At 43.3% G+C, this 111247-nt stretch overlaps 1 protein-coding gene across 6 annotated transcripts; it reads left to right on the plus strand.

Moving 5' to 3' along the window:
* Positions 1-16470: 16470 nt before the first annotated feature.
* ENAH (ENAH actin regulator) lies at positions 16471-107656 on the plus strand. Of its 6 annotated transcripts, XM_035722278.1 has the most exons (16): positions 16471-16535; positions 29534-29699; positions 46626-46803; positions 72215-72226; positions 72641-72725; positions 86600-86982; positions 88792-88902; positions 90917-91212; positions 92100-92245; positions 92399-92456; positions 93079-93127; positions 94741-94807; positions 97583-97645; positions 101060-101138; positions 104083-104140; positions 104724-107656. In XM_035722278.1, exons 1-16 carry the CDS (start codon positions 16486-16488, stop codon positions 104759-104761), a joined length of 1839 nt encoding a protein of 612 aa, XP_035578171.1. In that variant the 5' UTR covers positions 16471-16485; the 3' UTR covers positions 104762-107656. The 6 variants fall into 6 exon arrangements, with proteins under 6 accessions (XP_035578171.1, XP_035578169.1, XP_035578172.1 ...); XM_035722276.1 differs by lacking the exon at positions 72215-72226 and having other exon boundaries at positions 88108-88902; XM_035722279.1 differs by lacking the exon at positions 72215-72226.
* The last annotated feature ends 3591 nt before the right edge of the window (positions 107657-111247 follow it).

Genomic DNA, 111247 nt, shown 5'->3' on the forward strand with positions numbered 1-111247 from the left:
AGGGACTCAGATTTGTCATGGGTGTGTGCGGTGACGGTGGGCCTGTGAGCGGTCGGGGTCTGAGACCACAGTTTGTGTGCGGGGCGGGGCTCTACCGCAGTGCGCACACCGTCAGTCTGGGAGGCAAAGGCATGTGTGGCTTTCTGAAAGATGGGAGCCTCCAACTTCATTTACACAACCGTGGTCCGGAAATTAACAGACACTGGTGACGCTCCTGGGACACCTTGCAGAAACGCGTGCAGTGCGGAGTCGTTCCACGGGTAGAGCACTTTCCCTGCTTAATGCAAACTGCCCAGCCTGTCCCCCTTCCTGCCTTTGCAGGGTCCCTTCTCCCTCTGTTGGCCACCCTGAACCCCACCCTGCCCTGTTCTTTCCCTCCTTGGTCTCCCCCTCCCGCTCTCCGCCCCATTGTGCAGCCCTTCTCTGGTCCCCAGTCTGTGTACCAGGACCCTTCGCTGCTGGTTGGGAATCCAGGTGCTGCAGAGGGCTCTCCCTCCGGCACTGTGTCCCCACATGAGTCAGGCCCGAGACAGATCAGACACTCCCAAAGATGCTATTACAGAGAAGAAAGTGAAGACTGCACAACTCAAACTTGCTAGAAATGTGCTCAACATTTTTAATACAACATGTCAAACCGATAAGATATTTTTGGTAAATTTGATGAATTGGTCATTTCATAGTACTGATGAACAACCCTAAAAGTTATCTAAATGTTGGCAGAAAAGAAAATGACTATTTAAAAATAGTTCGATTGAATCATTATGTTGTACACCTGGATATTATATAAATATAATGTTATGTATCAGTTATGCCTGAATGAATGAAAAAAATAATTAGAAATATGTCAGGAAATTTTCATATGAAACACTGAAATTTTTACTCATAAGTAAACTATGACTTCTAGGTTTTGACAAATGGAATGTTTCTTGGAATGTTGGGAAATTTTATTTTATTTTTTTTAATTATGTGTTTTTAATTATTTCTATAAATGCTAGCCAGTCTGATCCTTGCAGGGACCGTTATTTATATAGTTCTTGCCTTCTGCAGTCTTAGGCACAAAAGTGTGATACCACTGAAAGAGCATTAAGGAGATGTCCTGACCTGGTACTGGAGTCTCAAACAAGCTCCTGGGACTTGAACTCATGACTCTTGAGATCAAGAGTCACGTGCACCCCCAACTGAGCCAGCCAGGCACCCCTATGTGCTCTTTCTTTCTTTATTTAATTTTTTATTGTTATGTTAATCACCATATATTACATCATTAGTTTCTGATGTAGTGTTCCATGATTCATTCTTAGTGCATAACACCCAGTGCTCCATGCAGAATGTGCCCCCTTTAATACCCATCACCCGACTAACCCATCCCCCTACCCTCCCTCCCTCTAGAACCCTGTTTGTTTTTCAGAGTCCATCGTCTCTCATGGTTCGTCTCCCCCTCTGACTTACTCCCCTTCATTTTTCCCCTCCTGCTATCTTTTTCTTTTTTCTTAACATATGTTGCATTATTTGTTTTAGAAGTACAGATCTGTGATTCAACAGTCTTGCACAATTCACAGCGCTCACCATAGCACATACCCTCCCCAATGTCTGTCACCCAGCCACCCCATCCCTCCCACCCCCCACCACTCCAGCAACACTCAGTTTGTTTCCTGATATTAAGAATTCCTCATATCAGTGAGGTCATATGGTACATTGTCTTTCTCTGATTGACTTATTTCACTCAGCATAACACCCTCCAGTTCCATCCACGTTGTTGCAAATGGCAAGATCTCATTCTTTTTGATGGCTGCATAATATTCCATTGTGTATATATACCACTTCTTCTTTATCCATTCATCTGTCGATGGACATCATGGCTCTTTCCACAGTTTGGCTATTGTGGACATTGCTGCTATAAACATCAGGGTGCACGTACCCCTTCTGATCCCTGCATTTGTATCTTTGTGGTAAATACCCAGTAGTGCAATTGCTGGATCGTATGGTAGCTCTATTTTCAACTGTTTGAGGAACCTCCATACTGTTTTCCAGAGGGGTTGCACCAGCTCGCATTCCTACCAACAGTGTAGGAGAGTTCCCCTTTCTCCACATCCCCGCCAACATCTGTCGTTTCCTGACTTGTTAATTTTAGCCATTCTGACTGGTGTGAGGTGGTATCTCATTGAGGTTTTGATTTGTATTTCCCTGATGCCGAGCGATGTTGAGCATTTTTTCATGTGTCTCTTGGCCATTTGGATGTCTTCTTTGGAAAAATGTCTGTTCATGTCTTCTGCCCATTTCTTGATTGGATTATTTGTTCTTTGGGTATTGAGTTTGGTAAGTTCTTTATAGATTTTGGATACTAGCCCTTTATCTGATATGTCATTTGCAAATATTGTCTCCCATCCTGTCGTTGTCTTTTGGTTTTGTGGACTGTTTCTTTTGCTGTGCAAAAGGTTTTTATCTTGATGAAATCCCAATAGTTCATTTTTGCCCTTGCTTCCCTTGCCTTTGGCGATGTTTCTAGGAAGAAGTTGCTGCGGCTGAGGTCGAAGAGGTTGCTACCTGTGTTCTCCTTTAGGATGTTGATGGACTCCTGTCTCACGTTTAGGTCTTTCAACCATTTGGAGTCTATTTTTGTGTGTGGTGTAAGGAAATGGTCCAGTTTCATTCTTCTGCCTGTGGCTGTCCAATTTTCCCAACACCATTTGTTGAAGAGACTGTCTTTTTTCCACTGGACATTCTTTCCTACTTTGTCAAAGATAAGTTGACCATAGAGTTGAGGGTCCATTTCTGGGCTCTCGATTCTGTTCCATTGATCTATGTGTCTGTTTTTGTGCCAGTTACCATACTGTCTTGATGATGACAGCTTTGTAATAGAGCTGGAAGTCCGGAATTGTGATGCCGCCAGCTTTGCTTTTCTTTTTCAATATTCCTCTGGCTATTCAGGGTCTCTTCTGGTTCCATACAAATTTTAGGATTATTTGTTCCATTTCTTTGAAAAAAGTGGATGGTATTTTGATGGGGATTGCATTGAATGTGTAGATTGCTCTAGGTAGCCTTGACACCTTCACAATGTTTGTTCTTCCAATCCATGAGCATGGAACGTTTTTCCATTTCTTTGTGTCTTCTTCAATTTCTTTCATGAGTATTTTATACTTTTCTGAGTACAGATCCTTTGCCTCTTTGGTTAGATTTATTCCTAGGTATCTTATGGTTTTGGGTGCAATTGTAAATGGGATCGACTCCTTGATTTGTCTCTCTTCCGTCTTGTTGGTGGTGTATAGGAATGCCACTGATTTCTGTGCATTGATTTTATATCCTGCTACTTTACTGAATTCCTGTATGAGTTCTAGCAGTTTTGGGGTGGAGACTTTTGGATTTTCCACATACAGTATCATATCATCTGCAAAGAGTGAGAGTTTGACTTCCTCTTTCCTGATTTGGATGCCTTTGATTTCTTTTTGTTGTCTGATCACTGTGGCTAGGACTTCTAATACTATGTTGAATAGCAGTGGTGATAGTGGACATCCCTGCCGCGTTCCTGACCTTAGGGGAAAAGCTCTCAGCTTTTCCCCATTGAGAATGGTATTCGCTGTAGGTTTTTCAGAGATGGCTTTTATGATATTGAGGTATGTACCCTCTATCCCTGTACTCTGAAGAGTTTTGATCAAGAAAGAATGCTGTACTTTGTCAAATGCTTTTTCTGCATCTATTGAGAGGATCACATGATTCTTGTTCTTTCTTTTGTTAATGTATTGTATCACGTTGATTGATTTGTGGATGTTGAACCAGCCTTGCAGCCAGGGATAAATCCCACTTGGTCGTGGTGAATAATCCTTTTAATGTACTGTTGGATCCTATTGGCTAGTATTTTGGTGAGAATTTTTGCATCCATGTTCATCAAGGATATTGGTCTGTAATTCTCCTTTTTGATGGGGTCTTTGTATGGTTTGGGGAACAAGGTAATGGTGGCCTCATAAAATGAGTTTGGAAGTTTTCCTTCCATTTCTATTTTTTGGAACAGTTTCAGGAGAATAGGTATTAATTCTTCTTTAAATGTGTGATAGAATTCCCCTGGGAAGCCATCTGGCCCCTGGGCTTTTGTTTCTTGGGAGATTTTTGATGACTGCTTCAATTTCCTTAGTGGCTATAGGTCTGTTCAGGTTTTCTATTTCTTCCTGGTTCAATTTTGGTAGTTGATACATCTCTAGGAATGCAGCCATTTCTTCCAGGTTATCTAATTTGTTGGCATAGAGTTGCTCATAATATGTTCTTATAATTGTTTGTATTTCTTTGGTGTTGGTTGTGATCTCTCCTCTTTCATTCATGATTTTGTTGATTTGGGTCATTTCTCTTTTCCTTTTGGTAAGTCTGGCCAGGAGTTTATCAATCTTGTTAATTCTTTCAAAGAACCAGCTCCTAGTTTCGTTGATCTGTTCTACTGTTCTTTTGGTTTCTAGTTCATTGATTTCTGCTCTGATCTTTATTATTTCTCTTCTGCTGGGTTAGGCTTTATTTGCTGTTCTTTCTCCAGCTCCTTTAGGTGTAGGGTTAGGTTGTGTGTTTGAGACCTTTCTTGTTTCTTGAGAAAGGCTTGTATTGCTATATACTTTCCTCTCAGGACTGCCTTTGCTGTATCCCAAAGATTTTGAACAGTTGTGTTTTCATTTTCATTGGTTTCCATGATTTTTTTAATTCTTCTTTAATTTCCTGGCTGACCCATTCATTCTTGAGTAGGATGCTCTTTAGCCTCCATGTATTTGAGTTCTTTTTGACTTTCCTCTTGTGATTGAGTTCTAGTTTCAAAGCATTGTGGTCTGAAAATATGCAGGGAATAATCCCAATCTTTTGATACCGGTTGAGACCTGATTTGTGACTTAGGATGTGATCAGTTTCTGGAGAATGTTCCATGGGCACTAGAGAAGAATGTGTATTCCATTGCTTTGGGATGGAATGTTCTGAATATGTCTGTGAAGTCCATTTGGTCCAGTGTGTCATTTAAAGTCTTTATTTCCTTCTTGATCTTTTGCTTAGATGATCTGTCCATTTCAGTCAGGGGGGTGTTAAAGTCCCCCACTATTATTGTATTGTTGTCAATGTGTTTCTTTGCTTTTGTTATTAATTGCCTTATATAATTGGCTGCTCCCATGTTCGGGGCATAGATATTTACAATTGTTAGATCTTCTTGTTGGATAGACCCTTTAAGTAGGATATAGTGTCCTTCCTCATCTCTTATTACAGTCTTTGTTTTAAAAATCTAATTTGTCTGATATAAGGATTGCCACCCCAGCTTTCTTTTGGTGTCCATTAGCATGGTAAATGGTTTTCCACCCCCTCACTTTCAATCTGGGGGTGCTTTGGGTCTAAAATGAGTCTCTTGCAGACAGCATATCGATGGGTCTTGTTTTTTAATCCAATCTGATAGCCTATGTCTTTTGATTGGGGCATTTAGCCCATTTACATTCAGGGTAACTATTGAAAGGTGAATTTAGTGCCATTGTATTGCCTGTAAGGTGACTGTTACTGTATATTGTCTGTGTTCCTTTCTGATCTATGCTGCTTTTAGGCTCTCTCTTTGCTTAGAGGACCCCTTTCAGTATTTCTTGTAGGGCTGGTTTCATGTTTGCAAATTCCTTTAGTTTTTGTTTGCCCTGGAAGCTTTTTATCTCTCCTTCTATTTTCAGTGACAGCTTAGCTGGATATAGTATTCTTGGCTGCATATTTTCTCGTTTAGTGCTCTGAAGATATCTTGCCAGTCCTTTCTGACCTGCCAGGTCTCTCTGTATAGGTCTGTTGCCAATCTAATATTTCCACTATTGTAGGTTACATATCTCTTCTCCCGAGCTGCTTTCAAGATTTTCTCTTTGTCTCTGAGACTTGTAAGTTTTTACTATTAGATGTCGGGGTGTTGACCTATTATTATTGCTTTTGAGAGGGGTTCTCTGTGCCTCCTGGATTTTGATGCCTGTTTCCTTCCCCACTTTAGGGAAGTTCTCTGCTCTAATTTGCTCCAATATACCTTCTGCCCCTCTCTCTCTTTCTTCTTCTTCTGGGATCCCAATTATTCTAATGTTGTTTCGTCTTATTGTATCGCTTATCTCTCGAATTCTGCCCTCGTGATCCTGTAGTTGTTTCTCTCTCTTTTTCTCAGCCTCTTTATTTTCCATCATTTGGTCTTCTGTATCGCTGATTCTCTCTTCTGCCTCATTTATCCTAGCAGTTAGTGCCCCCGTTTTTGATTGCACCTCATTAATAGCCTTTTTGATTTCGACTTGGTTAGATTTTAGTTCTTTTATTTCTCCAGAAAGGGTTTCTCTAATAACTTCCACGCTTTTTTTCAAGCCCAGCTAGTATCTTCAAAGTCATGATTCTGAACTCTAGGTCCGATATCGTACTAATGTCCGTATTGAGTAGGTCCCTGGCTGATGGTACTACCTCTTGTTCTTTTTGCTGAGGTGATTTTTTTCGTCTTGTCATTTTGTCCAGAGGAGAATAGATGAATGAGAGAACAAAATGCTAACAGTTTAACAACGTCCCCAGCAAATATACTCTATACAAATCAGAAAAGACCTGCAACCACGGGGGAAGAAAGGGAAAGAAAGAAAAAAGAAAGAGAAAAGAAAGAAAAAAACAAAAAAAAACCAAAACAGAACAATACAAAAAAAACAGAATATGATCAGATATGATCAGGCTAGTGCATAGATCAGTGCCACACACTAGATTTGGGGCGTATTTTGGTTTGTTAGAAAAAAGTGCCTCCTAAAATTTTAAAGGAAGAAAGACTTATATATGTACAAAATAAGGGTTGATACAATGAAGGGATGGAAGATGACTGTAAAGATGAAAATTATAAAAGATTTTATAAAAGGAATTGATAAGAAGTTGTTTGAAAAAAGAAAGAAGATTTAAAAAAAAAAAGGGAGAGAATGTGATCAGGCAGGAGACTAGAACAAAGCCATACACTAGTGATTTAGGGTATATTTTGATGTTAGAAGAAAGTGTATCTCAAAATTTTAAAGAGAGAACAACTTATATATATGTGCCAAAAATAAGGGTAACTACTATGAAGGGATAAAATATGACTCTAAAAATGAAAAATAAAAAATGTTTTTTTTAAAAAAGGGATTGATAAGATGGTTGAAAAAGGGAAAAAGAAAAATTAAAAAACAGTTAAAAAAATTAACTTTGATGAACTAATGAGTCATGGTTAAAAAAAAAAGCCATGAATTCTGTGTGCAGTATTCCCCTAGCGCCGGAGTTCTCCCGTTCTCCTTGATCGGTAAACTTGGTCTTGGCTTGCTGGCTGTTCGTGCTCATCTTCTGGGGGACGGGTCTGTTGCCGTGGTTTCCAAAAGTCTTTGCTGGAGGCTGAATTGCCCCGCCCTTGTTGGTCTGGGCTAAGCAAGCTGCTCGGGTTTGCTCTCAGGAGCTTTTGTTCCCTGCAAGCTCTCGGTACAGCTTTGGGAGGACCAGGGTGAAAATGGTGGCCTCCCAATCTCCACCCGGAGGAGCCGAGAACTCGAGGCTCCGCTCCTCAGTTCGCCCCCAGAGAAAAGCAGTCACTGCCGTCTCCCTGGTCTCCGGCCGCACTCCGTGCTCACCCGGCCGGTGACCGAGCGTTTCTCTCTGGCACCCGACCCCGTGTGGAGTCTCCAAACCCAGCAGATCCCTGCGGTGCGCTCCCCGCGCCGCTCTCCCCGGAGAGGAAGGGGAGTCTCCCCGGATCTGCCGCTTGTTGGGTCCCTGCTGGAGGAGTAGTGGTCCGACTGGGCCCTGGATCACAGTTTATGGCAACCCCGAGCTGAGAGCCCGCGCCTCAGCTCCGTCTCTGCAGCCGGCTTCCCCTCTCCGATACCTGGGAGCTCTAGCGCACTCAGGCACCCCCGGTGTTTCTTGTGACCCCAAGGGTCCTGAGACCACACTGTCCCGGGAGGATTCCACCCCCCGCTTAGGCACTGGAGCGACGTCACTCAGCGGATCCAACTTCTAACAGGTCCGATTTGTGCTCCGCGGCTCTATCACTTGCCAGAAGTGGCCGACAGAGGCCCCCTCCCCCGCCGTCTATCCTCCCGAATATCAACCTTCGGATTCACTTCTCCGCACGTCCTACCTTCCAGTAAGCGGTCGCTTCTCTGTTCAGATAGTTGTTGCTACTCTCCTCTTCTATCTCCTGTTGAGTTCGTAGGTGTTCAGAATGGTTTTGATCCCTATTCAGCTTTATTCCTGAGACCAGACGAAATCTAGGTCTCCTACTCCTCCGCCATTTTGCTCCGCCCCCTCCAGCTTTTTTATATAGATTTTTTAAATCATTTTTTATATCGTTTACTTTCCTTTTATTCTTTTCTGCCTCTCCTGCCTTCCCCTGGATAGATGGACTCTTCCCCCTTTGGTTTCAAAGTTATGGTTTGTGTGCATGCACGTGTGCTTGAGCGCCATTTGCTCTTAACTTAAAACGTGTATGTTTATTTACTTTTGTTGGTTTTAAAAATTTCCCAAAGACTGTACCTTCTCTCATGAGACAAGTGCCTTATTACATTTCATGTTCTTGTGAGGCCTCCCCTTGCCCACAGAAGCTGATGTTATGTGGGGTTTTTAGTTCCTTTTATTATGGATATACTTTCTGTCTTTCCTTTTTTTTCCTTTTTCCTTTTTCTTTCTTCCTTTCTTCCTCCTTCCTTCCTTCTCATTTTCCTGTTCCTGTGGGGTTAGCTTAGAAGACAGCAAGAGATGGTATAATTTATCGTTTCTTTTTAAATGATTAAAGTTAATTAAAGTAAAGTTTTGACACTTATGTATGAGTGTATAGGAATACTCTTGTAAGAGAAGAACCTTCATTCTCTGTGAACTTGGCCGCACGGAACGTGAGTGTAACAGACCATGTGTGAAGGGGCTTTGGGTCCCGCTGGGCGTTCTTCTTTGGTTCCTTCAGGCTTTTGCAGCTGCTGCCATGTCTTTAAAAAGGAATTAAGAATACTGACCTTGCAGAGGTTTGTGAAGATGGAGGTCTTTGGGAAGCATAAACTAGATAGTAATTGTAAAAAAAAAAAAAATAGAGGGGAACTCTTAATGCCACTGATTAAAAAGTAAAGATTTAAATGAAAAGTTCGACAGGTTGACTTTAGATTTGGATCACCATAGAATATGATCTTAGAATATACCTTGTGGACCTAATGCATTATTTATGAAAATTTGTTCAGATTTAGTGTAGCAAAAGAAAACCGTATTTCCTAGTCCAAGAGTCGATTAAGATGGCATGTGGGATTTCATTATCACGTGTCTTTTAATACGGAGCAGCTCCTTCAGTCTTACTTAACCTTGACCTTTTTGATGAAGAAAGATGATTTTGTATAGTGTCCTCCAGTTCGGGTTACAGGTTGGGTTTCAGTGTTAACCTTGCTCCAACGCACTACTGTTACAGAACACAGAGTCTCTCTGGGTAAAGATTTAAATTGTCCTATGTCACCACTGTAAGAATATTTGTTTGTTTCCGGAACAGAAACATAAAAACGTGGTTGCTTTGGATAGGAGTGGTGTCCAGGGCGTGACTGGAGAGCTTCTCTTGTGTTCTCCAGAGTGTGGGAGAAAGGTGGGGAGAGATGGGGGGCAGTTCCCATAAGTCGTCTGCCCCAGGGCGCTCATCGGAATGACAGAAACAGTGCCACCAACAGCTGTGGCCATTTGTTCAGCTTATTGACCTTTTTATCTTACTGGTCAGATGTTTATTTCATCTGAACATTAGCGAGATGGAAGTCTTAAGGTGGCAGCTGTGTGAAGAACAGCCTGTCCAACTGCGAGATAAACCGTGATAGGATCTTCAGCCCTTTGCCACCCAGCTTGTGTCTGTATCACCTGATTATGTTTTTTAAGATGTATTTATTTCAGGCTTAATAATTGGAGAAGAATATTTGTAGTCTTTGTTGTTCTTGTAGCATAATTTAATGCTGTTTGGTACATTTAAATAGTGAAACTTCTTGGAAAAGCCTTATATGAAGCCAGGCCTCCGCAACCCCCCATCTGAAGTTGTACAGCATTGCTAGGGCTGTATGTGGTTCTCTTATTTTGTGATATGACTTGGGTAATTTCAGGAACCCTTTTATTCTAGAGATCAGGAAATTGAAGACCCAGGAGGGCTGAGCTCAACGTGAGCGGTCCGGATTCTCTGCTTATCAAGCAGCAGGTCTGACTGGTAGAGGGACCGGTTCAGATGGTATAGGTCCCTGTTGAGATTGTCGCTTAAGGGAAAAAGTACCTGAAGATTGGGTTTTTCAATGAGGACTACTTTGTGTGAGACGTAGTTGTTGGTCTCACGAGCAGTGGGACTTGCAGAGTAACGGTATTAAAAGGTGGCATGACACAGTGAGGCAGCTTCAGAAAAGTCTTTCTCGGTTATGTTTGTGGGAGGGCCGAGAATTATGTCAAGATACTGAGAAAACTATAGTTTCTAAATTTTTAGCCAAATGGAATATCTTCTTTAGTAGGAGGGAGATAATAATAAAAAGAATACTCTGAGTGTGGTTAGTTGCAGGCATTATACATCTTGAGGAAAAAAGAGGGCACTTCTAAAATTAAAATGCAGCCCTAAAACGTTTTTATTTTTTATGAATTGGATTACTCATCATTTTGAATGTTGCCTTCTGCTGAATTAGTTCTTTAACATGAATTGAGTTGACTGTATTTTGTTCAGTCATATTCCTAAATGTTAGATGAGATTCATTTAGTGTTTGAACTTTACATTTTTAGGTATACTATAAAAATTACACAGCTGTTGCTTGGAGATGTTGTGCAAATTACTTTGAGAAATAGGGTCAGGATTTAGGTCCCATGCCAGCTGATAGTCAGCTGCTACGCATTTAAGAGAGTAAGCTAACCCATGAGAATACGGGTAGGAGCATCATACGTTAGAATGTTCTCTTTCTGCACGTGCGGTATTTTAGGTATTTAGGTTTGTCATGACAAAGCACATTTCATGATTTGGAGACTAGGCGGAAGTCGAGAGTACTTGCCCCTCATTTTGCTGGGTGCTACAGTAAGAGTGACCACCTTCTCATGTCAGGATTCATTTCATTAATGTTTCATACTTCATCTTGTTAAAATTAATTGATGAGTAGAAAGATTTAGTTTGAATCTTTGTGCCATGATTAACGTGGTTGTTTTAAGAGTGAGTTGCTCCCAGTCTTCAGTGAAATAGATCTGACACTGTATATGTTATTTTCCATATGCCTATTTTTCCTAAATTGTATCAGTTCTATATATTTGTTTAGTGCATAGTATCTAACCTTCATGGATTATACTTTTAGCAAAGATGTAAAGTAAGAGACATTTACCCCGGTTGACTTCAAATACAAAGTTGCATGTTATTTCTGGAAGGTGATCTCTAATTTTAAGAAGTTTGAAAAGATTAAATAGTGGTGGGCTGTGGTTCACGTGGATGTCCTACATTTATCTGCTTATTTGGTGTTCAGCAAATACTTGAATATGCTTCGAGTACAACACTGTGGGTAGAGGATGCTGCTCTACATGCCGGGACATCGGGTCTGGTAAACAGATTGTAGGAGATGGTGGGGATCGTTTGGGGTAGGGTGATCCGGAGTTTGGTGGTTCTCGCAGACCTATGTGAGGGCTGGTGTGGGAAGCGGCCCGTCCGAGAAGGCTGCTTGGGTGTGAACTGGGAGTAGGATGGAGCAGCAGCAGTGCTTAACAAGGTGGTCAGATGAAGAAGGCTTTCCGGACGGTTGGCAGCAAATAGCACGATTAACAGAACGGAGAGAAGACTGTTGCCTCAGTGGGAATGATGAGAGTTAGTAGATTGTCCTGATGTAATTTCCCTGAAGAAATTCCAGAAATAGATTTTGTGCTCTGCTTGAAAATGTCGTCACTGGGGCGCCTGGGTGGCTCAGTTGGTTAAGCGACTGCCTTCGGCTCAGGTCATGATCCTGGAGTCCCGGGATCGAGTCCTGCATCGGGCTCCCTGCTCGGCAGGGAGTCTGCTTCTCCCTCTGACCCTTCCCGCTTTCATGGGCTCTCTCTTTCAAATAAATAAATAAATCTTAAAAAAAAAGAAAATGTCATAAAAAAAAGAAAATGTCATCACTAAAGTTGAAAAAATAAAGATTGCGTGGCTTATCACTTTTTACAGCCATGTAAGACCAAATTGCCCCTAAACGTTGAATCTAGCAGGGTACCAGAGAAGCAGTGTGCTTGATTCTCAGGATAATAAACTCACCTCACCTACACTTTTATTGCATGCATGCCCATTTCAGCTTCCTCAGGCAGATGGAAGAGAAGTTTACAGCTGAGACCGTGTGAGAATCGCAGGTGTGCTTCCAGCAGGTTCCAACGGACCGTCTTGCCTGCAGGCAACCATTGATCGATAACTCTGCTTTGCACAGAAGATCAGAAAAGCACAGCATGGAGGCCTTCTCATCAAGCACTTTTTTTTTCTTAAACATGTAATAATTACCACTCCACCTTGTTTGAATGTTTTGTAGAGCATAGGACAGACCCTTCCGAAATCTGTGGAGTGTCATGCAGTTCGTATTTGGCAGGGTAAAAGTGGGCTGCTGGTTTTAAGATGACGGCCAGTAATTCTCTTCGATCACGCTGTGCTATAATTACATTCTGAACACCCTGCCAAAGTGTGTGAACAAAACATCATATGCTAGTGACGCCTAAGTCACTCTTGGCTTTTATCATGTTTGTTCTGTTGTCAGTGACACTCAATGACTGCTGACTTTCCATCTATACGTATCATGCCCCTCCCCGGCCCTGTGGGAGGCTTTGGTGTGAAGGCCTTGAAGTTCAGCCTTCCTCCTGGGGTACTACAGCACTCTTGGGTACTTCTGCCTTTTCGTACTGGGGTACTTGTACCCCCTTGGGGCCAGGCTGCGGTGTGCCAGCGCGTGGAGCAGACCACAGGTTGAAGGTGGCATACCTACCTGGAGCGTCCATTTTACTGGAAGATTTTGGGGGAGAGAACATATTAAAACTGGCTGTATGATGGAGTGAATTGCAAAATACGCATTAGATTTTAATATGAAACTTGCAAGATCTGTGTTGGTGGTAGGCTCTTCAGGGGTCCCAGACTCGTGTAGGGTATGTGTGTTGAAGGTCCACTGTGTGCCATCTCAGATAATGGTCCAGGAATCTTTTCTGGGGTTTGTGTTGTGTGGCAGTTGTATAGTCTGGTTCCCAGAACTGAGGTATGCTGACCTTGTTTGTTTTAGCTCATTGTGCCGAGTGATCTGGTCTGTCGTGTGTAAGGGCTGGAGTGCTGGTCTGTGTGGAGGATCCTTCTATGGAAAAGAGGTGAGAATGTGCTTTCCCAGCTGTGGTGGACAGGCCAGAATTCAGGATAGGATTTCACAATGTAAGAAGTCGTTTTGAGCAGGGGTTGGCAGCTAGTGAATGTTGAATATTTTTGCCAAACTGTATAAATATCTGGTCTGGACCCATGAATGTCTAAGAAGTACTCTTGGAAAATTAAGGGTTTCCTTAGGATGATAGGAAAACCAGGCTTGCCTCAGCTGGTTATTTTCCAGCACGAGCAGAATCCGTTTATAGTCGATTTAGTTTGACTAAGTGTTCAAAGTACTTGGATGTTAGATTCACATATATCTTGTTTTCAGTTGACTTTTAATTCAAATGCTAAAAACAGGAAAGCAACTTGGTAGGACTTGGAGAGGTCATAACCCTTGTTAGGTCACACATGGTAGCAGCTCATCTGAAACAAGAAGTGAGGGTTGTGTTCCAGCCCCGGAGAGATGCACTAGGCAGCAGCCTTTGAGGCAGTGCACTGGTGACATTTCAGGGCTGTGCTGAATTCCCAGAGTCACAGACATCCCCCGTAGCCTCAGTGGCCACACGTGAAGTGAGCCCCACTGAGCACAGATGATAGGGAGTCGGTGATGCTCACCCCACGCACGCACCGGGCTGGCTGAATGGGGAGCCCCGAGTTTGTCTGTCGGGATGAGTCCACCCACGGTGCGGACCTTCAGGCAGCTTGTCCACGCATCACAAGCTGAGGGAGCGCTCATTGTTCCGTGGTGGTGGCGTGCTCACTTGCGATTCTGGAGCCCTGTTTATTTGCGGCCCTCATTCGCCCCAGTGCTGTTGCTGCGGTAGGAAGAGCGGTGAGCGTCCTGGGCTGCTCACCGTGTGCGACCCCTGGAGCGCGTGACGCCCATGCTCACGCTCTTAGGACTGTTCTCCGACGCGGCCGCTGCTCCTACTTCGCTCTAGAGGGGAGTGAACTGGAGGCTTCGCGAGGCCCAGCGCTGGAAGGGAGGTCCTCTGTGGGCTCTGGTGCACCTAGACACCCGCTTTGTGGGCTCCAGCACTGCTGTGATTTCAGGGTGAGCCTAGAAGCCCGACTGCGGGCGCTGGGAGGGAGGAGCGCCCAGTTTGTGTATCGATGATTTGGGTGACGGATGTGGACTTCAAGGTAGTTCTGGAAGGAAGTCTAAGATCTCGGTGTTACCGGCCTTAACCATGAAACTGGTGAGGTGATGTGAATAATAAACTGTCTTTCACAGTTTCCCTGAAAATGACATTAGTTAAGCCAGCAGAAATGTAAATCTGTTTGTAAAAGTCCTAATTAAAATACCCTTAACTAGAGTCTTCTATGCAGAAATAGTGGGACGGTACATTTTCTGGGTACTATTTGGATGCTTCTACTTGTTCAAAGTGCCGGTGCTGGGGCTGCTGTCAGGCAGCCGGAGAGAGGGCGGTAATTAATCTAGGACGGACAGAATGCACCAGTGAGTGAGTGAGACAGAAGGAAGAGGGGGCTGGTGGAGATGGTTGGGGGCTGGGCTTTCTAGCTGGGCCCAGATAGCAGGGTCTTCGGTACCCTTCCGGGGGATGGGAAATAGAGGGAGGAGCACACAGGGTGAGGGAAGAAAAGAGGTGGTATTTTGAGGTATGTTTGTGACATTTAGGTAGAAATACATGCTAGGCAGTTGTCTGTTTGGGTTTGGAGCTTAGGAGAGAAGGATGGGCTGTCGATACCTTTATGGCACTGATGGCTACTGTTGGAACTGTGCTGTGGGACTCCGGAAGCCTTGGTGTGTGTGTGTGTGTGTGTGTGTGTGTGTGTGTGTACACACAACAGGGGAGGGGATTAGTCACTACACTCCTGCCAGACTTTGATTATTTTCATCTACACATTGTTTCAAAACTGACCCAATTTAAAACTTCTAGAATTCTTATTTGAATGAATATGGAGAAATAAAACATGCCAGTCTTTTGTCTTACCTTTTTATTAACAGAGATTTAAAAATGTACTGTTCTTGCATAATTTCCATTACAGGTGTGAAGTGTGTGCAAAATTAGCTCCTTTACAGAGAACGCCACAGAGGTGTGAATACTTAGTTCAGCTTAGTCCCCCTTCCCCACAAGTTTATTATGAGCAATTTCAAACATACATAACAGTTCAAAAAATTATTCAGTGAAAATATGTATACTCACAATCTAGATTCTACCATTAACATTTTTTTAACATTCTTCAGGATTTTGATTTTCAGCAGTGTGAAATTTATATATTGATTGGATTTTGGCACAAATGTGAAGAAAAAGTATGTGTGTGGGTATGTATGTTTTCTTTTTTTATCAAGATGTAATTGATACATTGGTTTCGTATGTACAACATACAGTGATTTGATGCTTATGTTGGGAACTGGTTATCACAGTAAGTCTAGTTAGCATATGTCACTGCACCCAGTTACAAATATTTTTGTATTATGAGAACTCTAAGATCTACTGTTGTACCAACTTTCAGATATACAAGACATTATTACTAACTAGATTTGCCATGCTGCACTTTAGACGCCCAGGACTGATTTTCTAACTGGCAGTTTGTGCCTTTCGACCCCCTCCATACCCCACCCCTGGCCCCCCACCTCTGGCAACCAGCTGTGTGATCATTAATACTTTCCTGGACTTGCCTCATCACGTGCCTGTCCATTTATCCATTTACAGGTATGTGTGTGTGTGTAAATTATTGAGATGAATGTCCAAGAAGTAAGGGACAGTCACCAGTGCACGGTGTTTTAGGTATTCCGTATGTATACCATTAACCAGGGCCCAGTAATAGTTTTCCTTCCTCTTGTGGCAAAATATACACAGTGAAATAAACAAACCGTGGGGTGAGTTGACAGATGCACACGCCCATGTAACCCAAACCCTTTTCAAGACACACAACATTGTGGGGGAGAGGGTGTCATCCTGGCTTTCATCCTTCTCCCCTGACAGATAACCGCTCTTCTCCTCACTTGTACTATCAAGTCACGTTTCCGGTTCTAGAACTTCATTTGTTAGGAGTCTCGGAATGCGGACTTGCGTTTAAGTCTTCTTCACAGTGGGTGTCGCAGGTCCCAGTTGTTTGTTTTCTTGCTCAGTGCTAGGGCATCGTGTGAACGGACCACAACTATCCATTGTCCTGTTGTGGTGGTCTGGGCACTCACCAGGGCTGTCAGCCACCCCGGCGCGGGGGCAGCCACTGATGCGGCCATGCTGTGTCCACGCAACCGTGTTGCGTCTCACTTCCAGTCCTGTGTTGTGTAAGTTACGGGAGAGAGTCCACACTTGACTGTGAAACAGGCTTTGTGTTAGAGGCTAATGTAAGTGTTCCGAACACGGGTAAGGTGGACAAGGCTCAGCTAGGAGTTCAGGAAGTTAGGTGTACGAAATGCATTTCTTCTTAGAGCATTTTCAACTTAAAATGGGTTTATCAGTACGTAACCCCATCCCATCATGAGTTGAGGAAGATCTGTATTTAGTGGTAGTTTTAAAAACAGATCCTGGATATGTGCCAGATTTGTTTTGTATTTTTTTCTCCTTCTCTGCGCCTTGCCGGTACATTCCCTCCACCCTCCCTTCTTCCTTTCTTCCTGTAACAGCTTTATTGAGCTATAATTAATATTCATACATACGCAGTTTCTTAAAGGTGTATTTTGATGAGAGTAAATTTTAATTTGCCGACTTTTTTCTTCTATGATTTTTGCTGAAACTTTGCCTGCCCCCAGTTCATGGGGACATTCTCCTATTTCCTTCTAAAACTTTCTGAGTTTAGCTTGTATGTTTAAGTTCATGATGTGTCTTCAACTAATTTGTTTTTGCGTGGTGTGAGGTATGGATTGACATTCGCGTTTTTCTGTCCTCTGGTCCCGATTGTTTCTGAAGAGAAGTCCATGCTGTCTGAATTGTTCCTGTATTCATTTTTTTCTGGTGTTTCAAGCCCTTCTCTTTATCTTGGACTATAATATGCCTGTGGGTGGTTACGTCTATGTTTTTTATACTTCACTTTTTTTGGAGGGGGGTGTTAGACCCGCTGCTGCTCCCCACAGGTCCCTGAACCACTGCTTGTTTTTCCCCCCAGTCTGTTCTCCTCTCTCATCTTCATATTGGGTTATCTCTACTGATACATTGTAAAGTGGACCAATTCTTTCCCCTGCCATCTCCATCCTGTTAAGCCATCCAGAGAATTATTATCTTAACAATAAAGAAAAAAATATTTTTTGGTAGTGGAAATTTCTCTGCTGTTGTTTCCTGTCTTTCCATTGTAAGCGCATGCACTTGATGTCGTTGAACACGGTCATAGGAGCTGCTTCAGTCCAGCACTGCTCCCCTTCATCTTGTGCTTGGGCTCTTGTGTCTGTCCCTTCTCTGGACTCGGCTGCGCATTTTCATGGACTGATGGACCCGGTCCGGGATATGCTGCAGAGCCTCTGATGGGTGTTGGTGATGCTGCTCCGGCAGGCCGGTAGCTTGGCTGAACTTAAACTGCACGTTCAGTCTCTCCGGCAGCCGGTGGTGGTTCAGTTCCAGCCCGTCAGCCTTAGCTGGGCGCTCTGCTCAGAAAGTGCTGGCACATGCATCGTCGTAGGGCTCACCAGGAGATGTAGTCAGAGTGTGTACACCGAGTCTAGCCTGCCTTCCTCCACCCGCTTTGTTCCCCTAGAATTGTCCTCCACCTTTCCAGCACCTTGGATTGCCCTCAACTCTAGCTTTTGCTTCTTTAAACTAGGCGTTCTCTGTTGGGGTACATCTGCCATGGAGCACTGACTCTGGGACCTGTCCTCAGGCTTTTACAAGCTGTAAAAATCAGGGGTCTCTTCCCGTATCTTTCCTTTTTTTTTTTTTTTTTTTTACCAGAGCTGACTCCCTTCCCATCATTCTTCACACTTTGAGATCGTTGTTCTGTGCATCTTACCCAGAGTTTATGGCCTTATCAACGGGAGGGCCATTTGGGAAGGAGCTCATGTGGCCATTACTTGGCCAGAAGCAGAGCCCTCCTGGCATAGATTTTTGTGGGGGAAAAAGTGGAGATCCTACAGTATTCTGCCTCAGTTCTTTCTTAATCTCATATGGTACCTGTTTTTTTCCCTGTTGTTCACACATGTTCACTGAATTATTACCTCAGGAAATTAATAACCTTCCAAAGTGAGACTATAAAGAGAAATAAGTGAAACCCCATCCGCCCCTGCCCCACACCTGTTTTTACTTCCAAGTCTGGCCTAGACTGGCCCTGTCTGGTGTCTTTATAGCTAAAATCAGCCGTACTTACTATTTTTAAAAATTTTTTTAAAAGATTTTATTTTTAAGTAATCTCTACGCCCAACGTGAGGCTTGAACTCACACCCCCGAGATCAGGAGTCAGGAGTCACATGCTCCTCTGACTGAACCAGCCAGGCCTCCCCTGGGTATTTTTAACTCAAGCAGTGCTTGGAAGTACTTTGGGCTGCTTTGCTATATAACCTGATGAAAGGAATGTGAGGCAAAAAGCCTCAGGAAAAAGGTGAAATATTTCAATCTCTAATCAGTTGTTCTGAGAATAATTTCTTGTTAATGGAAAGATTTGCTAGGACAGTGAAGGTATGTGTTGCCAAGTGAAGTGTCTCCACATATTTTTCCCTTCTGTGACTGTTTCTAAATGTCTATACTTTGTGTGAGCTCTCATGTTATTAATGAGGTTTTAGGTTTGCTGGTGCATTGAGAATTGATCTTTGACACTGCAAGTTCAATTTAAGGAGATGGGGGGCTAGATAAAGAATATGCGCCCTGTGTGTCTGTCATCTGCTAAGTGCCATGGGGCATATGTTTGAGATTATCTTGACTTTTAAGAAATACTTTAAGTACTGTATTGTACATTTGTGCTAAGAGAATAGATCTTAAGAGCTCTCATCACAAGAACAGATATATTTAACTATGTGTGGTGATGAATGTCAACTAGATTTATTGTGGTTACTTTCACCGTATATACAAATACTGAATTATATGTACACCTGAAACTAATATAATGGGGGAAAAGTTTAAGGTCTTAGGAACAAGCAAGAGGGTGTCTGGTCCGTGTGGTATAGTAGTTATTAATGGCTGTACAATAAAATTGCAGCAAAACTTCAGTGGCTTAAAACAATACATGTTTATTACCACATGGTGTCTGTGGATCAGGAATCTGGGTATGAGTTGTTCAGCAAGTGTCGTCAAGATGCCGGCCAGGGCTGCAGTCCTGACCCAAGTCACCCCTGGGAAGATCTGCTTCTAGGCTTGTTCACAGAGTTACTGGTTGGATTCAGTTGCTTGTGGGCTGTTGGACTGAGGGGGTCAGTTCCTTCCTGGGGGGTGGCCTTGTCATGTGGGCCTTCCCCACAAATGGAAGCCACTCTTTCTGTAAATTAACCTTGTAAGTGACATTCCATAACTTTTTCCAAATAATAGAAGCAGGTCTCTGGGTCCTGCCCAGAGACAGTGGGAGAAGATCACCCAAGGGCATGAGTAGCAGGAGGTGGGGGGCACTGGGAGCCCCCTGTCTGGTCGTTGTTGGAAGGAGGTAAGGAGATGTGAATTGTTTCTCATAGTGTGTAGTTATAGCAGAGGCGGGAAATGTACACGAGTGAGAGATTTTAAAGCCTGAGTTTACAACAAGGAAGCAGTGGGTCGTCAGTAACAACCCAAACAGAAGTCCTCTATATAGAAAGAAAGAAATCAGAGTAGCAGAGTATCTCAAAGGAGAGTACAGAACTTAAATTCTTATTATAACAAGTTAGATTCATTCTAGAAAATATCATCTTTGTTTTCATTATTAATACTAATTTCTTAAAACTTGTGTTAAGATACAACCTTTAACCAAATGCAAGTAAGATTAATAAATAGTTTTATTCTTTGATGGACAAAAAATACTTTCTTACATTTTTTTTTAAAGATTTTATTTATTTATTTGAGAGAGAGAGAATGAGAGACAGAGAGCATGAGAGGGAGGAGAGTCAGTGGGAGAAGCAGACTCCCTGCCGAGCAGGGAGCCCGATGCGGGACTCGATCCTGGGACTCCAGGATCATGACCTGAGCCGAAGGCAGTCGCCCAACCAACTGAGCCACCCAGGCGCCCCTTTCTTACATTTTCTTAGTAGCTGCAACTATTACATATTTCTTTTTCATTGTGACAAAATACACCTAACTAAATTTACCATTTTAATCCTTTTTCGGTGTACAGTTCAGTGGCCTTAAGTACATTCACATGATTATGTGACCATCACTGCCATCCATCTCCAGAACTTTGTCATCGTCCCAAACTGAAACTCGACGCATTGAATCACTCACCTGTCGCCCCCTCCAGCCTCTGGCAAACACCGATCTCCTTTCTGTCTCTGTGAGTTTGACCGCTCTGGGTGCCTCACGTAAATGGTATCACACAATATTTGTCCTTCTGTGTCTTGCTTATTTCACTTAGCATAATGTCCTCAAGGTTCATCCATGTTATAGCAGGTATCAGGATTTCCTTCCTTTTGAAGACTAATATTCCATTATATGAACAGTTGACCTTGAACAACATGGGGTTAGGGTGCTCTTCCCTCACGCAGTCAAAAATCCATGTATAACTTCTGACTCTAAAAAACTTCACTACGATAGCCTCCTGTGGACCGGAAGCCTTACCGATACCATGAACAGTTGATGAGCACATATTCTGTATGTTCTATGAATTATACACTGTGTTCTTACAAGTAAGCTGGAGAGAAGGAAATGTTGAGGAACTCATAAGGAAAACACTTGCAGGACTGCACTATGTCCATCAGAAATCCACATACAGTTGAAACCCATGTCGTTCAAGAGTCTGATGTATTCAGGTTCTCTTCCCTTAGCTTCACGTTAAGTCAAACATGAAGAATAATGTGGAAAGAGTAGAACACTTTCAGGAGGTAGTTTTATGGAACTAATGTAACTGATCGTTAGACTTTGTTATTCAAGTAGAGTGGTCGTGAGTTGTTGCTCTGAACCCCACTTCTGCCCCGTCTCAGTTCCCTACGTGTAAGCTGAGGAGGTTGACAAGTATCTACCCAGTAAGGATGGTGAATAGATAAACGAATTAATAAAGGCAAAGTGCATAGGACAGTGTGTGACACTTTGTGATGTATTCATATAGTCATATTTTTATTAGTGTCATTTTCTCCACAGCACTGGCTCAGTAATTAATGACCTGTGTCACCAAAATGTCTCTGGGCTTTAGTTCTTTGATAATGTAAAGTGATTTGGATTCTCTATGACCTTGACTTTAAGAGGGGATGTGTCAGTCTGTACTAGATACTACAGAGAGGTAGCACCGTTAGTACATTTTCCCTCCTTGGTTTTGTTAGGGTTTAAATATTTGTCTATGGATAGTTGTAGAGCACAGTCTCCTGAAGCAGTTGGTTTTAATTTTTAGAAAAATACCATTTGCTTTACTTTGGGTACCTAGTCGTCTTGTGCACCCCGGGGAAGGCAAGAGGGCTTGAATTTGCCTGCGCTCCTTCGCAGTGAGGCCGGGTCTCCTTCCGTGTGCCCAGCCTGAGTGGTGCGCTGAGGCAGGCTTCCATTCGGGCTCTTTCCCGTCCGGCTGCTCCCATGACATCGGCGCAGCTCAGCTTCATTTTCTTCTTTCCCCACGGACTCCGTCCTCTAACTCCCGTCCTTGCTTCCTCCTCCCGTGTGGTTCTGAGCACTCCAGAGCTGGGCTGTTTCATTCACTTTGCTGCTCCTCTCTCTCCACTACGCTGTGGACCTAGCCGGGTTCTTCTTGTCGCATTGATAGGATCGTGCACGTTCTAGACTTGGTCAAGTAAGAGCTAGTCGTAATTAAAGCCAGATAGTCCATAGGGATTTTGAGGGCTGCCCTCCTTACTTCTGAACACACCCAGCTGCGCGCAGTGAGTGCCTCCTCGAAGGTACTTTTTCTACATTTTATCCAACTCAATGGTTTCTCCCCATTTTAAGAGATTTTTCTTTCATCCTACAGGATAACCTAACAAATTTGCTGAAACGTTTTCTAAAACATGCTGTTTTGCTTAGATAGACTGATCATTTCCTATGGTGACTGTGGATCAGTTATTATACTAGAATGCATTTAGACTTCACACATGAACATAGATGTTGTGGGATGAAGGGTTTAGTGGTGACACGTTGATGTTTTCCCTTTTTAACCTTAGTATTTCTTGGAAGAGTGGTGTACGCCCATGTGGTCTTTACGGGAAGTTTTGCCTTTCTACATGTGCGGAGCTGCTGCCTCCCAGATGGTTTTCTTGCCAAAAACAGATTGTCCGCGGCCCTTCCTTGTGTCTGTGTTTGTCAGCATTCACCTCCTTCCTGGGTCCCTCAGCGGCACCTGTTACTAGCAGGCAACTTTCCTTCTGAGTCTTAGTAAGGTGGTTCTTTTTTTTTTCCTGGATGGAATATGAAGGAGAAAAGCTTCATCAGCATTTCATAAATGTGCCCCGTAGTGGAAGCCCTCAAATACGGTGTGACCTGTCCTGGTTGTGAAGGTTGGGTCACAGAACTCGTTCAAGTTTAGTGTCCTTAAAAATGATTAATGCCTTTAAACGCTTCAGTCTCCTTTATAGTATACATGTTAATTCTGTAGCCTTGTACTGGTAAGCTTTACTGTTGGTGTGGTGATGAGAATTCTACCTTATTTTTCTTTCCTAAGGCAGGCCCGGCCCCGTGCCTTATCTTGAGTTGCAGCTTTGGTTTCTTGGAAGTGGAGGGAGAACAGAGACGCACACAATGTCTTCTGACTGTAGACCTCACCAGACCTGGCCGAGCCCTCCACCCTTTATGTGTGGCTCACAGCTCTTTGGTGACTCTCACCTTGGGAGAAACTTTCCAAAACACCAAACCTAATTTCACAGAATTTCTGTACACTCACATGGTATCAGTTCAGTAAATTGCACAGAGTGAGCACATTCAGTCACAAATGCAGCTGACTCTTGGTAAGTGCACTGGCCTTCTGCTGGGGGCAGAGGAGCGTAGGGCCATGGCTTTTGAGTGCTAATGATGGTGTTAAGGATGGGTATTGATGGTTGTCCATTGGGACATTGGAAGTCAGAAAGGGGACTTTCCCTGGCGTATTTTAGGGTTCTTACTCAAAGCTGGCAGATAGTCTTTTTACTTCTTGCAGTTACTGTCTCTCACTGCTTTAACCAGTCTTCACGAGGGGAGAAGAAAAGATACAGTGGCAGCCCTGCAGGGGTTTAACATGGCGCTGGTGGAGAGGTGATGTGTGGAGTGTGTTGTGAGAACACAGAGAATGAGTTCTGTTGGGAGTGGGGGGCAGGAAAAGCTTTCAAGAAGATGTGACACTTGGGGCGCCTGGGTGGCTCAGTTGGTTGGGCGACTGCCTTTGGCTCAGGTCATGATCCTGGAGTCCCAGGATCGAGTCCCACATCGGGCTCCCTGCTCAGCAGGGAGTCTGCTTCTCCCTCTGACCCTCTTCCCTCTCGTGCTCTCTTTCTCTTATTCTCTCTCTCTCTCTCTCAAATACATAAATAAAATCTTTAAAAAAAAAAAGATGTGACACTTGGGTTTAAAATGTGGGGGATGGCTGAGTATTAGGCAGAAGGTATTTGGGAAAGAGGAAGCATACAGATGGGTGGAGGGAAAGGCCAGGGCAGGGTGTGGACATATGGACAAGTATGGCATAATTGTCACTGTGGTGTTGGGGTTTGGAAGGTTTGGAGCACTGACGTGCCCCCAGCACTAGGATGCTGGAGTGGTACCCAGCACGCGTCAATAATTATTTGAAAGAAAGATAGGATATTAAGGAAGACAGTAGACCTTGTCTGCCGTGGTTGGAAGCCAGAGTCTATCCTGAAATGAGTCTTTGGAATGTCTTCACCCGGAGAGTGACATGATCCAGTTTGACTTAGAAAAAGGGGGAGGGAGTAAGATTGCAGTTAGAAATACCAGTTAGGAGATTGGTGAAATAATCCAGTAAAAAACTAGGGAGGGCCCAGAGCTTCTGAGCATTGTGAAGCAAAGGGGAGGGAGGGAGGGACGGAGGGACGGAAGGAAGGAAGGAAGGGAAGGAAGGAAGGGAAGGAAGGAAGGGAAGGAAGGAAGGGAAGGAAGGAAGGGAAGGAAGGAAGGGAAGGAAGGAAGGGAAGGAAGGAAGGAAGGAAGGAAGGAAGGAAGGGGGAAGGAAGGGAAGGAAGGGAAGGAAGGGAAGGAAGGAGGGAAGGAAGGAAGGAAGGAAGGAAGGAAAGGAGGAAGGAAGGAAGGAAGGAAGGAAGGAAGGAAGGAAGGAAGGAAGGAAGGAAGGAAGGAAGGAAGGAAGGAAGGAAGTCATGAGAAATTAGGATTGTCAGGTTGTGGTGACTAGTTGAGGGCCTGGGCAGATGAGGGTGTGGGGGCGGCGGGAGGTTCTGGAATGACCCCTGGGTTTGCAGGGTGGCCGGATCCCGCAGTGGTGAACTGAGTGTGATTTGTGATTCTGTGAGCGCTTTACACCATATAGAACACGCTATTTATTGTTTACTTCCTATTTGGGAAAAATATGTGTTTATTCCAGTTGGGGTGCATAATCTTTTATAACTAGATGGTCTGGCTCCATTTACTCTGTGTCCCAGGAGCTGTGCACTACAGGTGTGAGCAGTGTCTGTGGGATTGAATTGAAATCTAACATGGTTTTACTCTAAGTGTCTTTAATGCTTGGAATGTTATACAATTTCAGACCTGAGCAAAAGTTGGTATCAGTGCATAAGACGGAAATTCTATCTTCAAAATTCCCAGCTTTCTTGTGTAATTTTATTTAATATTTTATCTTCTGAATTACATCCTAGTTTATGGAATGACTCAGTATCACAACAGACAAGATGCGAATTCTCCGGTGGTTGGTAGTATAGTAGAGGTGTGCAGACCTGGGAAGTTTACCACAGGTGAGGCTCCGTGGGGCAGTAAATAAAAGATCAAAATTAATATCAGGAAGATGAAGTATAGTCAACCATGTGTACCAATGGCATTTGGTCATAAAATGAAACTGATTTCGTTCCTGATCTTCACAAAACTATATAGTAATTTACTAACTTAATCTCGTGTGCAGTTCCTTTACTGACTCAGAATGTTGACTGACTAGCTCTTATTTTTCAGATTTATTATAATGCAGATAGAAGGCTGTTTAGAGGATCATAACATTTTTGTCTCTTTTGCTGTTTTTGTTAGATCTGCATTTTCTTAAACATTTTTTGTTTCTTTTTGACTCTTTAGTAGCTGTGGTACTTAAATCTTGCCTGCCTTCCATTTCACTTTTCCCTGAGAAACTGCGCATATGTATATAATTTCAGCAGTTGGCAAGCTCACCCGTTGACTTTCTCAGCTAAAAATCCTAAAGGAAGCTGGAAATTCTTATCAGAAGAACCTGTAAGCTGTCTGTCATCGCTCCATCACTCGTACACACCCCAGTATGCGGGTGGCTCTGTTGGGACCGAGGCCAGTCTTACTTTAAGGCCCTTGTTAAGTATTTCACCGGGACCAGGGAGAAATGGGGGGAAGTGGCCTACGTAGAGAATTTTAGAGAAAGCTAGTTGTTACATTTACATTACGTTACATTACAATTATTTTTATTCGGAGATTTTTAAATTCCAAAGTATCCTCATTTTAGTAAGTTGACGTGGTGTTTCCTCCCTCCCCAACCTCCTCCCTGGCAAGTAGACCAAAATATTTCCAACCAGTTCTATATTGATTCCTGCAGCCTATTTTTGAAGTCTGTGGGTTCATGAAATCCAAAACTAGGCGCCACTGGCCTGTTTTATGCACACCTGTAATCAGAGTTGGTATATGTGTGGTTTTCTTCTCACACCAACTGCCACTTCTTTTTTCCAGTACCAACTGACACTGACTCTCTGGAGTTAGCGTAGCTGCCACAGGTTAAGGGCTCAGTCCCCTGGGACTGGCCCCACTTCAGGGACCAGCTGCCGATGGGGTACTTAGGCTACCTGCACATTTAATGCCCAGATGACCACAAATTCTGATGTTCCTACCACCTCCCTTCAGGTTCAGCAATTTGCTAGAACAACTCCTAGAACTCAGAAAACTGCTTTGCTTACTGTTACTGTTTTTGTTTGTTTTCAATAAAGGATATAATTTAGGAACAACTGCATGGAAAAGACACGTAGCACAAAGTATGGGGCAAGCACAGAGCCTCCATGCCCTCAACTGGCTTGCCACCCGGCCAGCCCTGCGGTGTGAGCTCGTTGGGGTGTTTTGATGGAGGGTTCAATTATGTAGGCATAATGGAGGACACTATTGCCCATTGGTGAGTGAACCTGATCTCTGGCCCTTCTTCCCTCCCCAGAGGTGAGGGGTAGGATGGAACTGAAAACTTCCACCCTCTAAGCATGGTATTTCTGGTAGCCAGCCCCCATCTTGAAGCATAGAGCTGTTGATTAGCACACCCGAGACACTCTTACTGCCTGGGAGATCCCAGGGGTTTTAGGATCTCTGTGCCTGGAGCTGAGACCAAGAGCAGATAATTTCTATTACAACACAGATGTCTGTCTAGTGAGGAGAGGTCCTCAGGTGCTGTGGAATGGAATTGGAAGGACTTGGCTTGCATTTGTCACTGAGGACCCCAGCCGGCTGTCCCTTCTTGTCTGGGCATTGCTGTGGCCTCTAGGATGACAAGAGTTATTTGGGCATAACCTGTCCCTCACAGCTTGCCACACAGCCTTGTTACTTTTCCTTCTCTTTAATCTTTGGCTTTTCTTTGTGCTTCTTGGCTTCGCTTAGAGCTGGGTTTGTATTTTTAGCATCTCATTTTGAAGATTTCTTTTCATCTTCATTAGAAAACTAGTCAACTAATTTTGGCATTTGTGTCCTCTCTTGGCTGCTTGGATGTGTCCCTTTGTCTTTGTTTCTGTGGTGATAGCTTTCCCAGGGAAATGGAAGTGACCAGACATTTGATTGCTAAGTAGTTTGTATGTATCTTGATTAATCAAGGATTAGTTAAAGCTGTTGAGTTAACTGTGCTTCACTATTTGGAATGTCTCCAGCAGCCCACTCCAGAGCAATGGTGGAGAAAAATGGAGGAAAAAGTGGGGACAGTATGTCTAACTCTCTTGGTTTTAGATTTCCTATGTGTATTTAAAAGGTTTTTTTGTTTTGGTTTGGTTTGGTTTTTTTAGTCATGGAATGACTTAATTTACAGCAAAAGGGGGTTTATTGCTTTGGCTTCTATAATCCCACTGGGACTTCTGGAGGAGACATTGTATTATGAATCTTAGGAAACATGTGTCCAAAATACTAATTTTTTTTACAACTGGAAAATACTGTTTTGTTATTTACGATTAGTAGTAGATTTCTTTCTTGGATGATATGCCGTAAGGGGCACTTTGCCTTAGCTTTTTCACATAATCTTTGTGTGAGGTCCAGAAAATGCTGTCACTTCACAAGTATTTCTCTTGTGAGTGATGAAGAGATTTCAACTTCTGTGCTGACAAATGCTCTTTAATCTTAATTTAGAAATAATTCAAGTTTTTGTCATTAACTTGTTTTTATTCCCAGGACTAGTTTACCAAGAAATTTCAGTGCAACATAAAAATTTAGACAGTACCACTCTATTTCAGTGTGTGTGCTGCACAAATATTGTTACGAGTTAGTTTTTGTAAAGCTTCTCTGATGGAAAATTAGAAATAATGATGTTCTGAAGTGACCGTGTTGCTCAGTGTTGTGACCCTTGTGGGTCTCCCCTGTTCTTCTGTCATCAAGTCACATGACAAGAGTAAACCACAGGCTGTTGAGGGATGGGGCGAGTGTGAGGAAGAGGGGAGGGCCTGAAAGTGATTTTTTGTTTTTGAGGACATTGGCCAAGAACCCACATGAATAGTTGTTTAAAATCTCTTTTTTTTTAAAGATTTTATTTATTTGAGAGAGAGAGAGAGAACGAGAGATAGAAAGCACGAGAGGGAAGAGGGTCAGAGGGAGAAGCAGACTCCCTGCTGAGCAGGAAGCCCGATGTGGGACTCGATCCTGGGACTCCAGGATCATGACCTGAGCCGAAGGCAGTCGCTTAACCAACTGAGCCACCCAGGCGCCCTTTTTTTTTTTTTTTTAAAGATTTTATTTATTTGAGAGAGAGATTGTTTAAAATCTTTGAGGCTAAAATTGGTAGATGAGTGGTGCTTTTGTTAAGGATGAGGTTGGATGAGCTACTTGGGGGCATCTCCATTAACTTCTGCTTTAAGCATCAGATAAGTCTTCACTGTGGAGATTGTGTTATTTTAGTTGGGTCAGCACAACATATCTGTTTTCTTCTGTTGCTCACTCTTGGTATTTGATTCTTTAAAAATAAGATATGGTATGAAGTAATAAAATTCAAATCAGCCTTTTTTTTTTAAGATTTTATTATTTGACAGAGAGAGAGATTAAAGTGCTGAGCAGGGAGCCCGATGCAGGGCTCAATCCGAGGACCCTGGGATCATGACCTGAGCCGAAGGCAGACGCTTCACCCACTGAGCCACCCAGGCACCCTCAAATCAGTCTTTTTTCCCCTAGTAGTAGTGTAGAGTATTTAAAAGATGAACCTAGTACTTAATAGGAAATTAAGATCATCTCTACATTTTATTTCTGTATCTCAGTCTTACTTGGTAACAAATAGTTGAAGTAAAGCTGAGATTTAGATTCTAGCATAGAAATAGCCTTTCCTTTAATATTTGTCTATGAAGGTTAGAATTAAAACTCTAGAAGGATCCTTAGAAATTATCTCGTTTTTACATGAAGAAATTTAGGACATAGGATGTTGTCTTGCCCAAGTGGAAACAGGGACTTAGTCCCATTGCCACATCCATTGATTGTTAGTGGCCACTCCATGTTTCAAGGGGAAGATAGAGCTTATCAGAATTTGTTTTGTAGACCTAGAAGCAAGCCTGATGGTAAAACTACTCTTGGCCAGTAAAGAGTGGGTAATCACAGGTTACCAGTATTATAAACAGATGTCCAGTTGAACAAATAATGGTTAATTTATACTTGTAGTTGTATTCAGTTTCATGAGCGTATTAGATACTCAATGTATTCAGTTAGAAAACAGTTCTCGTGTTGCTTTCTCTTTGCTCTTCGCGGATCCGGACCTCCTCCGGTCCCTCATCACGCTTCAGTTTTTGGTCTCTTCTCCCCATCAGACTCTGCCCATAAAGGCAGGAAGCCGCTGTCTTTCTTGTTCCAGCACCCAGGAAAGCACTGATTGTTGGCTAACTCTGTATAGCTGTTTGGGAAACTTAGCGTATTTCAAATATCTTAAGTTTGCGTATTTTATTTTTTGCAGTGAACAGAGTATCTGTCAGGCAAGAGCTGCTGTGATGGTTTATGATGACGCCAACAAGAAGTGGGTACCAGCTGGCGGCTCAGCTGGGTTCAGCAGGGTTCACATATACCACCACACAGGCAACAACACGTTCCGAGTGGTGGGCAGGAAGATTCAGGACCATCAGGTAAGGGTCTGCTAAATCCTTATTGAAAGTAGTCTAGAGTTACAGAAGGACATGTAAAATAGTAAACCAAAGTCGTGCTTTGCGGTGCAGTCAGCGTATATTGTGTGGGAGAACTGGGTACCGGTTTGCCTTCCCACCCTTTCCCCCTTTTAGGAGGCCTGAATTTGGGTGAGGATTTAGAGCTAATTGCACAAAAATGTAAGTAAGACTTTCAACTATGAACATGCATGAGGTCTTCTGGCCTGCCAGCTAACTAGGTTTGGGAATCTAAAGTAAATTTAGGACAAACAAAAATGTGAAATACCACTTAAGGAGCAGATTGTATGTTTAAGGAATTGATTTCCTGCTGAAGGTGTGGGGCTAGAGAAAGGAGTTGAAAGTGTAAATAGTTTCAGAAAATACTGTTGAATTCGTGTATGATAGAAAAATTGTAGGTATTAAGGTTGTTGGAATAGTTAGGCTTTTGTGATACCTATCTGGGATGAAAACTAAGCTTTTATTAATTCCCTGACCTGAATTTCTCAGAAAGGTCACTGAATTTATCAGATGACTTGATTCCTTGGGCCTTAACAGACCAGGAGCAGTAGATAGAGGAAAATGTAGATGGGGTCTTACTAGTATTAAGTATGTGCTAATAGCAGCAAAAACTTCTCTAAAGGACAGCTTTATGAAATACTTTTGGTTCCAGTAAGATGGTGGAATGGTGATGGGTATTAAAGAGGGCACGTTCTGCGTGGAGCACTGGGTGTTATGCACAAACAATGAATCATGGAACACTACATCAAAAACTAATGATGTATGGTGATTAACATAACAATAAAAAATTAAAAAAAGATGGTGGAATCAACCAGTCTTAGCCACATGCAGGAAAAATGGAACAAATTTCCAGCTGAGCCCTTAACTGAGGAAAGACAGGTCTCCACTGGGACACCCTGAGGTGTCGTGTGCACCTGACGCTGCAGCAGCCCTGTGTTTTAGGGTGGCGGTTATGAACTGCGAACACCTAGGGACTCAGATTTGTCATGGGTGTGTGCGGTGACGGTGGGCCTGTGAGCGGTCGGGGTCTGAGACCACAGTTTGTGTGCGGGGCGGGGCTCTACCGCAGTGCGCACACCGTCAGTCTGGGAGGCAAAGGCATGTGTGGCTTTCTGAAAGATGGGAGCCTCCAACTTCATTTACACAACCGTGGTCCGGAAATTAACAGACACTGGTGACGCTCCTGGGACACCTTGCAGAAACGCGTGCAGTGCGGAGTCGTTCCACGGGTAGAGCACTTTCCCTGCTTAATGCAAACTGCCCAGCCTGTCCCCCTTCCTGCCTTTGCAGGGTCCCTTCTCCCTCTGTTGGCCACCCTGAACCCCACCCTGCCCTGTTCTTTCCCTCCTTGGTCTCCCCCTCCCGCTCTCCGCCCCATTGTGCAGCCCTTCTCTGGTCCCCAGTCTGTGTACCAGGACCCTTCGCTGCTGGTTGGGAATCCAGGTGCTGCAGAGGGCTCTCCCTCCGGCACTGTGTCCCCACATGAGTCAGGCCCGAGACAGATCAGACACTCCCAAAGATGCTATTACAGAGAAGAAAGTGAAGACTGCACAACTCAAACTTGCTAGAAATGTGCTCAACATTTTTAATACAACATGTCAAACCGATAAGATATTTTTGGTAAATTTGATGAATTGGTCATTTCATAGTACTGATGAACAACCCTAAAAGTTATCTAAATGTTGGCAGAAAAGAAAATGACTATTTAAAAATAGTTCGATTGAATCATTATGTTGTACACCTGGATATTATATAAATATAATGTTATGTATCAGTTATGCCTGAATGAATGAAAAAAATAATTAGAAATATGTCAGGAAATTTTCATATGAAACACTGAAATTTTTACTCATAAGTAAACTATGACTTCTAGGTTTTGACAAATGGAATGTTTCTTGGAATGTTGGGAAATTTTATTTTATTTTTTTTAATTATGTGTTTTTAATTATTTCTATAAATGCTAGCCAGTCTGATCCTTGCAGGGACCGTTATTTATATAGTTCTTGCCTTCTGCAGTCTTAGGCACAAAAGTGTGATACCACTGAAAGAGCATTAAGGAGATGTCCTGACCTGGTACTGGAGTCTCAAACAAGCTCCTGGGACTTGAACTCATGACTCTTGAGATCAAGAGTCACGTGCACCCCCAACTGAGCCAGCCAGGCACCCCTATGTGCTCTTTCTTTCTTTATTTAATTTTTTATTGTTATGTTAATCACCATATATTACATCATTAGTTTCTGATGTAGTGTTCCATGATTCATTCTTAGTGCATAACACCCAGTGCTCCATGCAGAATGTGCCCCCTTTAATACCCATCACCCGACTAACCCATCCCCCTACCCTCCCTCCCTCTAGAACCCTGTTTGTTTTTCAGAGTCCATCGTCTCTCATGGTTCGTCTCCCCCTCTGACTTACTCCCCTTCATTTTTCCCCTCCTGCTATCTTTTTTTTTTTCTTAACATATGTTGCATTATTTGTTTTAGAAGTACAGATCTGTGATTCAACAGTCTTGCACAATTCACAGCGCTCACCATAGCACATACCCTCCCCAATGTCTGTCACCCAGCCACCCCATCCCTCCCACCCCCCACCACTCCAGCAACACTCAGTTTGTTTCCTGATATTAAGAATTCCTCATATCAGTGAGGTCATATGGTACATTGTCTTTCTCTGATTGACTTATTTCACTCAGCATAACACCCTCCAGTTCCATCCACGTTGTTGCAAATGGCAAGATCTCATTCTTTTTGATGGCTGCATAATATTCCATTGTGTATATATACCACTTCTTCTTTATCCATTCATCTGTCGATGGACATCATGGCTCTTTCCACAGTTTGGCTATTGTGGACATTGCTGCTATAAACATCAGGGTGCACGTACCCCTTCTGATCCCTGCATTTGTATCTTTGTGGTAAATACCCAGTAGTGCAATTGCTGGATCGTATGGTAGCTCTATTTTCAACTGTTTGAGGAACCTCCATACTGTTTTCCAGAGGGGTTGCACCAGCTCGCATTCCTACCAACAGTGTAGGAGAGTTCCCCTTTCTCCACATCCCCGCCAACATCTGTCGTTTCCTGACTTGTTAATTTTAGCCATTCTGACTGGTGTGAGGTGGTATCTCATTGAGGTTTTGATTTGTATTTCCCTGATGCCGAGCGATGTTGAGCATTTTTTCATGTGTCTCTTGGCCATTTGGATGTCTTCTTTGGAAAAATGTCTGTTCATGTCTTCTGCCCATTTCTTGATTGGATTATTTGTTCTTTGGGTATTGAGTTTGGTAAGTTCTTTATAGATTTTGGATACTAGCCCTTTATCTGATATGTCATTTGCAAATATTGTCTCCCATCCTGTCGGTTGTCTTTTGGTTTTGTGGACTGTTTCTTTTGCTGTGCAAAAGGTTTTTATCTTGATGAAATCCCAATAGTTCATTTTTGCCCTTGCTTCCCTTGCCTTTGGCGATGTTTCTAGGAAGAAGTTGCTGCGGCTGAGGTCGAAGAGGTTGCTACCTGTGTTCTCCTTTAGGATGTTGATGGACTCCTGTCTCACGTTTAGGTCTTTCAACCATTTGGAGTCTATTTTTGTGTGTGGTGTAAGGAAATGGTCCAGTTTCATTCTTCTGCCTGTGGCTGTCCAATTTTCCCAACACCATTTGTTGAAGAGACTGTCTTTTTTCCACTGGACATTCTTTCCTACTTTGTCAAAGATAAGTTGACCATAGAGTTGAGGGTCCATTTCTGGGCTCTCGATTCTGTTCCATTGATCTATGTGTCTGTTTTTGTGCCAGTTACCATACTGTCTTGATGATGACAGCTTTGTAATAGAGCTGGAAGTCCGGAATTGTGATGCCGCCAGCTTTGCTTTTCTTTTTCAATATTCCTCTGGCTATTCAGGGTCTCTTCTGGTTCCATACAAATTTTAGGATTATTTGTTCCATTTCTTTGAAAAAAGTGGATGGTATTTTGATGGGGATTGCATTGAATGTGTAGATTGCTCTAGGTAGCCTTGACACCTTCACAATGTTTGTTCTTCCAATCCATGAGCATGGAACGTTTTTCCATTTCTTTGTGTCTTCTTCAATTTCTTTCATGAGTATTTTATACTTTTCTGAGTACAGATCCTTTGCCTCTTTGGTTAGATTTATTCCTAGGTATCTTATGGTTTTGGGTGCAATTGTAAATGGGATCGACTCCTTGATTTGTCTCTCTTCCGTCTTGTTGGTGGTGTATAGGAATGCCACTGATTTCTGTGCATTGATTTTATATCCTGCTACTTTACTGAATTCCTGTATGAGTTCTAGCAGTTTTGGGGTGGAGACTTTTGGATTTTCCACATACAGTATCATATCATCTGCAAAGAGTGAGAGTTTGACTTCCTCTTTCCTGATTTGGATGCCTTTGATTTCTTTTTGTTGTCTGATCACTGTGGCTAGGACTTCTAATACTATGTTGAATAGCAGTGGTGATAGTGGACATCCCTGCCGCGTTCCTGACCTTAGGGGAAAAGCTCTCAGCTTTTCCCCATTGAGAATGGTATTCGCTGTAGGTTTTTCAGAGATGGCTTTTATGATATTGAGGTATGTACCCTCTATCCCTGTACTCTGAAGAGTTTTGATCAAGAAAGAATGCTGTACTTTGTCAAATGCTTTTTCTGCATCTATTGAGAGGATCACATGATTCTTGTTCTTTCTTTTGTTAATGTATTGTATCACGTTGATTGATTTGTGGATGTTGAACCAGCCTTGCAGCCCAGGGATAAATCCCACTTGGTCGTGGTGAATAATCCTTTTAATGTACTGTTGGATCCTATTGGCTAGTATTTTGGTGAGAATTTTTGCATCCATGTTCATCAAGGATATTGGTCTGTAATTCTCCTTTTTGATGGGGTCTTTGTATGGTTTGGGGAACAAGGTAATGGTGGCCTCATAAAATGAGTTTGGAAGTTTTCCTTCCATTTCTATTTTTTGGAACAGTTTCAGGAGAATAGGTATTAATTCTTCTTTAAATGTGTGATAGAATTCCCCTGGGAAGCCATCTGGCCCTGGGCTTTTGTTTCTTGGGAGATTTTTGATGACTGCTTCAATTTCCTTAGTGGCTATAGGTCTGTTCAGGTTTTCTATTTCTTCCTGGTTCAATTTTGGTAGTTGATACATCTCTAGGAATGCAGCCATTTCTTCCAGGTTATCTAATTTGTTGGCATAGAGTTGCTCATAATATGTTCTTATAATTGTTTGTATTTCTTTGGTGTTGGTTGTGATCTCTCCTCTTTCATTCATGATTTTGTTGATTTGGGTCATTTCTCTTTTCCTTTTGGTAAGTCTGGCCAGGAGTTTATCAATCTTGTTAATTCTTTCAAAGAACCAGCTCCTAGTTTCGTTGATCTGTTCTACTGTTCTTTTGGTTTCTAGTTCATTGATTTCTGCTCTGATCTTTATTATTTCTCTTCTGCTGGGTTTAGGCTTTATTTGCTGTTCTTTCTCCAGCTCCTTTAGGTGTAGGGTTAGGTTGTGTGTTTGAGACCTTTCTTGTTTCTTGAGAAAGGCTTGTATTGCTATATACTTTCCTCTCAGGACTGCCTTTGCTGTATCCCAAAGATTTTGAACAGTTGTGTTTTCATTTTCATTGGTTTCCATGAATTTTTTTAATTCTTCTTTAATTTCCTGGCTGACCCATTCATTCTTGAGTAGGATGCTCTTTAGCCTCCATGTATTTGAGTTCTTTTTGACTTTCCTCTTGTGATTGAGTTCTAGTTTCAAAGCATTGTGGTCTGAAAATATGCAGGGAATAATCCCAATCTTTTGATACCGGTTGAGACCTGATTTGTGACTTAGGATGTGATCAGTTCTGGAGAATGTTCCATGGGCACTAGAGAAGAATGTGTATTCCATTGCTTTGGGATGGAATGTTCTGAATATGTCTGTGAAGTCCATTTGGTCCAGTGTGTCATTTAAAGTCTTTATTTCCTTCTTGATCTTTTGCTTAGATGATCTGTCCATTTCAGTCAGGGGGGTGTTAAAGTCCCCCACTATTATTGTATTGTTGTCAATGTGTTTCTTTGCTTTTGTTATTAATTGCCTTATATAATTGGCTGCTCCCATGTTCGGGGCATAGATATTTACAATTGTTAGATCTTCTTGTTGGATAGACCCTTTAAGTAGGATATAGTGTCCTTCCTCATCTCTTATTACAGTCTTTGTTTTAAAAATCTAATTTGTCTGATATAAGGATTGCCACCCCAGCTTTCTTTTGGTGTCCATTAGCATGGTAAATGGTTTTCCACCCCCTCACTTTCAATCTGGGGGTGCTTTGGGTCTAAAATGAGTCTCTTGCAGACAGCATATCGATGGGTCTTGTTTTTTAATCCAATCTGATAGCCTATGTCTTTTGATTGGGGCATTTAGCCCATTTACATTCAGGGTAACTATTGAAAGGTGAATTTAGTGCCATTGTATTGCCTGTAAGGTGACTGTTACTGTATATTGTCTGTGTTCCTTTCTGATCTATGCTGCTTTTAGGCTCTCTCTTTGCTTAGAGGACCCCTTTCAGTATTTCTTGTAGGGCTGGTTTCATGTTTGCAAATTCCTTTAGTTTTTGTTTGCCCTGGAAGCTTTTTATCTCTCCTTCTATTTTCAGTGACAGCTTAGCTGGATATAGTATTCTTGGCTGCATATTTTTCTCGTTTAGTGCTCTGAAGATATCTTGCCAGTCCTTTCTGACCTGCCAGGTCTCTCTGTATAGGTCTGTTGCCAATCTAATATTTCCACTATTGTAGGTTACATATCTCTTCTCCCGAGCTGCTTTCAAGATTTTCTCTTTGTCTCTGAGACTTGTAAGTTTTACTATTAGATGTCGGGGTGTTGACCTATTATTATTGCTTTTGAGAGGGGTTCTCTGTGCCTCCTGGATTTTGATGCCTGTTTCCTTCCCCACTTTAGGGAAGTTCTCTGCTCTAATTTGCTCCAATATACCTTCTGCCCCTCTCTCTCTTTCTTCTTCTTCTGGGATCCCAATTATTCTAATGTTGTTTCGTCTTATTGTATCGCTTATCTCTCGAATTCTGCCCTCGTGATCCTGTAGTTGTTTCTCTCTCTTTTTCTCAGCCTCTTTATTTTCCATCATTTGGTCTTCTGTATCGCTGATTCTCTCTTCTGCCTCATTTATCCTAGCAGTTAGTGCCCCCGTTTTTGATTGCACCTCATTAATAGCCTTTTTGATTTCGACTTGGTTAGATTTTAGTTCTTTTATTTCTCCAGAAAGGGTTTCTCTAATAACTTCCACGCTTTTTTCAAGCCCAGCTAGTATCTTCAAAGTCATGATTCTGAACTCTAGGTCCGATATCGTACTAATGTCCGTATTGAGTAGGTCCCTGGCTGATGGTACTACCTCTTGTTCTTTTTGCTGAGGTGATTTTTTTCGTCTTGTCATTTTGTCCAGAGGAGAATAGATGAATGAGAGAACAAAATGCTAACAGTTTAACAACGTCCCCAGCAAATATACTCTATACAAATCAGAAAAGACCTGCAACCACGGGGGAAGAAAGGGAAAGAAAGAAAAAAGAAAGAGAAAAGAAAGAAAAAAACAAAAAAAAACCAAAAACAGAACAATACAAAAAAAACAGAATATGATCAGATATGATCAGGCTAGTGCATAGATCAGTGCCACACACTAGATTTGGGGCGTATTTTGGTTTGTTAGAAAAAAGTGCCTCCTAAAATTTTAAAGGAAGAAAGACTTATATATGTACAAAATAAGGGTTGATACAATGAAGGGATGGAAGATGACTGTAAAGATGAAAATTATAAAAGATTTTATAAAAGGAATTGATAAGAAGTTGTTTGAAAAAAGAAAGAAGATTTAAAAAAAAAAAGGGAGAGAATGTGATCAGGCAGGAGACTAGAACAAAGCCATACACTAGTGATTTAGGGTATATTTTGATGTTAGAAGAAAGTGTATCTCAAAATTTTAAAGAGAGAACAACTTATATATATGTGCCAAAAATAAGGGTAACTACTATGAAGGGATAAAATATGACTCTAAAAATGAAAAATAAAAAATGTTTTTTTTAAAAAAGGGATTGATAAGATGGTTGAAAAAGGGAAAAAGAAAAATTAAAAAACAGTTAAAAAAATTAACTTTGATGAACTAATGAGTCATGGTTAAAAAAAAAAGCCATGAATTCTGTGTGCAGTATTCCCCTAGCGCCGGAGTTCTCCCGTTCTCCTTGATCGGTAAACTTGGTCTTGGCTTGCTGGCTGTTCGTGCTCATCTTCTGGGGGACGGGTCTGTTGCCGTGGTTTCCAAAAGTCTTTGCTGGAGGCTGAATTGCCCCGCCCTTGTTGGTCTGGGCTAAGCAAGCTGCTCGGGTTTGCTCTCAGGAGCTTTTGTTCCCTGCAAGCTCTCGGTACAGCTTTGGAGGACCAGGGTGAAAATGGTGGCCTCCCAATCTCCACCCGGAGGAGCCGAGAACTCGAGGCTCCGCTCCTCAGTTCGCCCCCAGAGAAAAGCAGTCACTGCCGTCTCCCTGGTCTCCGGCCGCACTCCGTGCTCACCCGGCCTGTGACCGAGCGTTTCTCTCTGGCACCCGACCCCGTGTGGAGTCTCCAAACCCAGCAGATCCCTGCGGTGCGCTCCCGCGCCGCTCCTCCCCGGAGAGGAAGGGGAGTCTCCCCGGATCTGCCGCTTGTTGGGTCCCTGCTGGAGGAGTAGTGGTCCGACTGGGCCCTGGATCACAGTTTATGGCAACCCCGAGCTGAGAGCCCGCGCCTCAGCTCCGTCTCTGCAGCCGGCTTCCCCTCTCCGATACCTGGGAGCTCTAGCGCACTCAGGCACCCCCGGTGTTTCTTGTGACCCCAAGGGTCCTGAGACCACACTGTCCCGGGAGGATTCCACCCCCCGCTTAGGCACTGGAGCGACGTCACTCAGCGGATCCAACTTCTAAAAGGTCCGATTTTGTGCTCCGCGGCTCTATCACTTGCCAGAAGTGGCCGACAGAGGCCCCCTCCCCCGCCGTCTATCCTCCCGAATATCACCTCGGATTCACTTCTCCGCACGTCCTACCTTCCAGTAAGCGGTCGCTTCTCTGTTCAGATAGTTGTTGCTACTCTCCTCTTCTATCTCCTGTTGAGTTCGTAGGTGTTCAGAATGGTTTGATCCCTATTCAGCTTTATTCCTGAGACCAGACGAAATCTAGGTCTCCTACTCCTCCGCCATCTTGCTCCGCCCCCTGGAATGTTTGGAAATTTTAAAAAACCTTCTGAATAATTTGTGACACTAAGAGGAAATCATTATGAAGATTAAAAAGTGTTTAGAAAATAAAAGACTTCAACTGTAGTGACACGATGTTACATGTAGAAACTGGTAAAACATCTAAGCTGCTCTTTGATGGACAAATCTTCATGGCATTTAATGAGCTTGACCCAAGGAAAGCAGGAGGAAAATAAAGGAAATAAAATAAATAATAAAATAACTAAAAATAAAAGGAGATATTAAATAACTAAAAAAATGGAAATTATTAACAAAAGCATTTCATTGAATGGAAAACTTGGCAGAATCACACAAAATATGAAAAGTTACAAATAGTATTAGGATTAAAAAGGATTGTTACAATTATAGTAAGGAAATCAATTATAATATTATGAACAGCTTTTCTGCTTCTCCCTCTCCCACTCCCCCTGCTTGTGTTCCCTTCTCTCGCTGTCTCTGTCAAATAATTAATAAATAAAAATCTTAAAAAAATATTATGACCAGCTTTAGCCAAGAAATGGGTCATACTGTAGAAAATATAATTTACCAAGGCTGGCAGAAAAATTGAAAAACAGACCGACAATCATGAAATATATCAATAATTAATAGTCTGCCCCCAAAATCTAAAAAACGAGGGAGGGTGTCCAGAGCTTTACAAACAAAATCTAAAAACCTTTAAGATATTACCTGTTTTATACAGAAGGTTATAAAGAATAGTATTTTATGAGGCTAGTATAATTTTGATACCTGCAACATAGAACAGTTTGAGAGAGGAAGATTATAGGCCAGCCTCAGTATGAGCATTGACATACAGATATAAAAGTCCTTAGTAAGATACTAGCAGACCTAATGCAGCAGTCTGTATGGAAAAAATTACCACTTCTTGACCAAATAAGGTTTGTCTCCATCTCAGTAATGTAAGGCTGGTTTAACATTAGATAATTAATTAATGTAATTTATCAGGAAAAGCCTATAAAAAAAGCGAGATTCAGAAAAAGCATTTGATAAAATCCATACATAATAATTTTCAGTACATTTGGTATAAGAATGAATTTTCTTATGCTAATAAGGATGCATAGTGGGCACCTGGGTGGCTCAGTTGGTTAAGCCTTCGGCTCAGGTCATGATCCTGGAGTCCCGGGATCGGGTCCCGCATCGGGCTCCCTGCTCAGCGGGGAGTCTGCTTCTCCCTCTGACCCTCTTTCCTCTCGTGCTCTCTATCTCTCATTCTCTCTCTCTCAAATAAATAAATAAAATCTTGAAAAAAAGAATGCATAGTATAAACATACATCCAACATCTTACCGAATAGTGTAATAGTGGAAGGGATTACCATGAGAGTTGGGAATTACTTGGGGATTTCAGCTTTAATCATTTGCATTTAGCAGTGCAGAGGGGGAGGTAACATAGTGATAGGAAGATGAAGGAATCTACGGTTTGGAAAGGAGGAAACAGAGCTGACCTTATTCCCTGGTGATGAAGTTGTCTACATAAAAAATCCCAGGAGCATCTGCAGATGAGATATGAGAACTAATAAGATTGTTGAGCATGTTTGCTGGATAAAAGATCAGTTTATAAAAATCAGTAGCGTTTTTGTGTACCTAGCAATAAACAATTTGAAAATACAGCTGACCCTTGAACAACATGGGGGCTGGGGGCACCACCTCCCGTGCAGTTCAAAATCCATGTTTAACCTTCCACTTCCCCAAAGCTTACCTGCTAATATAGCCTGCAGTTACCCGGAAGCCTCACCGATAACACAAACAGTTGATGGACACGTTATTTTGTATGTTATGTGTATTAGGCATTGTATTATTACAATAAAGTAAGCTGGAGAAAAGAAAATGCTATTAAAATCATAAGGAAGAGAACATACATTTACAGCACTGGATTGTTTCAAAAAAATGTCTGTATGTAAGTGGACCCTACAGTTTAAACCTGTGTTGTGCGGGTATTTTATAAAGATATTTTAAAGTATCAAAAATGATAATGTACCTAAGAATAAATCTGATAAATGATTGGCTTGTTTTCTTTTCTTTCCTTCTTTCTTGAGGGTGGGAGGGACAGAGGGAGAGAGAGAGAGAAAATCTGATGGGGGGGGTTTGATCCCACAACCCTGAGATCATGAACTGAGCTGAAATCAAGAGTCAGATGCTTAACCAACTGAGCCACCCAGGCACCCCTAATTGGTTTCCTTTCATTCCAGACCATCTTGTTAACCTTTTTTGATTTTTTTAAAGATTTATTTATTTTAGAGAGAGGGAGCAGGGGGAGGGGCAGAGGGAAAGGGAGAGAGAGAATCTCAAGCAGACTCCCTGCTGAGCGTGGATTCCCAACCTGGGGCTCGATACCCGACCCTGAGATCATGACCTGAGTCTAAAACCAAGAGTTGAATGCTTAACTGGCTGAGCCACCGGGCACTGCTACCTTGTTACATTTTTTAATGGTTATCGGTCTATTTTAAGTGGAAACATGTTTTTATACTTTGTTAAATAATATCTAAATTTTTTGTAGTGCGAGCCATTTAAAAAAATCATCCCCATTTATTTTTCAGATTGAATGCACACATATTACATATATGCATATTAAAATATTCTCCCACCCCTTTTTTGCTTAACACTTACTAAGTGCGTATTATGTTCTAAGCACCGTGCTTACATTTGAAAGAAAGCTGCAGTAAAGAAGAAGTTGTTTCAGTTATGGTAAATGTAATTCGCAGCACAGTGCAGCATACAGGAACTGTCATTTTGTTGAGAAGATGGGGAGGGAGGGTCGTGAATGACTTAATAGACAGGGTGAGATACTGAGCCAAGAAGACAAGGAAGAATAGATGCTCAGTGCATGGTTTGCTCTGCTAGGATGTGGCTGGAAGTGGGTGAGCACATGGAGGATAGAACATTACCATTCATCCAGACTCAGGCTCATTGGATGGGAAGTATTGAGGATGATGATCAAGTCCAAATCTGGTCGCATCCCTTGTGGACCTCCAGCAAGCAGTTAGTCTTATGTGAACATATCTGCTTTCCCTTTTACTTTTGTTTTTTGAGGGGCATCTGGCTGGCTCAGTAGAGTCCGCAACCCTTGATCTCAGGTTCATGAGTTCAAGCCCCATATTGGGCATGGAGCCTACTTAATAAAATGTAAAAAATAAATAAAAAATTAAGTTTCTTGAGATTATGTACAGTACTGCCTATCCTTGAAAGTTAGAAATGAATGAAGTAGTTGAATCAACATGTTTGGTCTCTCCCCACGGAGGAAGTGAACTTAGTGATGTACATAATATTTAAGTAACATTTTCCTCCTCTTTTCTAACATTCTGTTGCTGAACGATTGATAAAAGGAATGTCGCTGTTTTTGCCCGACCTTTTCAGATTATTTGCCAAGCAGGGATATAGCTCCACCTTCAAACGGGGCTTATAATTTTCCGATGATGATTTGTGGCCCCCACTCTGATACGTACAAACATCACATGCAAGAGGTCATCATTGTTTAAATTGTAAAATATACATCACGTAAGATTGACCATTTTACCCGTCTGAGTGTAGAGTTCAGTCATATTAGGTTCACTCACATGGGTGTGCAACCATCCCCACTGTTCATCTTCCTTCTGTGCTGAAACTGAACCCGTGAAACAGTCTCTGTTTGCTCTTCCGTAGTCCTGGCAACCTTCATTCCACCTGTTGTTTTTAATGAATTTGACTATTGTAGGTATTTCAGATAAGTGGAGTCCGACAGTATTTGTCAGTTTGTGTCTGGCATAATGGCTCTAAGAGGTCATCTTATTTAAAAATAATTTCAAGTTTGGGTATTGGTGGATGAGGTAATGTAGACAGCTTCTCTCTGAGAACTAACACAATTGGACAGAATAATAATAAGAGGAAAATGTTTGGAGAGCCTACATGACAATGAATTATGGGTCCATAATCTGCAAGAAGAGAGAACCAGAGAAGTGAGCCCAGCTTCGGACCTCTGTTTACCTCGAGGCACGTCTCAGTTCTGAAGGAGGGGACTGAGCAGAGCTTTTGGCGGATTCCTGGGACCTAGTAGAACAAGAACTCGGCACTGGAGCCTGCTCGTGAGGGAGGGTTTTCTTGGTAACCCTCGGGCCATGATTCGGGACCCCTAAGCCCCATCCCCTGGGAGGAGGTTTGCCTCAGAGTGAGGCTGGTCTTTACAGGAACTGATACCCAGCCTCTAATCACTTCATTCATTCTGGGATTAAGGTGATTTCAGATTGTTAGTTTTCCTAGCTGCTTGCCAGAAGCAAATGGATGCATCTTCCCTGGAAAACTGTAACGTCATTGTAGGCTTCACAATTTCTGTACAGTTGTCCACACACAGCGTCTGGCATGAAATCAAAATCACAAGGCCCGTGAGGAGGCAAGAGGGGTGGTAACAGAACAGACCCACTGGGAATCCAGAATTGACTTGAGAGTAACTCTACTTTACATATTCAAGGAACTAGCACAAGGTTGAGAATTTCAGCAGAGAATAGAAACTTGAAAATAAAAACACATGGAAGTTTCAGAATTGGAAGCTCAGTGCTGTCAACAGTTCGCTAGTGGGTTTTACAGCCGACTAGGGACAGCTAAAGAGAAGCAGTAAACAGAATATAAGTCAGAAGAAAATGTTTAGGGGCGCCTGGGTGGCACAGTCGGCTCAGGTTGTGATCTAGGGGTCGTGAGATGGAGCCCCGCATCAGGCTCTGTGCTGGGGGTGGAGCCTGCTTAGGATGCTCTCTCTTCCTCTGCCCCCCACCCCAAAAGAAGAAAATATTCAAACTGAAACTAAGAAATTCTGAGAGAGGAAAAATATGGACACAAAAAAACACAGGGAAACAAAAACTAATTCCAGAAGGTATATGCACCCCTATGTTTATTGCAGCAGTATTTACAGTAGGCAAAATGTGGAAGTAACCCAAGTGTTTGCTGATAGACACATGGATAAGGAAGATGTGGTGTGTGTTCACGGTAGAATATTACTCGGCCATAAAAAAGAATGAAACCTTGCTGTTTGCAACAACATGGTTGGATCTGGAGGTTATGATACTAAATGAAATGAAAGACAAATACCATATCATTTCACTTACACATGGAATCTAAAAAACGAAAACAGAAATAGATTCATAAATCCAGAGAATAAATGGGGCATTGCCAAAGGGGAGGGATGGGGGTGGTGAAAAAGATGAAGGGAATTAAGAGAAAAAAGAGATTGTGGATGTGGTGAGAAGTCTATGTGTAGTTGGAGGCACGAGGAGAGGCTAGGACAGAAGGAAAACTGAGGGTGTGAAAAAGAACTTTCACAAGTTGACAACAGAACATAACTTGGAGATGCTGTGCACCTTAAGTGGGGTCAATACAGAGAAAACCATGTATAAACCCATCATATGAAACCCTTGTAAACTAAATGCAGGGTGAGACCTGCGAGCAGCCAGTGGAGACAAGACAGCTTGGGGACGCTGCAGCAAGTGGTCGGCTGACTTCTCAGCAGAAGCAGCAAAAACTGAGAAGACAGCGGGCGGGAAAGGAAACAAGTGGCCCACGTGATAAAAATCCCCTTCGAAAAGGAAGGTGAATTAAAGACGTTTTCTGACACAAAAATGGAGAGAATTCATCATGAGATCTACAGTGAAAGAAATTGAAATTCTGAAATGTGTTCCTCACGGTCAGAAGCTTGGAAAGGGCAGAAGGAATAAAAAGCAGCAGCAGGTGTAAATATGGGCAAGTCCTCAGTGGTTGTCTGTTGTATAAAGTGAGGCGTTGATGCCTGTCTTACTCTCCAGGGCAGTGAAAGCTTGTGCAACTAGCAAGCTAGTAGAAGGGTAGTAATAATACACTCTCAAAGAAGGGATGGAGTTAGGCCCAAATTTGTATATAATTTACGTGAAACATAGTAAATGGACTGAACCCTCCATTGAAAAGCAGAGACAGATTGTGTAAGTCATGCAGAATTAATAATCTGAATATAAAACGGTAGCTGCACACAAAAGATTGAGGCTAGCCACAGCAACAGTGAGGAACAACAGAGGACGGACAACTACTCTAGGGGCAGTCAAGGTTTGGGATAGAGCTACAGTAATTAAGACACTGTGCTGTTGGCTCAGAGATAGGCATGTTGACCAGTAGAACAAAACGGAGCCATCTAGACACTTGATTTATGAAAAAAGTAAGCCCACAGCATAGTTAATAGATCGTGCTGGATTGATCGGATGGCCATATTGAAATGAAAAGGAAACTCGAACCTTATTTCACACCAGAGGCCAAACTTTCCAGGTGGATTAGGAGATGTAACTATAAAAGTAAAACAGTAAAGCTCCTAAAATAATATGGGATAATATTTTCATGGTCTTGGAATTGAGAAGCACTTTTTAAACAAGTTACAAAAAGCATTAACAGTGAAAGGAAAAGATCACTACTTGGGACTGAATAAAAGTTAAGAACTTGCATTCATCAGAAGACACCGTTCAGGGAGTGACAAGGCAGGCTGCACCCTGGGAGAAGGTATTTGCAGCCTGGATAACCCGCGGTGGGGTCCCATCCAGAATGTATAAAGGACTCTTCCAAATCAGCAGAGAAAAAGATGAACAGCTCAGTAGAAAAACAGGCAAGAGATTTAATTTAAGCAGGTGTTCATAGAAGATATCCACATAGCCGTTAGAACATGGAACAGTACTAAATCTCATTAGTGATCAAGGATATATGCGGCTGGGACCATGGTGGTATGGTTCTCATACCTACCAGAAGTGCTCAGATAAAGGCAGACAATTGCAGTTGAAATGTTGTATGTGTGCTTACGCAAGCTGTTGGAGGCTGCCATGGAAGTGAAAATTGATAGAACCAATTTGCAAAGCTACTTGGAGTTGTCTGCTGAAGTTGAGCACGTCTTTGGCCTGTGACAACTCCACTCCTGGATATACACTCAGCAGAATGGGTACCCGTGTGCAGCAGAAAACTTTACTAGGATGTTCATAACCAGTGTTTTTAATAGCGCCAAACTGCAAGCACTGCAAATGTTCGCGAATGGGAGGATGGGTAAATAAGCGTGGTTGATACGATGGAACACCACAGAGCAGTGAAAAAGAATAAACCAGAGCTGCGTGTGATGGTGAGCTGACTTGCACGAACAGTCCTGAGGAACGGAGAGCATGCACTGACGGTAGGTACTGTGTAGCTCTGCTCACGTAATTCAGAAGCCCGACAACTGACCGATGCTGGAACTGTGGGCCGGCGCCTTTGGGGAGGTGAAGGACTTACAAAGGAAGTTTCTGGCGTTAACGTTCCTTTGTCTGCATCAGGATTTTGGCTGCGTGGGACCATTCACTGCTTACGTTTCATATGTTTTCTGAAATATAGTACTTTAATAAGCATGTTAAAATATATTTAATGAGGGTGTAGATTTTGTTGTTGTTGTTGTTCTGCTGATTTACTGTTTTAAGGCCAGACCTTCGTAACATCAGACAGCTTTACCTTCCATCAGACTGTTATTTCTGCTGGCTGATTTTACCCGAGAGAATGGTTTTTAACCTTTTTTTTTTTTTTTTTTTTTTTGCCAAGGCCCATGAGGAACAGGTTTGAATGAGTACATCCAGGCAGGGTGTGTTGATTCTGCCGAGTATTAGGTTGACCCCGTGGCACATGCCTGTCTTTCAGGTGGTGATAAACTGTGCCATCCCTAAGGGCTTGAAGTACAACCAGGCTACGCAGACTTTCCACCAGTGGCGAGATGCTCGACAGGTGTATGGCCTCAACTTTGGCAGCAAGGAGGATGCCAATGTCTTCGCAAGTGCCATGATGCATGCCCTAGAGGTGTTGAATTCCCAGGAAACAGGTACAGCATCTGGGTTTACTTGTCTTCTTGAAGTGCCATGTGTATGTGAATGTGAAATATATTTGAAGTTAATTCTTGAATTTCAAAACAAAGCTTTGGTTTGTTGATGATAAACATATGGTCTAGAAGGATAATCTCATGTTAGTCAATTTTTAACCCTCTCTTTTGAAGATAGTTACGCTCCTCCTGCTCTAGAGAACCTCAGCTTTCCTTGCATGATGTGAGGCTCTGAGAATATGCCCTGGATAGAAATCATGTGTATGTATCATCTCGCCCCTGTACGAAGAAACACGTTTTCTGAAGCACCTTAAAACACATTTTAAGGCGCTACCGAGCCCATGAATTTCAAGTAGGACCGGATTCCCTTCCTCCTCGTTCATAGAACTTGATCCTGGAAGTTGTTTAAAGATTTTAGGAGTGCCCTCAGGTGGTACAAGCCATGAATTGCATCTCCTCTTACGCTGCATGGTGGTTAAAAAGAGAAGCAGAAATAATTCACTGTTTAAGAACCCAGGATTTAAATCTGTGTATGCATCAGAGACGAACTGTGTTTTAGTTTTGGTTCACAAGATTGAAAAGGAGAAATGCCAACGTGTGGTGAACTCTTTGGGGAGAGATAGATATTATATTCTAAAAATAAGTTATATGTAAAACAATGTAAATGTGATTTCTCTTGCTTTTGTTGTGTGCTTGGTAGTGAGTTGAATATACAAATGTGCCATAAGCAAAATGTATTTATATATTTTAAGAGGAGAGAGAGAGTGATTTTTGATATTTTGTTGAAGGGTATAGACTTTCAAAACCTGTTATAGATATGTTAAATTTTATTTATACTGTGTCTTATTCTAAGAAGGGTTGAAACATCTAGCCCGTGGGTTAGTCTATTTCAGATATGAATTTCAGAGTAAGAAGACATTTTGGAATCTGCCGAAAGCTCCTTTTTATGACTGTAGATGTTTTATATGAGCTCTTTTGAGGAAATTAGGATTTCTGTAAAGCATTGGTACATAGCTCTTACATCTTACCTGTTTTGAGAAGCCTCTGGAGCTCCTGGTGTGTCAGTAAGTCCAAAGGGTAGCAGAGAGAAGCCTTCGGGTATGCACCGTCTCAGGTGTCGATGGTCTGAATGCCCACATGTCTGTCTCTGTCGGCCTTCTGCTGCAGGGGTAGAATGCCCCCTTGTCATGGTCTCACCGTAGCAGAGAAACTAGAATCGTGGCTCTTAATATCCTATGAAGAGGCCAACTGCACACCAAATAATGAAAGGCCCAAAGTGTAGAGGGTGTATGTAGGACACTGACATTTTGGGTTCCCCATATTTGAAATGAACTAGCATTTTTATTTCTAAACCTTCAAAAGAGTGTCCGTGGATGTTAGGAACCAAATGTTACTAAAGTGGTTAAAATGATTATTTCTCATCTTGTCATCAATTTGTTTTTTACCCAGTGGAAAGGATTATTTTTATCAGTGTGTAGTCCTGTAGTTTGCTTTCAGAATGCAAGTGCTAATGTTTTTTTCTTCTGATCTCCATCTTTTGAAATTAATGAGTCTTAGTGTGGAAAAACTCCATTACATTCTCTTGTAATTTTCACATTCTAGAAAGTTTGGCAAGTGGGAAACTTGCCCATCCTCTCACTAGCTACGAGCATTTTGGTAAGGCAAAAAAATTTAATAGAGTCTTCTTAGATGATCTCGAAATTTGTTCTTTTCTGTGTCACAGCCTGGGCCTGTCATGCCGTGGGCCGAGGGGAGGGGGACATTGGTGGAACAGGGGGCCCCGACTTAACCATCTCCCTGCAGAGAGGCTTTGGTTTTTAGCAATTACATTAGAGAAGACAAAGCACGGGAAATGGTTTATTTAGAAAATGACTTTTCTCATAAATTACTGTAGTTAAGCACTAATTTCTGATCTTTGATGGTATTAACTGGCTTGGAAGTGGATGCACAGGAGGATTTGGGTGCTGAGAATCAGAAGGGTAGAGTTTTCTCTGTAGATCTCTGCAGTGGGACACATGTGTCTTCTCCCCCACCCCCTGGATTATTTAGTGGCCTTTCCGTCCACCTGAACAAACGTGCCCAGTGATGTCGCCTCTCATCTTGAGTGCACCTTCCCTTTCCACAGCCTTTTGCTGTGGGTTCACAGCCAGTTCCTTGCTGAAACCATCTGTTGTCTTCCTGCCAGAACCACATTGAAAAAGCTTAACTGGGGGCGCCTGGGTGGCTCAGTTGGTTAAGCGACTGCCTTCAGCTCAGGTCATGATCCTGGAGTCCCGGGATCAAGTCCTGCATCGGGCTCCCTGCTCAGCAGGGAGTCTGCTTCTCCCTCTGACCCTTTTCCCTCTCGTGCTCTCTATCTCTCATTCTCTCCCTCTCAAATTAATAAATAAAATCTTTAAACAAAAAAAAGAAAAAGCTTAACTTGTGTGTCCCCTCCCTAAGCAAACAATATACCCAATGAACCTCTGATCAGAAGCAGCAGAAACAGACATTCCCAAAGGTGAAGTGACTGCAGACATTGGTCTTTCCTGCTGCCTAGCGATTTGCCATGTTTTAAAACCATTTTTCCATATCGAATACTTCTGTTCATTTTGTTTTGTTTTTCTAGCTGTTAATATGGTTATTATCCACTGAATATTGGTTTATCCTTCTGAGTGATTTTCAGGTTTTTTTTTTAAAGTTATGCACACCTTTGTTGAAACGGAATCGTCTTGAGAACCTCCGTGCCTTCACAGAGAAAACTGTAGCGCCGCTCTGATGGGGTCAGGACCCAGAGCCACCGAGGCACCATGCGGCTTTCTAGAGCAGGGGCTGAAGTTACTAGCCAGTCTCTTTTGCCAAAACCCATAATCGCCCTGTTCTCCTTTCCCCTCTCCCTTGTCCCTGAGTTCTCTAAACCCTCAAAAATTTTTTTAAATGAAGAAAAAACTACTTTCTTTGGGGCTATTCATACTGACCTATAAAGTGCTCTGTGTGTGTGTGTGATATTTCCGTCTCTTTTATGAAAAGGGAGGGTGGCAGGAATGTTTTCCTTTATTTTGTTTTTAACTTGGTGTGCAATTATCTAATATACTGGAAAGTACAGGAGGTGCTAAATACAGCGAGTTATATTTGGAATTTAAAAAACACAAATCACATGTTCTAACATTCTTGAAAAAGAGTTGAATTAGCCCTTCGTTCTTCTATACCAAATGCCCTACAGTTTATCTCTTCCCCTTTCTCTAATGATAGACTCGATTTTAAACACTTAATTCAGATTGCATTATCCAGATCGATATTTTTTTATTCCTGTGTTGTTTGTCAAGTACATTTATAGGAGTTTTGCAGATAATAGTTTGTAGATTATATAAAATGTAAAGTTAGTCCTTGTGATGATTAGTGGAGGTAAATTTGCACAATTTGTTTTTGAGAAAGGTTCGGGCAATTTGAAAATAGGAAATAATTTTTTAAATTCGCTTTTTAAAAAGGAAAACCATATGCATAGCCAGTAATGTATATTCTGCTTTTGTTCTTCTCGACCAGATTAAGCATACGTTTGTAGAAGGAAAACCTTTAAATATTCTACCATTAACTAAGACTGCTTTTGCTAGATTTTATTTTACAGCTCTTGAAGATGAGAACACAATGGGATTCTCATGTTTAAATTTTTTTTTAGATTTTAAACATATTTTTATATAGAGATTCCATTAATTTTTTTCTTACTGGAAATTTGGTCTGATACACCTTTCAGTATGAGCATTTATATGAATTTTATCTCCACATTTTTTAATCTCTTGGAGATATGTTTTGGAATTAATTGGATTTTAGAAATCTCAGAAAGTTTCTAGAAATACCTTAAGTTAATAGTGACATTGATTTTTCAGTCCTGCAGACGGCACGTTTCACGGGACCAATACTGAGGTCCTCTCACAGATGCCATCAAGTGTGTTTGGAGCGTAGGTCCTGTGTCCGGCACAGGGAATAATGCTAACTGGCTAAGGTCTGTGCCTGGCCCTCTGGGCTTTCAGTGGGGTTGGAGCTACTGGAAACAAGATCAGCACATTAGGATACAGTGTGTGAGAGGCTGTGAGTGAGGTCTGCACAAAGGCCTGGGGAAAACCAACAAAAACTCCGGGGTCCAGGGGAGATTCGAACATCAGTTGATGTTGGGGGTATGATTTGAAGAATGCATAGGCCTCAGCCGTGGTAGAACATTCTAGACAGGCTGAAAGGTGGTGTTGTGGCCTGGGTGTGGGAATTTACAGAGGAGGGAAATCTGAGAGAGAAGGTGGGGAAGGTGGGGAAGGGCCCGGTGTCCTGCTGAGGGCTCTGCGTGGCCCGGCGCTGGGCCGGGGAGGTGCCGCCTGTGAGGGGGGCCGGGTGCGTGTTTCTGTGAGCAGGTGTGTGCCGTCGGACGGAGGTGATGGGCCGGTGAGCATGTGCCCCAGGCCTGGCCTTGGTTAGGGCGCTGTTGTGATGCTGTGGGTGAGAAAGGTGGCGCCCCAAAATGAAACCCTTATGGCCAGGGGAGGAGCAGAGAGAGGAGGAGGTGACACCTTTCCTTCCTGCTGTTGTACCCTCGAGGGCGCTGCTCCATTTTGTCCTAAAGTCTGTCTGAGGCAGGAACAATGATCTGTTTATTAGGTGCCTGGTGTATGCCAGGTCCTTACTGGGCACGCGTATTACTGATGATCTTTATAATAACCCTGCAGGGTTGGGGGTTATCCTCTTGGAGATGAGAGTGCAGCTTATAGAAGGTCACGGGACCTGCCCTGGGGCCCACAGCTAGACCACCGCATGAGATCGCGTTTAAGATCTGTGTCGGTGACATGGGATAAGCAGGCCCGGAAGGAGGCAGGTGTGCTGTAAGGTGATTACGGATGTGTCCCTCCAGCCACTGGCCATCGTCTGGGCCACTGGCCAGGACAGCGTTAGCCAGAGCAGGAGAGGAGAGGGTGCGGTTCTGGGCCCTGGGTTACGGATCTGATTCTGGACACACTGCATTTGGAGCACTTTATTTATTTTTTATTTTATTTTAAAGATTTTATTTATTTATTTGACAGAGAGAGAGAGACAGCGAGAGAGGGAACACAAGCAGGGGGAGGGGGAGAGGGAGAAGCAGGCTCCCCGTGGAGCAGGGAGCCCGAAGTGGGGCTCGATCCCAGGACCCTGGGATCATGACCTGAGCCAAAGGCAGACACTTCACGACTGAGCCACCCAGGCACCCTATTTTTTATTTTTCTAAGATTATTTATTTGTGAGGGGGAAGGCAGGCAGGCAGAGGGAGAAGCAGACTCCCTGCTGAGCAGGGAGCCTGATGTGGGACTTGATCCTGGTACTCTGAGATCATGACCTGAGCCAAAGGCAGACACTTAACCCACTGAGCCACCGAGGCGTCCCTTGGAGCACTTTCTTAATTCCCTCATAAAATCATAGGAAATTGGACCTCAGAAGAATCCCAGAGGTCATCTTGGACAGTATTTTTCACTGAGTTTTCCTCAATTAGCTTATCTTACTGAAATAACCTTTTGAGACAGACGAAGTGTGCTGCTCATCAGGATGCAGTGAGTAGCAGGTTTGGGGGTCAGGTGGGTGAGACAGTCTTTCTGTGGGTACGGTCACGTACTGCTTTTATACTTACCTCTTCCATACCCTCCCCCACTTGTAAATTCACAGTCTTCACAGGAACGTGAGGTTGACCTGTAGGAGCTGTGTCCCCAGTGTCCAGTTACAAAGATCGGCAGGACAGATGGGACTTCCCTTGAGTCATACACCCGGAGGGGAGGGCACAGCTGGGGTTGGGGATTCTGGCCCTCAGGCCATTTCTCTGCTTTTCACATCAACATCTTCAAAGCACATTTTTACGTATGTATGTACAAAAAGGTGCCTTTTATTATAGCACGGGGACAGGACCTGTGGGCAGACAGAGCTGCGCTGGGATTGTGAGGGGTAACTGATGGGGGTTAGGGGTGAGGTAAGTCTCTAAGGAATTTGTATATGCTGAGAGCAAGGTCTCCAAGACCTCACAGGGCTAGCTATTGTCAAGGTAAGGTTAGTCCCTATTGTTTTAGCAAAGTGTTAGTCATGCGACCCTTTAGATGTGTGTCAGTGGGCCACGGGTTGAAAGAGGAATGTTAGCATATCCTGGGCATTTATGGTTATCAGAGTGAAGTGACACTGGCTAGAGCAAATCTTCATTGGTAAAACATTAAAAAAAATCCTTGAGGGAGTTGTAGGGGCATTACACCCTGTATGTCTCAGGGGTTTATCAGTGGGCTGCATGTTGTAAGGGGTCCCTCACTATAGCTTCATTTCTCTTGCCTTCAAAGCACATTTAAAAAGCTTTTGAGGAAAGTCAGTTTAGGGTGAGAAAAATAGGAAAGAAAAGAACTTTCATTTACTTTTTATTTTATGTATTTTGGTAAAATTTCAAGGCTTATTGTGATTTAGTGGAAAGCACTATAATTGGAGTCAAAGACTATCTTTTCCTGTGGTGGTGGGGTGCCTTCTCTAAAGCTGTTTCCTTTTGAGAATGTGTTATCATTATGGGAATTAAATGAGATGAAGACATTAGTATTATTAAACTATAAGATGATATTTTTGAACGTTAATATTTATAAATACCTGGAAAATTCAGCTGTGTGGATTAACTTGCTTTGAGAAAGAAAAAGTGGCAGAGAGACTTCAATTTTCTCTAGCCTCTTCCTTGTCTTTACTCCCTGGTGAAGACCTGTCTTGTTACTTTTTTTTCCTCATAGGAAATTAGTTAATTCATCTATCAGGGGTGCATCTAAATGCAAGGGGAAGTTAGATTCAAATCTCCTCCTCAAGGATTCTTCTCTCGGAGGGGAGATAAGACAACACCCATCATCCCCAAAAGGAGGTCATCACTGAGGTATAGATAAAATCCTATCTGAAGGGGAGTGAGGTTTCTTTTCATTGGAGCAACTGGACAAGTGTTGATGAGGTGGCTCTTTGAGCTGATTTTGGAAGGGGAATGAAGTGTGGGCACAGGGAGCCCGGAGACGGCCATGGGAGAGCAGAAGGGGAAGGAATGAGCCGTGTTTGCCGAGCAGGGGTCTGTTTTTGTCCTTTGGGGAGAAAGTCAGAAGCTAGGTCTGATCAAGAAGGGCCTTTGAGAGCCATGGGTGACACAGAGCTAGGGGAGTAAGGGGAACAATGCTGCACTTGAGAAAGTGGCGGTGGTGTGAAGAGGGAGCTGTCGGAATTGAGGGGGACAAGCATGAGATTGCCTCGCGGAGACGGAAGTCACGAGAGTAGAGGGAAAGTGAAACAGGAGAGAGATTGCAGTGAGAGGTGAGTTAGCACGGGAAACCAGTATCATTCTAGGTAACTGCTTTCATTAAGAATTCTGGCTGCCCATTTGACACGACTGTGGCAGAGGCCTGTGGAGAGCAGGGCGTCTGCGGGTGACGTGGTACGACAGTTATGTTTGCAAGAAAGGGGAACATGAAAGCATAGTTCAGCATAAAGTTGATTTGTAATGTGAACCTGAGTCCAGGTTTCAGAAGGGAAGGTATGTAGACAAAATTTTGTCTTCAGTAGCTCACAGTACAGGCAAAGAAACTATTAATTTTTTCTACAGACTTTAAATGAAATTAGAGAGCAAATCTGTTCAGCCCCCAGTTTAAAGATTAATTGATTTATTAGAGAGAAGGGGAGAGGGAGAGAATCTCCAGCAGACTCCCCACTGAGCACAGCCCGACACGGGGCTCGATCCCACAATCCTGAGATCATGACCTGAGCCGAATTGGCTCAGCCGACTAAGCCACCCAGGCGCCCCAGTTTAGTAACTTACTGCCAGAGTTAGCATGAGTGCAACATGCAGATGTCCCTTTTCTGTGGCACGTGATTCTGTTCTCGTTAGAGCAGTGATGTTCAGTTTGTTACCCACGAGACTACTACAGGACGACTGCAGTCGTTGTCAGGTGGTCTCCCTCGGTTTGGAAAGCTACAAGAACCGTGTACGCCATATGCTGTAGTGATAGGTGGTGTCACAACCACTAACTCAAATACTAATTTCTTTGCTTGGGACTAAAAATTACCAGCTCTTTGTAAAGATACTTAAAGCCTATCAGAAGTTCTGACTGACTATTGTTGACATTTTAGGAATTTTTGGATCTTTGTGTGATTTTGTGATTGTGCCAAGATGCCAATAAGAAAAGTTTAAATAGTCCCAATACCTGAATTGAAAACATGACCAGTTGCATATCTAATTCCTTGTGAAAGAAGGTTCTTTGGACAGCTCACTCTGAACGTCTAGTCCAGGAGGGTTTGTTAAAGTCATGAAAGGGTTTCCCAGCTGTGAAGGGACTCAGCTCTGAGTCAGGCTTCTAGTCCCTATGCCCTGCTCGTCATACCTCCAAGCCTCAGTTTCCTGCCTGTGTCCTCGGCCTTTCTCAGCTGGGCTTCCACGGGGGAACTGAGCGCTTCTGGAGAGTGGTTTGGGTGATAGATCTCTGCTCTCCCCAGGATGGAACATAGGCATCCTTACTTTCAGTGAAGGTACCAGAGACAGATTCCCTTGGAAGGCTGCGTCTCGCGCGTTCTGTTCCCTTGGCCTTCCTCTGTGCCTCTTCTTTCTGGTCTCGCATTCACCTGCACGAGCTACCTTGAAGTTCTGGGACTAGAAAGTGACTGTGGATTAGCGCAAACAATAAACACTAAGGTATCACATCCTTCTCATTTGTTCAGTATAGCTTTATCCTCCAGCATTTGCATTGAGTCGTATTTGGAATTACTCTGTAGCTAGTTCTTGGTCACTTGGAGGACAGTTTGAATGAATGTTTACCTTGTAGCTACCACTCGTAGTCTGTAGATGCTCTCATTGTCCCCAAGTCATTGGAGGGATTGATGCCATCCCTGGGGTATGGTCTCCACCCAATTGTTCTCCATATTCTCATTTTCTTTGGGCCAGGCCCACCTGCAGCATCAGAAATCTTGAGTTGAAAACCCTAACTCAGGATTTAAAAAGTGTGCTCCAGGGACCCTTGAGGACCCTCTCCTAGACCCTTTCAGGGAGTCTGTAAGGCACTCCTTTTTCCTTCTTATACTTCAGCCAAAACAAGGTGCCATAACATACTGAATGGAAAAGCAAATAAAATAATCCAGCTGTATTCTACTAAGCCAAACATTAAAGAAATTTATAAAAATATAAAGCCATGTTATCCTAATAGCTAATAGTTTTTATTTGGGAAATAATTTTTGTTTTGGGAAATAATTATTATGATAATTTTAAATTATTTTTACAATGATTTACTAGAAATTAAACTGGAAGAATATTATTTATTTAATACAGCAAATAACAATAGCTGTATCTCACCTAAACAAGAGCTGTTCGGGGTCTTTAATGATGTTTAAGAGTATGAGGGGTGCGTGACCAGCACTTTTTGAGGGTGACTGCCCTCCCTAATCGGGAGACTGTTGACGGAGAAGAGAATTTCCAATGGCTTTAGTTCTTTCCAGGCAGCCTAGCAAAGAGCTCTTTTCTACTGGATAAGATTGTCTAGTGGATGAGAATTGAGGATTCCATATTTTCTATCTCTTTAGGACCCTGTGTCTCTAAGATAAGCCTAGCTTTGCATACCCACGAGCCATTCTGTCGTTATTCTTCCCTCTATCTGCTCTGTGTCTTCTCTCCTTCCCAGCAGGATGACTTCCTGGGGGCTGGGTGTGTCGGGGAAGTGGGCGCTTCTGTCCTGACCGTCACCACCTGTCAACGACAGGGAGAGTGGAGGTCTGTTTCACGCCCGTGAGGAACTTTGAAACCATCTTCTCTCCACCACTAACCACTGTTGCTGTGTGAGCACCGCCTCTTAGAAGTTCAGGTCATTTGGTTTCTCATTGGTACATTTGTGATTTTCCCGGTAATGTTCTAATCAGTGAATCCAGGAAGTATGATTCACAATAAATGAATTTTAAAATATCTGCTACTAGACTTGTAAGTTCTGGATCACTAGCTGTTGGGGAAAGCTCTTCAGCACGGCTGTGGCTCAAGTCTGACACTACGTTGTTCACGGGTGTGGCTGTAGTCTTACGGCACGGACTTCCTCTGGTCCCGCTCCAAGATGGATGTGACCGAATGGCTGACAGAGACAGGACTTTGCTGTTTAATCTGCACATGTCAGTCTTGTAGAAGGTGCCCGTAGCCTGAAGTTTGTTGGCACTCTATTCCTCTCTGCCTCTCATTCTTGTTTCTCTGCTTCTCTGGCGGTGGGGACATCTTGTCAGGTATTGTCTGACGCACGTCTAGCTGGGAACATTTCTCAACTTACTTTACAGATAGCTTAAAATTTAATGAGTGGTGCTGCAGTGATCCGAGGATGTCATCCTTGATTATCTGCATGTTTTACCGCAAAAGAACAGTAATTCTATACACTTACTTTACTTGTATTCCTGAATTTTAATCCTATTTGTTGCCCATAAATTGGAGAAGCATTTGCTGGATGTCAGAAATTCTGATACCTGTTTTGTAGGACTTTCCATCTTTAAATAAGGATGTAGGGAGTAGGGAGAAGCTCTAATAGAACAGAATCTGTCTTGTTCTTCACTGATGAGAACCGATTTGCAGGAACTACTACTTCTCTGGTGAGACCAGTCACAACGCAACCGTGGCAGCCAAGCCTGCCCTGCTGTTCTTACAGCTGAACGTGCTTTTATCGGTCTGTAAATGGGATGGTGTATTGTCGACTTGTCTGTGTTTGTAGTCAGCAAAGAGCACGTGTACATTGCTGCCTCTGAATGAACATTGGGTGTTTCTGTTTTTATGTTCTAGGCAAGACAGAAAAATTCTAATCAGTCTTTTGAAGATGGTATTAAACAGTGGTATCATTGAAATCAGTATTGTATATATGAAGAATATTGTTTCCTTAATCCATAAAAAATTCCTAAGGGGTAGGTGGTCTCATAATCTAAAAGAAGAAAAGCCACAGGGAACTGAATTATTTGTACTCTTAATAAGGTTCTAGGTTACGTGTTATGAGAGAAACAGAAACGAGTAATTCAAAATTATGGACCTAAAGGGGCTGTGAATTGGATAGAGAAGACAGACGAGGTCAGAAATGTCTGCCTGGCAGCATGCGTCCCGCGAGCGAGACAGAGTGGCGGTTGTGAGGCAGAATGAACACAGCGCTCTGCTCGTGGGAAGATACCGAAAGTTCTTGTAAGGTAGACTTGCTGCTTCTGTGGGCTTTTGCAATTTCTGAGAAAATTCACACCAGAAAACAAATGGCTTCTGTTTTGTGGAAACTTTTGGGGGTATCTGGTTATGACAGTGTCGTTCACGTAGGAAGAAATGCATTTATAGTAAGGAGTCTCCTTTGCAAATACCATCCTGATCGTTACTGTGGTGTTGCTATACTAAACACAAATAACTACCTTTTCTTATTCAGATTTAGAGTCCCTCAGTCTTTGTATATTTAAGCCTTAGAATCGTACATTCCCAATTTGAAGATATCGACTGGATGCGTGACATGAACTCCCAGGAAGTGGGTCTCAATTCTCTTTGCAAGTACTGCTTGGGATGGACCTTACGTTGATGGGGGCAGGGTAGATTTGTGGGCACCAAGATAGCCTTGTGCTAGCTTTCCCTTGTTTTTAGAACAAAGTAGACTCCTTAATGTGGCCCCTGCTTCTCGGGAGCTGGCCCCTCTTGACTCTGCATTAAGTAAACACACCCCCCTGCATCCAGGTTTTCAGCTTTCTGTTTCTTCTCTCACCTCTGAGGGTCTCAGAACACTTTAAACTGTTAATTTCTGGATTGAATAAATAAATTTGGCAGAACCAAAGCTAGTGACAAGGCTAGTCTTTACTAACAGATTCTATTGGCACAAACAGATCAAATTATTCAAAGCATCTCTGCTGAAGGCCAAAAGACACTTACATATGTTTTTTTAAATGTAATCCACAGCCTGCTAATTTGGACTAAGATGGGATCTACAAACGGCTCTCGAGTATATTTCATGCAGGAATAGTACTTGATAGTATCATTTCCATGAATGGATGTTGGAGTGTCGAGAATTCTGTTCTTAGGAAGCCCTAACTGTTATACTGCTCCAAAGGGATATGTACTATTCTTTGGGGAAATCAGCTTGAATGACATCTCTTCACTTTTAAATAAACACATCTGCTTCTGTTTAGATGGTGCAGTTTTATTTTTGAATATCGCATTCCGCACAAGCCCTAGGTGTTCAGGACTGTGAGGTTTCCACCTTGTCTGTTAGTGCAGCTTTTATTTCTCTGCCAAAACTTCCCCTCTACTTACTGAAGTATGATTTTGAGCAAGTGTTATTAAAACTTGATCTTCCTATGAATAGTGTTGTGATGGCAGCCACGAGTCGAGTGTGGACTTGCTTACGAACAAGTTCAGGGTAAGCTTGTTAGGAGGATGCACGGCCAGATTGCCTTTCTCCAGACGCCCCAGGCTTCTCAAATCCTGCCCGCCTTTAAGGTTGCTCCTTCCTGTGCCCTGCCTTCTGATGGCTCTTGGCCGTCAGGACTGGGCAAAGAACTTGCCTTCACCTGAATTTCTTCACTCTGGGAAGTGGCTATGGATGAGGCAGCTTCCTTGCTTTTTAAAGAATTCATTCTTTCCTGGAACCTACAGTCCATTAAAAACTTCACATACAGGTTTTCTGGGTTTTTCCTTACATTATACTGAATTGGGCTTTACAGGAACTCCCACTTCTCCGTCCACATAAAGGTTGTTTTTCTTATTTAAAAACAGGTTTATTTTCCTGACTTTTGTTTAAATATTTCTGGTCTTATGTATCTCTCCTTTTTAATAAGATTATGTACAGATTGATTCATTCTCCTATCCATCCTCATCATTTAGATGGATTGATACATGTAAAGGTAATTAGACTGCCACTAGCACACCTTCAACAGGTTCTGTTTAATTGGCATGAATTCTGTAAAAAACCACTTTAGTTAAACAAATATATCTGTTACTTTGTGCCAAGCTGGTCGTGCTGGCTGTTCGCACTAGGATGATGAACGTGGCACAGACGTTACCTTTGAGCATCTGTAAGCCCAGGGAGGCAGACCGCTAACTCTGAGTAGACGGTACACAGTAATAACTCCGCAATCACACAGTGCATCCAAAAGACCTTAGACTCCAGCGGGTGGTCCTGGCGTTTCATGATGTTTCCTTCTGGGCTTTTGCTGATACCGAAGACCCCCAGCCCCCCATTTTGTTTTTAAATAACAATGAGTTGCTGCTGCTTTTGCATCTTATTTTTAGAGGGTGAGTAGTTAAAAGAGTCACATTTAACATGAAAAATGTCTAATGAAGAAAGTAGAATAATTGAAATCTAACAATTAAACTAAAATACTAAAAATATAATTTAAAAGATAAGTATTTAGTGTACAGTTTTCCTGAAAAAGAAGTACTTTTTTGAGTATTAAGAGTGGGAACCTGTGACACTCCTAATTTAAAGTTTCCTTAATTTTGGGGGCGCCTGGGTGGCTCAGTTGGTTAAGCGTCTGTCTTCAGCTCAGGTCATGATCCCAGGGTCCTGGGATTGAGTCCCATGTCGAGCTCCCTGCTCTCTGCTTCTCCCTCTGCCTCTGTTTCTCCCCCCCACCCCCTTGCTTTGCTCTCTCTCTCTCAAGTAAATAAATAAAATCTTTAAAATGAAAAAAATAAAGAGTAGGGATATAAAAGTACATACTGTTGTAGATGTAATTAAATTTCAGAAACTGAAGCTCCTGGTGTCGGCAGAGTGTCCATCCTTGCTGACAGGTGCCCCCCACCCTCCCCACCAGCACCCCAGGTGGTAAACCCCGCATCACGTGAACAAGCCCAGCTTATTTTGTGTTTTCTGTATTTAACCAAACTATCCTTTTAATAAAACTTTACATCTTTTTGAGTTTCAAAAAGTAAACGTGGACACCTTCATCATAAGTATTAGTTGCCTGGTGTGGTTTTTGGTAGAAGTTGCTTCTTGGTCTCCGTGCTGGAGTATCTGGTGTTCCTGTGCAGAGAAGATGAGAGCTGGGTGCTGGGCCCTGCGGACAGGGAGACCGCTGTCCTGGCGTCCCTGGGATGACCCATCCCGAGCACACGGGTGTTCAGAGTCCCTGCCTAAGAAACGCCTTTGGTGTTGATTCCTGCTGGCAGGGGGACTGCCACGGGCCTTCCCACCCCAGCTCTCGAGTTTGGAAAGAGCATCCTGGCTCTTCTGCCCTTCCAGACCCTCGGGGTCACCCTGCTGTTATTACTCGGGTCACTTCCTTCATCGTTTGTATCCGTTTCTGCGATCCAAGGCCAGAGCCACGAGGGCCCTCAGCTGGCCAGAGCTCTTGCTAACGGAGCTGTAATTTCCAGCAGAGCATTTTGTTTTTCAGGGGAAAATAAGTGGGTTTTTTTCTGATTAAAAATTTATGTTCTTATTATAAGAATTTAAGCAGTACAGAAAAGCATAAAGAAGAAAGTAAAAAAGTACTTAAAATCCTACCACCCAGAGATAATCACCTTTTATATTTTCCATAAGGGAAAGGTGATAGGTTTTGAAATATTTTTCAAGTTTGTGTTAAAAACGGCTTCGAGATGAAGAACACAAACCCAGCATGGGACTATATTTTTCCTTCACAGCTTCCTTGAGCTTGCACACAGTTTGCCCGTGTGAAGCATACGATGCAGTGGTCGGTGGTTTTGCTGGGCTGAGCAGCCGTCCCTGCAGGCAGCCTGAGACCGTTTAATCACCAGAAAGAAGCCCCACAGCCTGAAGCCACTGTCACCACCCCTCCCTGCTCCTGGCGACACTGAGCTACTCTCTAGATTCGCCTATTCTGGACGTTCCCTATACGTGGAATCAGATGACCGGCTGTTATTGAGCATGATGTGTTCACGCTTCAGCTGTCTTGTAGCGTGGGTCACGCGTGGCAGTTTGAGAAGTCAAGCATAATAAAAAGCATGTGTCACGTGTCTAGGCGTGCTAAGTTGTGCCAGTGGGACTTTCACGTTTCACCAGTTGGCTTTCTTATTTTAAAGTTGTCGGACTGTGGTGTATGGTCAAAGTAATGACTGAATCATAGCATTTTTTAAAGTAGCTTAAAAGCAAAGCAGAAAGCCTTCCGCAGATTCTTCAGTTTAAAAAAAACTCAACCTGTTAAACCTTGGTGAATTGCAGCAGAAGTTTTATGCCGAGCTGAATGCACATGGAGCGAAGCGCTTGACTGATTCGCAAGGTAATCCGACGGTTGTCTTCTTTTGTCTCCACGCTCAGTTTTCCCGACCACAGTTGCCCTGCCTTCATTTTTCTCCACATCCAAGAGCATTAGCTTAGAAACTTTATACTTTCTTTGGTTCTCTTAATTCTTTTTGTCTTGTAAAAGTAGGAGGGAAGAGACACGGTCTTTGAAAGTCTCTGTGCTGTACGGTGAGAGTGTAAACACTTTTTTAGGTTACGAGCATTTCTGCTCTTTCCCCGTGGGTAAGGGAGTGAGGTGATGTGTTTCCTGAGAAACAATTGGAAGCATCATTGAATCACTGATGGCATCTCCCGTGAGCCTTCCCCGTGGATCTGGGTGCCTTGGTCATTCTCCCCCCGCTAGTCTCCAGTGCTGTAAGCTGGCGTGGGCCCGTTTTGTCTGTCTCTCGCCCAGGTAGAAGTTTGGACCACTCTGCCTAATTATAATATTGTACTGAAACCTCTCTCTTAAGTCTTCAGACAGATTCTTCAAATTTCTTAATTTGATAATTACCTAATTTTTATTTATGCTTATTACATCCTGTCAAATTTTTTGAAGTGGCTAACAGGAGGAAACATATATGCTAAAACCTGAAGTAGGAAAAAGAACTCCCAGTGAAGGGGGGAATGATTGTCTTCGTTGTTCAGGGCTGAGGAACTCAAGTTGAGTGTTGACTACCGGCAAGTTCGTGTTAGTGCAGAAGGAAATCTTCCCGCCGACCAGCAGAGGACCACTGTGGGCAGAAGGCATGGGCAGCGTAAGGTGGCCGCGCAGACGGAGGAGCCTCGACCGAGCACGTTGGAAAGGTGGAAAGAGCAGGTGCCTGGAGCCTAGGGAGACAGAGCGTGGACTGGATGAGAGAGGCAGTGGTCACGCCATGGGGAGAAGGACTGGAGTTTGAGGTTTGTCTGGAGAGCAGTGGGAAGCAATTGAAGACATTTTACAGAGGGAGGTGATTTGATCTGGTTCAGTCATTAAGGCACCACTGGCTACTGAGGGGAAGGGGGTGGTGTCGAGACGAGAATGGGCAGCTTTGGGAGGTGGTGCTGTTGTGACAGTCAGGGCTGGTGGTCTCGGAGTTTCTGCGCTTACCCACCTACTCTGTGTGTGTGTGTACTTTGGTGTTGACATACTGCATACATTATGGAATGTTAAAAGGATGAGAGAAAAATGAACAGATTTCTTTCCCTTGCCAGTGTACGTTTAGCATCCTGGGATAAGTGCATCCCTCTATGAAAACCACTCTCTGGAGTGGAGGCTGTTTGGAGAGAGGGATTTTGAGGTGACAGGGGGGGCTTGGCAGTAGGTTCACTACTAATAAAAAAGAAGGTGTGACAAGGGCCCTGGACTTCTGGTTTGTGCCACTGAGGAGATCACAGTGCTGGTTAGAGGCTCAGCCAGTGCTCCAGCAGTAGGCTGATCCTGTTTGTTGAAGTAGCCGCCACCTGCCTGCACATTGTGCGTCCTAGTGCCCTTGGCCGCAGAGGGGGCCTCTAGGGTGGTTGGGGGGCCGGCTCTGCTCTGCAGAGAAGTAGATGTGGGACGCAGGTCACTCTCGTCTTCCCGAGTGTCAGGACATGGCAGGATTGGTACATTATGGTCGACTCTGATGGTTTCTGTAGCTGCGGGTAGAGTCCTTGATTCTGCAGCTGAAGGTAAACGGTGTACGGAGCAGGTGTGGGCTGGGGGCATGTTGCGACTGTCACTGTTCAGGCCTCTGCTGAATTCTCTGCAGTTTGTCAGCTGTTAGCAGCCATCTTCCATTTGCTGAGAAGGGAATAAAGCGTATCTGAGGCCATAAGTTGGGGAAGGATTAAACAAACGAAGGGGGCAGGGGAGCCCCATCGCACGTACAGTTTGCCTAAGACTCAGCACAGCGACATGACAGAAGTTTCTATGTTGGCGTTTTTTTCATGTGTGGTTAGAGATGCATGATGCTCTACTTCCTGAGGTATATAAATATTTTATTAAAAACTACATATTTTAAAATGAAATGTGAAAATTTTTTTGAAAATATTAAAATGCCACTTTAAAAACGCCACCACTCTGCACATAGTTTGCTCTTTGTTGTAATTCTCATGTGTGCTGGTGCGGAGTCTGCAGAATGAGGCCTCGGCATCTATGTCTGTATCTCTTTCGTTCAGTTTTACTGAGGTATAATTGAAGAACAAAACTGTAAGATATTTAAAGCTTATATACTGAGAAAGGGTCCCTCCCATCTAGTTAGTTAGCACATCTACCACCTGAACCTCGTGTGTGCGTACGTGTGTGTGTGTCATTTGGGTGAGTTAGCACATTTCAGTTACACAGTACAGTGCTATCAACTACAGTCACCATGTGTCTGTTACATCCTCGGTCCTCACGCATCTTACAGCTCAAAGTTTGTACGTTTTTACCAGCCTCTATTTACCGCCTCCCCCCCACCCCCCACCCCCATCCACCCTGGCAACCACTTCTCTACTCTTTCTATGAGTTTGGATTTTTTTTTTAAAGTCCACATATAAGTGATGCCATGCAGTCTTTGTCTTTCTCTGTTGGCTCATTCCGCTTAGTGTGATGCCTGCACGGTCCATCCATGTTCGTGCAAGTGACAGGATTTCCTTCTTTCTTCCAGCTGAGTGATATTCCATTGTGTGTATTCCGTAAGATTCCGGAATGGAATCTCTCTCATGTGCACACACACACACACACACACACACACACACACACACACACACGCTCTGCATCTTCTTGACCCGTTCATCTGCTGATGGACATTAGGTTGTTGTCGTATCTTGACTATTTTAAGTGACTAAGGCTGTGACGAGCATAGGGGTGCGGGTGTTCTTGTTTTCATTTCCTTTGGATATATGCCCAGAAGTGGGATTGCTGGGTCGTGGGGTAGCTCTGTTTTTAATTTTTGAGGAGCCTCCACAGTGTCTCTGCAGCGGCTGCACGGTTTGCATTCCCGTGATTCCCGTGGTACCTGCTTTTGTTTGTTTTGTTTTTTCACAGCAGGCAGCCACACCCTTGCAGTGTCTTCCTCCATTGTCTTCTAGCCACCTGAGAACTGACAAACATTTGCTATCATTCCCTTTCAGAACGTGTGTCGTAGAACTTTGAGATCACGAGGGTAATACCTGGGGGCCTCATTGATGGTCAAAAGCATGAACACTGCTCATTTGGAAGCTAACAATGTATGTGCCCACTCAGCAGATGGGCTTTCTAGAGAGTAAATTGAAGTAAAACCAGCTTTAAGCAAACATTATCTCATTGAATCCTCAGAAAAAATGCCTAGATGGGTGGTATCCCTGTTAGCACTTGCCTGGGGACTGCAGCTGGGGTTCTGCTGTTGTGATTATCTGGCGGTAGCATCCGTCACACTGATCAGATGCCAATAGCCCGTCATGGTCGCTGCGGCCAGTTTGCCCAGGCTGCTGCCTTCTCGCTGCTCGGACCAAACAACCTGCGGGAAGGGACGGCGCAGCAGGCAGAGCCTGAGGGATCGCTGCTTTGCAGACTACATAACGGCAGGGTGGCTGATAGACGAGGTCATTTTTCTTCTCCAGAAGTCCCAACGCGGGTGCTAAATTTTGTGTTTTGTGTGCATCCTAACCTCCTTGGCATGCGCTTTCCTGCAGGGCCCGTGCTTCTCCCAGCGCTGAGCCTGATTAGTCCTGTAGCTGACTTGGAGAGAAGCGGTCTCTCGGGGTGGGGTGGGGGGAGCTGTAGGGAGCACTGGCCCTCGCCCTGACGGTGAGGATGCTGCAGGCGTCCTGTTACTGCGTCTGCCCAGTCCGGGCAGTGACTGCTGCATCCCGCACTCACCCTCCTTCCCGGCTGAGCCCAGAGACAGTGGCATCAGCAGTCAGTCGGCAGGAAGTGCCGCCGTCTGCCCGGCCTCGTGCATCCGCCCGGCCGCGTGCCTCAGTGCCAACTGCAGTAGACTGGAGATCAGTATTTTATGTGGTGGCGAGGAGTAGAAGTGTGTAGAAAGAAGATGCCTGAAGATACCGAGGGCGAGAGTGGTGCTTTGTAGGTATAAACTGTGACAAGAGTGGGAGTTTTTGATGGACGGTGTGGGGTCTCACGCAGGCCGAATGGTCTCCCTGCATTCTGCTGGCGGTCAGGTGACTGTGCCAAAATGATTGGCAGGTGCTTTGCTGTCCGAGACGAGATCATTTCTCGGGGCTTTCTTGTAAGTTTTTATATTTTCCTTACTCTTTTTCCCTTTAAACATGAATTAAAGGAACGGACGGGTAAAACCTGAAGACCAGGCATGTTTATTAATAAAGTCTTTACAGAAGTAGTCATTTACAGACATCGGTAAGACAGAGTCTTTTAAAGTTTAAACTTAAAATATAACTTGAAAATTTCCTAAATTGTTTATCTCCTTTGAAATGGTGTGATTGACTTGGTAGATATGTTATATGCCTGTGGTCTCTCTCCTGTTATTACAGTGAATGTTGTGTATGCGGCTTTAATAATAAATAATAGACGGGGTTGTTGGAAGTACTTAGCAAAGGTGATGTTTTTCAAACTTATTTTGTTTGTGTTTGAAAATACCTGCTGTATGTAATATTTTTAAAGCAAGGTTTAAACTTAATTGGATGGTATTAAATCTTAATTTCTAAAAATGACTTAAAAATTCTGGTTGTTTAAGATTTATTACCGTTTTCAGATGTACAGTCTTTAAATTGATTTGGTTCTGATTCTATGCAAACTTTTTTAGTTAGCGTAAATTGTATTATTTAAAGAATACGGTTTAGGCGAAATCTAAAATACTTACTGTCTTGTTTGCCTTTATGCAGTCTTTCTTGAGTCAATATATTTTAATCTGTTCATTGTTTTTTGGGCTAATACCAATGGAAAAAGAAAATCCTACGCTGAAAAGAATTTTGTTGGAATTTTAGAAAATGATTGATATAAAGTTTTGAATGTCACTAATGTAATACTAAGAAAATTTTTAATTTTGTTTTCCCCATCCCAATTTTGAGTGTCACCTTGATTTTATATAAGCCCTTCCCCGTTTCATAAATTAGCACCTTCTTCTTACTGCGGTTTTTTCTGTTAAAGAGAATTTACTTCATTAATACTTAAGATAAATTTTAACGTAGGTAGCCTAAATAGTAAATGGCTATTTGAAGTGGCCAAATGTTTTTAATAAGATATTTTGACAAGTATATGAACATATTTTGCGGGGGGGAAGGAACGATAAAATGTGGCTTGGTAAAACAATGAATAGTTTTGATGTTTGAATTTTCAGAGTGCAAAGCCAATAAAGATACTCTTACTTACATCAGTGACTGTAAAACACTTTAATTGCTACAGGCTTTTTAAAATGGCTTTTGTCTTTTTCTAGTAGTAGAAATGAGTTCTTCTTAGGTTAAGCTAATCTTGTGTTTCCCCTGAGTTTTTTTGAGGGGCAAAGTCTTCTAAATGAGCAATACCAAAAGAGGGTAGGTACTGTGAAATTAAGTCAGCCATGGATGCTGACCTCCTATAGCTCAGTTCCATTTACTTTTCAAAATATGGTTGTGAAATGTAAATCGATTGCACTCTCTGATTAACTCCAGAAAGAGCTATAAGTGCCTCATTTTGTCTGTGGCTTATTACAGGGTTTTTCCACAAATAAAGATTACACATAAAAATTCTTTTTAAAGTTTATATTAAAGAAGATACATTTTTATTAAATTACAGAGCTTACAAAATGAGGATCTAGATAGGACGTATGTATAAAAACATTTTGAACCTTTCAAAGCACCTTTTAGTTTGTGTGAAGTTCTTCTTCTAACACCAAGGTGTCTGTTGCAGCCCAGAGCAAGGTTGCTGCTACCCAGGACAGCACTAATTTGCGATGTATTTTCTGTGGTAAGCAACATTATGTTTACATTACTTTTTCAAGCTGTGGTACATACTACTTGCACATTTCCATAACTTTTGTTTCTGTAGGCCATAGTCTGGCTTGTGGTATTAGGGGTATCCAGCAAGCTACGTTTTATGTTGTTCTATCTGTTGTGGTTCATGTAGGTGATTCGGTCAGCTTTTGAGTTGACTTCTTAGTGAGGGTGTAGTTAGGATGAGGGTCTTAGAATGAATTCTTCTGCAGTTCTTGCAACATGAACGAGAAGGGTTTTTGTTTGTTCGTTTTTGTTTTCAACTATTTTGTTTGAAACAGTCTTTTAATTTATAATTTAAGGGACAGAATTATATCTACCTTAGTATGTTTTGAGGAATGTGAATGTGTCTTAAGAGAGCTTTTGCTCCACTTGAGTGAAGTTGTTAGGCGCACGTGTCGTGAGGCGGAAGCACCATTGCTGCTTCCCCGGCTTGGCTTCTCAGTGACCGCCTTCTTTCTGCAGTAGGTGAGGAGTGAGCTTGGGCTTACAGAGCGCTCTTGCACTGCTGTGCACACGCGCGCACACGGATGTGTTGTTTGCATGCATGAGCCGCAGACGTCCCTTAGCTGCCCTGAGTCACACTCAGTCAGACAGGTGCATGCTCATTGCCCTTACACAGGGATAGAGCTGTGTGCACGCGCACACGCACACACGCGCACACACAACACACGCACACCTTCCTCTGAATTGTTTTTATCCTTGATTCTAAAACCTTCTGTTTTGAAAAACCAAGTTCAAAAAATGACTTGTAATTGTTAGAACTTTTTTTTGACATATATATATATGTGTGTGTGTGTGTATATATATATATATATGTATATATTTCTTACTCCTGTTTACCTTGACTGGCCCGATTATTCTATGAGAGAGAAAATTATAAAGTGATAATACTGCTAAAATTTTATATAAACAGTTTAGCTGTGTATATGTACTTTATCCATGTGACTCAGTTTTTGATGTGATTCTTCAGTATTTCTGATACTGTTTCTTTACCTAATTCTCTTTAGAATTATTTAAAAATTTATGTACTGCTGGTTTAGGCAAAGAAGCATGTGTTATAAATTTCCAAAAATGAAAACTCTGATGTATTTCTTAATCACCTAAAGTTCCATTTTCGGCTTGTTCCGGGCGACACGGTCCCATCAGTGAGCCTATGCTGCTGGTCTTCATAACTCCCTGCTCCCTAGGGTTTAATCAGTGACTCTTAGTGATGCTTCTTGGCCTCCTCCTGGGGGCTCTTCTAGGCCACCTTTTGAACTAGCCATGAGTTTATTCGTATTGGTGTTACTAGGACTTTTTTTAGTTCATTCTGAAAACCTACTTGATGTTCTGTACTTTGCTACTTACTGTGTTGAGTTCCACATGCAGAATAATAGATACAGTTTACCCAGTTGCAGAGAGGATTGATTTGCCCTTAATAAAGGTGAATTTTTAAGTTGTAAAATAATGTGTTAAAAAGCAGATTTTTCCCATTATTACCTTTAATTGATTTAACTGTGTACAGTGATATAATTACCACATTGCTAAGTTTACACTTGATTGTATTGTGTATAATAACACCTCCTGGTCTTTTAGTCCTGTGTTTTTAAGCAGTCTGTGGCTAAGTGTGAAACCAGATTTGTGAAAATTAAAATGTGACAGCAGGTGCAATGTGCTTTAGCCAAAACTCAGTATTAAGTCAAGACTGAAATGCCATTCATTCCTGGATTCGAGAGACACTCTCTTCTGCTTTCCATCATTTATAGAGAACCTATCAGTGACATGGACACATTTTCTTTATTAGAAACTAAGTTACGTCTCTGCTATATGAATTCTAGCCAGGACAGATTAATATCAGTCCTTGTCTCCAGCTCTGGTAATAAGACAGAGAAAGTAACCCTCAAAGTTATCTACTGTCTTCATGACACCACAGTAGGGACCAGGCAGGCTCGCGTGTTTCCTTTTTCCCCAAAGAGAACTGTCAGCTACCACATGATGCTCGTAGCAATACTGTCATTTGCCCACCGGATATGAAAGTGCCTTTTTTTGGATTCTGTGAGAACACAGATACTCTTTTAGGAATATGACTGATATGAGGTAATAGTTACAGTGCAGAAAACAACAACAGCTGCAGGCAGGCTTGACTGCTCTTAGTTGCTGCTTCATGTTGTGAGCCTCATGTTGGTGTATCGACCCTTTGAATGTGACCCCGCAGAGTGACCAGAAGGAAACATGAAACTGTGTCCTGGGAGTTCTTAAGTGACCCCGAACTCTTCTATTCAGTGCTTATGGTGTATTTACATTATTTTGAAATGCACATGAATTTTGGTGTGCTCACTATCGTGACTTACGGTCCTGATGGAGGAGAAACAGACAAGACAGCCAGACTAAATACAGGTACACTAAATACAGACCCCAGGGGAAGGCCCCTCCTCTGCGGCCCACCACAGAGGGGGTGTCTGTGGAAAGACAAGCTGCCCGGTACCACAAAGAACCATGTAGGAAACACTCGTAAGAGCTTTTCTGGGACCAGAATTCCCCTCATTTTAAAAGGATCTTCCTTAAGTTTTCCTCTTTTAGCTGCATGAATAAACTGTGGTAGATTAATTTTTTAATGATATCACCCAGACAGTACTTCCCACATTTTTAAAACCTTTTAAAACAAGTTTGTTAAAAAATCCAAAATTTCTGTAAATTGTTTTTAAAAAAGATAATTTCTTCTCATTCAAACTTTTTTTAAGTCAAACTTCTGTTAGTTTTTTTTTAATCTGTTTAATAAAATCAGGATTGAGTTGAAATTTTGACGCCCTTTTTTTGAACTTTTTTTGACACCCTTTATTTGAGTTAAAACATTAGATTTATATTGGGGAATTTCATCTGTCAGTATCACTGTAGAGGTCACAAATGTTTGTGCTAGATGTAAGCAGTATGTTAGGGTCCTTTTTTGGGATGGGTGCTGGACAAGTCTCTCCAACCCTGTGGCATCCAGCTGTTTAATTATTCGAGCAGTATGAGCTTTTCACTTAAATAAACATTATTTTAAAAAATAATTAAGCCAGAATGGTCTCATGAGTTGCCCAGGCTAAATGCTCACATTTAATATTTTTGGATAAATGTAACTTTGGATATAAAAATACTTCCCCGAAATCGTTTGTATTTTCTCAAGTTTACTCTCCACCCCCAATCTTCTGTTTGTCCCTCCTTCTGCCAGAAGAGACAAAGACATCTTTTCCTACTAAGAGTATTAGACATTAGTATATGGCTTAATATGACAGTCAGTTTGTGCATCAGTATGTTCATTTCCAAAAGAAGGAAAGAATTCCGGCCTGTTTACTAGACAAGTTCTACTTTTCATTTATTCAAAAATTTAAGTGCGTGTTTAACATTAATTTAAAAAGCTTTTTGATTTTTTGTTGTTGCTGATGACATAGGATTAATATATTTTAATATTTCCTTTATGTGGTTTTCAAAATAGCAGACTTAGGTAATCTCATGAAATACATCACTGTAATTGTCATGTAACTTGTCTTTTAGAGGACAAATTACATGATTAATCTAGAAATGGGTAAAGAGATGAGAAAAAAAATTCAGTAGGTAAGTTTAGATCCACTTACCTGTTTTTCCAAATTTGGGATATGCCAGTACCATACCAACATTGCCAGGAACCTTATCCTTGTAGCTGCAAGGTTTACTTCCCTAGCATGGCACAGACTTACCAAGAATTTGAATTAGTACACAGAAGCATTTCTCTCTTACCTGTTTCTAGTACTAGCAGCCTACAAAACACTTTGAAGATACCTGTTAGGGGCATTTGCTGGCACACTAGATTTACTTGTTTACTGGATTCTCTTGTTTACTGGCTTAGATTTCAAGATTGTTCTGTTTTAACCCTAGGCTTTGCATATTAGGTCCAGTATTTATTTCTCTCATGACACATTTAATTTTTTATATCCAGTGACATTAAAATGTCGCATATCTAGTGGCATTTGTTATAAGATGGTAAAAATGGGTCTGCATTGCACATGGTATGTGGGAATGGATGGTCTTTAGTTTCTTGTGACAGAGCCATGTTGGTTTGGATGTAGGTTTTTGGTTTTTGGGTGGTTTTTTTTGTTTGTTTTTGTTTTTGTTTTAACCCCAAATGAAAAGTTATTAGGATTACCTCTGTTACATTAAAAATTCAGATAAGTAGGTTAATTATATATAGAAGTTTAGTAAATGTTTGTTTTCACTAGTGCTGGAAATGCCAAGCCATTAAATAAAAATGGCAGCTTAAATTGGGCAAATTTGATAAATGCATTAGCATTCTTCATCCTAGTAATAAGGTTCTCATGCTCTCTCTCTCTCCTGTTTTTCATTTCCAGTGTTCTATTTAGGTGAGTTTTTGAATTCCGATTTTTTTCATTTAAGTTCTCCCTCTCCACTTCATGAATAAGTACCCCAAAGAGAATGTCTCATTGTCTTAGAAACGTCCAGCTCAGGTGCCTATTCAGATGCTCATTGAACACTTGTTTTCCTCAAGCTCTTCATATATAAATGTTTATTTTTCCTTTATTGTTGATGTTTTCCATTTGTTTCAAGTAAGCCTTTCGGAGGTAATGACAGTATTATGTTGCAGTCTTTCATTTGCTGTGTGTTATCGTAAAGCTTATATTTTATTTTGCTAAATGACAAAGAAGATACATTTGTAAATATGTGATGGTTTTATGTTATTCTTCTCATGATTTTATCTCCTCTGTCCAGCTAACTATAAAGATAATGTTCATCTGTAATGTTTTCCTCCCTTTTAGGGCCAACATTGCCTAGACAAAATTCTCAGCTACCTGCCCAAGTTCAAAATGGCCCATCACAAGAAGAATTGGAAATTCAGAGAAGGTAAATTTTTTATAAGTTGTTATTTGCAGTTTGTCTTTCTACTGCAGAAGGCGTGTGAGCATCCTAATATCAAAAGTGGATTATGTCCTGTCAGCCGTTTAAAAGTCACTTAGCAGCATACAAAGTGACTTTCACTTCAAGGAGTCTTATTTTTATAGCAGTTATAAATTGATCTATGGTCATTATGGCTTTCACATAACTAATTTAACTAGAAAGTTGAAGGCGTGTTGGCTGTTCATAGAAGTCATTGATCTTGAGATATTACCGTAGTGCTTAGTAATGGAATACAAACTCATTCTGTTTATGATTAAATTGCTGGTTCGGTGCGGTCAATAATACTATCTCGTTGCTTCAGTGCAGTTTATAAAGAAATACATTGGAAATTCGAATACAGCCTCATTTAGGTATAGTTGTTTCTGAATTAGTGGAGTCTCTGAAGTATAAGCTACCAAATTCATAACAAAATAGTTATATAAAATTCAGGTACGTACAGTAATGAAAATTGAGTTAGTTAAACCAGTTGTCCCATTTTAAACAAATGAAAACTTTTTGGAGATGTTGATGTTGCTTTTTACCACTAGTAGGTCACCTGTCTTATTTTAGAGAGCTGATAACCACCACATAGATGGATTCTTCCATTTGACAAGCATTTGCTCCATGGCAAGCCAGCATTTCTTCTTGTGACCTTGGATTTGGATCTCACATTTGAAACACTCTTCAGATTCTCCATGTTGTTTTGATATGTGTGTCATGTTCCCCTGACAGACAGACAGACAGAAGGATCTCTACTATGTTCTGTGTTGGCTGCTTTGGGGTGTAACTGCTTAGCTCTTGGGAAAGGCCCTCCCGAAATGAATTTTGATTTTGTCACAGCCTTTTATATTCAGTTCAGTCGCTCCAGAAATAGCCCCCAAATTTGATGAAAATCTATCCAACTCTTTGGAGTGATGCTATAACAGATACAAATAAAATTAAGTTTTTGTAGAAATAAGGAAAGTTGAAAAGATAGAATTTCGATTCTATATTGAGTGTTTTAAACACACCAGAACAATTCCAAGAGTTAGAAATTGTAATGATTCTGTTGCCCCCCTACACACACACACACACACACACACACACACACGGAAAAGTAATTAATAAAAAATGATCATGGGGCACCTGGTTGGCTCAATCCATTGAGCATCTGAGTCTTGGTTTCAGCCCAGGTCATGATCTCTGGAGTTGTGAGATCAAGCCCCAGGTCAAGCTCTGCGCTTGGGGAGTCTACTTTGCCTCTGCCCCTCCCTCCACTCGCATTCTCTCTTTTTCCCTCTCTCAAATGAATGGATAAATCTTTAAAAAAAATGAGCATGGTATTATTGGGAATCACATTTGTAGAAAGCTAGGAAGAACCAGGAGAGAACCCAAACATAACAGATAATTTCTGGCATCATGGCACGGCAAGCAGGTGGCCCCTGGGACAGTTGCTTGCTGAGGACAGTACAGAATAGAAATTGGAGCCAGCGGAGGGAGCCGCTGGCTTAAGGGTCTCTGATGGGTGATCCACTGCGCAGAGGTTGTGCGCAACTTGCAACTTGCAGTTTTAGTGGAAATGAGTATTGAGTGAATTTTTACTAAATGCTGTGAAAATGCTGTGCCCACTATCTGATTTGGTCTTGTCGCCGTGCTGGCTGGCCCTGCAGCCCCCCCTGGACTTGAGGCTTATCTGCTTGTATGTAGGAAGGTACCACAGGGCTTGGAACTTCGATGTTGTTTATATTACTTACTTAGTTCAAGACTTGAACTCAGTTGTTTTAAAGAGTGAAATCCAAAATTCTGAAAAGTGGGTGTAAATTTTGAAATTATTTTCTGTCCATGGCCACACACAGAGTCTTTCATTTTTAAAAATTTTTTAAAGATTTTTTATTTTTAGGTCATCTCTATACCCAGTGTGGGGCTCGAGCTCACGACTCCAAGATCAAGAGTCACCTGCTGCACGGACTGAGCCAGCCAGGCGCCCCTCTTCTTTGTTTTAGGGAAACCTATCAGAGACCACTGTCTTTGTCTCTCAGTGTTAATTTTTATCTCTGTCCCTTCCCTTCTCTCTCTTCCACCCATTTCCCTTTTTATCTGGTGAAATCTGTTTTGTGTCTGCTCAGATCTCCTGGAAGTGCTGCTTCCAGCATTGACTTGTTTCTAGTTGAGATTTCTTCTCCTCGTGCACATCTGCCTCTTTGCTTTTCTTCCTTTCGGTCATGCAGAGGCTCTTCCTTGCCAGCCCTGTTCCCTGAGCCCCGTCGGCTTCTTGCGTGAGCGTGCTCATGAGCTGTCCTTTTCCTCCCTCTGTACACGGTCTGCCTTGATGGACTGGTGATTGGGTTGCATGTGGTAGCTTCCTCTTAACTGTGTTTTGCTGGTGGCTTCCACATGGACAGCTGTGACTCTGCATCTGAGATCAGTGAGATATTTCCCACAAAATGGAGCAGTGTCATGGGTCCTTTCGAGAATTGGGTGACAGCAGTGGACACGTGCCCTCTTTCCCCCAGCCCCCACCCTTCTGATATGCAGGTAGATGTGCATTTATGTGTGTCATTTCTGAGGGTCACGGGCCCTCTCAGTTCCAACAGTTGATCCGCAGTGAGAATTCCTTTCGTGGAGCTCACGCATTCGGGTGTCCCACGAATACCGCAGTGTCAGCCTTTATGATGTCATTCTTCATGTGCATATGCTTTCTTCTCTTTAGTATTTCTCCCATACTTTCTGTGTGGGAGGTCTGTAATGCTCTTCATTCACCCTCCCTGTCCCAGTGTACCCTGTGACTTCTTTCTCTAACAGCTTGTTGGATCTACTCTTCTGACACTCTCGTGACTAATAGCTTCTCCAGTATATGTTCTCTTCTGTACTGCTAGTGTTTTCTAGTTGGTTTTCCAGTCTTTAACCCAGACCCCTTTCAGCTATTCCCACTTTATTACTGTCAGATCAGTTCGTAAAGTCATTTGCACGTGGTAGACCCGCATATGGCACTGGAGAGCATAAGTTGGGGAGGGTCACCTGCCACGCAGCTGTGCCCTTCCCTTCTTATTAATCCCCAGAATGAGTCACGCCTAACCATTTCTACGTTTAGTACTTCTGATGGCTTCTTCCATAGCATGAAGATAATATGATTCTGTTCCTGGTTCTTGATGGTCACGTGATGGCCGGGGGCTGCTGATCCCCGCCGCCCGCACTAGGAAGTATGATTTGTCCACCTCCCCGGCCGGCTTCCAATAGCTGTTGTTTCAGCCCTGCTGCTGGTTTCTCTCTCAGATTGAACCTGCGTCTTCCCTTGAGCAGTCTCTGTGCTCCTCGCTCTGTGACACCCCGTCCCTGCGCTTCCATCCCATCCGCAGGTTTTCTCGCTTCACGGTTTAGATATTGGCCAGCTTTCTACATCTCTTGTTAGCTCTGTCCTTATGTTGCAGGTGATCGTTCCCCCACCCCTTCTGGAATCCTTTAAACCTGTCAACCACAGTAATCTGGGTTTTCAGGAATAGGTCACTAGCTAAAGTTTTTGGTTTTTGTGGTTTCTTTTTCCCGCATTTTTTTTCTTTAGCTCAGTACTTAATGGACCTTTTCCATTTGAAGACTTAACAGCCATTTAAACATTTCTTCTCTCTCTTTTCTCTGTTCTCTTTTTTGGGAACTCCTACTAGTCAAATGCTGGCCCTTCTGGATTATTTCCTCATGATACTTCTCTTTTCTCATTTTTTGCTGCTTCTTTTGTTCTGTATTCTTGGCGATATTTTTAACGATATATTCTAGACCAGCACTTTCTAGTAGAAATACAATATGGGCCATATATGTAATTAAAATTTTTCTAGTGACCATATTAGCAAAAGTAAAAAAGAAACAGGTGAAATTAATTTTAATGATATATTCTATTTAACCCAGTCTATCTAAAGTATTATCATGTCAACATGAAATATGTATAAAAATTGCTAAGGTGTTTTTCATTCTATTTTTCATACCAAGTCTTCACAGTTTGGTATGTGTTTTACACTTACTGCACATTTCTGTCCAGACAGGCCACATTGCAAATGCTCAGGAGCCACATGCACGGCTCACGGCCACCCAGCGGGGACAACGCAGTAGTAGATCGTCTATTGGAAGATGAATCTTAATCTCCAAGAGTTTTTTCTATTTTGTAATTATTCCCTTTTAACACCCTGTTCCAAATTCATGATTCTATCTTAAGCCTCTCCTATTTCTCTTTCTTTGCCTGAATCATCTCCTTCCTATAGAGTTGAATTGTTTGTTTTACTGGTTTTATTCAAATATCTGGTCATCTTTAGTGGTCCATTTATTTCTAAACAGATGAGATTGATTGGTGTCAGTCCTTGGCTTGGCTTTCCTCTTGCATCGTGGAGGCAAGGTCTCTGCTGGGCACGTTCCTCCCTGAGCAGGAGGGCCGCCCGGAGGTCTGTGGAAGTGGGTGGAGCATGTAGACTGGCGGGCTCTCCTTTAGGGTACAAGGGTGGGGAACCCACAAATGCTGAGCTACCCCTAGTTCCACCGGAAGCCCTGACTCACCCGAGGCAGCGTGTTGAGTTTGTTTCGAAAACAGTCTTCACTGGGAAGTACCATCCCATCCATTGAGCTAAGGCTGGGGAGGAGAGGGCTGGCAGATGCCACTGTTCTTCAGACAAGGTGTGAGTTTATTAATCAGTCTGATGATGGCCATGCCACCCTCTCTTGTCCTCTGTGTCTGCAGGCCTCACGGGAGGTCTCCCAGGTTCCTCTTGTCACATGCGCTTCAGCTACTCTCAGTATGTGTTCTGGTTGTGGTTGCCTTCGCTCTGCAGTGCGGCGAGGAGGTTCCAGGCACTGTTCCCCATGCTTAGGACACACCGGGATGGGGTGGGGGGGACCGAAACAGCCTTACCCCATCCGATGGTAAATGGTAGACATGGCAGATGACTGGTGCTCTGGGAGGAGGCCCAGCTGAGTAGAGGGGAGTGTGTGTGGTGGAGGGCTGGGGGAGGCTGGTTATAATAGGCTGGTCAGGGTGGGTCTTACCAAGACACAAGGAAGGAGCTAGCCAAGCAGGTGTCTGGGTGAAGTGCTTTGCATGCAGAGGGAGCAGCCAGTGCAAAGACCTTGGGGCAGGAGTGTGTGTGTGTGTGTGTGTGTGTGCGCGTGCGCGCGTGCGCACATGCGCACGTGTGTATGAGGACAAATGAGGCCACGGCGGCCTGGGCAGAGAGAGCAAGAACAGAAAGGAGAGTGCTCAGTGAGTTTGAAGCTAATGGAGAGTCCTATTGTGTAGCACCTGGCCAGTGATTGCAGAGAAGGCAGTTTTTGTTCTGAGAGAAAGAGGGACCATTGAATTTTTCTTTTCAAGAATTTATTTATTTTAGGGGCGCCTGGGTGGCTCAGTTGTTAAGCATCTGCCTTCGGCTCAGGTCATGATCCTGGAGGTCCTGAGATGAAGCCCCGCGTTGGGCTCCCTGCTCTGTGGGAAGCCTGCTTCTCCCTCTCCTGCTGCCCCTGCTTGTGTTCCCTCTCTTGCTGTGTCTCTCTCTCTGTCAGATAAATAAATAAAATATTTTAAAAAATTTATTTATTTTAGAGAGGGGAAGAGAGAATGAGGGGGCAGAGGGAGAGGGAGAATCTCAAGCAGACTCTCTGCAGAGTGTGGACATGGAGCTCAGTCCCAGGATCCTGAGATCATATTTCACCTGAGTCGAAATCAAGAGTCAGACACTCAACCGACTGAGCCACCCAGGCGCCCCTGAATGGCCTTGATAGAAATGATTTGGCTTACCATATTAATCATCAGTCTGGCTGCTCTGTTGAGACTAGCCCGTGGAGAAGAACAGATGGAGGCAGGCGCGGGGCGGTGAGCGCAGCCCAGCCCAGCAGGAAAACCAAGAAGGCTGTTAACAGAAACTAGGCGGGATGTAATGGTGGCTTCCGCCAAGTCACAGAGGTGGTGAGAAGGCAGATTCTGGCACTTTCTGGGGGGGGGGTGTGTGCGGTATGGGAGAAGGGGGAGTTGTGGCTTTTCACGTAAGTGAATGGGAAGGATGGAGTTGTGCTTAACCAAGATGCGGAAGACTGTGAGTGGAACAGGTTCCCTTGGGACGTACCAGAGGTGAACTTTGAGAATGTGAGAGGGAGATGTTCATTGGACATCCACGTAAAGATGTTGAATGGGCACTTGGATATACTTGTCTACGGAAACTGAGGAAAGAGCTCTAGACTTAACTCCTCTCTGCCGTTCCTGCTTTCCTGATCTTGATGATAGAGTTGGTCTGCTTGCCGACCCCTCAGTTTTCTACTTTGTCATGAGTTTGTTTATGCACAGTTAGGACTTTCTGGAATTCCAGTAGAATCTTGGGAGTAGGGGGAGACTTGAATACAAGTTCAGACAGTCCTGCCGCGTCACTTCGCCCTCAGTGCTCCCAAGGGCCGGCCCTGCTCACATCTGAGGACCCCCTGCGCGTCTGTCTCCTCTCTCCGGGCTGCCTCTCAATGCACCACCCTTGGCTTTTCCTCTTCTGACTGCCTTGTCGTGGTCTGTAGACTCTTCTCCAGGTGTACCGAGGGCTGCTTTTCTGAACTCCTACAACTTCGTCACACATTCTCTTATTTTACATTTTACCATTTATTCAGTTTACAGCTGAGTCTCGCCTCCACAGTGAACATTACAGGCTCCTTGAGAGTAGAGACCTGAATAAGGTTTCTGAGAAAAAGCCAGGAAGTTTCTGGTACTGAATTCATGTATCTGTACATGTTAGGTATGAGAGGCAGAAAATATATGAGTTTGTATGGCTTGGGGGACAGTTAAAGAAGATAATACACGCCATTTTCATGCTGCTCCGGCTTTTCTGTCTGTGCTGTTTGGGAGACGCTAGGAGGCTTCCCTGAGATGTCCTCGAAGCCGTGCCTTGAAGAGGAAGTGCAGTAGGAACTTTGGTCCTGGGAGGGAGAAACATTCCAGGCAGAAAGAGCAGATGTGTAAGGGCACAGGGTGCAGACAGCCCTGTGACATGGGACTGACGGTCAGACGAGTAGGTTGGATCCAGCTTGTAAAGTGCTTTTTCCCTGAATTTGTCGTATAATAAAAAGACACCTTACTTTTTAACACGTTAGTATTCTCAAAGTATGAGAAAGGTAAATGCCATTCTCCTTTGGCCTACCTCCCTTAGGATCTGTTTTTGCCCCTCGTGAAACCCTACATGGAAGAAGACACTTTGGAGTATGTTTTTATTTTTTTTTAATTAATTTTTTTTTAAAAGATTTTATTTATTTATTTGACAGAGAGAGAGCGAGCACAAGTAGGCAGAGCGGCAGGCAGAGGGAGAGGGAGAAGCAGGCTCCCCGCAGAGCAGGGAGCCCGATGCAGGGCTCGATCCCAGGACCCTGGGATCATGGCCTGAGCTGAAGGCAGACGCTTCACCCACTGAGCCCCCCAGGTGCTTGGCACTGGCCTTTGTCTCTGCGGCAGGGCGTGGCTGGGCCGTGGTCTGCAGCCAGGGACACACGGTGACGGCCGGGTATGCAGCACGGTCTGCTCACAAGTTGGGTTTTCACTAGATTCTATTTCCAAAATTTATTTCATGTGGTTATTTATACAGAAATAAATTTTCTTGTGTTTGGTTTTATTTTCAGAGGCACAGTACAGTACCCTCGGCCAACTTTGATTTTGTGACCTTATTAACTTTGGCTCCCTAAATTGGCTCTTTTCTACACCATTATTGAAAAGGGCAATGAAAAGGAAGATTCATTTGCATCATAATATTCACCTGTAAGACTTGGGCAGCTCTATTTTTAGTATAAGGTTCATGTTATAATAAATGATGTATTTCTGTTACTGCTTTTAGGTAAGCCATTAGGAGTATTATGAGTTGATTTTTGAAGGCGGGCACGTGGTTTGTACTTGGTGATCAAATAGAAGGTGATGGGTAGGGAGAGAATGTTAGGAATAATGTGCTCCTCAGGCATATATATGTTGGGTATGTATAACAAACTTGATAGGAATTTTGCTCAGAACCATAAATTATTAATGGGTTATTTTAATTAATAGCTAAGAATTCTTATTCTTTAAGTTGTTTTTTGTGGCTTCTGAAATAGTTCCAAAAGGGAAATTAATTACTAAAGAAACGTTTAAACAACATATTTAGAATCTGGTTTGTTTAGGAAGGTCAGCTGCACTTTGAAGAACATCGGTTATATAATGTGACAGATTAAAAAATGGCCATCCACTTTCTAATTTCCAAAATTGTATTGATGAGGGATGTTATGGATTGAATTGTGTCCCCCAAGAAAGATACGTCCTAATGCCCCGTATCTCAAAGTGTGACCCTGTATGGAAATTAGATTTGTTTATTAAGATGAGGTCATACTGAAGTGGGGTGGGCCCTCTTAATCCAGTATGACTGATGTCCTTCGAAGAGGAGTAGGGTGCAGAAGCAAGATGGCCCTGTGAAGACAGAGACTGACATGGGGAGAAAATCATAGGTTGGAGGCAGAGACTCTAGTGATGTATCTGCAAGCCAAGCAATACCAAGAATTATCAGCCATCATCAGAAGCTGGGGAGTGGAATGGAGCAGGCTCTACCTGGAGAGGCTTTACAGTTCTGATGGAGAGTTAGGGGGTGAAGCAGGGCTAGTGTAAAGAAAAAGAATCAAATGGAAAAAAAATAGCAATTTTTAACACCTGAGCAAGAAGAATTGCTCTGAAAAGTAAATGTGATCAGCCATGAATAACCTAAGTGAATGTTGAGGTATCCAAAGTGGCGGTGTGGTTTGGTTGGAAGAGTGAGGAAGAGGTTCTGTGGGTCAGAGGGTTAGGAACTGTCTCCTTTGTGCAGTAGGACGTCAGTAGATAACGTGTCAGTCTGGGGGACTAAGAAGAAGCCGCTTGGAACAAATCACTGTGTCAGTACCAGATTGAAAGTAGTTGCTTCTGGAGAGCGAAATCAGGAGCGGGGAGGGTCCCTTCCCGGGGAAGGGATTCCTGTTCTGTTACAAGCTTTGTTGTCCTACTGTGTGTGTATTTTATACCTTTCATTATTTTACTTTAATGAGGGTGAGTTCGAGTTGAAGAAATGAATGTTTCCTTTGGATGTTAATCTGTCCTGTACCTTTTCTTTCGTCACATGATGGTGGTATAGCTTGGTTTTCTACTCATTTTTGTTTCATTTGTTAATATCAGTTTTTGGTGTCCACTCATATTATTAATATTTGGCTTCTCTGACAGTGATGAAAAACATATTTAAGAAACATGAGTCAGTCCTGTGTTTAGTCTCAGCATAGAGCTCAATTTACTTAATGTCTATAAATAGTTAGCAGATCAGCACCACTACCTGAAAGTTATAAAAGGGGACTGGTCATCCCAGCACCCAAGCAGCAGGGCAGCAATGAGGGTTTATAGCCCCCCACTTGGTCTTCACAGGCAGGATGGACCAAGAGTCGACCGCCTCCTCCTGTAAGTACAGGCCCTGTAAGGTTACATCTTGATTGTCTTGTTTCGTTTTGTTTCCTTTTGTTTGTTTGCTAATAGAGAAGTGAGATACCCACATGATGTGATCAGAATGTATTCATGTAATTTTTTTTTTCCTGACAAATGTCAGGAACATTGTAGTGTTACTAAATGTTATCAACTCAGATCGTTTTCCAAGTCTGCTCTCCCCTACTTCATTGAGTCAAAATTTAAATCATTCTTGACCTACCTAACACTCTCCCGCATAGGTAAAACTGAATGAAATGTATTTTTAAACTTTAATTATATTTTGCTTGCTTTAAAAACAAGAAGTCTTTGCATCTACATAAACTAAATCTATGTCTGAATGTATTTAAGAAAAAGCTATTATCTTTGGCTAGTGCTTTGGGCATCTCTGCATTTGGGGATAGCTCTTTCGAGGAAATAGGTATTTTGGTGGTGGGAGGAACTATTTCTAACGTTCTTTAAATGCTCTTGGTGGCTATAATATTGGTCATTTGCACTATAATTGTCTTTGAAAACATGTATTTTTTCTCAGACTTTCAGGTTAATGTAAAACACATATCCTAGCTTAAAAGTTAGTCTGGCAGAATTTTTGCGTAGTTCAGAATTCAAGCCCTTGTATTTTGAAAAAGTCTTCAGATGGTTCTAACGGTGAGTAAGAACAGTTGTAGACAAAGCTCTGGGAAGAAGAGTCATGTGCGTTTCCTGTCTGTGAGTCGGCAGTGATGTTTCTAAGAAAAGTAGGGTTTATAAACTTGGAAACTGTCCCCTAAAAAGATAATACAGATGTCTTGCTTTAGAGGTCAAAACATAAATGTCAGGTTTATATATTGTCCAATTTAGGTGGCAATTATTCATGCTACTAAAGATCTGTAAGCCTGTGATTTTCTTTTTGACACACTACTTTGGGAAATATATTTAGATGTGCATCTTTTCAGTGAGCAGGCTAAAGATTAGCCAGGGACTCTTATCACCTCCTTTTTTCCCCTTCAAATTAAGAAAATAGCAGAATCTCATGAAGCTGTATGAACTGCCTGCTCCACTCACTGTCCGTGAACTTGGAGAATCTCGCTGGCCTCATACTCCTCTCCTACATCAGGAGATGTTCTTGATCTTTAAAGACTGAAAACCCTCGAATAAATATTATGCTCTGACATGTGGAATAATATTCCTAAGTCAGGACTCCCTGGCTGTAAATGTCGTTATGCAATAATTCTTAGAGACCTGGCTTTCTGCCTATGGCTTAAGCTTACTTTTTGTGATAAAAGCATTGTGTTACTTGAAGGAGTGGCCGTGAGCTGGGAGGTAAAAACAACAACAAAGGGGCCCCTGGGTGGCTCAGTCATTGGGCATCTGCCTTCGGCCCAGGTCATGATCCCAGGGTCCTGGGATTGAGCTCCGCATCCGGCTCCCTGCTCCGCGGGAGGCCTGCTTCTCCCTCTCTCACTGTGTCTCTCTCTGTCAAATAAATAAATAAAATATTTAAAAAACAACAACAAAACAAATCAAACCAAAGAATGTCAATATGAAATGCAGTGTGGGACACCTGGCTGGTTCAATTGGAAGAGCGTGTGACTCTTGATCCTTGGGGTCATGAGCTCAAGCCCCACGTTGGGTGTGGAGATTACTTAAATAAAGAAAAGAAGAGAAATGCAGTGTAGTCTTAGGATACTATATGGTGTAGCTGTATTAATGATGTAGACTCTGAATATTGATTACACCAGGAATGTGTATTCTCCTGTGGTTGTGCTGGGAGAGGCTTGGGTGTGGTGAGGGAGCCATAGGAGTTACTTGTAGGCAGTATCTGAAGTTAAAAGAAATGTCCGAAGAGTTGACAGTAATTGGAAACAGGGGTGGGAAGGTTAGAGCAATTTAACTGTTGGTTTTTGTTAATAAGCTTTATGTACCTGTATTATGTTGATAAGAATAAAACGAAAGAGGTGGCATGGAAACGGAAAAGGGCCTAGGAACTTGTATCTTTTCATCCTAGGTTTCTTGGTGAGCTGTCGTACTCCGAAGCTAAACAGTTTCCCTTAGCTTCTGGACAGAGGTATATTCTAATTAGAATAGTTCTGGTGTATCTTTCCCTTTTGGACCACGTAGATTGTTTCGAGTATCACATTATAGAGTAGGCTCGCATTTTTTGACACATACGGTGTGTTTTAAATGTAAGTCCCAGCCGAGTTCATTTATTAGAGGTCATTACAAAAAGAACCAACTCTTCTCTGATTTATTATTGAGAACATCCTTGTGAATACCCCAAATTTTTGCCTTCACTCCTGAAGCAATATTGTTACCCCTCAGAAGCTGTGGTAGCTGGTGCTTTGTCTGGCAGCATTGCCCTAAAACTCTGTAGCCGGTATGTGACCCAGCAACTGCTTGCACTGAGTACTGCTCTAGGCACGCTGCCCCCCGCCCCCCCCATGCAGGTACCATTAAGGACGGGGATAGGCCTGGAGAGAGCCTTCCTGCTTTTCTGAGACAAGGGGGATTGGCTCACTTGTCAAGTGGGCTTTTTCCTTCTTATAGTCTGTTTAGGAAACATGAAAGGGAGAGATTTCTGGAGAAATCTTAGTGGCTTCTTGGTGGTGCTGGGAGGGACAAAGCCTGGCCATCCATGCTCTGTCACTTAGGTCTGCCTCTCCAGGGACCCAGCGGTTTATTAGCCAGTCCAAGAAAAGTCCTTATGTGAAATTCCTGACTGTAGCTCACATTAATTGAGTGTTCTTATGCCCCAGGGACTTTTTAAAGAGATTTTTAAGGCATTGCTTCATTTAATCTTACCCACAATGCTATGAAATATGTTATGTGTAACATGGGGCGGTTTTTTATTTTGGGGAGAGTTAACTTTTATAGCAAGACTGTCGTTTAGGTCCGAGTGGGTACTTGGAGACATTTGCTTGCTCTGTTACGTACATGTATGGAAGTTAAAAGCAGACTGTATGTTTCAGAGCCATATACATTGGGCCTCTTTAGGTTTGAATATAATCACGGCGTTTGAAGTCCTAGAGTGAAAGATTTTTAATTTAATTGCATAAATACTGAGACATTCCATACATTCTTAGACAAGGAGATTAAAAGACAGTGTTTTTCTCATTGATCTTCAAATTTAATAAAGTGTTAAATAGGATTGAGAAGGATAGGTCTTGGCAGAAGGGGTAAATTTAACAAAGTGATCCTGAAAATTACCCAGAAGAAGCTAAGTATCTGAGAACCATCTAGAAAAAGTCAAAAAGAAGAGTGATGAGGATAGTTGCACCCTACTAGATATTTATTTCAGATGTCAAAGTATCAAGGTACTGGTGCTGTACTAAACAAACAGATCCAGCAACCGAAACATTCTGGAATTTCAGTAACTGTTAACCGACATAAAGGTGACATCCTAAATCAGGGCCATGAGCGACTCTAAATGGTGCTGTGACGTAGCTCACTCAGTACCACACATCCCAAACCCAAGATGAATTTCATATGAACTAAGGATTTTGTTGTAAAAAACATGTAATCATATAACCTTGTTGTGAGAAGGGGCCAAGAAAGATCGCAAAGGCAGGTCACGTAGAGGAATACCAGCACTAGACTTTCTATGTAAAAGTTACAAGCCAGATCACAACTTTAACAAAGTTAACACATTACGGTTTTTAAATGAAACTTTAAAAATCAAAGGCACCTAAAAAGCCATACTAAAAGTTAAAAGTACATTATGACCAGCGTTTGTGACAAAGGGTTATTACCTTTGATAGAGAAAGGAGCTCTTCAAGTGAGTAGGGAATATGATTCTGTCCCGAGCAAGCCAGTGGGAGAGCACGCGCGGCCGTGTCTCTCGGTGCGCTCTGAGAGGGCAGGACGCAGGTCGTCTGTCTGGGAGCAGGCTCTCCGCTGCCGCCATTGGAAACGGTGATCGCATTCGGTGTTGGAGAGGAGAAAGGGAATTCCCATCTGTTGGGCTGCTGGGGAGCCCAGCCCCCGTGCCTGAGCACAGTTTGGAGCCATGTATCCAGAATCTCAAGATACGGTAGCTTTTCCCCTAGCCGGCCTGTCGGTAGTGATCCTTCAGCTGCAGTAGGGACAGGACTCGAAAGGAAACGATGCCCACTGCTGTCGAGCTTCGGCTGTGGCCAGCCATGGTGTTTCCTCAGAGGAGCATCTGACACAAGGACGTGGCCTTCATTTATTGTAGCACTTCCCCCATGAACAGTGCAGAGTGGAGCGAGACGCCAGTGTCCTGTGCAGATGGTCTGGCTACGTCGCCGTCATGTGTGTCCCGTTTCTTCACTGGCAGATGTGGGTTGCGGGATCCAGCCGCTTTGTGTCTGCTTCACGACCGAGGCGCGCATAGGTTCATCTCAGGGACTGGGTGAGTGGCCCTTGTTGCACAGTTCTGATTTTTTCAGTATTTAAATTTCAGGCAGCTGCAAGAGCAGCAGCGACAGAAGGAGCTGGAGCGCGGGGAGCGCGGGGAGCGCGTGGAGCGGGAGCGCCTGGAGCGTGTGGAGCGGGAGCGTGTGGAGCGCGTGGAGCGGGAGCGCGTGGAGCGCGTGGAGCGGGAGCGCGTGGAGCGGGAGCGCCTGGAGCAGGAGCAGCTGGAGCGCGAGCGGGAGCAGCGGGAGCGCGAGCGGCAGGACCGGCTGGAGCGCGAGCGGCTGGAGCGGCTTGACCGGGAGCGGCTTGACCGCGAGCGGCTGGAGCGGCTTGACCGCGAGCGGCAGGAGCAGCGGGAGCAGCGGGAGCGGCAGGAGCGGCAGGAGCAGCTGGAGTGGGAGCGCGAGCGGGAGCGCAGGCTGTCGGCTGGTAAGAAGTGCGCGCCTCGTTCTGCCGCGGGGGCGGGGGGCGGGGGGCGGGGGGCGGGGCGGCGCGGGGGGTGCAGGCAGGCAGGACGGGCGGACAGGGCAAACGGGCAGCACTTGCTACTTTGCCAGTTCTTAGTCCTCTCTGTGTGGCACTTACTGCTTGGAGACTTAGGAAAGCTCTGTGTGGTCCGGCTTTCTAATTCTTCTGACTCGCTCTAAATTGGCTGTAAAGTGCAAGTGTCTTTTTATGGGAAATGTTTTATATCGGGTGAACTAGGAATATATGATCCTTCGGAGGCTGCTTAAACTGTCCTGAGTCCTATAGGATTCAAGAAGTGTGCTTGACGGCACTCTAGAGTTGTTCGAGGAGGGAAATACCCTCTCTACAGCTGACTAGTATTTTATGGATGTCCCAGTATTGCAAACTTTTAGTGAAAATCTCCCAAGTCTGGTGGAATTTATTGAAAGACATAAGGGTTAAGAGAAAACTGAAAGTTTGAGACATACGTTAAAATTGACATTGATTGGAATAGGATTTAAGAAATTTTTCTATTCCATATGGCCTGTATCAAAGGTCTCAGTATGGTTCTTGGTGTGGTCGATTGGTTCGTTGTTTGCAATAATTTGTTTTTAACTGCCTAATTATTTTCTGGGGTGATGGCCAGCAGAACAACACTTATCCACAAATAAGTATCGAATAGGGGGTTCCTAGCCCTTTATAAAACTTTTTACCAGTTTCGCTATTTGTTGTTCTTAAAAGACCAGCAGACGTAGGCTTCTGTTTGTGGTCCTATTCATGTAATTTTAATGTCCTTTTAGTGGGCTAAATAATGAGACTCAAGATACAGTCTTGTTCGTGCAAAGGATAAGCTAAGCCATTTAATTTATCCGTGTGCTTATCAGCTAAAAAGAAAACTGAGTTCTTCCTCCTCTGGGTCTCAAAATGCACGAACAAGTTCCCACGTTGTCGGGTGAGGTCAGTTCTTGCACACGTGCTTAGTTCGTGGGTACGAGCTGTGGTCTGCATGTGTACATTTTGTCTGAATGCTGGTTTTGTCGCTTTACTAGCTCCCTTTTTCTCTCTCCTTTTTTACCCTGTCCTTGCTGCTCCCCACCTTCTGTGCAGCTCCATCCTCCGACAGCTCCCCGTATAGCGCGCCACTTCCTGAGTATGCCAGTTGCCAGCCTCCTTCGGCACCTCCTCCATCCTATGCTAAAGTCATCTCAGCTCCAGTGTCGGAGGCCACTCCTGACTCTGCTGTAGTGACCGCTTTGCCACCTCCTTCCACACCCCCTACACCACCACTTCGACACTCAGCGACACGTTTTGCTGCATCTGTAGGTTCAGCCTTCCACCCCGTTCTTCCCCATTACGCTACAGTTCCTCGTCCTCTGAACAAAACCTCTCGGCCTCCTTCTCCTGCGAACACACCCTCTTCTCAGCCTCCGGCTACGAAGCCCTGTGCCTGGTCTACTTCCACTGTCGCGCCCCTCCCTCCGTCTCCTCCAGTAATGATTAGCAGCCCCCCAGGCAAAGCGACCGGTCCGAGGCCTGTCCTTCCTGTTTGTGTCTCTTCTCCTGTGCCCCCAATGCCTCCGTCACCAGCAGCACCCAATGGGCCGCTTGACTCTGTCCCGTGTCCGGTGTCCCCACCGCCTACCTCAGGGCCAGCAGCGCCGCCGCCTCCACCTCCGCTGCCTTCCCTCGCACCGCGCTCACACTGTGGATCGCAAGCCTCTCCTCCTCCAAGCACCCCTCTTGCCTCAACTCCCTCATCCAAGCCTAGTGTTCTCCCTTCTCCCTCTGCAGCTGCCCCTGCCTCTGCGGAGACTCCTCTAAACTCTGTGCTGGGGGACTCCTCTGCTTCTGAGCCAGGCTTGCAGGCAGCCTCTCAGCCGGCCGAGACTCCAGCCCAACAGGGTAAGGATTCCGTTGTTGCTACTGACAGCGCACCCTGGAAACGTGGTGTGTCCGCGGTGGTCACTGCCTAGAGGCACGGGGAGGGTGGTTCTGGTAGGTGAACAGCCCTGTGTCACTGTGCCCAACCCTGTGTAACTTAAACAAGTCCAAGATGAGTGAGGCTCTTTCTGCTGGATTAAGTGTGGTCGGAGGATCAAGGTGGGGAGCGTCCGCACTGCTTTGGATTTTCGTGTCTTCCGCAGTATTGTAGCCAGAGGGGTGTTCGGCATTTGAGGGCCTCCGCAGCACATTCCCTGTAAATCTCCACTAGGAAGACGTTACTTGACACATTTCTCTACACGATAAATACATGGTCTGCCTAACTTGTCTTCCTTTACTTTGTGGGAAATTGAGAGATGCTATTTGGTGCCCAACTGAAGTCATGAGATGTGTCATCCTTGAGTCTCCTCCTGAACCGTTCTGATTCTTGGGCCCTATTACATATTGGCCTCTCCTGTATTGGGCTTCCCACATTGGACTAGGTACACCCCAAATCCTGAGGAGCAGCCCTACTTTGCACGAGGGGTGGGGAGCGTTGCAGGCCTGATGTACGCCCCAGGGGATTCCGTGCTCCAGGAGTACAAGAAGTAGTGGCCTGAAGGGACAGTTGGAAGAGAACAAGCCCCCTCCACAGTTACCCCCCCCACTGCCTCCCCTCGCCCCAACCGGCCGTCATGGTAACGGGAGGGAGGATGTAATCGTCTAAGCTTGAATTATTTCTAAGTAGAGAAGGACCTGGTTCCATAAGTGACTAAGAAGACACTTGGCAACACTTTTTTTCAAAGATAGGGTTTAGCAAGAATCACAGGAAGGAATATGACAACTAATTTGAATGTGGAAAGAAACGGTGTCATAGCCTGGATTTAATTAAGTACCCTTCTTTAAAAAAAAAATCTTTGTTCTTAGGATAAGTGATAAGACCTGTTATTGCTGTGTCTATGTTTTTCCCGTTGATGCATCGATTTTGCTTAAACAGAGTCAGAATTCTAGTACGTGCAGACTCGTGTCACGTGATGGTAATGCCGGACAAGGGGGCACAGTGAGCCTGACAACGTTCCGTGACCCACCTGCTGTACCCTTACAAGCCCACAGCCAGAGGGAGGGAGGCAGTCCGTTGCTCTGTGTTCCTCTAAGAGCTGCTGGTGTTTCAGTTTCAAAAAATTGCCCCTCAGTGTGCAAATAACATCTTATTTGTCCTAAAATACCCCTTTAAAAGACTTCAAGGAGGGAGAGTGCCTACTAGCTCGGTCTTCTGATACTGAGTAAGTTCTCGTTCACTCTCTTTGTGATTTTACAGGATCTGGAGACATTTCTCTCTTACCCCTGTCTTCTAGACTAAAAGGAACTTCAAGTTCTGTATCGTTTAATTATTTCTGGTAGTTACTTTCAGGTTGTACTTTGTTCTAGTAGATTCCTTTACTTCAGTGATTCTGTATACATTGGGGTTAAAGGTAGAACATTTTTGAAGATGCTGACCTGGGGACCCGCCCCTCCCTCCTGTTCTCAGTCCAGCCACTGCGGCCATCTGTCAGCGCCTAAATACCGGTCTTCACTATGGTAGGCTTAAGGGTCTCAACCTTTACAGGTTCACACAGACTCTTGGGGGTCTGTTACTTCCAACAGCTCTAACTGCGGTCATACACACGGGCTTGCTTCTTCAGGGGCGCCGCCTCCATCACAGACTTTATAAGCACTTAAACGGCCCCATGAACCCCCAAAGATGTAGCTAGGTGACTGTCTCACAGTTCTGTTAATAAAGCTCTAACACTGAAGTAAGATGTTAGATACTTTGCTTTGCATTTTAGTATCTTTTGAACACCAATCTAGACTTTAAACGTTATGCTAAATGGAACTCATTAATAGGTAGTAAATGTCTGAGGCCACTTAATTTAGCATGGCATCCTGCATCCCTTTCCACAAGATCGCGCCCGCGGCTGTGTTGTTGACGGTCTTATTTAACATCTCTTTCTCTCAGGCGTTGTCTTGGGACCACCTGCCCCTCCACCCCCCCCTCCGCTCCCCACCCCGGCTCCAGCAGCGCTGCCCCCCCACCCGGGGCCTCCGCCCCCCCCTCCGCTCCCCGCCTCGGGGCCTCCGCCCCCGCCCCCTCCGCCCCCTCTTCCTAATCAAGCGCCCCCCCCTCCCCCTCCGCCTCCTGCTCCGCCGCTCCCTGCATCTGGATTTTTTGCCGGATCCGCGTCTGAAGACAATCGCCCTTTGACTGGACTTGCGGCTGCCATCGCTGGAGCGAAACTGAGGAAAGTGTCCCGGGTAAATGCACCTCCACGTCTCTGTGCTTTTCTGCTTGTGCCTATTCTCCCTCAGTAGCTGGGATAGCGGATTTACTGTCTTCTCATTTCATGAACCCTGTGTTACTTCACTGATTAAAAAATTCGAGACAATTTATACTCAAGAGAGAATATAGCTTCTCTGAACCCAGCACGCAGACTCACCACTTCACATTTTACCGTATTTGCTCAATTCTTCTCTGTATGCATGTATTTCCTTCTGCGGGACACACACACTCTCCCTTTTTGTCTGAATTGAGAGTGAGTCAGACATACCGCGTCTCCCGTCTCCCTGAACACTGGGGCGTGTGGTCTGTAGGAACAGGGACGCTCACCTACATGCCCACTGGAGAATGATCAGGACTGGCAAGTTTAATTGATGGACTCTTCTAATCTGCAAATGTATTCAGATGTCACGTATTGTCCAACACTGTCCTTTACGGCAGCTTTCTAGCCCAAGATCACTCAGTACGTTTAGCTGTGACATCCCGAGTTTGCCATAAAACTGGGACAGTTCCTCACTGTTTCATATGTGAGGTTGACTTTGGCGAGCTCGCCCTTCAGTATGGTTTCCCCGATAGTTTTCTCAAGATTAGTTTTGGATTATGCATGTTTTTGCAGATTACGCATTTTTTTGCCACCAGAGTGACATGTCCTTCTCAGTGTATGGAACAGGGCGGAGGCATGTGGTAATGTTGTATTCCATTATTGTTGATGTAAACTTGGATGGAATTTCCAATGATTAATATAAAGTTAGTGCCAATCACGCCATTGGTTCTTAAAAAGATTTAAAAAATAATATTTGGATGTTTTTGTTGAAATTAATGTCCTAAACACAGGAGTTTACTATCTGTCTATATTCTCATTAAGACGGAGGATGCCCCTTTACCAAGTGGAGGGACTACCATTGGTGTGAACCCGGCCTCATCGAAGTCAGACACGGGTCGTGGGAATGGACCCCTTCCTTTAGGAGGCAGTGGGCTAATGGAAGAAATGAGTGCCCTGCTGGCCAGGAGGTGAGTGAGAAACTATGTTGAACACGTTCGGAATTGAGAGGATTGGGTTCATTTTATTCAAGTGCAATTTAACTAGATGCAGTTCTTCCCTTTCAGAGTAGTTTTTATACTAAGAGATGAATTTTTTAAAAATCTGATTTACCTTCTTTCTAGGAGAAGAATTGCTGAAAAGGGATCAACAATAGAAACAGAACAAAAAGAGGACAAAAACGTAAGTTCATAAAGAGAGTCTGCTGCAACTGGAAACAGGAAAGCCAGGCGTAGCTCATTCAGGAAGCGATATCCGAGATTAGGTGGAACTTAGAATTCCTTATTTCACCTCTTCACGTATTAGAAATGGCTTGTTTCGAGCATGATGTATCACATTTTCATAGCCTTCTGTGTGCGACTGGCGGGGCATGGGGACCCGCGGCGAAGGCACTGAGCTCAGTTGTGGAGCAAATGCTGTACCTTCACTCGATATCCTGAATCTCTTAGGGTCTCCGTTTCCTTGCGTTGAGAAGGAACGAATTAGACTAATCCCCTAGGAGCCCCATGGTTATTAGCTGTGTGCCCACTGTTGCTTCCCCACTGCATTTGGGCTTCGGCACCCTTCCTCCCGCCTGTCGCTAACGTCCGGCTCAGTAGCGGTGGCTGGTGCGGTCAGGAGGATGGGAGTCTATGGGGGACAGAGGATGCAGGTCTGGGCTGCAGTGGAAGGGAGAGGAGGCTGTTGAAGGACACAGTGGGAAATGCAGCAGGCGTGTTGGACATGGAAGCATGTGAGCCCCTGAGTCTGTGCTCCAGGTTTCTGGCGGGTGCCATGTGATTAATAAGTGTTTCTGTCTATTTAGGAAGATTCGGAGCCCGTAATTTCTAAGGCCTCATTGACAAGTACACCCGGTAAGTTCAGGAGGTCTATTTTAACCTTTATGAACCTTCTCGAAATATTAATACTCCTCAATTAAAAAATGCCCCATTTACCCATGTTGGGACCAGGTGCCTGCCTGGTGATGAAAGCGTTAAAGTTTTCGTTCACACTTGAAAGCAGTGACTTGCTTTTCCTCTGCCTTTGTGAGATGGAGTGATCCATTAAAACCCAGAGGTTTTTTCCTGATGATTCTTTCTTTGAAAATCATAATTTTTACACATTCCATGTGTACTGCTGTTGATGATTTGAGATTCTTCACTAGAGCACGGAGACATACATCATCAGATGAAAGGGAAGTCCTTTTAGTCCGGGATTCTTAAAGGTGAGGTTTAGGTGAGCAGGTAGTTAGCACCGATGTCCATGTCAAAGCATTCTCAAATGGAGAGCGCTATCCTTTTAGCCATGCCCTGGGGTAATACTGATAATCAGGGAAATAAAGCTTCTCATTTGTAAGGAGCAAAGAAGCCTCGTTACAGCTTTGGGGAAGTGGTGTTGAACTCAGCGAGGTTTCTGATACTGAGGACTCTAGGTTGCGAGTATATTCCGTAGAATATGGACAAAGTGCGTCTCCCTGGAGGCACCTGACCATGGCGTCTGTGACGAGGATGTGAGGTGCCATTTTGTGTGTTGACTAAAGTGAAGAGTTGGTCTACCTGTTCAGCTTTTTATCTAATTTGAAATGACGTGACGTGAATAATAAATTTGGTAATTTCGATGAATTAATACCTAGAATGGCCCATGAGAAGTGTTTATAGAGAAATGTCCATGTTAATTCCTACCCATTTTGAGTTGGAGACTACCAGCAACCTCTAGAATTCCACTGTTTAGAAATTCTAAAAAAAACTTCTGTTTTGGTGATTGTAACCCATTTGCCAAAAGAGAAAAAAAAGTCTCACATTCTCATTATTGAATGGTGATTATTCAATATTTTGATGGCTGTATTGTGGTTAATATTGTGACTTTGTGAATTGTTTTTCCTCTAAATAGGACTCAGATCAGTTTGTTGATGTTACTTTCATTAAAAATTCTCTGGTTTATGAACTACTTACTGTAACAGCTTTATTTTCTTCCAGAAGCCAAAATTAATATATATGCTGATACTGTAGAACTCCACTGTAAGTTAGGGTCACAGAACCGTTTACAAGTTGAAAAGAACTATGAATCCGCCCCCTCACCCCGGGGATGACCGTATTTTTATACAGATTTGCTCATAATTTCATGTGCTCCCTGAAGCTTATGCAGACCCCAAGCTGAGAACTCCATCTCTAATAGGGAGCCCTGCTTTGCTAGAGAGGCCGTGCATCTCCTGGTGTGTGGGCTTCCGGTGTCAGAGACTTCGCGGCCTGTGGCTTTCCCAGGGGGCTTGTCACACTTGCTTACTAATGTCTTCTCATTTTAAAGTCTGAAGTTGTACAAATTAGAATCCTTACAGATTTTAAAGTTCAGAATTGTAATTAAAAATTTTTCATTTGTATTACTTACATAAACATGTATAATGTTAGTTAGTATTTCGTTATTTGTTTTACAATAAGTAACTCTGGGAGCACATAGGATACTTTGTAACTTATGTTCCTTATTTTTAAAGAACCAACCAGGAAACCTTGGGAAAGAACAAATACAATGAATGGCAGCAAGTCACCTGTTATCTCCAGGTATGTTTGTTTTCTGACTTTTATGCTACATATGTATCTAAAAAGAAATTAATCTCTCCAAACTCCAGTGGTAGATTTGAAATAGTACAAAGGAGCAGATGAAATATCCTTCTGCTGGAGACCACTGAGCACCATCGTATTTTTCCTAGTGATTGGATGCTTACTGTGAGTCAGGTTGTCTGAAATTTTAAGATAGCTTTTATTCCTCCCAATTTCTTTATTTTGAAAAATTCAAAACTACAGAAAAGTTGAGAGCGTAGTGGAGGAACCCAGATTCCCCAGATACCAGTTCTGCCCGCCTCCCTTCCACACAGGTTCCTCTGGAGAGTTGGAGAGCAGTTTGCAAATCCTTCAGCATTTTCCTTAAGAACTGGGATATCCTCCTGTGTAACCCCAGTACCATTGTCGCTCTCAAGAAATTTAACGTTGAACAATGGTATTATGTAACATATTCACATTTCCCCAGTAGTGTCAATGACATCCTTCATTTTGTAAATGTCGTTTTTAAAAGAAACTTTTATATTTTAAATTGAAAAGCAGCTGGAGAGAAATGCCTGCAGTGTTTAAGAGAGAGCAAAATAAAACCTGAAGTTTTGAATTTGTGAAGTAGAAAGATTGACTTCTGTCTCAGTTGAAACTTGTAGTTATAATCAACTCAGAAAAGAGAGTGCCCAGAAACAAGACTAGTGAATTTCTACCAGTGGCCATGAGGCATGGTCTTAGCAAATTCAGCGTTTCTTAGGCATATTTTATTGTCATACTAAATTTGTATCTCAGGTCTTGTACATAGATGAAACTTTTTCTGGATTTATGAGACAGTTTAAAGGACTTATATTTTTTTCCAGAAAAAAAGTGTGTGTTTAGAGACTAAAAAGTTTTTGGCCTTTTCTTTCTGAGTTGTGTTTGCTCTATTTTTACCTCTTCAAAAGCAAACTTGACTCTAATAGAAAAATACAAGGACAGACCTCACATTGCCACAAATCTGTTCAGTGTTAGCCTAAATCTAAATTTAGATTTGTTTTTATGTGGTTCTTTGTTCTGGTAGGAAAGATTCGGTGATGACACAGTTATTTAAGTTCTTCAATGCCTTTTTGACTGTATAGAAGCTTTTAGTTTCTCAGTGACTATAAGATAAATGTGTTTGATTTTAGGAGAAAATGCAGGAATTGCTTTTGGTGGACATGTTTTCTCAATAGAGTAGAAAAATTGCACATTTGTGTTTATCAGATACCTGATTGATGTGGCCTTCCAATGCGTCTTTGGTAGTTTTTATAGATTTTCTCCACGAGCACATTTTGAAACCTGATTTATTAAGGACATATCAGAGAACAGAACAGTGATGTCCCATGTATCTTTTGAAGACATAAATGGGACGGGAAGAATTTTTCTCTTTGTGTCTACTCTTCATCCGTACCTTACTGATACGGGTTCCATAGTGAGCCTGAAGTGAACCCTAAGTCCATGGAGGGACATGAAATAGGTTCTCCAAATGGAATAAAAGTTCCTTGGTGTGTTTGGGATTCATTTAAAAAATATTCTTTGAAAGATTTTTCACACTTCTAAAGGAAGTTTAATAAGTGTTCTGAAAGTCACCATTTAAAAAAGACTTTTCTGTAGATTAACCAAATATTGGTTCTTATTATCTAGTAGCGTATCGTTATGGTGTTCTGCTCTGGTGGGTGGTTTTCTTCTCCTTTCCTGAAATGGAAATTTGGAAACGCCGTCGTTTCCTGACCACTCATATACCCTTTTTTCTTTTTTAAAGATTTTATTTATTTATTTGACAGAGAGACACACAGCGAGAGAGGGAACACAAGCAGGGGGAGCGGGAGAGGGAGAAGCAGGCTTCCCGCTGAGCGGGGAGCCCGATGCGGGGGTTCGATCCCAGAACTCTGGGATCGTGTCCTGAGCTGAAGGCAGACGCTTAGTGCCTGAACCACCCAGGCGCCCCTCATATACCTTTCGATAGATGTGATCCAGCCAGTGATACATGTCTTAAAGTTTCACCCCAAGCAGTTTTAAGCCATGAAAGATTTTAAAAGTATGTTGGAAGGACTAAACTGGATGGCTTTTCATCCCAAGTTTTCTCCCCTGTTCCTAATACGGCCACTTGATGTTTTGTTTTTATTGAAGCGCACCTCATCCTTTTGTGGTGGTGAAAGTACCCCTTTCTCTTAGGAATGTCCATGTCGAGGTTATGTTAGTGATAGGATGGATCAGTACCCTGTCATACACACAAGGTGTACTGCATTATGCTCTATTTATTAAGCGAAGATGCCAGATAGTAGGGTAAAAGCAAAAATGTTGTCATTAAAATTACCTGAAACTATGATTGGAATGTCCCATTGGAAAATTTGTGAGTTCTCGTATGGTTTTCAGTAAGAGCGCACAGATCTGATATTCAAGGTAGAAAAAGAGTTTCCATGCTTTCTTTCTGAGAAGAGTTAATTTTGCGTACTTCAAACTACAGTGATTTTTGATACTTATTGATACTTTGTGTAGCAGCTTTTACTATATGTCTGCAGTCTCTAAAAGTGGTCATTGTGCCACGATTTCCTTTCTGTTCTCTGTAATTGTCAAATGAGTATCTTACATAACCAGAATTAGTGTCCAAGTATCTTCTTTTGTATTGGGGAAAAAAACTATTGTTTTAAGGTTAATGGACTCCTTTCATTGTTTTGCTGTGACTACAAATCTATAAAACAGGAACATAGTGCGAATTATTTTTTAAAAGCTCTATTGTATTTCCCTTTAAATGGTTTTTCCCCTTCATAGACGGGATTCTCCAAGGAAAAATCAGATTGTTTTTGACAACAGGTCCTATGATTCATTACACAGGTATCATCCTGATGTGACTTTGTGGTTTGAGACTTCGAAATAACATGTTGAGGATAGGGCTGAGCTTTTTCTACCTGGATTGGTAATCACCACAAGGGGAGATACTTGAGGAAGATCGAATCTTTCATATTAGCTTTATTTAGAGCAATTTTGAAAAAACACTAAGATTTTAAGTAGAAAAGTTAGTAGGGTTCATTCCCTTGCCTTCATTTTCTAGTCGGATCAGGGTACCTGTGAGTGGTGGACACACCAGCAAGGCCAGAGTGGGGTCTGAGGCCCCTTGTGTCTTCAGCCACTTGGCAGCTTTTGCATTTTCTTCTGAAGGCTTTTCTCCTTAGAAGCTTGAGACAAAGCCTTTAAAAGGTAGAGAAGATTTGTACTGTGTGTTAGTGGAACACAGGACTACATTACAGCCACACTTGTGAAAAGTGGATTCCTGGACGAACATCCGTGTCTCGTCCGTCCGTTGCAGCAGATTGTGTGCCTTTATACCAATCTGACGTCTCCTGTCCTGGGCACGTGGTTTTCCAGGATGAGTCCTGTTAATACCATTTTTTAATTAAGAAAATTAAGAACCATGTATTTCCTTCTTAATTAAAGAAATTGACAATTTTTTAAAAGTTCTCAAGTGTTTAAGCTTATATTTAGAACTGATTTGGAGGAACAGGGACTTTAAATATTGTGGTAGTTATTTGATAGGCAGCTGTTGAGAGGTAACACAGAAATCTCTGGGAAGGCCTCATACTTTGTTATTGATTATGGTGAAAACTCATAGGTTACAAGTCACCGAGGTTTGCCCATGTTATCATATGCACCTATTTTTAAATATACACACCAAGTCTCCTGGGAACATGACTTAAATAGTATATGGATGGGTGTCTGTGAGTCAGGGGTTGTGCAGACTGTATTTGGCCAAATTACTTTCATGCCATTGATGATTAAAATATTTGATAAGTTTGTCAGCCAGTTAAATCTGCATAAAATGTTTATATTACACGCATGAAATCATTTTTCCTGCTTTTTTCCAGGTGGTTTAATCATCACCAAAAGACTTACTTGGAAAGTTTGCTAGTACATAGGAAAATAGCATTTAATGAGATTTTCTGTTGTTAATCTTCTCACTTCTCTTGCTGCTTTCCCACGTAGGGCCCTGTGATAGAATAATGTTGATAAACCTTTTTTAAAAAAGTGGTGATTACTTCTTTCCTTCAGTATGAAAAGTTCCCCCCTTTAGTTAATTATCATGGTGGTGGTGGTGGTGGTGGTGGTGGATTGCATGTTAGCATGAATTAAAATTTCTTAATTGCATGTTTCCTCTATTGTTTATTATGTAACAATAATGTGTTGTATTGTTTAATAAGTATGGATATATTCATAACATACTGCCAGTTAATTAGCGGACTACAGTTGCTCGTGTGAATGTTGGGGATGTTCATTTTATAACCTGGGAGAAAAGCATTCACTGGTTATACCACTTAAATGTGAAAAATGAAAGAAAAGCAGAGTAATTAGGAGTGTCAGTCTGGCGAGCAGGAACAGAGAGCGTGGGTAAATAAAACGCAGCGTGTGGACCGTCAGGGGTGTTCCCCAGATCGGCCTGTGCCCAGGACACCTGCCTTGTCTGCCGTGGCTCTCAGTACCTCCTCCGTGACTGGGGGATGCAGCTGGTCCCTCAGCAAAGGGAGAAGGTGTATCCTCTCTAGAGGAAAGGAGATATGTCCTGTAAGTAAGTCTCCCCCACCACCCCCCCGCCCCCGTGCCTAGCTCAGGGCTTACTGAGTGAAGTTTTCTGAAAGTTGTTTTCCCTGGTTCATCCAAGCAGGGCAGCAGAGATCTCATAAAATAAAACTGGTTGACTTGCTTTACGTGACAACTTGTTAAGCAGCCATGTGTTTGATATGAAAGCAGATTAGCTCAGTATTTCATTTTCACAAACAATGCCTGTGGGTTTGGAGTATAATATGCCTTGTAAGAGTTATGAAATCATAACTTGGAAAAGTTACTGTGCGTACCGAGTTTTGGTTCAGATTTGTGATGTTGGTCCTCTGCAGACCTGAAGACACGTGACTCAGCTGATAGTTTTTATCTGCACCAAGTTGTGGTCCTCAAAGTGTAGCCACTTACCATACTGAACCAGAACATAGAGGAGTGCCCAGTTAAGACTCTAGATTTTCCCCTGGGATTTCCTCTACTTGCCGGAATTGGAGAGGAGCCATGATTGGTTTATTTGATATTGAAACTTTTGCTTAAAATACACCTAATTTCTAACACTTATTCTTCGTGTAGAATTTTTAATAGAAGCTAAACTTCTGAATGTGTAGTAATAATTGGCAAACTGCTTCTGTGTGGCATTTCCTTTTTTTTTTTTTAAAGATTTTATTTATTTGACACAGAGACAGAGAGGGAACACAAGCAGAGGGAGTGGAGAGGGAGAAGCAGGCCTCCCACTGAGCAGGGAGCCCAATGTGGGGCTCGATCCCAGGACCCCGGGATCACGACCTGAGCTGAAGGCAGATGCTTAATGACTGAGCCACCCAGGCGCCCCTCCTTTTTTTTTTTTTAAAAGATTTATTTATTAGAGCACGTGCATGTGGGGGAGGGGCAGAAGGAAAGGGAGAGAGAGAATCCCAAGCAGACTCCCCACTGAGTGTGGAACCCCACATGGGGCTCAGTCCCGCGACTCTTGAGATCACAACCCCAAGCTGAAACCGAGAGTCAGACGCTTAACTAACTGAGCCACCCAGGAGCCCTATTTTTTTTTTTTTTTAAACAAAAGTAGTTGTAAACACATCATTCAGATGGCATCTCCATAAAAACTAGTCTGGAAACAGCCACATAGCCAAGGGGATATGAATATACTTTTAATTATTTCCCCAGCATTCTTATTTATTTGGATGCTTGAAATGGCATGAAACACATAGAATGAATCATGCTTATTACTCAAATGGTTTTATCCCATAAACCAAGGCATTGAATTTGTAAACTGATGCATCTCAGTGGTTGGTCTGCCAGATGTTTAGTAGGCTCTGCACACTTTCAGAAGAACGAGATTGCACTCCTCAGGCCTCAGTGTCGCAGCTGGTCTGGCGTGTCTTGTCTCCGTCAGCGTGCTGCACACGATCCCGTTTCCCACCTCCTGCGCAGAGAATGCGCTCCTCTGCCCTTTACTGAAGAAGCGTCTTCATCCCGTCAACCGTTGTCTGATTTGTTTACAAGTAACTGGAAACATTGAGCAAAGTGAAAAATACTTTGTTTTCTGTTCTAATCAGTCCTGCAACTTTGACAATTAACTTTTTTTAACATCTGTGTTTTAAGTACTGAAACCTGGTGTCGGGTTGGTAAATTTGCAATTTTTTGTAAACTCTTAAACATCCCAAGTGTTGTTTACCTGTCCTGGAAATTCCATTTGTACAGACCAAAATCTGCACCTTCATCACAGCCCAGTGCCAACGGCGTCCAGACGGAGGGGCTAGACTACGACAGGCTGAAGCAGGTAGGCGCTTTCCCTCCACATGCGCTGGCGTCTCTGGGAAAATGTCTGGTGTGCTGGCATTTGACGGGTGGTGAATGTACTGGAAAAGAATATAGAGTTTAGGTCTTTATGCAAATGAAACAGTGATATGACTACTGTATTGTTTTTTTCAAATCTTCATTTTTTGGGTCAGTGTGTTCACGTAAAGTTCCAGCGGTGGTGGAGAGTGGGGGCAGGTGACTTAACGGTATAATACAAACTTTAAATGTCAGTGCGTGGTGTATAATTGTAGAAGGAAAATGGGGTTGCACTTTCCGCTTACCGTTGGCAAAAATGGACCCAGCGAATCTGGTTTTGGCAAGAACGTGAGGGAAGTGGGCACTCTCGTATACTTTCATTTCCTAGAAGCAGTTGAGAAAACAGATCACAAGCCTTAAAAATAAGTATCTTACCTTTGAACCCAGCAATTTCACTTCTAAGAATGTATGCTAAGAAAATATTACAGAAGTATATAAATCTGTAGTGTTGGGGAGGGCCCCGTAGTCATTAAGGAATCAAAAATGAGAGTATTGAATCCTGAATGGTGAAAAAGGAAAGGATCTTGTCCATATTTTGGATACCTCTGCATTACACACGTAGGTACTCAAACAAGAAAAGGGAAGGAGTGATAGCTGAGAAGATGTGTGGGGCTTTAAAATATTTTATTCCCAGAAGAGGTAAAATAATTAAAAACAAAATTGGTAGTGTTAAAAAAAACTTAAAGGGAGGGCCCAGTGTACACACCTCATTAGTAAGACAGTGGTCAGTTTCGCGGACCTGAACCCAGGTTTGTTGCAGCGAGCAGGATGGCCTGGGGCTTCTGGCCCCGCACCCTGGGGGCCTCTAAGAACAGTGACCCACACCACTCCCGTCGCAGCCTTGTACTGACCCGCCGGCGGGCATGCGGGCCAGGTGCTGGCTGGGCTCCTAGCACGGTGCTGCCTTCTCGCCCTCGTTGGGGGGCCGGTCAGGCAGTGCTTATACCCAGGTTCTGCGGCGTTCATTCCATGGCTCAGTCCCGCAGCTCGGTCAGTAGCTGAGTCAGGATCAGAGCCCTGAGGTCTTTCCTCAAAGCCTGTGTTCCCTGTGCTGTCACTCCTTTGTTTAAATGCTACCAGATGTCTGGGGGCTCAAAAAGGGACCAAGCATGTTACAGTCATAGGAGTTCAAAATTAAAGTCAAATATGAATTAAAGGGAGAAATACTAACAATAATTTCAGATAAATCCAATTTTTATACTGCAAAGCTATTTGAAAAGTTAAATTGAGTTATATAGTTTGGAAAGGAAGCTTGAGGTCATTGATAATCAGGCCCTAATTTTCCTGTATATTAAACATGGCTTTCTTTTCTTGAGAAACACTTTAAAGTGGACGCTTGCACACACTTGAAAACGTGGTAAATTCTTGGCTATCTGAAGTAGTGGAGAAGAGAGGAAAGGTTTCCTGTTAGGGCTGCTTTTAATAATTTGAATAAGGATATCTGATAGTTTGTACTAATAATTTCTGTGCTTGTTTCGTCATTGGTAAAGTTGAGGAGTTATACTAATTGATAGTTTCAACCTTATTTTAAACATGAAAAGCTTTTTAAGAAAATGAATCTTAAATAGAGCGATTTAATTTTACCTGAGGTGTGCAGTAATAAAGAAGGTCACATATTGGAAAGTAATCCATCCAAAGGGGAGGTGTTATTCTTCAGATTACATCACCTTGTCAAAGCCCTTTTAGCTGGCATGTGACATTGTTCTTGGTAATTTGGGGTGGGGAGGGGCACAGGGAGAGGGAGACAGAGAGTCCCAAGCAGGCTGCATTCCCAGCCCGGAGCTGGACGCAGGGCTCGATCTCACAAGGCTGAGTGTGACCTGAGCGTGACCCAAGCCAAAATCAAGAGTCAGACACTCAACTGACTGAGCCACCCAGGAGCCCCTGTTCTTAGTGATTTTTTTTTAAGTTTGGTTCGGGGTAGGGTGGTTGTCCTTATTTCAAATGTCATTATTTCAAAATGAACTTACAAAAACAGATTTTGCAAAATATTTGAAGGTGGAGTGGTTTTCATGGAGGAAGGAGAATCTAGAACTATTAAATCAGAATACAAATAGGGATCACATAAGTACTGTAACATTTCTAGTAGCCATATTAAATGAAGAGAAATAGGTGAAATTCATTTTAATATATTTTATTTAACTTAATATAATTAAAATAATATTTCAATAGTAATCACTGTTTTAAAATTACTCATTATTACACGTTATTTTCTTCACGCTAAGTCTTTGAAATCTGGTGTGTGTTTTCCCCCCCCCCCCCCCCCCCCCCCCCGGCAACACATCTCATTTCACACTGGCTGCGTCTCGGGTGCTTGGTGGCTGTGTGCGGCTGTGTCTGCCACATCGGATCGGACCATGTAGGTCCAGCAGGGGCCCAGCCACCCTCGTCCTACCCGTTAGGGCAGCCTGTGAGGCCGCTCCAGGGGAGTCTCGGACTCCTAAAAGCACGGTTTGGCAGCTGTGGTGTTATTCCTAAGGAATCCCATACTTCAAACCAGATCACAGATTGGCCAGGATCTGCTCGTCTAGTTTACTTCTCCTGTTCCTTGAAATTTCATTACGGGCCATCTTTCAGACTGCTCCAAGAAGACGAGGTTGAAAGCAGAGCTATTCCTGTTCTAGAAATTACCTGAATCCTACCTTTCACTGGATGGCATAGCATTCTAATGTTTCATGTTTTGCTCGTCTACAATAAGCAAAGGCTGGGAAGACTGTTAAAATAGAATCATTGCCCAGTCTGCTCTAAGACAGCCTTGTCTGGGAGGGACTCCGGCAACGCAGACCATTCATCAAACTTCGTATATTCTTAAAATTCTGTATGACCAAGAATGTATATAGTGGTAATTTTTTTTTCTGTATTCCTGATGTGTTTCTCTAATATTTTAGGACATTTTAGATGAAATGAGAAAAGAACTAACAAAGCTAAAAGAAGAGCTCATTGATGGTGAGTATATGAACAGATTTGCTATTCCTGTAATGTTTGAGAATACCCCTTTTTAAGGAAATGCACATAAAGAAAGAACCAGTTTATTACTTGAGGGCATAAAACAATTACTTTTACATAGTATCCTGCCCTTCACTTGGCTTAGGATGTCAGGGAGGAGCCCTCTCCTTCTTACGGTGGAAGTTATTTGTGAAAATAGGAACGAACGACGTCCCTTTGTGTCAGGGGTTGAGTAGTGTCAGATGGAAGTCCCGGCGGATGGGCCCGTCTCTGGCCTCGTGTCCCACCTCGCTGCCTTCTCTGTGGACTCTGAGCCCACAGAGTCCGTGTTGTCATTTTGCACACGAAAGGGAGAGCACGAATGAGAAAGTGTGTGTGTGAATGTGCGCCTGCACATACATAAATCAGTATCGTCTTTGTATCAAGAAAGCACAGGTCTGCGCAGTGTAAGATTCAGGGTCCGTTTGTCTCTTTATTACTGGGAGTTTGAAGACAGCCACTGAGATTTCTTAGGAGTGAATCACTCATTGATTTTACCTCATCGCTGTATTGACTTGAAATAACGTTTCCTTTTCGTGCCCAGCGATCAGGCAAGAACTGAGCAAGTCCAATTCTGCGTAGAGAGACGAGTCGAGGAGGAATAGGACTTTAGTCTGGAGAAAAGAGAAAGACCCCTGCGAACAACAGCTGTTAACAACAACAAACCCCTACATTTGTGAGCTGTGATGAAGACAGTGGAGACAAACAATCGGAAGGAGGAAAACCAACATCCTCGCAAGCCTTCAGACGCTGTTACTCTGGCGATAAGCTATTTCCCTCCCAGTTTGCTGCTTTTTTCTGACCTTTTCAATAGGATGGAAGAGCTGGATGCGAATTCCTGTTCAATAGTTATGCAGAAAATACTAAACCCATCAGGCAAGATCGCCGTGCATTGAAATATTTTCATGTCAAGACAAAATCGCACGTTTTTCACAATCCATTGCTAAAATAAAGAGGAGAAAGGCTTAAGAAGTTTGTTTTCAGAGAGTGCTGACAAAGAATTGAGCAAGTTACACTATTGTATTGTAAATGTTTCTCTCAGGTTTGTCTTCCTATCACATTTGATATTCCGTGAGGAATGGAGATCAGCCCTGTGTAGGTTAAGATCCTAAAATGTGCAACAAATGGAATTGTATGTGCTTTCCAAGGGTGATATTTATAAGAAAGTGTCTTAAAAATGATTTGTCTGGCTTGAGGAATTTTAGAATGATAGGAAGTCTCTCGAGTTAGCCTTCATGCAATTTTGTAGATTAAAACATAAAAATCGTCCAGAATTTAAAGATTTAGATGCCTTCCTAAATTGTTAAAATGCTTTACCAAATCTCTGACTCCTACATAATACACACCAGTGGTCAAATGTAAAACAATATATTGTAGACTTACTGTAGGTTTTCAACCTTTTTTAGATTTATGCATGTGGACATTTTTATAATGTAATTACAACCACCACAAAGTTAGCTTTTTTAATTGCAGACAGTAATGCATGTCCCACTAATACGTAGTGGCCTTTTCAAGGCCTGGTCCCAGGGAAAACCTTTTGTAGAGTCTGTAGGGGGGGTGGGAGGAAAGGAAGGAATCATTTTTTCTTTTAAAGTTCATTTCTGCACTGTCTTTGTTTTCTCAACGACCTGCATGAATACTAATGAGGACATTTTGTGACTTTAATTGGTAAATATGTTAGCAGAACCAAGTTCTCAATCTTTTACATCATGTCTTCAGCTGTTCGTATTTTAACTTGAGTAATTTCAGTGGTCTGAAACATGATTCTGAGCTTCACATGGATTACATCGTACTGTGGAACTTGAAAATTCGATCCCTGAATTTGGCAGTTATTTACTACCTAGGTGCCCTGCAGTTGGACAGGTGTTCAGGTACATGTTCCTGACCAGGAAGCTGCTTTTGAATTTTGTTACATGGAAACACACGGAGTAGCGATGTCCACAGCAACTGAGGTCATAGACACCACGTGGCAGAGGGGACCAGTGAGGGGCTCTGCGTGGTTCTCTTGTCATGACCGAGCAGGACTCAGGTGGTGGGAAGAAGGACTTAGGTGGTCCACTCACCCCCACATGGGTGTGCACGTGCTGTGCACGTATGTGTGTGCACATGTAGCCCACGCCCTTCTCCTGGAAACTCGTGAAGATTAAAATAGGGGAGAAATTCTATATGTTGCAATGGTAGATTTTTTTTTTTTTAATTTAGGAAATCACAAATTCTCCAGGCTCCATCTTGATTTATGCTTCAGTTATGTGCCATATTTGCTTTGAAATCTTTGATTATCTGAAGTTTTACTAAAATTTTGAAGAAATAATCCATTTTCATCTGCTTTCTAGATTTTGTAACCTCAGTTGGTCAGACAGAGCTTGTCGGTAGCATAGTTTACCATTCAAAAAAGGTTTGAGTGAGGGAATTGTTTTCCTTGTTAAAATAGTTCCTGTTTCTGTAGAGACTTCAGTTTTAGATTAATCTGTGATGGATGAGCTATCATAATTCACATGTACAGTTTTGTATCCACCATTCATCGTCAGGCAGTAGTAGGAAAGGCATTCAAGCTGCAGCAAGCCTCTAAAGTCCTGTCTTCTAAAAGAAATCGGAGGCACTTTGATCTTTATTATTGTCCTTTCGATTATGCAAACACTTGGATGGTATAAATGCTCATGTCCCCTATAAATCTGGTGAGAAATCACTTGATTTTGTCGGTGAAGTTAGTCTCTAGTAGGATAGAATACTGGGTACAAGTGGTCCAAAGTCAGAGAAAAGACTAGAGCAACACGCTGGATCTGAGTGAGGAGCTGTTGTATGCACTCGGTGTCTCGTGCCTTGGCCCGATTCTCCCAGGATGTCTGCGTGACAGGGCAGAGCCAGTGCTGGGTCACAGCGTGTTCCATCAGTGTACGTTCGTCCGGATCGCTAAACGTGTTCTTCCCAATCACTGTACACATTTACTGTCCTATGGGACAGTTTTGTCATCGTTAGAGATTTCAGTAACTAAAACGGGAAGCAGAAGCTTAGGTGACTTTCCTTAGCAGGTGATGTTCCTTGGAGCCCGTCCTGCCGATGGTGTTCGTGCTCTGTGCTCACTGGGTATCCGAAGCCGAGTGCAGTTCAGGGGGTCCTTTCTGATGACAGGAAGGCACTTCTTTCCTCAACACTGTGATCTGACCCGTGACAAATCTGTCCTATACGCTCTGTAAATGGCCAACAGTCCATTGCAAACCAACTGAATGTACACATCTTAACGCCGGTGCTGAAATCTCTCCAGAGTAATCGTCGTGATTTCACAGTTTGTTCACAAGTTGCAAGCATCACGTGTCAATCCGAACTGAAGATGAAACACTAATGAATGTTGGATTCTCATGCTTTAGGTGTGCTTCCTTTTTAGATTTTTCGGTTCTCTGCTATTTTTACCGTACTGTTTCATTTACATTTCCTACCGCTAACTTCGTTTGTGTGATTGAAATAAACTTGCAGTATATACATGTTGCTTGTTTGTGACGCTTAGATGACACTATGAAATAATCTGTTGGCTCTAAAATAAGTTCTTCTGAATGTGAAAAGCCCAGGACTTCACTCCCCAAAGTTTACACAACTCGTCACTGTTCCTTCCAGATTTCCTAAGTCGAAAATACTGAGTAACACAAACAGAGGGAAGACGTGATCATGTGTCTCGTCTCCTCTGTTTGTTTCAAATGGCTGTTGTGTGTCCCCCGGCCCGCCTCGGCACGGTGGTTTACTCTTCCCGTCAAGAGCACGACAGAGGTTTAATATTTTACTGTTCTGTTCTACAGGTAGACACGGGAACTCACACAGTTACCGTTTCCCTCTATGTAGTTTGCAGGTGAAAGGGCCTTAGCAAGCCCTGAATTTTAAGCACAGGAACGTCTGATCTGTGGTGTTTCGTACGCCGATTTCATGAAGCCTTCGTGTGAGCAGGGGCACTGTTAAGCTGACTGATTTGGATTCCGTTGTTAAAATTCTGATGTCTTCATTAGAGGTACAGTAAGCCCTGTCTTTCCGCTTTCACCACACCCCGGGGTTCTCTCCATCATCCTCTCTACTGGCCGTGGGCGCCTGCAGCATATCCCCATCCACACCTCCAAAAATGTCAGCCGTCTCAGGTGCGTGCTCCTCTGCACGTAGAAATCACAATGTTCATCTACAAACCAGAAGTCACTTCGCATTCAGAAGTGAATTCAGCAACATGGGGCTCCTGGGAGGTGCAGTTGGTTGAGCCCAACTCTTGGTTTTAGCTCAGGTCATGATCTCAGGGTTGTGGGATCATGCCCCGCATTGGGCTCTGTGCTCAGCACGGAGTCTGCTTCTCCCTCTGCCCCTGTCCCTACGTGCGCACGCTAGGTAAATTCTTAAAAAAAAAAAAAAAAGACTGAATTAAGTAACAGATTGCAACCTTTCAACGTGCCTAGCCACAGCTTGTGTGCCTCCTGAGAGCTGTATGTACCTTCAGTGCCATTGTGAAGAGTTGGCCTCTCGGTTCTAAGTGTTACCCTCCAGAGCACAGTTTACCAAGGAATGCTGCGTCACAACTTTATAACCCTGTAGCCTGAAAACGGCACCACGTAAAGCGCACTGTGCAAAAGAATGCTCCAGGGACTCTTGATCCCTTATGTCTCTGTCTTGTAGTCCCCTTTCTTAAAAACGTTTACTTCAAATCCCCAAACCTGTTGTTGTTGTGCCGTTTTTGTTTTTACTAGAAAGATGGATTTGTGTCCGTACGCCTCCTCAGAACTCTAAGGGATGCGAAAGGGGTCCCCAGAGTGCATCCAAAGGGCTGATGCTTAATACCTCTGACTTGTCACTGAAAAGTCATTTAGTGTTTATACTCGGGTGCTCTTGAAGTTGTCAGGACCTGGAGCATGTGTAAGGAGCTGTGAATGTGAACGAAGTGCTCTGGGGGCCTTTGGCGCCATGCAGACGGGGTGAAGAACACTGACTCGAGTAGCTTTCTCCGGGGTCTGAGCACACTTGACAAAGATGCTAGAGCGGGCAGCCCTCCAGGGAAGGACGCTTCCTTGACCGAGCACCGTGCGGGGGGGGGGCAACATCCCGATGGGCCGTGGGCTTCCCGTGTCCCCGTTAGGTTGTCTCTAGAGAGTTTTTGAGAATCAAGAGATTTTTACATCTTAAAAATACTAGAAAAGTGAAGCCTTCAGCTTAAGTCTAAGACTGATTAGAAAAGAAACGGCTACGACAGCAAACGTTGGGCGCCGGGGTCTTCTGGGAAGGACACACATTTCACACACTGCCCCAGTACAAGCTGTGTGAATTGACCTGCCTTTCTAAGTAGTTTTTCTTTATAAGGTAACCGGTTTTACGAGAGGGTAAGTCTGTGACATGATCATAGCGACTTAGGATGTAAAGGAATGATGGCCACATTTATTGGTTATTTCTGTTAAATCCGAAGAAATCATAGATGTGAAGACTTTGAATTATTACAGGTGTCTGTGGCCCAGAAACTCCCTAAACTGAAGTCTACGCACCAGGGCACCGGCCTCTAGACACGAGAGAGCACGACTTTCTGTTTTAATGACCACTGTTAGGAAGGCTTGCATATTTCACTGGAGGACTAAGTTCGTATTTATGCTGTAATGAAAAATCTGTGCCAAGGCAACCTCCAAGTTCCTCGTGTGTAAATTGAACTCTTTCCCCTTTGCTTCTGAGAAAGATTTCTTTAGCGGTGGGTAACATTTTTTTTAACATGTGAAGAAGGAATCACTGACGTAGCGAATAATGTTCTGTGGGTGGGTTTGTTTTCATACGTGGTGGTTCTTCCAAGAAGGCGGAAGTGCAGAGAAGCATGCTGCTGGGCCTTTGCACTACACGAGAAGTGAGGCTTGGGGGAAGGGTATTGAATCCCCAGCAGGCTCAAGGGTTTGGGTTCCTGTCTGTAGAGGCTGGGGAAAGAGGTTTTTGGCTAACACTTCGCGACGCACGTGCCACACGTGCCACAGGCAGCTTCTTCACAATGGTTCTTAAAATTCCTAGGGCTCCGCGCCCGAAGTCACACCCATGGAAATTGTGAGTCTGGTTTGAAAACAGGAATGGCATTTTAAACGTCTTTCAATGTGCTTCATTATATTTTAGATGAGAAATACCAACTTGGGATTTTCCTTGCCCCCCACCCCGCCCCACCAGGGTGAACTCGGGGGCGCACGTGGTCTGTCCTGTCTGCCACGGCCTCAGGTGCCTGGCAGCTCTGAATTTCCCTGGCCCCGTGCACCCTCGAGTCCGGCAGCGGCATCTGTGCTCCTGGTGGGCTGTCGCCGCTGCGCTGGGGACTGGCCAGTGGGACTGGTGAGGAACTGACGCGGTGCCCAGAGCAGCCCTGGGAGCTTCTGTGGGAGGCACGGACTTTGTCCCCAGAATCTCCGGGGAGGAGGATTTCCCTGAGAAAAGTGCTGGGAGGGTTAGATGTTCAGAAGAGAGCCACGTTGAAGCCTGGCATCGTTTCATCCGCCGAATGGGGTGGGCGGTGTTCACAGCCCCACTCCTTCCCCGGATCGCGCCCGCCCTGGGCGGTGTCAGCTGCTGACCGTGAACTTGAGGTTTGTGCTGCCTCTGAAAGGGGGCAGCGTTCCCGGACTCCTGAGGAAGCCACCCGTTCGCCCTTTCCTGGGCCTGATGCCGGGAGCTCCCCATCTGCGCAAGGCCCTGCAGGCTCTGCTGGAGGTCCTGGGGCCCCGGGATCGGGGCCTCCCAGGTCTGCCTCCGCCTTCCTCTGTGGCCACTGGCTGGTTGGTTGATTCTTTTCTGATCCAAGAAAAGGGAAGAAAGCCCTGACTTCTCTCCAATCTTAAGTGCAGCTTTTAAGTGTTTTAAACCTTAGACCATAATCACTGGGAAACACGCATCCTGCGTGGGAACAATAAGGGAGAATCCGCGAGGTGACCGTTGAGGTCAGGGCTGTCACGTAAGGTGCTGGTGGTGCCCGAGGGGATGACGGGTATCCACTTGGCAGCGTCCACGTGTTCTCCTGGTCACAGCCCTCTGCCCCGAAGCCCCTGCTGCTCTTCACAGAGACCCCGTGCCATGCGATCACGTGAGACGTGT

The sequence above is a fragment of the Zalophus californianus genome, chromosome 10, assembly GCF_009762305.2.
Source record: "Zalophus californianus isolate mZalCal1 chromosome 10, mZalCal1.pri.v2, whole genome shotgun sequence".
NCBI classification, from domain to species: Eukaryota; Metazoa; Chordata; class Mammalia; order Carnivora; family Otariidae; genus Zalophus; species Zalophus californianus.

Bases quoted from the DNA above. Each gene is read 5' to 3' on its own strand.
- ENAH (XM_035722276.1), top strand. From the start codon at position 16,486: ATGCTGTGTCCACGCAACCGTGTTGCGTCTCACTTCCAGTCCTGTGTT. The intron at 86,983-88,107 runs GTAAGAAGTGCG...CCTTCTGTGCAG, and splicing joins GGAGCGCAGGCTGTCGGCTG to CTCCATCCTCCGACAGCTCC. The intron at 92,457-93,078 runs GTAAGTTCATAA...CTGTCTATTTAG, and splicing joins AACAAAAAGAGGACAAAAAC to GAAGATTCGGAGCCCGTAAT.